Source organism: Drosophila innubila, assembly GCF_004354385.1.
Source record: "Drosophila innubila isolate TH190305 chromosome 3R unlocalized genomic scaffold, UK_Dinn_1.0 2_E_3R, whole genome shotgun sequence".
Lineage (NCBI taxonomy): Eukaryota > Metazoa > Arthropoda > Insecta > Diptera > Drosophilidae > Drosophila > Drosophila innubila.
Window position 1 is genome coordinate 540,524 of NW_022995380.1, and position 144,179 is coordinate 684,702.

The window sequence follows — 144,179 nt, forward strand, 5'->3', positions numbered from 1 at the left end:
TTTTAAAGAAAAAAAATAATTTTACTGGCAATATTTACCAAGTTCTTCAACGCAAAAGCACAAAAAAGCCATTTTTGAAGCCCCTAATAAAAATGGTTTGCTTTTATAGTAAATGTCAAAATTATTAACTCAAATAAAACATCTCGCTAATAGCTTTTGCGCAGATTGTAAATAGATTTATGAACAACCTCCTAAGAGTTTTTTCGTCATCATCAAAAAAAAAAGTTTGTTCAGTTATATAAAGTTGACTTTTTCAAATGTACATTTAATGTAATGTAATAGACTATATCCACGACCACTCACATTTGCCACATTTGTTCACATTTAAATGTGGCCCATTTTTGGCTTTCCACGACCAAATGTGAAACTGCCAAGACATTTGCCATTCACCCACAGCAAATCAGCTGTTCTGTTTCTGTTATAAAGAGCTGACAATAACAAAATTTCATTATTTATTTTTATATTATAACTGACGCAAATTTAATGTCTACCATTTTTGTTGAAGAAATCAGCTGGTTAAAGTGATAATTGCTTTTTTCACGAATTTATTATAAAATCGCATGTTCGATAAAAAAATACTCAAATTTCCCGGGGCGAATGGCAAAAAATCTTCACATTCATTATGAATGAGCCAAAATGATCATTCGGATTTTGTACTAAAAAGGCAGTCCACACTCGGGCCGAATGATGCAAATGGCGTCGAATGTGCAAAATGTGCTTTCGTGGAAATACACTGATAAAAAAAATGTTCTAAAATCAAGATTTTGGTCTCAGAACTAAGATTTTTGGTCTAAAAAATGCGTCGAGAACATCAAATTCTTGAATTAAGAGAACACATCTTGATTTTAAGAACATTTTAAATAAGACCAAGTTCTTGTTTTAAGAATAAATGTTCTTAAAATTAAAATCAAAAAATAAAATAAAATAAATGAAAATTATTTTACATATATATATTTTTTTATTTTTAAATTTTAATTTATTTATATTTTATTCTGTTTTAGTAATTTTAAAAATGTTATTTTAATTTGTTACGAGGGGGATTCGAACCGCCGCCTACTGCTTCACAACTGAAGCGGCCTCTCTAGCCAGAGCGCCACGGTGCCATCATTTGTCTGATACGAAATAGTACCTATTTATAATTTCCGAACAATTTAAGATTTTTATTCTTATATTAAGATTTTTAGATTTTTTAGATTAATATTCTTAGTTTTAGTAATTTGGTCTTAAAATAATCTTATTTTAAGAACAAAATATTTAAGATGAATGTTCTTGATTTTAGAAGTTGGTCTTTTTTTTCAGTGTAGGCTACAAATCAGTTAGTTTTACTCTCAATTAAAAAGTAGCTTTCAAAAAGATGATGTGATATTGTTAATAGCTGCAATATTTCAAATTACATAATTTTCTTTGAAGGGTTTAGTCTTAATTTGATTTCATGCTCTTTAGAATATCTAAAATGCAATATTCCTGTGCTCAACTCCTTTCTTTGATCTACATATTGAAATATTGATGTGATGCTAAAAGTGTGCAATCTGTCAGCCTAGATTTCAAAAAGATGATGTAATATTGTTATTTATTACAATATTCCAAATTACATAATTTTTTTTGAAGGGTTTAGTCTCAATTTGATTTCATTTTCTTAGGAATATTAAAAATGCAATATTCCTCTGTTTAACTCTTTATATTGATCTACATATTTAAATATTTATGTGATGCTAAAAGTGTGCATGCTGTCAGCCTAGATATTTATTTTACCGTTATAACTGCTGAGCACGAAATGCTTTTAGCAATTGCATTTACATTTAGAAATGTCATCCTTGATTCGCTGAGCATATCTGACTGTTTGAGTATCTAACAATGTGTGGCAAATGTGCGAAACTATTTGTAGCCTCCAATAAAATCCAATTAGATATTTTCATGGATTTACCAACACGTTTACAGTTGCACCCGGGGGGCAGGCAACAACGAGCTGAGTTGCCGAAAAACCAGCTGAAATTTGATTGTCTTGCCACTTTTTGTTGTTGTTGTTGTTGTTGTTATGTCTGACTGACCAGCACATGATGAAGTCTCGGCGTACAGGAAAAAAAAAAATAAGGAAAAATGAGGCCATTTCAGAACTGGAGGCCACTCAAAATGTAAACGTGCTTGTCAGTTGACTGCGAAAAAAAGATCTTGTGTTATCATTCTCAGTTTACAGACGAATGTTTCTTCCACAGTGTATCCATGTGTGTGTGTCTGTGAATGTCTATGTGTTTATTTTGTTGTTGTTTATAGCCTGTCCTATCTGTGCGAATATATCTGTAGCTGTAGCTGTGACTGTGGCTGTGGCTGTGTCCTGACCAGTTGCATCCTGTTGCTGCCACTGCCATTGCGTTGTATCTCTTACGCTTCGTTTATTTAATTTTGCGCATATTTTTTTGTTTCCTCGACACACATATCCTGTCAGGCTTTGTTTGTGTAGAGTGCTTTTTATCGCTGCGCTGCGGCTTCTCTGACTGTGGCAGGGACAGGGGCAGGAGCAGGACTTGAAAACGCCTTTGGCAAGCTGAACAATTTGATTAAACAACAGCTGGTAAAAAGCTTGAAAATTATTTGAAGCAAATTTTAATTAATGCTCCCTCAAATCCTGCTAGCCCCAAACCGATTCTCGCCATTGGCAACTGAGGAGACATACCAAACGCGTGGATGTTCTGGCCACCCGATGGCGTTGTCGACCGCATAACAACAACATTTGGTCAGCGGAGCGGGAAGAGGGGAGCGGGGAGAGCGGAGCGAAACGTCAGCGCTGGCGCTCAAGACCGCAACACGGTGTAAATCCCTTTATCAAATTAATGAGCTCATTAAAATTCGTTTAGCAATTACAGTTTTAACAATTTCCGCCCTCTGCGAGTCGCCTTCCCTCGACCGAAACGACCAAAGCAGCCGATGGCAGAAAATATGCTGAGCCAGCACAGTTGGCAATCGCACAGGTGACGTTTGTGGCTCGAGCTTCAGTTACAGGTGCCTCAGCAAGTAGCAAGTAGCAGGTAGCAAGTAGCAAGTAGCGAGTGGCAAGTGGCAGTTGCCACGTGGCATATAGCATACTGCTTGTTGGCCCGAGAGCCTATGTAATATTCATAAAAATCATATTAAACTGCGAGAAAAAGACTCGGATTGTTAATAGCGAAATCGTGTGGCCAGGAAATAAGTAAGAGCACATAAAAAATGCTTTAAAAGTAATAATAATTGCGTTTAGGCTCGTTGGCAACCGGCTTCGACGCAACCTTTTATTTTCAGTATTTCAGCCGCTGCTCAATCGCGGGTGAAACAATAAAAAACCAAATAGCAATCTAATAATTTATGATGGCATCATTAAAGCCGCTCTCCAGCTCACCAGTACAATGAAAGCAAAAGGAAAGCAACGAAAACTTTTGCCATTCGAAGGTATTGAAAGCTGAAGTAAAAGTCCTGCGTCCTTTTGTTTTGCCTTTTCGGGCAACACATCACATCGATGTGGGGCAATAAAAATGTTATTATTTCATTTTATTTATTACGCTTTTTCCTAAATTTATGATCCGCGCATATTTTGATACATTTTTAAATGTAACGAAAGCATTTTTCTCTTGCTGTTCGCTGGCTTTTTAATTTTCATTAAATGTGAAATGCTGCGACATTAACAACTGATTAATTTGCAAGAAAAATGTGCTTTGTGTTTTGCACTTTTAATACACAAGCACAAACACAAACACATACACAATACGTATACAAACACAGATTCAAACGCAAAGTACAAAAGGGACGTAAGGACGAGGGGAGAAGCCATAACTGACAAATTTATATTTTATTTGACATCCGGCTTAATGTCGAAATATTTCGCACACTTTATAGGGTGTCCTTCTTTGTGTGCTGTGTTGTGCCGTTTGTGCGGCGTTCCTGCAAGGATATGCTTCCCATTGTGCTTGTCCATTTTTGGCTGGAAGCTATTGATTTCTCATGCCTTCATCCTTTGTCATTTGTCCTTTGGCGGCTTTCCTTTTGCCGTCTTGTCTTTGTATTACTTTGCCATTTATTGTGCATTATGGAAGCGCCTAATATTGACATTATCTGTGCTCCTTTGCATTTCATCCTTGCGTAAATCCTTTTTAACGCTTTCTTTATCGTTGAATCCCTATCAACTGTCGTACTCAATGTAAATAGTTAAATTTAAATAAATAACTCACGATTTGCCGAATACTCTATCCTTGTTCTCAATGTCATGACTCTTTATATAGTAGACGTGTGCATTTTGGGGCATGCAACATGCAACGCAGGCCAAGTTCGGGTTCAAGGGTCAAGTTCTGACCAATCGGAGGGCGTAGGCACGGTCACGCCCCGGGGAAAGGACATGGACTGTTTGTCTTCTGCAATTTATGTTGTTATTTATTTTATGCGCTGACATATGGCCGGCGTTTTGTGTGCTCATTTTTCTAACCATTGCCTGGCTCTTGACCTGGCTCATACATCAGCCTTCAACACACACACCCATACACACACATATCCATACACAGATACTTCTACACTGAAAAAAAGGAAAAAAAGAAATTTCAAAATCAAGTGCATTCATCTTCAATGATTTGTTCATTAAATAAGACCATTTTAAGAAAAAAATTACTACTATAAATAATATTAATCTAAAGAATCGCAGTTTATCAAGTCTTAAATTGTAAGGAAATTATAAATCTATCATATTTTATTTATTTTGAAGCCAATAGTGGTTAGAGTCGCCGCTTCAGTTAAAGTCAAGTCCCACTCTTGACAAGAAAAAGCACAGTACTAATTTACTAATTTAAATATTTTAAGAACATTTATTCTTATAATAAGAACTCAACCTTAATTGAAATGTTCTCAAAAAGAAGATACGTATTTCTAACTTTAAGAATTTTATGTTTTCGACCCATTTTTAGACCAAAATTCTTAGTTATGAGACCAAAATCTTGATTTTAGAAGATTTTTTTTATCAGTGCATGTGTGTGTATGCAGATTACAGCCAGGACCTGGTGTTGATGTCAAAAATACTGCGTTATTTGTTCTGTTTGTTGTGTTGCCTCGCAGCTGAATGTTGAAGGTTGTATGTTGTACGCATATGTTGTAGGTTGTAGGTTGTACTCGTATGTATGTTGGGAGTCGGCATGACTCTGCATTTCATTTGATATGACGGCCGCACACAATGATGTATTACGGTGGCCAAAGGTGACTTTCATATTACGAGAATTCGTCGCTGCAGTTTTCCATGTATCAGACTTATCTATGCAGAAAATTGAATTGAATTTCATATTCGAAACGATGGGATTTGTGTGTGTGTGTGTGCCCTTCATTGTTGTGTACTCTGTACACTCGGCATTGGCAATAATAATGCGCTGTCACGTGTTGTACGGGTGTGCATGTGTGTATGTATGTATGTATGTATGTATGTGCTGGGGTCCTTCTCAGTCCACAAATTGATTGTATAGATTTGATATTACGGATTAGAAATCATCACGGATCCACATCTGCGCATCCTTTGCAATCATTGTTCGTCGATTCAATCTATCCATCTCTCTCTCTCTTTCTTTGTCTGCTTATGTGTGTGTGTGAGGGTGTGGTTGTGTCTGTTCAAGTGTAATACGCTTTCAATGCGGTATTCTGCTTGTCTATACTCATTCATACTCACATACTAGTATATATGGTTTTATATTTCATGTCACAAATTGTGCTCAAACTGTGTCTCAATATTTCGAATTTTCTATTAGATTTTCTGTTGTTTTCTTGACTGTATTCAATTTTAAGTCACGGTGGAGTTAAGTTAGTCTAGAGACTGTGTGCAGCTAGGCCTCTTTTCTATAACCACAATATATGTATTATATATACATATATATTTTCTTAGGTTTATTTTGCGTGATGCTGTCGCCTGAGATTTCTTGAAGGTCCTAAAGGGAAACACAAGCAGGACAAGCGTTGCAAAAAGGCAATTTTCGTAGTTGCATCTTTTATATTAGACAACTACAGAGTCATACAAACTTACACACACAGCGTCAAACGCTTCGATGTTCAACAAAATTGAATTTTTAAAAATTGTCCCAGCTAAAGAAGCAACCGGAGATATGAACGACCCGCAGTGCCCCCGCCCCCTCTCCGCACCACCATGACAACATGCTCTACTACACTTTGCCGGAACACAAATACGCACACATACTATCACATAGAAACTAACAGTTTCTTTGGCTGTTGCACATCATCAACATCTTCGTTTCGGCACTACACAAAATCGATGCAACTTGAGAGTGCCATTTATATATACCCTGTAATAAAATGCTGCACTCCAGAGCTTGCTTACACTCTCCCAAAAATATTTATTAATGTATATTCGAGTAATGCATCAATATTTTAACTAAATCATGAGATGCAGCAATAAAAATTAATTAATCAAAAACTTTTAAACTAATATTGTTGATATTCCAGTTAATATCATTAAATATGAATTTAATATTTGTACATATTTTTTAAAAACTACTTTTTGTGGTTGAAATATTCTATAATTTTCGTTTAAAGATAAAAACTGGATTTATTGTTTATTGGGCTGATAGTATTAAACTATTTGCAGGTATCTACGAGTCGAGTAACCATAACTGCAACATATTTTTTGTTGGATTTGTTGTACTTCATTGCTTTTGCTGTAAGCTGAAAGAACTTCACATACTCATATATTTTTTTATATATGTATATACACATAAATATTTATGTGTGTACTTCTAGTTGGACTTTGTTTAATTCGTTGTCAAAAATACAGGGCCATTGTCTGTCTGTCTAACTGTCTGTGTATCTGTCTGTTGGGTTGTTGTTGTTGTTGTTATTGTTGCTGCTGTTACAGTTGCATTAGACTTCGCTTCTAATATCTGTTGCAATTTGTTAACCGAGTATAGTTTGTTTTTTTTATTTTTGTTATATGTTTATTTTATTTTTCCCGTTGGCTGTTTTTCAATTTATTTTCATGCTTTACGCTCTTTTGTTGCATATTTCATTTTGCGCCTTTTAGTTATTGCCATTGCAATGGCTTTGTTATTGTTGTTGTTGTTGTTGCTGTTGCTGTTGCTGCTGCTGTTGCCGTTGCCGCTGGTGTTGCTGTTGCTGTTGGTTTAACAATTGTTGTTGGCACTCTGTGAAATATGCAACATATTTTGCATGTTGATGTTGTTTGTTTTTTGCGTGGAAAGCGGCAACAAAAGTGCTAATAAAAAATAAATTGCACATGTGGGTGTGCAACACACACACGCACACACACACACGCTGAGATAATAAAAATAGCAAAAAGAATATATACATATACATATATATATACATATATATATTTAAGTTAAAAGTTAAAGACACTGTTGCCAGCATGTTGCACTTACATATAATATAATATGCTAAGCTTTTAGGCCAAGTGTTGAAGTATTTAAAGCCATCTAAGCCTTTAAGCCTTAGTTGGAGATTGCATGCAACTTAATTTAGCTGCCTCAGGCAATAGGTTGCAATGGCAGATTTGACTCAATTATGCAATAGGTTCCGTTTCATTAAATCTACTTTGCACACAGTCCCACTCACACTTACTCGTGCACAAACACATGCCGATATTTACAAGAGCTGCACACACTTACATACATATGGCCCCGAGCAGTGGGCACTTAATCGCTTAAAGTTGTTCAACAAAAATGGCAGCTCGACTTGTGCCCAGCAGCCGCCTGGCAACAACAACTGCTTGTTAAGTGCTCTAAGTACACACATACACCCACACATATACACGCACACATACACACACGCCCACACATCGTTGGGGCATGTGCTGTAAATGCAAATGGGCGTAAAATTTTAATTGAGAATCTGCCCTCAAAAGTATGCTATGCCTTTTTATATTGCTCTGAACAACGACACAGCAACAGCAACAGCAACAGCAGGAACAACAACAAAAAGTGCCACAACAACCTTGAAAATGCGATTGCAGCAAACTCAATAGATTTCTAGCAGCAGCAAAAGGGCAAATCAATCAATGTATGTACACAACACACTCACACATGTGTATGTATAGTAAGCTTGGTTGTGTTGAGTGTTGAGTGTGCCACAGTGTTGTTAAGACCACAAGTAACCGTTGACGTTGTGGTTATTGTTGTTGTTGTATTGCAAACGAATACGCATCAATTATTTACTTTTAATTTGTTGTTTTCGATTAGACTGCTTGTTCACATATGGCATTCATAACAGAAGTGAGCATATGCCTGCCAGATCTAAATGAATAAATGACTGAATGAATGGTTGACATTGAACGGTCACAACAACAACAACAACAACATCCTTCATATATTCACTGAAATCGTGTTTGATTGACACATTTCTGTGGTGCTTTGCAAATATTTGCCGGCTCAAAGTGACAAAAGGCAAGTTGTTGAGTTGATGCATCGTGGGCTCGTTTTCTGCATAAGTGTAATTTGGTTGCAACGCACAAAGCGGGCCGCAAATGTGGGGCGTGGCTGCCTCAGAGGCGGTCCTGAATTTCTTTGTTTCAACGTGTCCTTGTCAGATTCACGCGTGTGCTGTTACTCCTTGTCAGGATATTGCAACAGCTCTCTCGCATAATCGCTGCGAAATTGCATTTTGTGGTTATGAAACCAAAGCAGAATTTATTCGTTCGCTTGTTGTGTGCACTTGCCGATAAAATAAACAATAATATTGCTTTTAAAATATCACTCACTTTTTATGCTTTTTTTTTTTTTTTTGCTATTTTTCTGTCAACTAAATATTTACTTTTTCTATGGTTTTTCAGTGTTTTTAATAATTTCAAATTAAAGTTGAATTACCTTAACTTTTTCTATAGCATCAAGTATTGCACGCTTTAGTTGTCATCAGTTTAATTGAATATTTTAAGTAAATAATCAAAAAATATAATATTAAAGCTTTTAAAACAAAATTTTGTTAACCCTCTTATCAATCAACTTTCAACTATTTCTTGAATTTTGAGGTAAAGCGTAGTAAAATAATTTGAAGCTGCACTTAAAGAAAAATTGAAATGAAAGGTTTTTCTACCTAAGGAGGAATACTATACGAAATCACTCTAAATACGAATGTTAAAATTAAAATGAGAAAATGTGGTAAATAAAATATTTTTAAAGGTATATTATAGCAAGCCTCGCTGAACCGGTTATGTTTATATACTCGATTCGACAAAATTAATTAAATAAAGTTCATGCTTTTCTAATATTTCGCACATATTTAGACATCGAATAAGAATTGTACAGTAATAATTCGTATTTAAATCATAAAACTATGTTAATTATTTACAAAGTATGCATTTTTTTATTAAACAATTTAATTGATTTTAAAAATCATTGAAAAATTAATGCAATGAAATTGATATTTATATGCAATTTTTTTTTTACGTACCCGTTTTAATGTTCAATTAAAATGCATGTTAAAACGAATTTCACTGAATTATAATTTTGATAGTTAGAGAACATATTTCTTGTGCACTATGCTTAATCAAAAATAATAACGACTATTTAATGTTATTTAAAAAGAGGTAAGCTTATCATTTAGTTTTCATTGTCCATATGTGTGTGTTGATTTATTTAAGCCAAAGAAGGTGTTCAGATAAAGTGCTAAATACTTGCATACAACAGTTTTCCAATTACATTCATCCTTGGGGCTGAAATGTTGTTGAAACCCTTCACTTATTTTCTTAAAATTGAAACAATTTTTGATTAAGAAGTTTAGTTAAAACCTAGCCTGGGGTTGTTTAGTTCCTTTCATGACTGAATAATAACCCGATAAGCTTTTAGAGTTGTGTTGTGGATTGTACACCTTAGTGAGAAACGTGGTCTGATTAAAGTTGGAGCTTCGGGTAACATTTGTACTTACTTTTATTCTACGGCGTAACTGAAAATGCTGTTATCTTAGAGCCTGCATTCAATTTTGTGCTGGTATTAAGTTTTCCAGCTACAGCTTGAAACTTGATAAATAAATTACTTGCCAGACAGGCTCACTGAGAGGAGTAGAGAGTCTGGTTAGATGGACGGCAGCAGCTTTCGCACTTGCACTTTACACTATTCTTAGAATTATTGCAGTCAATTGAAGCTGAACGCATTGCAAAAGACAAGCCCGTGGGGTGACTGTGGAACGGAAGTAAGGATGAGGAGTGGAGGAAAATGCGATTTGTGTTTCATTCTACTTTGTATTGCTTCTTTTTGCAATTGCAGCGTCCAACTGTCGCAGCCCAAGGCAGCCGGACTTCCTTCTTAGCCATCAATTGAGCCGCGTCGCGTGATTTAAGCCCAGGTTGGCACATTGCACATTGCACATTGCACATTGACTGACTTTGACTGAGGGGCAGCAGCTAATACTAAAACTTGTATCCAGGGTGATTTGGACTGTATAGTAGTTGGGTGTTCGTGCAACAGTTTTTTATTGATTTTATGCTGGCGATTGATTTTATGCCATGATTCAGGGCGTTCCGACGCCTGACTAAAATGTGCGAACTGACTTTCAATCAATTTAACGCATAATTCCTGATGGATTTAATCGTAATTGATGATTGATTACAGCTCGAAACTTTTCCCGTTTTCCCCCGAGGAAGCGTGATACGTGTGTGTGTGTGTGTGTGTGTGTATCTGTCTGTGTGTATGTGTTGATATAAATTGCTTGATGCTTGCAGCACAACTGCGTCGCACACTTTATCGGCCATTTAGCCGTAATATTGTGTAATTTATTTTCGCTTAGCTTAATCGAACTTAACTCGCAAATTCTACAGCTACCTGGGGGTGTGGCCAATCCGGCTTAACGCCTCCCAAACAACACCAGCTGGTCCTGGCTTCAATGTTGGCCTTTTCATTATGTCCGCCGCATAAATCAATGTCGAACTGAGAACTGCCAAGCTGCGAGTTGCGAGTTGCGGTATCTGTGTCCGCCAGATGATATGCCTGATGTGCATTCATTTTGGAGCCTGAAAAACGGTCGACATCAAAGCTGCACTCGGTTTTAATTAAATGTATAACATGCCACGCCCCACTGTCCCTCGCCGCCTCTGTGCCTGTCGCCTTTCGTTTATTTGATAGCGCCATTTTCAATTGCTATGCAATTTCTTAATGCTTTCTTTTTTTCCCGCTTAGATGTTGTCTCTCGAATGTAAATAAAATGCACCGTTCTGGCATTTCCTATGAATGAAAAAGCATTTTATGTAACTTACGAGTACGAGTATTTCGGCCTTTGAAACGGACAAACGACATACTATCAGGGATTTTGATTACGCTAACATTAAGCTTACTGAGCTGATCATGCAGTTGTAGCATATATACATAAATTAAATTCTAATATATTTCCAAAAATTTAAAAAAGGTGAACATTTTGTTGAAAGATAAAATTAATAAAATTAATTTTTTTTTATTACCTCCCAGATAATAATTTAATATCCAAGTGTCAATTAAGTTTAATTATTCAATAATACTTGCTTGTTTCCAATTTTCGAATTAATATATTTTTTTAACTTTATAAAAATTTAGAAAAATATTTAAAAAATATAAATATTATTTTTTTTATAATAAGTGTATTGACGTTTCGGTTTTATTAGTTAAAACCTTTTGCCTGTTTGCCATTCGTTTTTCCCGTTTGTATAATTTTAAGCTTTTTGCCGGGACAAGCTTTTGTGCGCATTTTTCTACAGAGTCTGTTGAAATCAATGTAAGTTGCGTTCCCCCTCACCTCCCACTCATGCTCCTTTCATGCCTTTTCCCAGCTACCGTCTGTGATTTTGCAAAGTGCGGCAATGTCCTGCCTGACGCAAAAACGTTTTATTTAAACACATGTACGTAAGTATAAATATGTATGTGCTTATATATGGTGTCAGGTAAACCGTAACGGTTTAAATCTGCTTGTCCAAGTGCCCCTCCCAGTTTGCCCCTCGATGTCCCTTGCCCCTTGCCCCTTGCCCGTTGCCTGTGGCCCGTCGAATTGCTTTGCCTTTCTATTTGACTGTGTCAGGATGCGCAGATCGCTTACATTTGGCATAAAAAGGATTCGCTCGACATAAAAAACAAGCAGCTGGCAACGGTAACAACTACACCAACAACAACAACAACAACAGGAACAACAACAACAAACAGCATGTTAAAATTGTTTTATATACTGCCAGGGCGAGCTGAAATAAAATAAATGCTCTGGCTGACTGTCAGTCTGCCTGGTTGGATTGGAGCTTGGTTGGCTGGATGGTCCGTTAGCTGTTAGCTGGTTGCTCTGTTGACTGGTTGCTCTGCTTTGCTCTGCTGGCTGAATGGAAAACGCAAAAGTGCGCACGCTTCAATGCGTGATATCTTGTCAACTGTCGTCGGGCCAAAAACAGCTTTAAAAAGTGATTTTAACACGCGCACCTGATAATACAAACAAACAGTCAACTCTTGCACCCTTCTACCTCTGACCGACAAGTCAACTCATCCTACTTGCCGTCCATCATAAAGTACATACAGAAAAGCAAAACAATTTCTATGCCGAGATGAAAAGCCGTTGGCAGCTTTTTTCGTGTTTGTACACTCAGATGTGTAGTAACTCATTCATGTTGTTTTACACTGAGGAAATTGATAAACTTAAATCCTACATTTTCAAGTTTTGTATTAGCATTTCGATTTTTAACTTGCAATCTTAGTTTAAATTATGTTTGTTTTAATTATAATTTTTTTTAATGTCAATTAAATGCATTTAAACTAAAATTCAAAATAAAATTATTACAAATAGATTGAACTTATAAATTAAAAATAAAGTAAAACAGAAAAAAAAAAATATTTATTTAACTTCAGATTATATTCCACATTAAGGTAGTATCTAATTGTTAACTTTTTGATTTTAGTGAAATGTGAACTATCTGTAGTAATTTGATAATGAATTTAATTTTCAGTGTATGTGCGCTCGTTTTGCAGACTTGCAATTTTTAACGTTAGGTCAAAACGTTTGAGTTAATGAATTTAGGCTGCTTGTCCTGGCTTTCTTTTAGTTTTTTTAAGCACTTTTTTTGTTGTTTACTGAATGCCGGCAATTGATGTTGATTGAGTTTTCTCTATTGATTAATTGATTGATTGAGTTCAAGTGCACTTGTGTACACTAAGTGTTCGTGAGAGGGTGTGTGTGTGTGTGTGGGTCTGACGTTGCTGTAGGCAAAATGTTAAAAACTAATCAAAATGCAGCGGAGCTTAATTGAAAGGGCTAACAGGTAAATATTGCTGCGGTTAGGCCTCAAAAAGCGAGTTGGCAACGTGCAACCGCTTTTGGCCTGCCTGTGGTAATTCTCGCAATTACGCTAAAAGCAATTTACAAAAAAAGAAGTACGAAAAAAAAGAAAAGGGATAAATGAAAGAAAAAAGAAACGAGCAAGCGGGACACAGAACCAGAACGACTAAGTCATTTTTACACAAAGAGTTGCCGAGCCACAATGCTTATACACACACAGACACAGACAAATATATACACAAATACTTAAGCACGAAAAGGGTATATTTAACCACAAATATTGTCGAAAAATACCAGTCTGACAAACAGTTAAGTCTTTGAAGTAAGTCTTGAAATTTCCTGCCCAAACCGTTTAAGCCAAACAACCCTCTTGCGTTATCCTTAAGGCCAAGAGATTTTTATTGATAACAATATTCTATATAAGGTACAGGGTATGTCGTAGTCGTTCAGTTGTTATGTGAAGTTTCTTTTTTTTTGTGTTGCTGGGTGTTCTACAATCAACTTAAGCGAAGATTACATGAGCGGCTCCGCTAAGCTCTAGAAAAATGTGTGCCAGACTCACAGAACGCAGTGTTGAGGCAGACAAACCACAGCGAGTGGCATGCCCCCTACAGCAGCAGTCGAAGTGCCAACTTCTGCCACGTCGGGGGTACAGGCATTTTGCTATTTGTATTTAAAATAGGATTTACCTGGGGTTTTGTCACTCTGCGCACTTTGCATTTAGCGCGCTTTTAATTTGATTTAATGTGTCTATGCGTGACACGTCAGCGAATATTTCCGGCTCACTCACTCACTCGCCCTCTCTCTCTCTCTCTCTCTTTGTTTGACACTATACAAGTGTTGTCTGAAGCGTTATGTGCCTTGGGTAAATGTGATATGCGTGCTGTGTTCTTCGGGCCATTTGTGTGAATTAAATTTGGAGCCCAAAAGTAGGCAACAGTTTTGTCCCGAGTGATTTGAAGAAGTGAAAGCTTGTGTAAGGACCACAACCAGACAAGACAAGCGTCTAAAACTAAAAGCTCTAAGCTAAAACCAACCAATCTAAATGAATTTACATACATTTTTTGCAGACTGTGTTGTACATTAAATTTGAAAATTTGTGACTCTGCGACTTGTTGTTGTTGTTGCTGCTCCCGCCTCAAAATTGTATGCTAAATATTGTTTTTGGGGGCGCTCGTTGCTTGCTTCTTGTACGAGTAGATACCGCAAACTACGTAAGTTTGCCTGCCACAGAGTCTGGCTGCCAATGGTGCAGATCAAAGCAAGCAACATTGGCGCCAGCGGCAACACTTTGAACTTGCGTCTTGTTTGGGATGTCGTTGCTTTTGGCTTAACCGCAATTAAAGCAGATTTCTTGTTGATGTTGATGTTGTCTTTGGCAAATTTGTGTAAATCAATTGCATGGGTAGTTTAAGCAATTAATTTTGTCGAATTTAAATTCAATTATGTGCAGCACGCAATAAATTCAACACCGAGTTGATCAAAAGTTTGCAACAAATTGTCGATAACTTGCAATTGTTTGCTAGCCTTGTTAGATGGTTTATTGATTTGCAAGCAAATTACGTTTAACTGGGCTGACAGATGCCACAAACAAGTTGGACAGCTCATTAGTGGCAACGTGTTGTCAGAGCTTTAATAAGTAGGCACAATTGTTCTGCACAATTCTCTATATGTGTGCTCGCTTTACTGCATGATTAATATGCTTACAGTTCATATACATAGGAGCGTATGTGTGTGTGTGTGTCTGTGTGTGTTCCTGGCATCTATGTCCGCCTCTGTAGAGACTTAGTCGACCATGTTTAGCGCTGTCTGCCGTCGTATGCAAGTTAATTTATAGACTTATCAACACTTAATCACCGGAAAAATGGAAGCGAGACGCATGTGTGTAAAATGCACAGAGAGTGCGAGTGCTACGAGCAAGTATATCCAGACGTTACTGCCACGCATGTTGATTACTTGCCACAGCCAGAGACAGAGGCTTAATAGTTGTTAGTTAGTTGTGCGTGCTGCTCTTACACTTCTTCCTCTCCCTCTCTCGCCGCCTCTCTCTATCACTTTTGCTTGGCACAACGCATTTGCCGTAATTTATACTTTATAGCCTACCAAGATATGAAAAGTCACACACTCACACACGCAAACTAACACACAGACACTCACAACATATATATGTTCAGATACACACGCATAATATCAGAGGCTATATTTTTTCAGCCGCCGTTCAGCATGTTGACTTTTATGCCATTTGCTGCGGTTTCCAAGCTAGCTGTGGTCAGACATTTGTTGTTGCTGATATTTATGCGAACGTATAAATAACATGGTGACTGTATACGGGTTTATATTATTAGATTTACGGTGATGTGGCTCTATAAACATGCTGCCACATGCCAAAATATTTAAATGTATCTTTGTACCACAAAGAGTTGACTACATAATTTAAGCGACCTTCAATCATACTTGGCAACTTGCTAAGTTCATAACACGCATTTCTCATCAACTGGCCAAGATATATACACAGCCACAAATGCGTACTGATGTCTACCAATTGGCCAGGACAATTGCTGACGATTTGCTGGCCGCATCAATTTCCAAGCTTGTCTCATATACAGATATCTTATACATACATATGTCCTCCGCATCCTTCTCAGTCTCCTTCTGTGGCAATTGCACGCGTGCTCAATCTGTGACATATGAGTACAGTGAGTGAGAGGACAGTATTTGCTGATTCGCTACACACACAAACATATCCAGACGATTCTTTCTATTTGTCAGCCGCCCTTGTCTCTGTTGGCCTAATGATTGCAACATCGTGACGGTAGGGCATTTTGTATACCCTGCACCCAAAGAAATCGACGGGATCCATCTAACAACTATGCTAACAAGGTAACACTGGAAACTTTGTCAGTCACCTACTAGCTTATTCTTAAAACCAAATAATTATTCATAAAATGTTTTATTTAATTTTAAAAATTAAATACTCCTAAAACCGGAACTCAAACCATTCCTTGAACAAAGTAAATCTTGAATTTAAAAAATTAACACAAAAAAAATTACTTATCAAAATAAAGTCATACTTTTAAGCCAAAGTCTTTTTTTAATTGTACAATTTTAATGGCTTACAAAATGTAGGAAAACTTTAACAAATTGAGAAAATAGAATTGTAGTCATTTAGAATTTAATTGAACCAGTGTTTGGTTTTAGGGATTTTAAAACCGATCCACGAATTAAATTTACCCAGTAGTTTTCAAAGGGTTTGCAGCCTGGATTTAAGACCATCCTCTTTTTTTCTTTGGTATTCTCTTTTGTATCCTTTTCAGTAAAAATGCAGAGTATATTCTAGCCAAGTTAGCTTTTGTCATTACTTTCCGTCTCATCATTTTGGGTTTTGCGCAATATTCTTTGTGTATTGCATTTGGCCTGGTCCTTATTGTTGGCCGTTTGGCAAACATGTGCGTTACTCGTTTGTATACGATGGCAGCCTGATGAAGTATTGTTTATGAATCATAAACTGATTTGCTTATTCGTAAAGGCGCGTCTGCCACTTGCCAATTCCGTTGACGTGTTTTGCATGCAAGTCGCACAGTTTTGGTTATTGAATTTCTTTCTCTTTTTTTTTTTTGTTCATATTTGAGTTGTTGTTGGCGCTATATTGAACACGCAACATTTTGACGCCACTAATTTGAGTGCTAATTGCTTTAAGCCAAAATCACCCGCACATTGTAAAGAGCCAACCCTCACTTCACACCAAACAGTCAACGAATAGTAAAAGTAGTTGTAGTAGCCTCTCTCCCTCTCTGCTTTCAAAAAGGTCATTAAAAATTGATTTATTTTTAATTATCAGTGACGTGCCGCAAAACAATAAATATACGTGAAAATTTATTGCAACGTCAACGGGCGACAACCCTAAAGAGACCCCGACAAAAATGTTCTCGCGTGCGTGGAAGCCCCTATATGATGCTATGGCACCTACTCTATTCTCGCATGTTATAGAAAATATTTAGAATACAACCACACATATAGAAAGAGAGTCCGAGAAAAGAGTGAGACAGAGAGAGAGAGAGAGAAACACACATACAAATAAACGGCGTATTTAACAAGCACATTGCAAATTTTAATGGGCCTATAAACTTAATTTTGGACGACTGTTGTTAGTTGCACTGTGTGTGTTGTTGCAGCTGTCGCTTGCAACCAACAGTGCCACGAAAATACATTCAAAATTATATTATCATTGCTGTTGTCGCGCTTGTTGCCTATTGCCTATTGCCTGTTGCCTGTTGCCATTGTCTGTTGACCAACACATTTTACTAATTTATTAACTAAACCAAACAATGGTAACGTCAACACGCAAATATTTGACTAGACCTCCCCTCGACACACAGTTCCCCCTCGCAGTATATGAATCACCCGCAGATATCAATGTGTGTGTTCCTTTAAATATATATTCCTAATTTTGTGGAAGTAAGCGCTAAAAATATGAACTTAACTAATATTTTAAACTGGGTAAAAATATGAACTTTACAACAATCGTTTTTCGGAAGAAATCTAATTTCATATGTAAATTTAAGTTTATTGCAATATTTGTGGTACATGAATTACTTTAGCTTTTGTGTTAAAATTTGAGTGTAAATGAATATGAACATTTTCCCGCAATTTGATGGACTTTACAATTTTAACATCGACCACACACACACACATACACAATATTTCTTTTTGCGGCTTGACGCATTTAATGAATTTTTCATGTAGTCGTCAGTTGGTTCCGTTGTGTTTCGCTACGATTTTAAATAATTTACCGCTCAACTTTGCTTACCGCATTGCCATTCAAATCAATTTTTGATTTGTCAGTTTTTCAAATGGAAAGCGTCGCATTTGATGAGGAGCCAGGATGCAAAGGATAAAAAATAATAGTTGAAAATTGTTGTTTGTTGCATTTAAATGTAGCTTTTTCAACCCTTTCATACCAGTAAATACAGACATGGATGGAGAGTTGCTCCATCCATTGCCGCGATCAAACATGTGGAATAATAATTTATTTAAAGCTATTTTTTTTCGCAGCTTGTGGCTGAATGGCGTCGTAATTGATACGCTAAACTGCATAACGCTGATTATTACATTTACATGAAAATGCATAAATGAATAGCATCCTGGAAATATGTTTTAAAATATAAATGTGTTGATTTACCAAAGCTTGTATTCAGAACTATTGCATTTCAAAAGGTCGCATTCATTTCAAAACCTACTACACCTGTCGTGGCATGTTGCAACAGATTTACGAATGCTCGCACATATTTGTTGCGAAATTAATTATTAACAATGTGAGCTAATTTTTGATTTTGTTTTATTCTATGACATTTTATTATTATATTATTTACTTAATTTATGGTTTTTGGCATGGATAAATTTAAGCGTAGCTTAATGTGTTTAAAATCTTTGAAATGTAATTTAAAATTTTGTAATTTATGAATTGTGTGCACATAAAATGCAAAAATGCCAAATGCCAAGTGCCGCTTGCAAAAATGACAAAAAAAAGGTAATTAGAATTCATGACACGTGCTATGAAATATCACACATACCCAGTGTGGTGTGTGCGAGTGCGAGTGCGAGGAAAAGGCAAAGTCACAGCTAGCTAAATGTGTGCCAACTTGATTTACGATTTTCAGATACACACACATACAAACCGACACACACACACACACACATACACAAGCACATACATAAATACATAAGGCAAAGAAGCAAAGGAGCTGTGCCAAGTAATTTATGACAATGCGCTAGCCGCAAAAACTCCAAGCTGCAATCAAAGCCAAATGGCTAAGGCCAAGCTAGAAATCCCATATAAATGTCAAGAATCTAACGATGGATGCTTCAAGCAGCAGCGGCAGTTGCATTAGTTCTTCCTGCTACTCTCAAGACGCAGCAGTTGCATTAGTAATCCTGCCTCTGTTGCTGCCTCTTGCCTCTGTTGCTGCCATCTAAACAAGCCGCAACTCCAATGAGGCAGCCAGGAAAAAGTAAAAAGTGTCACACTGTTGTTGTTATTCATGTTGTTGTAGTTGTTGTGGTGAAAATTTATGCAGCTTTTGCATGTGATATGTGTGTGTAGGTAGTGCTGGGTGTTTGTGTGTGTGTGTGTGTGTGTGTAGGTTGTGCCATGGCTTTTAATGGCGTGAAGTCAGCGGCGCGTAAAACAGTCATGAAGCATCTTAATAAATTACTTTGGGGATTTTGGTGCACAATTTTTAATATTGCTGCAAACTGAACACGGGCAACGGAAAAGGCAATGACAATGTTCTTGTTCTAGCTGTTGCTGTTGTTGTTGTTGTTGTTTCAGCCGCGTTGCGCCAGACGACGTCATTGCTGATGTAAAGTCACACACAGACACAACAAAGTATGCATATAGCATGTAAATAGACAGAAGGACAGAGAGAGTATGTGTGTGAGAGAGAGAGAAAGAGAGAGAGAGAGAGAAGACAGTTCGAGAGTGCACGACAGTTGCTTGACATTTCGAATTTAATGAAATTTATGCAATTTTTCTTATTTGCCAAATGCACTTTGGTCGCGTCGACGTCGACGTCGACGTCGGCGTCGGCGTCGTCAACGTTGACAATGCGGCAATGTGCAAAGCAATGCATCAAACGGGTGTCAAGTTGTTGTTGTTGCGTGTTGTTGTTGCCTGTTGCAGCGGGTGGGTTGTTTGGCTTAAATATAGACAAGCATGACAGTTATATATGACAAATGCAACATTCAATGCATTCAACTCCTCGAGCAGCTTTCAGATAATCAGCAACTGCTATTTGAATATCAGTGATCGGGTTGTTACTCAGAATAAAAGTGTTTGACAAAGTTGACTTGCATTTTTAAATGGCTAGAACAATTTAGACGTACATAATTAGCATAAATGCTTTTCCCACCCCAAAATGTCGATAGATATCGCTCTCGCATAGTTCTCCATTAGTTCCCATGAACTTGGTACGAGTATTTGAGATATATCACATTTATTGGTTTATAAAGTGTTTGAAAATAAAAGTTTTGAAATAAAAGTTCATTTATAACTTAAAAAAAACATAAGCAATTTAATTACTCTAAAAAATCAATTTTATAGTCAATTATTAATTAAAAGACTATTCATTTATGTATTTATGAAGTTTTGTTCCATAAATCTATTTTCTTTTATTGAAAAATACAAATGTATGTTCCAATCACTAGATATTTTGAATATAAATGTTTATGAAAACAACCGTTCGAAATGTTGGTGTTTTCGAACATATTTTTCTGTATCTTAAATCAATTTTAAAGATATTTTAACTCAATTGAATAAATATTTAATTTTGTCAAATCTCTGAGAATTCTTTTTGACATGGCTTTTTGAAAGCAATGGCTTCTTTTTTCCAGAAACACCAACAATTGCTTTTGGACTGCTTTAGCGCTGTTACAGAATCGTAGAACACACCTCTATAGTTATTTGTTGCGCCACCTAGCGTGCATAGCTTGCAAAGTGTATTTGAAAATTTTTATTTTTTGGGTAATCGCAGCATTACAAACGGAGTATCTCATAGTCGAGAACGCTTGTGAACAAAGCTTTAACTTCTGTTAACAAACTTCTATTTTAACATACATATAATTGTATATAGATGGAAGTTTGACATAAAATATTACATAACATATTCACAATTTTTTTGGTACTTTTATCTCATTTTTTCAGACGTGCGAATAGGTTTATTAAATAAGTTTGTGTGAGAGTTGAGAGTTTGTTTGAAAACGGAAACTTTTGCGACTGTCTGACAGGCGAAAACAAAAAAGTTTCTCAGTTGCTGGAAATTTAAAGTGAGGTACAAATTAACTGTAGCACATAATTGGAGGCTGGCAAAGGTGTGCAAGGATCTGAGAACTTGTTGCTTAAGCCAAGGTCTAAGTTGGTCTAAAAGGTGGCTGGGTCGTGCCTAATGATGATTATTTCTAGTCCATTCCCATTTAACGTTACTCTTTGTTGCTGTTGCGAGGGAGAGAATGAGAGCGGATGAGTGTGGCAGAGAGCAAAGAGAGCAAAAGAGAGTGTGGGGTGAACATTACATTTTCATTGTTGGCCAGCCAAGCGAAATGGCTTTGGCTTTGGCTTCAGCTTTGGCTTTGGCTATGGTTCTGGCTGTTGGATTGTTGTGTTTCTTTTCCTTTTTCTTTGGCTTATGCTTTCAACGGATTTTGGTCAGGCTGTCGCACAGGGAAAATGGTACGAAATGTCGCCGTGGTGTCATTTGGAATCGACACACAAAAAAATTGCAGCTTCCTTCAGGGCAAGGACAGCGAAAAACGAGATCGAGAAGAAGAACGACAAGGATAACAGGCAAGAGGACAACGGCAGTGGCTAATGTGCTCGTTGCTGCTAAAGAGTCGCCAGCCAAGTTAATGAAACCAATAAATTAATTTTAATGATTGCACACAGATACTCGGACACTCACACAGATACAGCAGATACAGGAGATAGAGATGGTGAATCCCTATCCGGGTTAAACAGAAGCGTGCAGTTTGCGCTGCGTCACCGTTTATGCCCCCTTCGGTTTTAGGGGCGTGGCACTTGCCATAAGTAATTGACAAAATCTTAATTAGTGCTTGGCATGTCCATTGAATAGCTACCGTTGGTTCTTGAGTTTAATTAGCAACTGCTGTTTGAGTTTAATCAAATTAAAAACGATGAAAGCTCATGTCGCATTTAAGCAAAAATGCATAGTGCACATTTAAGGGCAATCGGTTCAATTAAATTAAATTCAATTTTGATTAACTAATATGCATGACAATTAACTTTTCAACATTGTAAGTGTGTGTGTGGGGGTGTGTGTGGGTGTGTGTAAATAGAGTGTCAGTTTCAACTTAATCAATTCAACTCAAACCCAATGCTTGCCAGTGTGTGTGTGTGTGTGTGTGAGCATAGAAAACAAACTGCAAGCAATTGACGCTTAGGAATTTTCCACTTGCACTTGCCAACTGCCACTTGAAGCTATAAACTGTGAAGAGCACTTCCGGCTGCAGTTGCAGCTGCAGCTGCCGCATCAGCATCAGCATCGGCTTTGGATGAGGCAGCTGCCCCATTGAGTGTCCTTGAAATTGACTACAGCTGCCAGTGCAGCCAAAGCTGTCTATACATAGTGTATACATATATATTTTGTATATAGGTGTATGCTTCTAATGTTTATCCACTCAGCCGGCTGGCTAGAAAAATGTGCTAGAAATTCAGAGCAACCATTTTGTAGACATTTATCGGACTGGTCGAGGTCAATTCAATGGCAGAGAATTTAATTAGTAGATAGTCGAAAAGCAGCAGTTGAGAATTTGCACATTTAATAATTAAATAAATGTACAGGGCAAAGTTTTGCTTTGAGTGTGCTTGAAGGGAGCAAGGGAGCAAGTCCTGTTATTGGGCTCCTTCCGGCTTAAGTCCACTATTGTCAAAGTGTCAAAGTAATCCATCCTTGTGCAAAGGGTTTAAATTAAATTAATTGGCGAACACTTGTAAAGTATATTAAAATTGCCCAACTGACTGACTGACTGACTGGGTGACTGTCTAACTGACTAACTGACTAACTGACTAACTGACTGACTGTGCTCGTTGTTGTCCTTGTTGCCATTGACATCGTTAAAGAGATTACAAAGGGTCAAAGAGATAGCAGCGATTTCTCATAATTGCCTGTTGCCTGCGGCCAGCCAAAAATTCTTTTCATTGATGTTTTTGTCTGTCCTTTTTATTACCCGCCCACACACACGCACACACACACACATACCCACGGAGAGAAGAGAAGTACCGCTGACATTTGGTTGTCAAACTAATTAAATTTTGCTGGCCAAATTGGCGCCTCAAATTGGTAATTACCCGGTCCGAAGTGCAACTCAAACACGTAAAAGAAAACGAGCCAGCGTCGCGTGGACCAGTTGACTGCTTTGCCCTCTCTACCCGTCCTGGCCATATAAACTGGTGATGCACATTGTGCAATTAGCCAACAGTCGCACTGACAATCAAGCAAACGGCAAGTGGCAAGCGGCAAGTGGCAAGTGGCAAGTGGCAAGCGGCAAATGGCAAATGGCGCCAACGCGGCCGACGACGCGTATGTCCTTTGTGAGCACATTCTCTAGCTGCAGGAATGGGATATAAGGGAGCTGGGAGGAGGGAGGAGAGAGGAGCGACTGACTGCAGTTGAGTTGCCTAATTACTTGTAAGTTGGCGAATTTGTGGCAAGGCGTTTGTAGTGTTTCAACCAAATTCAATTTGTGCCCACACTGCGGTCAATTTGAAGCAAGCGACGCCCACGTCACGCCGGATGCTGACATCGCGTACATGCACATCCGTATCCGTATCCGGATCCGCATTCGTATCCGTTTTCCTGTAGTGACAACGATAACGACGCCTTCTTGATTGCCAGCACTTTGTCTGCCTGCAAAATTAGACTTAACTAAGCCAATTTTTTTTTTTTCTTTTTTTTTTTGTCGACTCTGGCGAAATTTGAATAGCCCGAGGGTCGTACACCCAAACACACACACACCGACTCACAGTGGCATATTGGGGTATGCTTTTTTGTTTTTTTTTTGGTTTCCACAATTTTTTCTTCCCTTCAGTTGCTGCTGCTGCTGTTGTTGTTGTTGTTGTTTGGCTGCTTTGTCCAATTAGTAACAGTTTGGGTTACGATTTCATTTCTTTTATTGTGCTCGTTATCCTTTTTATTCTTGCCTCTGTCTCTGTCTCTGCCACTGGCGCTGCCTCTGCTGGCAGCGAGCAAATTTGATATCCTTGTTATGGCAAATTGCCGCATGTACTGGATACAATTATTTTGCTGCCATTGCGTGAGGCATAACCCTCTCCGTTTTCAAATCGAATCGTATTTATATATACATGAATAGATATATAATTCTTTATGTATTTATGTTGCTATCGAAGATGTCAGTGCACTCGATGCCTTGCTCCTTGCCTCCTTCCTTGTTCATTGTCCTGGCGCTCAATATTGTCGCCCCTCCGATTATTTATGATGCTCGCTTGCAGCGCCTTGCCGTGCCGTACCGCATTCCCGACGGGCCTGTGGCCAAGTTTTAGTAGTCATCGTTTGCCCAGTAATAAATTTATGCTTTTTTATTTCCTCCTGTCATAATTTTACCCTCAAATACACACACACGACACGCACACACAAGCTTATAAAGTGCTTGGGCATTTTTCTTTGCTTCATGTACTTTTCCCTTCTCCTTTAGCCTGTCTAAAAATTTTTCCAATTGATAAATTATTTTATGGCAAATACACAAATTTTCTCATACGCATTTCTTGCATGTGTGTGTGTGTGTGTGAGTGTGTGTGGTTTTTGTTGTTGTGGTTTGCTTTTCGATTTTCACTTTGGGTTGCCTGTCAGCCGGGCAGGAATTGGCTACCCATCCAAAACGTCCTTTGCTTATTTCCTTGTGCATAAAAACCCCAGTACGACTTATACGGAGTATGTACATAAGTAATATCCCTGTGTGCTCTTGCGTATTTCCGGCTATATCCTTTAGGCCTTGCCTTTAGACGTAGCCGTCGTTGCTTGTCATTGGCACGGACTTCATCTAACCATCAGCTCCAGGATCCACACTCGACTCCCACTCGACTCCCACTCGCCTAACAGCTCAAACACATAAAATCAATCATATTTGCTTCGTTTTTTCTTCCTCTTTCTTCATCATTTTTTTATTTACTTTTTTTTTATGCGCCTCCTTAAGTTCCCTTTATCTTTTTTGTTTACTTGCGCTTCAATTTGTTGCTTCTCCTTCTTCCGGAGGGCTTACTTTGTCTTCCAGCAGCAAAAATGATGTGCTGTGAATTATTATAGGGTATTTAGCAGTGACTGTTGCTGTTACTGGTCATTTTGTGCACCATTACGCAAGCGTATAACAAATTTGAATCAATTTGTAAAACATTTAAGTTTTTCTCCTCAAAATATGCAACATTAATTTTAATAGAATTGTTTATGGGTCGCATATGGGAGGGCGGGTCGAACTGTGGATCAGGGGAAGACGTAAATGATGCGCAGTTTGTGTTTTTTTTTCTGTTTTGCTGCTGTCTGTTCTATTTTGTGTGTCATGCATGCACAACTGCCATGTCATATTAAGCATAGAGGTTGCTGAAAAAATGCAGAGCAGAAAAAATGGAGTAAAAAAATGTTGTAATAAAACCAAAGCGAAAGGCAGCGCCAAATCAAAGCCAACAATATTTTTCAGGATTATTTCAGTTGGCTTGCCGTTGAGTGCACATAAAAAGAGACAGTAGTAGTGCAGCAGTGAGTAAGCGAGAGTGGGAGAGAGGGAGAGAGAGGGAGCGAGGGAGAGCGCTCTGGTGACACACAAAAAAACAAAAATTGCTCTACGCTCCAAAATTTCTGTTAATTTGGCAGCGTGCTCTCTGTTTTTGCCAGAATTCGGCCTCGCATCGTTTAGATTTTTTACGCTTTACTTGAGTTTTATTTTGGTGCGGCAATTTTTTGCCAAAAAAATGTAGTCCTCCTCTCGGTTTATGGGTTTCCTTCCTGCTCCCCTCAGCCCAATGGCTGTGTGCAGATATGCAAAACGCAGCGTGCACATAAATTTTAGTGTTTGGTCTACGCTTATTTGCATAGGAATTATGTATTTGGGGACGATGGCTTAGCAGCATTACACAACAAACAAATACACACAAACACACACACACACACACACGTTTATATATATATAATAAATACAGGATAGGGGACTATGTGGTTTTGCAGAAAACTAACGCATATCGTTTTTACTTCTATTTTGCAGCTATAAATTTGCAAGGCCCCAGGAAAATGCATTGCAGCAGAACAAGCAATTAAAACAGAGACCGAGGTCCTGCCCAAGTCCTGCCTGAGTGGCGAGTTTCGTGTACCGAGTCGAAATCGGAGTCGGAGTCGGCGTCCTGCATCGTCGGTAGGTTGGGCTGCTCCCGCTGTGCTAAAAACCTATTTTGAATAATTAAAATTCCGTAAGTGCTGCAGAAACTTTAGCAACAAACTGCGGCAAGGCAACAAGGTGTGCACAATGAAATAATTAATTCAATGCACCTGAATACGCTAGCTTACATATAGAGCTTCTTCAAACCCAATTGAGAGCAACAGGCGTAGCCAAATACAACAACAAAAGCAACAACAAAGATAACAATAACAACAACAATTAAACCAAATACCAAAACTAACGAACCAATCAAGTGGAACAGACCAAAGGCAGCAGCAAAATGGCGGAAGAGAGGCCAATGTCAACAATTAGCCAATACAAGGATAATCGAAGACACATCCGGAAGCGGACACAGCCACCTGAGAGCGCTGTCCTGCCGCGAACATTGTCCATTGTCATCGCATTGATGTTGCTATCACAGCAGCACTGGGAGAGCGGTAAGTTGTTGGCCAGCTTGAATTGAAATACAATCGCGTGCTCTGATCTCAGGAGCAGGACGGCGAGCATCATGCTCCAAGTTAATCAGCAATTCCAAGTGAGCGGGTTAGAGAGAGACAGAGAGAGGGAAAGAGAGAGAGGAGTAACCAGTAACCGCTAAGCCAAGCCATTCAATTGACAAGTCCGCAAATTGTGCATGGCAGAGCAATATCCTTGCCTTGTCCTTGCCGTTGTCCTGGCCATTGAATTAATCTCATTCTTGTAGATAAATATTTCAAAAGCGAAACTTAAGCAATTAATTTCGCTAATTGCTTTTCTTCGTTTCGTTTCGTTTCGTTTTTGTTTCAAGAATTCCCCCTTTTTCGTCGTCCTTTGGCTGTGAATGACCACGGAGTTTTGCATTTAAATGCATTGCCAGTTGCTGCTGCTGCTGCTGCTGCAATTTCAAGGACTCAACTTTGCTGCCGCACAAAACTCAATCTGACATTTATGCGAATGTCCACGGAATCAAATAAGAGTAATGACATTGCCAGCGAATAAACCGAACTGAACTGAACTGAACTGAAAGGAATGGGGCAACATCCTGGGAGCAGGACATCTTCCCCACAGTTTACCACAGTCAGTGCAATGTCCTTTGGCTACTCAAACATTCCAGTGGCTATTAGTATTCATATCTTGACTGAACTAAACTGAAAGCTTAAACTTCTTCTGCCTTTCGCCTTTCTCCTTTCGCCTTTCGCCTTCTGCCATCTGCCTTCCGCATGATGTCTGCTGCCTCTCACTTGGTTTTCACTGAGTTTGGGTTCAGGTTCGGGTTCGGGTTCGGGCTTTTAAGACCCTCTCCCTCGGCATTAGCATGCATTTTCATTTCGTGCTACAATTGCTGAAAAAGATGCAATTAATTTTTAGAGCAAGGGCCACTGCGAATGGAATATTCGAGTCCTCATACCCTTCCTGAGGGCATTTGAATTTTTTTAAGAGTTGAAAGAATTCCAAAAAAAATCTAGTGACGAAAGTCTAGATGTCCAAAGATTTTTGATATTCAATTTTGTGACGAACGATATTAAATTTAATATATAAATTATATAGAACTTATTACTGCGGACGGCAGTTTGCGCTAGTGACGAAAGCAGCACGAAGGAGACTAGCAGTATATAATGAACATTTGCTACGACTGTCCGATCAGATCGAGATATACCGATCGAAAGGTTTAGGCCTAGCTTACAAAATGGCGTACTAAAACTTTTGGTAACTCACATGGTTCATGAGATAAGGGGGTGTAAGTGGGAGGGGAAAACTTTAAAGGTAAAATTTTTTATTTTTTAAAAATTTGCGTCGATTGATACCTCGATTACCCAAATCTGATAGCTGGTTCAAAAGATAAATAAATTTGAAAATTTTAGTGCACTTCTCAAAATGAAATGAAAAGTCGGTTTGTTTGTCTGTTTGTCTGTTTGTCTGTTTGTCTGTTTGTCTGTTTGTCTGTTTGTCTGTTTGTCTGTTTGTCTGTTTGTCTGTATGTATCAAAGCGCTAAAACAGCTTAGATGTAATGATGGGGATTCATTCCTTTTCGAAAATCTTTTTGAAAAAACCGCTAGTTTAGCGGGATAACAACCTCAACAGTTTACAAACCATACGAGTAGAAGCTACAGATATGTTTTATATATCACTGGAATGGTGTGTTTGAGGGCTTTTAGACGTATCTTTAAAGTACTCAGGTAACATTTTACAGGTGAAATAAAATTTTTAGCTTACATTTTGGCGATCTCTGACAAAACGGCTCTAACGATTTTTATTAAATTTGAGTATGTTGTAGAACGTTTTTTGATATAGGACAGATTGGGTCAAAATTAGGTTTTAGTATGAAAAACTTTTTTGTTTAGTGAGATATTTTAAACAAATTGATAGTATATGCATTTAGGTTAGTTTTAAAAATCGTGACCGAAGTTAGTTTTTATCGGATCCCTATATCATATAGCTGTCATAGAACCAATCGGGCGAAAATCAAGTTCTACTATGAAAAACTTTTTTGTTTTATGAGAAATCTTAACCAAACTAATACAATGTGCATTTAACTTGGTTTTATATATTCTGACCAAAGTTGGTTCTATTCGAACCACTATATCATATAGCTGTCATAGGACCGATCGGGCGAAATCCAAGTCTTAGTATGAAAAACTTTTTTTGTCATAGTAAGTACGAAGTCACCGACAGTTGAGTATGCTCGACTGTAGCAACGCGAGCATTTTTTTTTTTAAATATGAAATGCGTTCAACAACTAAATTTATATATTTTACTATCTGCCTGCATTAATGATAAAGTTACAATGTCAAAGCAAAAGCAATTGCAAAAATTTCTGATATCCCAAAAAAAAAAACCTCTACACGAGGTAAAAGTCTAGTGACGAAAGCAATTTCTAGACCCAAAATTTCCGATATCCAATTTTGTGACGAGCAAAATTCATTTTAATCTAAAAATTTTAAATAAAAATATAAATTATTAAAAAAAAAGCGAAAATTGGCATTCGGCACTGCGCAAAAAGTAATTTTTATGTAGCACAGTGCACAATGCCAATTTTCGTTTTTTATACACGTTACTTAAAAAATAAGTAAAAGGGTATATTGTGTTCGTTGGAATGTATGTAACAGGGAGAAGGAGGCATCTCCGACCCTATAAAGTATATATATTCTTGATCAGCACAAACAGCCGAGTCGATATAGCCATGTCCATCTGTCTATCTGTATGAACAAAAGGATCTCAGAGAATATAAGAGATAGAGCAACCAAACTTGCCACACAAAATCTATATACCCCACGAAGATCAAGTTTGTTTCAAATGTAAGCCACGCCGCCCAACGCCCCCGCAAATCGCGAAAAACCACCACACCTACAGTTTTTAAGTTAATACAGTAAATAACGTTATCCATTAATATTATGTATAATTTCACTTAACCGCAGCAACATCGGACAAATAGAACGGGAGTATTAGCTAACCAAAGTTATTAATATAGTAATTATTTCAATACAATCACCTAAAAGTATGCAGTAGTCTTATTCAGTAGTAATTTCTTTAAAGTACTTTTATATATATTGAAGTAAGTAACGGTCCTATGGTCGGGATCTCAACTATATTCTTTCCCACTTGTTTTTATTTTTAATCATTTATATTTTTATTTAAAATTTTTATATTAAACTGAATTTCGTTCGTCACAAAATTGGATATCAGAAATTTTGGGGCTAGAAATGGCCCCGTCACTAGACTTTTACCTAGTGTAGAGGTTTATTTTGTGTGTTAAAATATACATATAAAAATAGATCGACATTATAAATAACAATTTTACTACCTATGACGTGAGCAATCATTGCCTAATTAAATTATTTAGACGTCTAGAGTATTTTATCTTCGTTACTCCAAAATTGTATCGATCTTACTTATTCTTTTTATCTTTCCCGAGTCAGTCTCTCTCTATTACGTAGATTTTCCTTTGCCAGCTCGCTTTAGTATGCAGTTGCAGCTGCTGTCAGTGGCAAAAACGCATTATTAATTTATTTTTCAACTTGCAAGATGAATAAGCAAACAGCAAAAATTTCCTCGACTGACAACGCCAAGCAAAAATTTTCTATTTAAATGTCGCTATGCAATCCCCCCAAAACCCAAACACCCAACCCGCTGCCGCGCCCGCTCCCGCTCCCATTTCCATTTCCATTCCTATTTCCATTGCCATTCACGTTTAGCATTGCCAAGTCATGTTGCATGCCGTTGAACAACGGGGGAAAAAGTTAACAAACGGTGGCAGCATTGACGTTCTGTAGACGGACTTCAATCTGCTGTCCATCAGTTGTTTCGATCGTGATGCCTTCGCAGTCATCGCTGTCTGAGTGCACCACAAGGAAATAAAATCCAAAAGTGAATAATGAACCGCAAATAACTTTACTTTGTGTGTTGGCAAGTTTGCACAGCAACCACTGCACCACTCAACCGCCCATCGACTGCAACAGCATTTCTAACCAAATCTACGCTGTTGTTTCAATTGCTGCGGGACGTTTGTCTGTGCTATCAGCAACAGCAGCAGCAACATCCGCAGCAGCAGCAAAAGTTGTGTCAGTGTCAGTAACAATTATTTCGGTTTTGTAGTTAGTTGAGTTGAGTTTGGTTTTTTCTATCCGCCGCCAGCTTTTTTGCTGATGCTTCAAATATTTGCATTTGTGGTTGCCCCCCGAACCTCAACCCCCTTTTGGGTCTTATCTGTCTGTCTGTGATGAAGTGCAAATCGTTTTACGAATTCAGAGCTAATCTAACAGAATTTTTGTTTCTTTTTTAATATTTGTGTGAGAAGTCACACGAGTAATATGATTATCGGTCCTAGGTCCCAAAGGCTTACTGGGATATCAAAAATATTATTTGGGTCTTATCGGAGCTGTCTACTTCGGTTAATCAACATGACAGAGGTATGCGAAACTTTGGCAAAACTTTCGATTTTCTAAAACTTTCCATACCTGTCTTAGATAACAGTTCGATGTGAGTGAAATTTATTAACTGCCTTGGCAAGCAGATGCAAATAAATCAGGTAAAAGGCAGTTGAAGAAGCAAAAAATGATAAACTCAAAACTTTGCGTGGGCGTGGCTGAGCAAGGACTGCGATAAGCCAAGTCAACCGTTAAAGTTACGCCCACAAAAAAACCTCAAAAAAGGATATTGACATATGACTAAAATGGCCACAAATGTAAATTTTAAAGGAGAGTTGTCTAAGAGTGGCATCTTATATGATATCCTTAAAGGGTATTTCAAAAGACACAATCATATAACAACTTCTATTATTAAAGATGTAGCTTTTAAGCAATTCTTTCGCCTATCATTAAAACTTTTGTGAGTAGTTTAATTTTTATCGAGTTGGAATGACTTGCTAGCTGTTTGTGTTATGATTGAAAGTACTTACAGGGCATCTGTTGGTCTATCATTGTGTCGCTAACGTTATCCACTTATTGTAGGTGCGGCTTTGTCAAGTATTTGCACTTGCGCTAAGCAAAATTTACGCGCATTTGTTTGTACGACTCCAGAGAATTGCTTGGCAGCGTTTCTCGCTCAAGTGAAAATCGATGGGCTGTGTTCGGTTCTGGGTGTGTGACAATATGTGTGTGACAATATGTGTGTGGGTGTGTGTAAAGTGTGCGTTGCGCTGTTGGCATTGTTGTTTGGCCACAATGTTTTCTTTTTCCGCATCGCATGGCTCTTTATTGCTTTTCTTCTTTTTTTTTCTCTCTTCTTTTTTTTTTTGCTCCTGCTGCTGGTGTCATGAGCAAACGAGCGGCATTTGAGCAAATAAACTAGACCTGCCAACACATACACACACATCTACATATACATCAACAGCTACAACAACGCCAAGTGTTGTACAACAAGTAGAAGAGTAGCAAAGCCTTAAGTCCTTGCCATCCTGTGGCTGTCCGGATTCCCTACAAAACACTCAACATCGGGTGGTGCCATCTCAGCGTCAACATCTCAAAGTCATCATCTTTTGGCCACGTCTGTTCTCTACTCCAATGGCAACGATGACTTGAATCATTATGGGCTCGTTCTGCCACTTCACAAAATGCACACAGAAATCTTCAACTTTATCTCGTCAATAACTTGAAGAGCAGCCCTCGAGCATCGCCAGCTCCTTTAGCTCATCCAGCTCAACTCTTACGAAATGGCTGTGGCTTTTACTTCCTCGAAGTTCCGTTCTCCCCTCTCCACTTGTGCTCAATCTTTTATTGATAAAAATTTGCCGCTTTACATACTTTACGCTTGTATTTTCGGCACGTGCTGCGGTTGCAGTGGCGAAATGTTTGCAAATGATTATTTTATTGACAATTAAAGCTTGCACATAAAACGAAGCCACACAAATCTACTAAAGACATCAGTCCAACAACAAACAAAGAGACAGACAGACACGCAGACCCACAGACTGTGAGTGGGACAGAGAGAAAGCGAAAAGTGGGAGTAAAAGAGTCATATGCAATTTGACACGCTGTAAGGAGTAAAATTTTATTGTCATGAATGTGAAGACTTGACATTAGTCGCACTGAGAAGGACTTTTCTCTCTTTCTCTCTCTCTGTCTCTCCCTTGTCGTGTGCTTCTGTCTAACAGGGAATCCAGGACTGTACATATGAGGATGTGGTGTAAACGATTCAAGTTTATTGCTGCACTCAGCAGCAGACAATGCTGTGGCCCATGGCTCTGCTTATTGGCCATCCACTGCATGTGGCTAAAACTCATGCGATATTTGCCCAAGCAACAGCAAAATTCACAACAACAACAACAGCAACTGGGTCAAAGCTGCTTTGCGGCTGCCTAGCAACGGCAACTGACCCATCAGAGGCATCAGAGCCAACAGAGCCATCAGACCCTTGCTAAGTAGTCCTTTGGCTCTCAGTCTTGACCACAGCTTTGATGTACCATTCCAGTACTTTTTATGCCCCTTTCGTGCTCTATTTTAGGCCATCAGATACTTCCTCTCTATGTGCATCAAGCTCACAGATTAGATCAATGCAGGAAATTGTAATTACTTTTGTATTTCAAAAATTAAACTGTTTCAAACTGTTTCTGAATATCGAATTTAGTAGATCTTTGTGAATCAACAGTTAAAATCCCTAAGTGAAAAAATTGTTTTTTTTTTTTTTTTTATTTGATACGTAGTTTTCTTTTGTAATTCTTATACCTTGAACCAATGCTTTAATTTGTTTGTGACAATTATGTAGTTCGCAGAAGGTGAGAGCTAGAAGTACCAGATTTACTATACGTGCAGGGAAATCAATTATATTTCCATTTTAGGATTGTATAATGATGAGCAATTTTTATTTAGAAAATTTTATTTTGAAAATTTAAACATAATACGCTCAGAAGATACAATAAACAAAAAGACTTTGTGCCATACGTAATTGTTAGGGTATTCAATGGCTTGGGCAACGGGTATCTTGTTATTGAGAATTATCTAAATAGACTAAAGCTATTTTACATTTTTAATCTTGGTAATGGATAACGTAACTATCTCTATAAATATTTGCTCGGGATTATTTGACAAAAATAAGTGTTTTTTTCCATGAGCTGCTGATTGCATAATTTAGTGGCTTAAATGGCTAAATTGTGTTACCTCGGTCTAGTTAAATGGGATAATTAAATTGTTAGTCATCAGCTGTCGCAAAGAAGCATATTTAGTTTGTGGCTAAAAAGGCTGGGCCAACAAGTTGGTAATAAAATAAAGTAACTCTCATTGCCGTACAGCCTAACAGATGACTCTCCAACTGGCAGACTGACAGACTGACAGACTAATGGACTGACTGACTGGCTGGTTGACTGACTGCAACAGCAGCAGCTGCAATTCATTAGAATTTTTGTGCGTCGAGCACTTTCATTTTGTTTTCTGAACTGTGGGCCTGCTCCAAAAAGCCATTTCATTACGAGCCGTAGTCGGAGATTTGTCCACAATGCGGCTCTAACTAAGTAACAGCAACGACTCTCAACTCTTAATGCCGGCCAAAGGCATAGTAATTTTAATTTGTAGCAAATTATCATTGGATTTGTTGGCAGCCCCTTCAGAGCACGAGTAGAAGAAGCACTTCGTCTAGTTGGCAAAATTGACATGGACAGCCGCTGTAGGAAAAAATAGAATAGAAAAGAAATAATAACAACAATTGCAGCTATTTTGTGGGAAATTCTATTTTGTTTTTTTTTTGGTTTGCTGGTACGCTTTCTCTGTTTTTCCGACAGCTCTCAACTCGTACATAAAATATGAAAATTTCGCACACAAAGACTTTGTTTAGTGCAGGTTGAGTTGCGGCTGCTGGACCCACTTACTAACCAGACAGCAACAACAGACGCACTGCATCTGTGGTTCTGGATGTGGGTGTGGCCAGACTCTGCAATGGTTAAGGGATGGGGATGGGGTATGTCGGCATGTTGCCAAAGGATGTTAAAATATTTTTGCAGCTTTATCTTTAGACATTTGTCGGGGCAAGATGAGGTAGATGAGGTAAGGGGAATGGATATGGGTTGAGAGGTTGTCGTAAAGCAGCGTCGGGATTTAACTGACATTGAGTGCAGCTTGGATGGCCTCAGGCCCACTGGCCTGGCAAATAGATTACCTTCATTTTTGCTGGCTGCACCAGTGCTGCGTCGAGTGTTGCCCATGGGATGTGGCCATTTTGCGGCTGCCCTGAAGTTTGCAGTTGAAAGCAGCTTGGAGACAGCTGCAATAGCCAGATAGGGACAGGTAAGCGACTCTATTCCATGATCAGGTAGCTCCCTATTCCCCTTTCTCTATTCCCTCGTCTCTATTCTCTACTTACTACTCTCTACTCCCTTTGTGCCTGCTGGCTGGCACTTGGCAAATGTTTCAAATTAATTTCGCCGCATGCGGAATTGCTTGACATTATTTTGGGGCATTCAGCAGCACAAATCGTAAATCAAAATACAAAAGACAAGTGGAGTCTCAAGTGTGGAATGGGCAACTCTCAGTCTTTGTCGCAGTCTCTGTCTCTGTCTCAGTCTCAGCTTATCGGCGTTTAATCTCTTTATGATAAAATGTTTATTTTGGCCACAGTATCAAAACACTCAACACAACCATCGCCTGTTAGTGGTTGCAATAAATTGCCCAGTGCAAAGTAATTCGCGTCCACAAACAGTTGCTACTCGCCACTTGCCACTTGCCACTTGCCGCTTGCCACTCAGAAGTTTTGCAGTGCCATATGAAAGATAAATTCGCTGATAAGAACTTTGGCTGGCCGCTGTGAAAAGAGGATTGTGTGTACACTGTACAGGCTAATTTAAGTTCAACGCCAGCTGTCGCACAATGGGCTTAAACGATGGGGGCGGAACAAGAAGAAGTCAAAGAAGAAGAAGTAGACGAGGACTTACAGCTGCTGCCACACCAAGTTCAGCGTTAAGGCGAAGCGACTTTATTATTATTATCCTCGGCAGAGGGAGGAGACGACAGACACGTTGGGGGACAGCGACATTTGTCCAGCTGCTTCATTTCATATTCAGGAGATATTTTTTTCATCATTACAATTCAGTGGAACTCTATGAAAAGGCGAGAAATCATTAATGTATTCTTTTGAAATTTATGGATAGGATTGGGTACTCAAAAGGCATGATATTGTTGAGGATTGTCAAATCTTAACTAATAAGTGCAATTTAATAACGTTTCTTATAACAAAGTGAGAGACTAATAAGTGTATTTCTACAATAAGTATCTGCTGGTCGAGCACACTCGCTTGGTCGTTCAGTATATTTTGATTCTTTCTTTCTTTATTATCTGACGACAAGAAACAAAAGACAAGTGCAAAGTTTGACTGAGGCTGTTTTTTTTTCTGATATACTCCAACTACAACTTCTACTGCGATGTCATCGACTCCGTCGACTTCTCCGTCCGACAGTCGAGCGGTCGCCTCATCAGTAGCTCATCAACGAAGGCATCTAAATTCTTTTTCTTATCTTGCTTTTTCGTGCTGAGTTCTTTTTTTTGGTCAGCGTTCGCCATAAATGACTTTAAAAATGCCTAACAAAGTTTCGAAATTACTTCTTGAGTGGGACAGGCGGCGAAAATGAAATTACGTATAAAAGGGATTTTGTCAACGTCCCTCTCTCACTCTCTCTCTCTCTCTATCTGCAGTGACTGGAGGCGAGAACTGAGAACTGCAGCTGTCGTTACTCGCTTTTCGCCTCTTTGCGACGAAGAAGAAGTTTCCCCTCGACTTATTAACATTGAAAGCTCATTATTAGTTTTTCCGAGCCAACCCAGGCTGGCCGTCAATTCGCCAACTCTTCTTTAACTCATTCATAAAAGTTTTGGTAAATTTTCATTGCATTAATTCGGCACGCAGGTGTCCATTTTCGTGCCCTGACAGCAGCGCCCTCGAGGTCTTTAATGCGGCGTGTCCTGGCATACGAAATTGGTAATAGCAGCGGGCCATGTGACAATGGTCAATTGCAGCAGATTTGTCAAATATGCGGGATTCGGGAACCCATGTTTGGCTTAGCAATTTGTTGCTGCAAATATTTACCAAGTGTCACATCTGACAGCTCGGATGCGGAACACATTGCAATTGGGTGACAATTGCAGCGAGTTCAAGTGGTGGTGGGTCAGCTAACCATCTTACCATCTTACCATATGGGTGCACACTTAATGATATTGACATTATAGTAAGTGCTGGAAATGTGCAACTACCCCTAAGCCTCAGTTACCCAGCTGCTACCCTCTAGAGTCTAGACCCCTCGGCAGTGTGTGTGTAGGTGAATGCGACAGGATTCGCGGCTCTTGATATATGTATGTGTATGCGTTTGTATGTATGTCATTGTATGCTATTGTCATTGTCATTGTTGTCGTTGTCGTTGTTGTTACCGTTGTCTAACCGGTCTTTGCCTCGCACTCGATGGGCCTAATGAACCATAACGCTTTATCGCCGTTTGTCGTTCCCCAAGTTACCCGTCTATATCTATCTAAGTGTGCGATTGGGATTTAATTTGATTGCTTCAATGCCTGCCAAGCCTGCAAGAGAGTGTGTGTGTGTGTGTGTGAGTGTGAGTGTGTGTATGTCTGAGGCATTAGCTTGTGATTTACTGTATTATTTAGTCTTACTTTGTTTTACCGCTTATTACTTTACGCGACACGTATGTGTGTTTGCCTGTGTGTGTGTGTGTGTGTGTGTGCCTGGGTGTGTTCGATTGTGCTTTGTCATAGTAGAGAGTAGAGAGAGGAGACTCATTCCCTTGTCGAGGCGTTGACATAAAAGAAACTTCGACTAAATCCTTTCTGCATTGATTGATAAAGTGCCTTATGTGCGGATTATTGCGACATTGATTTACTCCACTTTTAGGAATTACTTTTTTTCATTTTTTATTATGGCTAAAAGTATGCTTAACTGTGGAGAGATGATGCAACATTTTATCCCTGAAACGCCTCATTAAGTGCGGTGTTGAAACAGAAACTGAAACAGAAACTGAAACTGAAACGGAGCTTATTAAAAGTATTTAAAAAGTGTAAAAACAACCTTGGTGAAGGTGTTGAGTTTCATTCGAAAACTTTTCATGGGGTCTCGGTTTGTAATGCAAAATGGTTGGCTGCATTTTGAGGAAGCCAATTGTGTAACCAAGTTTGGCTCTTGGCCTTGCTTTTGTTTAGTTGTTGTTTGGTTCGGCTCTGTCGTCCTGTTGTCCTTTTGCTGCTTTTCTGACTGTGGCTTTCACTGTGGCTGTGGTTGTGTCAATTAACGCCTAAGTTGTAAACAAATTTCGCTCAGTTGCCACTGAATTGCCCATTGCACTCGAACCCGAACTCGAACTTGTACTCGCACTCATAAATCGCACTTAGAAGCTGGCAGTCAAAGTTTGCCGAGGCGCAGTCAGCGGCGCAAGTTGGCCAAGTTAGCAAGCTGGCAAGCGAAAGTACGAAATGCTATTAGCAGCAGTTGCACTAAACAAGCAGCTGCTGTTTACTTAACTTGGCGTGATTAATTAGCCAACGGAGCCAAGTTTACACTACAACAGCGGCAAATTAAGCAAGACGGCTGCAGGTCCTTTGGGTCAATCTCCTTATGACCTCCAGGGTCATAATAAGTCTGTACGTTTATGAATTATGAAGATGTAATCAGCGCTTAAGTCTCTTCTCTCTCTTCTTTTCGAGTCACTATTGACTTAACTCAAGTGGATGCTGAAGATCAATTCTTATTTGAATAGAGCTTAGCTCAGTCGCAAATCTAACCAATTAACTTTGAGTGTCCGTCAATATCCTTTGCCAATCCTCTGGACAACTTTCAGCTGTGCTTAAGAGTCGCAAAACTTTGACACGATTTCAAGTTTCAAATCAAATCGCGAGATTATGTTGCAAATAATACTTATGAACTTATTATCTTGTTTGTGCTTTATGCTACACCCAACTCTGACCCAACTTTGACCTCGACTCCGTGTTGTGCCCCATACATACACATACACATACATACACACTTGCTGGCTGCTGTTTAGCATACAGAGCACGTGGCATGTGGCATGTGGCAGGGGGCAAGAGACAATTTTCATGCACTAGGGATAGAAATTTAGAAGCACAACTTGGCGCAGTATTTTGGACCGATATTGGTCTTTAGCTGCCTTTTGTTGTTCCTGTTGCTGTTGACTTTGTTTTCTTATTGTTGCTGTTGTTGCTTCTTTTTCTCCTTTGCGGTGAATGCTGCTTGTTGCCATTGTGCCAACTTCAATGTTGATTCTGTGTGGCATAAACTCTGTAAATAAATTTCAACAAAATTGTGTAACAATACGCCAAACAGGCCTCAGGGGTGAATGCGACGTTTGGTCTAAGCGCCACACAGAAAAACGACCAATGGTTCGAGATGTTTCAGCCAGCTAAAAAACAAATACAACTCCCAACTTGACGTGGCCCAAACAATAAAAGCCACCAATGGCAAAAAAGATAGAAAAAAAAGCTGGCCAAATATTTCGGCTCAAACTCGGCAACAACTTGACTGGGACCAAGAACTAAAAAATGTGTGCTGGCTTTAAAGACGCGAGATAGTCGTATTTGATGGTTGGCCTGCAGCCCGGATACTCGGATGTTATAGAAATTATAAAAGAGCCGCTGGTAATTGTGCGTTGAAAGATCTGAAATGCTTTTCGGTCGCCTACCTAATCCAATAAACCAACAACAGTTTTCTTAAGTAATTTGCTACCCCTTTCGCAAGTCCGTGCGGCTGCTCCTCTCTCCCTCTCTCCCTCTAACTCTCGCTTACCCCTAAGCTCCTACCCCAACGATGTTGTGCTTTGTTATGGCGTTTAGTCTGGTAAATGGCGAACAATGTTTTTGCTTCAAACTGGCCATGGGGCTGAAAACTGAAAGCGGTATGAGGTATACAGGGTGCTCACAGTAAAATCCTCGGCATAGTTGCTTCAAGTATTTTGTAGCTTTTGTTTGCCTTTCAAGCTGGCAGGCGGCTTTCGACGGCTTTCCCTTAGCTGTTGTTGCTCGCTGTTGCCCGGCCACGCCCAGAATTCACTTAACCGCAACTCTCGACTAACAACAACAACAACAACAACAACAACAACAACAAAAGCCAGAACCACAACTGGTACAACTCTGGTAGCATTTTGTTAAAACTTGAAGTGAATCAATCAAACGTCTGCTTCAATATCAAATTTTTAATTAGGAAATTTTTAGCAAGAATTTAGCACATTATCAATTTGCTGGTCATTAACAAATTATTTGATTTTTTTTTCTTTTCATCGCTTTCTTCTATTCCATTTGTTTTTCTGTTTTTTTTTTTTTTGTTTCCAATTTAAAATAGAAACAACATCAATTTGAAAATAAAAGTTAAAAGCTGCTCTGAGCCAAAAAGACTACAAATTGCTTTCAGTTATTTCAGTCGAGACGACTCGACTTGGCTTTTATTATTGCTTTTTTATTGCGTATTAATTTTGCGTGCTTAATTTGCCGTCTCTGTGTGGCAAATGGGCGTGGCCACGCCTCAATTGCTGTTGCTATTACTGTGTTCTGTGTTGTTTTCGGTGTATCCGATGCGAAGGGTTTTCACTTGTAATTGACGCTGTAGCAGCTGTCGTTGTTGTTGTTGTTATTATTATTACTGTTGTCGTTGCTGTTGTTGTTGTTGTTGTTGTTGTCCTGCCTGCCTCTTGTCGTCGCCGCAGCTCATTTTAATGGCAAGAAATTGAATTTTAATTAGTAACGAGGAATCTGTTACGCATCAGTTTGTATTTAATTTAATTTCTTAATTAAAATGCGTGGGCATGTCTGCATAAAATCCAACGACTGGCCAAGCCCAACAATCCCCAGCTCCAGCTCCGACTCTCTGTTCTTTATCATCACAGGCGGAAAAGGCAAAAAAGGAAGAAAGGCAATGAAATTATAGACAAATATTTTCAGACCCTGTACTTAAAAAGTAGAAAGGGTATATTAACTTTGTTAAAAACAAATATAATGAGTACAACAGGCAGACCGAGAGCAGACTCAGACTCAATCAATATCTAAGAAGGTCAAGTATCTATATATATGTAAAACTCTTTGTCCTGGCTGACTGACTGATCTTTGTGCAGCTTTAACGATAAGACCTAGGAGGCTGAAATTTGTTTGCAACATAGCTGAGACAAATGCATAGTGCAATACGACGGCGAGTTGCGATATTTAAACTGGAAGGGGGTCAAATTCGTGGTCAAAATGCACACTTCAGGGAATTGCTTAGCAAGAAAAAAATCAACAAAGATTTTGGACCTGGCTTGTGACCACTGTGGAAATGGAGCGTTTCTTTGCTGTTTTATCTCATTTTTTAATATTTATGACACGCCCCTTTCCATCCCCAGAAAGCCAAAAAAATTTGCATTTTCGGATGGAATAAATTTCATAGCGATCGAATAATAAACTCGGAGTTTGTTCGAGCTACAATTTCGGAATGTTGGACTGCCGCAGTCCACATTTTTTGACTTCTAATAAAATTAACTTTCTACAGAACAGACGCAGGGTCATTTTCAGTCGAGTTCGCTTAACTAGTATTAATTTTAATATGCAAGTGAAAGGCATTAAGCACATTGTTACTTGATTGGGCTTGGCTTGGCTTGTCAGTAGAAATATCGAGTCTTTGTAGTCCTTGTTATTGGGAACCATGTGAAGCATTCAGAGTCAGCCTGCTTAAATCTCGCTTTGCCACTTGCACTTTTGCAATTTTGTCTTTAAATTTTTTTTGTTGCCTACTTTGTGGGGCAATGTGCCGAGATTTTATGTTAGATTTATGCAAGGGCAAAGTGCAGTCGACTTTGCTTTTTTCCTCGCTTTGAGGCAACCAAAGTAAAGCACCACCACTATTCTCTAAGCTTCTCTCTGTGTGTGTTCGACTTCTTCAAGGAGAAGCAGCTGGCCGAGCAAAAAAGGTGCATACATATAGACATGCATATTACAAGTGCCTTAGTGTCTGGCACAGCACATTTCTTTATGCGGTTCACATAAATTGCATTATTTATGTAGCGTTTATGTACCCCTGTTCCTTACCCCTCCCATCCTTCTTTCGCTACGCTCTTTAACTGGTCGACTGTCTGCGACAGTTGAAAATTTCTGACAATTCAGCAGTCGACTTGCAATTTAAACAGAGTTTCAAAGTAAAACACACAAATTAAGTTTAATTAAGTCGGTTATTTAAGGCTGACTCGTGCTCGAGCTGAAAATCAGGTTGTGGCAGGAAATGTGGAACGGTAAGATACGAGGCCACTAATTTTTGGGTTCTCACGACGCAGTTTGTTGCCGTTGACGTTGCCGTTGCAGTTGCAGTAACAGTTTTGTGACGCCAACTTTGTTTGCCAAACTTTTTATTGGCACATATCCTGCAGTCCTGCTGCCACTGCTGTTGCCTGTTTGAAAATCGTTGCTGTTGCTGCCATGTTTTGTGGCAACAAACTAGGCTAAAATTAAAATGGACATTGTTTTCGCTCAGTGCGCGCTCACGACGAGTTTGGCAAAGCAACATTTGCATATTTAGTGCAGACAACATCGTGTGCGGTTTTAAAGCCCATCAGCTTGAGTACTTTACTTTATGCTCTAGCAAATGCTGTCATCAAGTGAAATAGTCAGTCAGTCATTGAGTCAGTGAGTCAGTCATTCAGTCAGTCAGTGAGTCAGTCTGTCACGCATCAAAGGTCATAGACTGGTCGATATCCGGTTCCCGGCATCGGGCAATTTGTGCGCACATTAGTCGCGTTGCGTTCTCTGCTGTCGAATTATACTCTTGAGCATCATTTAACAGAGAAAACAATAAATTAAATTATCCGGGCCTCCGACAGCCAACAAATTTGGCCTTTCCTCTTCTTTACTTGACTATACTTGGCATGGCTTTTCTTTGGTTTTCTTGCCTTTTCTCTCTGGGTTTTTGTTGCCTGGTCTGGCCGTTAAACTCATAAGTAAGATCTACACACTTGATAAGCGTTTGAACTTAACATCCGAGCCGAATTTCTAAAACACTAACTCACACAAATAGACACGTACTTGCCGCCTGCACACTCTTACACACACACACACACACATTGATTCACATGCATGTTTCCGGCAACATATCCGCTTTATTTCGGTGGTGAGCTGCCAACGTTCGAGTATTCCAATTCATTTGTTTTCGATGTGCCTTTTAACTGTGCTCCCACACACACACACACACACACACACACGCACACACACACGCACACTCATACTATGAACCGTGAACCACTTGGCATGTGTATAAAGGCAAGTAGCTGCTTGGCCTGGCATCAAAAATTTATAACATCGATTATTTCCTTTTACACTAAATACTAATAAATTAAATTGTTTTTTATTTCTCAATAAATTTTTATTATTCTGCTACTTTTATACTTCATTTCGCCCTTGCTATCCGTACTAGGTGTCGATTTAATGGCCCAGACTCGACTAACTGCTTTCTCCGGCCACCTTTCTACACCTCTCTACACCTCTCTTCACCACAGTTCTTCCCAGTCTTTCCCTTTCCGCTCTGCTCATTCAGCATTGGAGCTTAAGGTCAATTTTTGATTTCCGTTTTCAAATTGCTCAACGCACACGCATCCGTTTCCGACAGCGATTACACCTTACTCTGCGTATGCGAATGTGTCTGTGTGTGTGTGTGTGTGACTGGGATGCTGTGTCTATGTGTGTATGTGCGACTTTGATTTGTTTCTCGTGCTTCATTTGATTCCAGTTGGGTCTGCATAGTTTCAGACAGCAGTTTAATGAGTTGACGCTTTGAATATGAAAAGTTTTCGTTTTTGGCTGCCTATGGTTGAGCCAATTTATTGCCTCCCCCCTCTCTATAGTCTCCTGCAGTTTTAGTGTGATTGCTAATTTGTAATTTACGTAGTCTACCCACGGGCGCTCTTTCCTGTTTTACTACTCAAAGCGATGCCAAATATTTCCGAATGCTGTGCTAAAGTTGTTCAGTTTGTTTTGTAGTTGTTGTTGATGTTGTTGTGTAGCTGCCAAATGACCGTAAGTGATTCATTCTGTGCTCGGGCACTATTTAGGCACTTCTTGGGCTGTTGAGTATATATACATATATATATATATTTTTTTTTTTGAGAAAGCGCCCTTTTGCACGTAGGTCATCAGCAAATAATAAACATAAACAGTTTATTGTCGGCGCTGCTAATAAAAGCGAAAAGCGCCTCATAAAATTACGCACTCAAGTGCAGGGCATAAAATACACATCCAGTCAGTTGCCACCCCGCACCCCCGCACCATCACCTTTATCCCCGTTTTAGTTTCACTTTCAGGTTGTTCCTTCCATCCGTCTGCTGTTGTATAGTTGTATAGTTGACCGGTGCTTAACTTTGAATTGCTGACCAATTGACGCTACCGACACTTGGATCCGGACAGTCAATTATGTTACAGCAGCACTAGCTAGATCTTATCAATGGTCTCTCTCACCGTAGGATATTCGCATTCTGTCAACTTTAAATTGCAGGATTAGCATAAATCGAAAGCAGTTGCTCCACTTTAATATACATTTTGAAACGCTTTGCAACAAGATTTTACGCTATTTACACAGCGAAGTATGCATAAAATTGACGTTTATGCACACGTTGACAGAATACCCCCCTCCCCCCGCTCCCATCCATCCCTTTGGTAGCCCATTCCAGCCCGCTTAGACCCAGGCTTAAAAAGTCGTAAACATGCACAACTAACAGATTTATTTATATGCGGCATAAAAATGCACAACACAACAACAACAACAGAAAGTGAGAGCAACAACATCACAAAAGGGAACGAAACTCGCGCGTATAATAAAATTGGCTGTGAAAGTGTTTCAGGGAGACGCAAGGATAAAAACGTAATCCGCGTCGAGCTACCAAAATGACTGAGAGAAGCGAGGGAAGAGGAGAGCGCGAGAAGCAGAGTCGTGGCATGTGAGAGGGGCGGTGGGTGGAGGGGGTAAGGGGTAAGGGGTAAGGGGACATGTGCCCCCAATACACAGATCCCGTGTTCGTTGTCAGTGGCTGTCACTTGGCTGCAAAAATCTTAAACTGACTTAAAAAGCATCACAGCCAGCAACAACGAACGATGTCAAACCGCTTGGCAGAGTTTAAAGCTCCTGGAAGAGGGGTGCAGTTCACAGCAGAAAATTGTCACACACACACACAGAGACATACACACTCGTAAAGTCACCCCCTTCCGCTATATTCGCTTGTTGGCGCTGCTTAGCTTAATGGTGACAAGTGTCAAAACAGCGTCCCTATCCTTTCCACTCTCTCTCTCTCTCTCTCTATCTCTCTCTCTCGCTCTGTCTCACTTTGCAGTCGGAAGAACAACCCTTGTTCGCAAAGCATCTACCCCTGCCCCTGGCACTGACATTCCCTCGACTCCACATCGAGTAAATCGCCTCAAATCGCACATTTCAATCTTTTTAACGAACTTTATCGATATTCCCAAATAGGCGTCCGCCACGCAATATGCTAATGAGACAATGTCGAGGCGGATTCCAACCATGCCATGCCACGCTATTGTTAATAGCTTTTTGCATGTGCTGAAATCCGAGTACAGCACAAATCCATATACATATATACTATACAAGTATAAATATACACATATATATGCACATATACACTATACACGTATGTATACGAATAACATAGATCATCTGTGCTGTGCATAAACTATGAAATATCATGAAATTTGTATGTCGCGCATGTTGATTTTTCATGTTGTTCCTGTATAGTAAACACGCACACATGACGCGCGTTCAATGTCCTTGTGCAACTAAATTTTTTACTAGCGTAAATTTACGGCTGCAAGCAAACAATTCGCTAAATGAATTTTTGACAAAAAGCAACAGAACAAAATATATGCGAGCAACAGTTACCCCTTGAATCATATAAAAATATAACAGCTTAAAGTTTATTTTTTTAAAATTACTCCCAGCCAAACAATTTAAAAGAATGAGCTTAACATGGTCTAAGCCAAAGCTGACTATGCTTAAACGGATCATTAAAAATATTATTTAAATAATAAATTCGCTTTTAAAAGAACTAGAAATACAGTTTGAAAACTGACATGGTAAAAATTTGTTAATAACTCGTTCTGTTTAAACAAAAACGTAACAAAAAAAAAAATAGAATAAAATAAAAGCTTCAAACTGTTATTTATTTTTAATATCTATTGTTTTATTTTAGGTTATTTTGAAACGGATTGCTTAGGAATCCTTAAAATTTAAAGGAAAATTGCAATAAAGTTGTGTAATAAAGACTAAAACCGAAAACTAAACTAGCTGATCAACTACAAATACCCTATTCGATTAGTTTGACGTGTGATGGGTATACAATTGTGCCAGCTGTTATTGTAAAATATGCATATTTTTTATAAATTATTTTTTTTATACGAGTACGCTCGGCAAATTGAAGCGAAATGATTTGGCCACGCATAAAACGGGCAGCTCTATAAAAATATCATATATGTAGATGGTTTTTCATATTTGCTTTGCATATTGCAGCAATACTATAAATGAAAATACGTGAAGTGCACTTAAAAATATAGCAAAGCCTCAAATTGATTACGCACATCAGAAGAAAACAAAGAGCAGATGGGGTGGAATGGGGTGGAAGGGGGTGGAAGGGGGAGACAGCTCCATTAGCCACAACTGGAGCTGAGCTCACCTGACGTCCATTAAAGCAGCGACAGAAGGAACATGAGCAACTGAGTTGGCCATCATCTTTGCCATAATACTAAGCGTCATTACCATTGCCAGCCATCCATATCCATATCCATATATGAGTGGGAGTTCTGCTCTGCTTTCCCGTCTTGCCTCTTGTTTGGATTTGAGCCTGGGCTTGGCTTCTGTGGCTTTGTAAGTGGCGCGTCCTTCGTCCTTCGTCATTCGTCATTCGTTTTGCGGCCAACTAATGAGACTTTGCTGTTCCGACGCGTGCACAGAGTTGGCAGCTGGATGAAAGGATAGAGGTCAGGGGCCAGGGGCGAGAGGGGCTTTCCTTGTATGTAATTGCCACATGTGGTAATGGCCGTAATTGGTTTTCCTTTTTGAGATTTAGTGACTTTTGTATTGGCCGCTGTTGCACATACTTCTATGTGGCGACTGGGCAAGTGACAGAAAGGAAAGAGAGCAAGGCGAGAGAGCGGCGAGAGGGGCAAGTAGAAGAAATGGACGCCGTTATGAAATGTTTTGTTGGCAAGTCTTAAATGTCACTTTGCCTCATACACCGAATACGTTTTAGGCATTACTTAGCACAGGCAACCGTTAACAAGCGCCAAAGTCGCAAATTCTAACACGTGACTTCGTGTCATTTACAGCATTAAAGGAAGCTGTTTCGCTCGCACAGCACTGCCTTCCAGCATTTTCATCCTTATGTTTCTGACTGACGTAAAAAGCGACACAAAGACACAAAAATCGCCAAGCAGCTTAATGGCTTAAGCAATATTTATCAGCTTTAATTAAATGAAATGTGAAACTGTTTTCAGCAAATTGGCTAATGAATTTTCATTAGCTATGCTAAAACGGTCAATTTCTCCCAAAAAACAGAAGCACACACACATACAAACACTCACTAAATCGTTCGTTATGTCATTAAGCGGTAAGGGATGGTAAAGTATTTGTAAAAAGAAGCTAAAATAGCCATAGTTTTTACCCAGTGTGGTCAACACTCTTTTTTTATCGCTGTTTTTTAAATGGTTGAAGCATTACGTTTTATGAAATGAAATTTGTATTCAATATTAAACGTACGGTTTGAGTCAGATTATATTAATTGGCATCCTTGGTGAATTTTTGAAATATGAAACTTTTCACAACTTTCAGCAACAAATTGAATTATAGGGACGCACACACTGTAGCACATTGGGATGAGGGGAAATTCACAACTTTACTTGCAGCACTTTGTCGAGTTTTGAGTTTTGAGTCCAGGCCAAACGCTTTAAGTGTGCTGGTGTGTGTCCCTGTATTCGAGGCCATTGCTGACGCTTAGGCAAAGCCCAATAAAATTCAATAGAATTAATTTAATTTTACATTTTTGCAGTCCAAAGTCAAGTGCACAGCTCCAACAGGCTACGTGCCTTCAGACGAATATTTTTGGTCTTGGGTTTCCAATCTAAAGCATCCATGTGAAAGCTTTACAGCTGCTCAGAGCACACCGAAGGCAACATATCCTTATTAGCATTTCAATTCAGTCAATTATTAATTGAAAAACAAACAATTATGCACAATTGAATATGCAAAGTAATTAACCAAAACACAAAATCAAACAAATGCTAAGGATTAAATTAAGTGTACTCAACCAAGTCTGCAGTACCCTCGACAATTATTAAATATAGATAGATGTATAGACGAAACTTAGGTGTCTTCTTTTTTAAAATTTGGTGAATACAAATATTTCCGTCTCTGTCAATACTCAATATTTTAATGAAGCGTTTAGTCTTTCCTTTTAAATAATTTTTTATTAATGGTGATGAAAATTCAGGGATCTATCAAGTTTGTTTCTTAGTTTCTAGTCGCGGGCAATATTTAAGTTAAATTCTCTGATGATAAAGCTTATGTCAAGGGTTGCACTCTTATAGCCTATTTCCACGACATCACATTTTGCACATTCCACGCCATTTTCATCATTCAGCCCGAATTTTGATTTCATTTCAGTACAAAATCCGAATGATCATTTTGGCTCATTCATAATGAATGTTAAGATTTTTTGACATTCGCCCCGGCGAATATCAGTATTTTTTTTATCGAACACGCAATGTTTATCGATAAACTCGTGAAAAAAAGCAATTATCATCTAACCAGCTGTTTTCTTCAATAAAAACAATAGGCATTAAATTTGCGCCAATGATAATTTCAAAATAAATATTAAAATGTTGTTATTGTCAGCTCTTTATAATTTGTGCATAGAAACGTAACAGCTGATTTGCTTTGGGTAATATCAAATGTCTTAACAGTTTCACATTTGGTCGTGGAAAGCCAAAAATGAGCCACATTCAAATGGGAACAAATGTGGCAAATGTGAGTGGTCGTGGAAATAGCCTATTACTCAATGCTTAATTTAAATCATAAATGTTGTCTTAATGATGAACTCTACATTATTTATTTGTTAAAAAATATATTCTGATCTTAATTATCCAACTTAAGATATTGATTTATTTTCAATAATATAAATTCAAACAAAATAAGCACAATATTGATTTACATATATTGAAAATTCGTGTCTAACAATTAACTCATCACCAAAGTTTCTAAGAGAATAATAAAACTTTAGGCTAGAGTATGACAAGAACTTGCGAGTAATTTGCTGTGGCACACATAATGCTCTAGGCATTTGGCATAATACATACATATGTATATGCATACATATATGTAAGCGCACAATCCACCAACACATGGGAATAGATAAAAGCGTTGTTGTCGTCTGGCTGCCTGGGTTTTATACAGTTTGGTATGGTCTGGCATGGTTTGGTTGGTATTTGGTTTGGGGTTTTGTCTGAGCCGGCATACGGGTGGAGCGTAAAAGCAAATTGAAAATTTAACCTCAGGTTAAAAGCGTTAGCGACAGTTGAGTTAAACAGCATTAAGGCTGTGTTAAGCTGTCTGTGGCACACACACACACACGCTCGCACACACACACCACATCTCACACCTGCCTGAGATTTAGCTAGAAAGTCACGCCCTCGCCAAAGGCAACGCCCACATGCGATTTGGTTTTGTCGCCAACCGGAGGCTGTGAATTTGCTTAGCAATTGTTCTTAAGGTTTTTGCTAGGCGCCGTCTGCTTTAATGTCAAAATCGTGTAGTTCATTACAAAGAAAGAGACAAATGATGACAGAGAGAGGGAGAGAGAGAGAGACAGAGAGAGAGAGAGAGAGAGAGAGAGAGAGAGAGAGCGGACAACGTGGGTGCTTTGTAGGTGGGGCATGAGACAAAATACGCTATAAATTTTAACAGCCATCAAGATGATTACTTCCTGCCATGTAGCGCAAACATAAAAATAAGTTGCAGCGCCAAAAGACGCACGCAAAATAAACAACATCAGCAGCAGCAACAACAATAACAATGGCAGCAACAACTACGAAGTATGGCTGTAAAAGTGGCTCATATCCTGCACGCATCCGGAACCCAGTACGCATATGAGTCGAAGTCGAGCTGAAATTATCACATAAATCAGGCAACAATAACAGCAACTGGCAACAGGCAACTGGCAACTGGCAGCAGCAGCAACAGCAGCAGCAGAAAAACAATGAGCTGACGGGGCAGGGGTGATGCAGAGGGGCAAGCGGGGCAAGTCCTGAAGCGGGTGGGCAACTTACAAAAGAACAGCATTAAAACTTTTACAATCGCGTAATGAGAATCTGCTTTAAAACTTGCGACAACGACAGACGGCAACGGCAACGGCAACAACTACGACTACAACTACAACAACAACTACAACAACAGCAACGGCAACGGCAACGGCGACAACGAGAAAGATTCGAGCAACAATAACAACAACAACTTGGCTAGTATCTGAGAGTTGAAACTTAATTGACGCTAAAAATATACAAACTTACGCACGTATTACGTTGCAATTAAGTTTGGCGGCATGTGGGCGGCTGCCATGCCCACCAGATACTGCCAGTTGGGCAGGTGGCAAGCTCAGATGCAGCCCGGTTGCACCTGCATACACACAAGTTACTGGATAAACTTTTATTTGCTGTGAAATTCCATTCAATTGTTGTTATTGTTCTTTTTTGACTGCCTTGGCCACTTGGCTGAGTAATGTTGTTCTTCTTGTTGTTGTTGCTGTTGTTGTTGCTGTTGTTGTTGATGTTGTTGTGGGCGTGGAAAGTTAGAAAACGCTTCGCTCTGCTCTCTACATAAACATGATAATTAAATGCAAAATATTTGATATTATTTTCAAAGCTTATGCAAATAAAGTTTTAATCCAAAGCCCGGACTGAGTTGGGTTCGAGATAATGAAAACTGCAGACGCAGCTGCTCTCTCATCTCATCTCATAATATTTGCATACATTTTCTGAGCAGAGCAACAAAGTTAACAGTGAACAGTGAACAGTTAACACAGTTGATAAAAAGTATTAGTAAGTAGCTAAAGCCTAAGAGTCAAAGTCTCTGTGGCAGTGGCAGTGGCAGTGGCAGTGGCAGGTCTTAAAAACAAAGTTGAGCATCAATAAAAATCACACTTTGCAACTTGAGCGATAAATTGAAAGTGCCAATTCGATGCTTTAATCCCATGGAAATACTCGTAATGTCAGCCTGATGACGACGTGATTTCATGCAAAGCATGTAGCCAATTCCTATCAAGCCCAAAAGCTGTAAACAATTGCTGCCCGGGTCGTCTAAATAACAACGACGCGTCGCCCAAAACAGGACATCGCCAACATCAGGGTAGAGCAATATAAAAACACAACCCGGCCGAAGGATGAAACAAACAAAAATGTGGCTCAATAAAATCAAACAACAAACGTGATGCCAACTTGCTGAAATCGGGCCATGCCCATGACTATGCCTAAGCCCCAAGTTCCCCAAGTTCAGGTCCAAGTAAAGTGCGAGAATCAATTGTGTGTTGACATTTTTATCAGTTCTTGTTCTCTTTCTTTTCAGCCCTTAAGTGTGGGCTACATCACGCATAGGCATGTCGTAAGCTAAAAATTTAATAGAAAGAAATCAGTGCCAAGGCGGCCATCACAATATTGACCCTTTTTCTTGTTTTTTTATATTTTTTTTTGGGCACGGATTGTGCCTTGGGCAAGGTGTGTCGTGTCGTTCCAAATTAAATATGTAAACAACGGCTGTTGCAGCTTTTTGTTTATTGTGTTTCACCACCCAACAATTCCCCCCCACTCACTGCTCGACCATTGCTGGAATTTAAATGAGCGACACACGCGGCGTATGCGTATTGTAATAATACAGATGTCGCTTTAAAGCGCACTCAGTCAGCCTGAAGACATCTATTTAATTATGCAACAAAAGCCAAACATTTAATTACTTTAATTGCGCTCTCTGTCTCTACCTTTATCTCTCTTTTGCTATCGAATAAAGTAAGTACATGAAATCAATTAAATTGCCAATAAACTTACGCAACTTACCAAACTTGGTATGCGACTTGGCATGGCAACAATAATGAGATATTTCCACAAGTATGTCTGCCTGCCTGCGTGCGTGTGTGTGTGTGTGTGCAAGGATAAGGGCATTAGTGTCAAAGGTAACCAACGCAAGGTCTATGCTACAATTTAAAGCGACCTCATCAACATTAGCAGCTGTGCCAGTGTTGCCACCGATTGTTGCCGCTGCTGCGGTTGCCGTTAACTTAATAGTAAACAATTACAATCTGCACACATTCAAACACTTACACATAGACACTCACACATAGATACAAATTGCAGACACTGATAGTAGCACACAGAGACAAGCGACAGCCGCAGGGCTTTGCGGTTTCCGTCTCTGTCTCCATCTCCATCTCTATCCCTTATCCCTATCTCTGTCGCAGTCACAGACTTACCCCATTTTCGGTGAGTGGGTGTGAGTGTGTGTGTGTTGTTGCGTATGCTTTGTATTTGTTGTCCTTGTAACACTTAAAATTTAACACCAAGGCTGTTTGTTTGTTTATCTCACTTTGCATATCATTTCATCACAGTTTCGCATCCCAGCACATGTGTAGTTTCTCTCTCTCTCTTTCTCCCAGTCACTGTCTCTCTCTTTTACACCTTTTTTGCATTTGAAACGTTATTGCGTTTGTTGCTTATACCTCTAGTTTTGCTGCCTCTTTTCCCACCCACTCTCAAGTGAGGAAATTTGGATGTGTCCTCTTACAACTTTAATTTCAGCTTAGAGTCTTGTAGTTATGTATGTTTTGTGGCTAGTTACAAGCCACACTGGCCAAATTAAGCTAAGTCGAAGTACCTTTAAAAATGTTCACCTGTTTGAATATCGATCGATTTATTGAAATGAAACGAACAAAGAACGTTCCCATTGATAGTGATTCTAATTGATAGTGACTTGCAGACAGGCATTACTATTAATATCGATATCTCTTTTGCCTCGTTGTCCTTTGCGTGTGTCGTTTGCGTTATTTGTGGCAACAACAAAACACGAACGCCATAAAGTTTGTTTGTATGCAAAACTGTCAGCACATAAAACACGTAACACATTTTGCCCGCAATTCCGCTTCCGTAATCCGATTTGTATCCCTTTGTGCCGCTTTTTCGCTGCTTTTTCGCTGCTTTTTCACACGTTATGCACTCTACGCATTCTCGTATTTACAACAACGAGTTCCAGTATTTTCTCTCATTCCCTTGACGGGTAAACCGGCCTCGAAGTACTGGTAAATGTGTGGTGCGCATCTACATAGTTTCGTATGCCGTGTTGCATACTATATTGCAGCAGCCCAAAGGTATTCATCTGCACACAAGTTGCCTAATTAACATGCCACAACACCCAGCACCCTTCCATTCCTTCCACCCCTTCCCCCCGTTTTACCACCCACTGCATATGTATCTGTCATTTGTCCTCAGCCAAACATGCTTTGAGCATTGCAGACATCTCGTTTGAAAACTGTGACACCAAAGTCTTTTCCAACACCGAACAGTTCTAGCCAGTCTTATGTTATTCTTCTTCTTTGCATACCCTAGGAGAGGGTACTTTAATTCTGCCACGAAATGTGTAATACACTAAGCGAGTGGCAATAAAATACCCACTTATATTGTTCATCAGATTGTCGAACTGCACCGATATCTGTCCGCCTGTCCATCTGTTTTTGTGCAAACTAGTCTCTTAGTTTTTGAAATCTCTTGATCAAACTGTCTACAGATACGTCTCCTTGTAATACACAATTATAATATATGAAAAACAAGTCGTAGAGGCTATAGACGAGATCCCGACCATAGAAAGCCCGTTACTTATATCAATATATATATAAACGTTCTTTATATAAATTACAATCATGTAAAAGCTACTGCATACTTTTGGGTGTTTGCATTTAATTAATTATTATATATATGTATATATATATATTTTTTTTTTTTTTTTTTTAAATATAATGAAATTTTTACAATGGATGAGTGTCCTGGTACCTTTCAAGGCAATTTAAACTAATCAGAAATTAAACTAAAAATAAAAACATAATTAATTATGATAAAACATAACAATGAATAAAAGATAACTTATAAGAGAGAGGTTTACGGGGTGATACTGGAGAGATCCTCTATATTTTGGTCGGAGATCTTCATGTCAAGACCCGGTTTAGGAGGTCTTGAGGGTGGTGGCGTTTGAGTCGCCTCCTTACTCTTCTACAGTATTTCGGCGTCTAGCTAGACTGTTTGGATGAGCTCCTAGCCTCTCCGTGTACTTTTGGGCAATCGCTTGGATTCTGTCTCCTATTTTGGGCACCTTAAGGTCGCGCTCGATATTGCGTGTCCTTATGTACCATGTGGAGCCAGAGATCATCCTCAGTGTCTTTGCTTGTAGCACACGGATCTTATTCAGTTGAGTCTTGGCAGTAATACCATACACCTGTATGGCATAGAATAGGTTGGGAGCTAAAATGCCCTTGTAAATTCTGAACTTGTTCTCTAGCGACAATTTGTTTATGGCAGAGAGTAACCAGGACATCCTTTGTACTTTGTCTGTAAATGAGTGCCGTAGCGACGTGACTTGTTTTCAAAGGTTAAACTTCTGTCCAAGATGACACCTAAGTATTTGTGTACCGATGAATGAGCTAGAGCATTTCCATTGAGTGACTTGGCAAGAAGTATACAACTGTTTTTTGTGAGCACCGCAGTGTCGTCGGCGTAAGTTGCGATTAGAGTATCACTTTCGTCTACTAATTGCCGTGTGGGTTGGCATATCCGCAGAATAAATTGAGTAAAAATTGGGGCCTAAATCACTGCCCTGGGGAACGCCAGCTTCGATAGATTAAATGGAGGACTTGCACCTATCGTCAGTCACTCGGAATGTTAATTAATAACTTTGGTTAGCTATTACTGCCGTTCTACTTGTTCGATTTTGCTGCTGTTAAGTGAAATAGTAAATAATATAAATAGGTAACGTTAATTACCAAAAAAAACGTGTTACCTTTAAAACTGTGGGTGTAGTGGGCTTTCGCGATTAGCGAGGGTGTGTCAAGAATTTAAAACAGACTTTACCAGCGTTTATAGAAATCTGTTTGCCAAATTTGGTTGCTCTATATCTTATGGTCTCTGAGATTTAGGTGCTCCCAAGGACGGAGAGACGGAAAGACACTTATGGCTGTATCGACTCGGTTGTTGATGCTGATCAAGAATATATATACTTTCCTCCTTCTCCCTGTTACATACATTCCAACCAACACAACATACCCTTTAACTTATTTTTTAAGTAACGAGTATAACAATGGCATCGGCTTACTATATCATATAGCTGACATAGAAACGATCAGTCGCAAGTATGATGCAGGTGTCTGAAAGGATATTAAGTCATCGGCATGATGAAATTCTCTTTTTTTCTCCATGTTTTTTGTGTGATTGCATGTAAAAACTGCGAGCTATGTTTTTTACCTGGAAAGTGTAAAGAAATTTGCATACACGCATTTACCGCTCACAACGAGAGCCAGAAAATTGTGTGCCACAAGTCCGGCATTTATGCAGTGGCTTTCAACTATTTTTTAGATTTTTTTTCAACAACATTTTGCAATTCCCTCGACCTGCACAGATTGTGAGACACATAGGGTATGTGTGAGAGATGGAGAGAGGAGAGAAAGAAATAAAGTTTTGCAAAAATTCTCTTGACTTGGCAAATTAGTTGGTAGTTTTATTTTTAACCTTATTTCTCATGCACTCTCTTTCAGTCGAGGCGCAAATTGTGTAGATTACATTTGACGCTTCCTCAAAAATGTCATTTGATACGCACAAATATTTAATCACAGCAAAGAGAAATAGTGATAAAGAGAGAGAGAGAAGAAAAGGGGAATATATTCTTGTAGAAATATCATAGCATATTCAAATGGGAAGCAAACATTCGTAGAATTTGCTGGAATTCTTTTTCGGTTGGCTGCTTCTGTTGCCTCTGCTGCCTCTGTTGCCTCTGCTGCTACTGCATAAGTAATCAGTGAGATTTTCATCATTTTGTTAGTCGAATTCAATTTTGCTTTTTATCGCATGCAATTTACATGCTGCTGTCCATTCTGACATCATGATTGATGTCGCATGCTGGCGACACTCAATTATTGTCAATCACTGGCCATGAGTTCGTCGCATTGTTGCTATTACTGTTGCTGTTGCTGTTGCTTTTGGTATTTCTCTTTTGACTTCTGCTGACTTGCAGGAATCGTTGTATCAGTGTAACAAATATATGCAAAACGTGTGTAGATTACTCATACGCACCGTAGCACGTACCAAGAACGAACTCTTAATAATGCAGCACTCACAACGCAAAAATGAGAAACAACAAAAAAAACAAACAAAGCAAAGATAGCTTATACTCATTCTACGTTTTATGGCTCAATTTTGGGCACAATAAAAGACGCAAAATTATAGACTTAAAGCATTCGTTATCCAAGGCCAAGGGTAGGTTGTACTTTTATCGCGAAATTGAAATCATTGCCGTCATTTGGTAACCATTATGTATGATATATGCGCTAATCTGATATGCAGGCACACACACACGAATCGAGTGAATAAAAATGTCACCGAAAGCGGCAACAACAATCAAGAACAAAAAAATACAATTTCGACATAAGTCGCTGCACAAAAGACTCACGAAAAGGCATCGCAGCTGCTAAAAAGGAAACTAAACTCGCTGCCTAAAAGCACTTCAGGCTCAGCCAATGTCCTTGACACACACACACACACACACACACATCCGCATATATATGTGTATATATATCGTACTGTATGCTTGCTTTGTAACAGTGCCATCAGAGTTGCCACACACACACGAACAAAAAGGGGAGGCTTTCGAGTGCTGTTGCCGCGCCGTGTTGTATGCAACACATACGCTAAGTAGCTGGCTGGCTGGTGGGTGGGTGGGTGAAATGCGATTGGGTGGTGCCGTGACGCGTGATCCTGTGAAAAGGTTGCCAGGCAATTGAGTGTGAAAAATGTTAAAGGCGTGAGCCGACGTTGCTTTCTGGTCCACATCCGCGTCCATATCGCGCCCAAAGTCAGACAGCATAACCTTTGACTAATGCACGAGCAGGCAGTCAAATGCCGTAGCCAGGCTAGCTGTTGCTCCTCCTACCAAGTGCTAGTATACTCGTATGATGGGGCAAAAGATGCCCTGACAGCTTATGAGCCGGGTCAAAAGGCGGGAGTAAAGCAAAGGCGACGACAAGTCAATAAATATGCTTTGAGATATGCATGGGCTGGGACTGGCAGTGGGAGTGGGAGTGGGAATGGGATAAGGATAGAGATTGGGATTGGAATACGGTTTGGGATTTGAATTGGGGTGTGTTGAACTGCCCAACTGCCAAGTCAATCACTTGGCGACAGTTAAACACCGTTCTCTATATTGTTGTACCATATGCGAAGCACTAACATTGATTTGTTTTGCACGTTTCAAGCCCAACATCCAACATCCAAAAAAAATAAAGAAGAATAATAATAAAACGAAAAAGAAACTTTGCGCCATTGCGTCTCACTTATTTGGGCTTGTGTAATACGATTTTGATTTGGACGAAATTCCATTTTTCACAATTTAATGCGCATTTCGCTACGTGTTGTCGTCACTGACGTCTACGGCGTGGCACGTGCTTCTCTCCGAGTCACCTTCTAACGGACACACGCACACACACGCAGACACACGCAGACACACACACACTCACACTCACATCTTTCATTACATTTGTCACGTGAGGGACAACGTGATTTCATTTTCCTGTCGCCATAAAGGTGACACATTGCATTTGTGTGTTGTCTGCCCATTTGTTCGTTTTTCGTTTCTATTTGTGTTTGTGTTAGTGTTTGTGTTAGTGTTAGTGTTAGTGAAATGGGATTGAGGAGTGAGTCTTGTTTTGCCTGCTCATCAGTGCGTATGCGTAACATGTTAAACGCTAGTCACGGTCCAAAGAGATGAGCATGAAATATGTGCAATTTATTCAAAAAGCAAAGCAAAAACAAAAGAAAAAAAACGTTTATTGATTTTCAGCCAGCGAACGAACAGAAAACACGGTGTTAAAACCGCAGCTACACTGCCAAACAAATTTCCGACAGCTGCTGGCCAACAATTTTCAACATACATAACTTCAGATTTTATGACCCACATGTGAGCCAGTCATTGGGCCATGGAACAACTCAGTTTACTATCAATTTGGCGTTTGCTGGCCGTTTTGTTGTTGCTGCTCGGGCACTGAAATTAGCGATTCTTAGCTCTGTTCTGCAATCCGCACATCTCTTCCCTCAGTTGCCCCACTGATACAGCTAACCGAAGGGTAAGCACACAAACACCTTTAGTTTTGCCGTTGCCGTTGCCGTTGATGTTGCAGTTGCAATGACGTTGTCTACGACTCGGCAAGTTGCAAGTCTGAAGTACACCTCATGAATATTTCACTTGCAATCACATTGTTTTCCCGCTAACTTTTAAGATTGTTTTAGCATGTGGCGGAAATGGGCGTGGGCGTGGCATTGTCGGTTAGTGGGCATTGCGGTGGCAGGGTGGCAAGGTGGCAAGCTGGCGAGGTGGCAAGCTGGCGAGGTGGTCGTTTGCCGGTGCTAGTCGAAGCCACACGTAAAGTTGCAACAACAAACTTTGGCTTTCACTCAATTTCGCTTGCTGCTGGCATGCCGGAAAAGCAGTTTGAAAGCATGCACAGGTGCATGTGTGTGTGTGTGTGTGTGTGAGTGTGTGTGAGTGTGTGTGTGTGTTTGGTGTTTGTGTTTATGTGCAGGAGGTAATCCTTGATTCCGCTGCATTTGGTGGCTCATTTTCCTGTCGTTCGCCACGCTTCCAGTGCCTGCTTTAATAGTTGATGCAGTTTTCTTCTTTTTCGCCAAGTTTCGACTGCCCGAATTATGGGAGATTTATACAGCCGTCTGGGGCATAGCCATTGCCCAAGCCAACTAGTCAAGAACGGTCTACAACAGAGATAGATATATTTCGGGAAAACGACAGAGAGTGAGACAGAGATAAAGGGCGAGAGAGAGCGAGATAAGTGGCCACTCAAAAGAAATTACGTGTTGGTTTTCCAAGTGGCCTGAGATAAACTTGCGCTGCACATTTTTTCATTGCATACTTTTGTGCGCTTTTCCTTTTTTCTCTTTCTGCCGCAGCGTCAGTTGAGAACGTCTTTTGCAAATGTGCGTGGATTAAAGTTTTCCATGCTTTTAGTTAGTTTCTCAACTCGGTGCGGCGTTTAATGAAATTTTTCTTTTGCTTTGCAGCATACCAAAATGCAAAAAAAAAAAAAACACTGCCGAACTTGAACTGAAACCCATTCCCATTTTTAGCCAGCTGCTCTCCTCTTCGCTGATTCTTTCTCTTGCAGCTGTTTCTCGGAAAATGGTGCGAGTAGCCTTAGTCGTAGCCTTGATTGCAATGAGTTGTTGTTCTCGTTTTTACAGGGCACACAGGCACAGCAGGTGAACTATGTTTGCAACTGCTGCGAAGCGACTGCAACTACAATTGCAACCCTTTTCATATTTTATGTACTTTGCGTGCTTAAAAATGTTTCCATTTCCCCCCACACTTTTCACTTTGTTGGGAGGCAACCACGTGCTATTTCAATTTCATGAAGGTCAGCGTGCAAGGCAAACCGAATAACTGCCGAGGTGCACATAAAAAACTTGTTTGATAATTTTCTACTCAAATTGAATATTTGCAAATGTGTGTGTTTCCGTTTTGTGTGTGAGCCAAACTTTTCTTATTCTCTGCGAATAACTTTAATGGAAAAACTTTGAATATCAAACCGCAAAAAAACAAGAAACTCGACAATGTCCAGTCCCACAGTCCCAGTCCAAGTCCGACTCCAGGCCAGTGCACTCAACTTGAAAATTAAAATTGAATAGTCGTTTCATATACGAGTACTTCCACACACATATACAAAGCAAGCAACTGTACAAAATCGAATTCGATTCAAAAATGTAAAATAAACTACGAATCGTATAGTACTGAGGCTCATGCATATATACAGAAATAAATAGAACAAAATTTTAAGCAAGGGGGCTCCGCCTCCTGCTTGCTCCGCTCGCCTACAGTCGAGTATGCTCGACATTAGGATACCCTGAGCCCTGAGGTACTCTTTTATAAAAGTGGATATTCGACCAATTGTTCCTACGAAAATTGATATGATATATGGAACCGAATTAAAAAAAAATTGGTCAAAATTTGTAAAAAGCCAGCTTAAATGCATATTCTATCAGTTAAATTAAGATATCTTAAAATACAAAAAACTTTTTCATTCTAAGAGTTAATATTTGATTGAGCGTCTCTATTGCAGCTATATGATATAGTGGACCGATTTTAATTAAACTTTGTCAGGATGTATAATACCAGCCCAGATGCATAATCTATCAATTTGGTTGTGATATCTGAACAAACAAAAAACTTTTTCTTACTAAAACTTCATTTTCGATGTATCGTTCCTATGGCAGCTATATGATATAGTGTTCCGATCCAAAAAGTTTTCTTAAAACTTTTTTAGTTAAGAATTTTATGTTCTCGACGCATTTTTTAGACAAAAAATTCTTAGTTTTTAGACCAAAATCTTGACTTTATCAAAGTATATATACATAGCGAGTAGGTCTGTACTATGACTGCTGAACTTGAACTTCGCAAACAAAAAAAATATATTATTTATCTTTATTGTTTTCCCCAAACAGCCGGAAAAGGTAATACCACTATCTTATGCAATACTCGAATTTCGATCTGTTGATTAATTTAGAATGATCAAAAATACAGGTTTCACTAAATATTGTCATAGTATGCCAAGCCCCCGATTTATGGTGGAATTACAGACAATGTACTCTTCCTGTTGTTGTCAAGTTCCATAGTGAAATTATTAATTATTATTATTTCGTCATCTTCAGTGTCCTTACATTTATAACTTTACCAGTGCCCTTCACCATGCCCTGATTCACTTATTGTAAAGCACATATGCACTCTCATATTTTCTCCTTGCCCTCCTTGAGTAGCACTGTTTAAGATTCAAGATGAATAATAAAGAAACTACTTCAATAGACATTCCACAGTCGAATGACATCACAGATGAGAGAAGTGAGTTGATCAGGACATTGCAGGATAATAAATTTCTCCATCTGCCTGATACATACTCAAATGCCACATATGCACGGAAGTCCAATTAGTGAGTTTCTGTGCTTCATTTTTGGCATGTATCAGGGCCCAAGTGACAGAAAGTCATTTGGGTTATTAGCAGTCAAGTGTTGCAGAGGGAAGAAGCAGAAGAGTCGAAAGTAGTTTTGGCCGGAAACCCTTCTAAGGCCGAACATCAAAAGCCAAAAGCAAAGACGCTATAAGAAATAAGTTTCTTTAGCTGACATTATTTCGTTATTATCCGCATCAAGGATTCGATTGACAGGCGGTGGGTTAGTCACAGACTATAGGCGGAGGCAAAGCCTGATTCAGATTCAGCGGCACAGGCACGTGCTGCCAGCGCCTTTATCCTTGCGAAAATATTGTCACAAGCAACGAGCAAGGACAACAACTGACAGCCGCATTGAGGCACAGCAGATACAAAAGAAATTATATTTACTGTCGTACAGGGGCAAAAAACGCAGGGAAAACAAAACACAAATAGGTGAATGACAAGGGGAGGGAGGAAGAAAGCAAGGGGAAAGACTCTGGCTGTGTAACAGAAGCACAGGCTTGCGAAATCAAATAAAACGCCGGAAACATGGCATTGAGGGTCGAGGGGCAAGTCATGTCATGGACCTCAAGTGAGCCCTGGCGACTTTTGCTTACCTACTTTCTTGCCTTTCTTGCCTTGCCTGCCTTTTTCACTATTCACTCCTCACGAATGTTTTCGCAGCAGATAAATACAACATTTGACACTTCATTATTGTGCCCGCAGCGTAATCGAATCAATTCCAGCTCCAACTTCAGCTCCAGCTTCAAGTCCACGTTTTGTGCTGGTGTCAAAAGTGCTTGGACATTCGTCGTTTGCCATGCCATCGTCTCTTCTGTCCCTCTATCCCTCTGCCCCTGTGTCCCTCTATCCCTCTGGCATTTGGTCTTGGCCCAAGGCTCAAGCCAGCTTGGCCTGTTGACACATTCGCTTAAACGTATTAAATTGTTTGCCATCACAGCTCACCCATTGTTGTTGTTGTTGTTGTTGTTGTTATTATTGCTCTTGGCCAGCAAGCAAAGCCTGGCATTTTATTTATACGCACTTTTGTTGTTGTGCTGATGTTGCCTGCTGTTCGAGGACCTCCCTGATGGCATTTCTATTTTTTTTTTCTTTTTTTTTTTTTTGTTTGCGTGCGGAAGTGCGCCCAGAGTCGTCCGCTCGTTTTGCAGTGTCATTCGAAAAGCAATCGATTACTTGGCCAGCCCCAGTGCCTGTAACCGGAAATGTTCGTTTCCGCTTTGTAAAGCATTACAAATGATGATGCAAGCACCAGACATTTGTTCGCCATTTCAAGCTGATTTGTTAATAATAATTATGGCCTAATTACAAAATCTGAAAACGAAACTCAATCAAATTGCTGCTTGCACTGCCGATTAATTCAAGTCACATGAAAATAAATTAAATTTAAATACTTTAGCTGCGCAATTGAATTATTTGCTACTCACCGCAAGGGAACATCGATCCAAAAGTATTAATATTTAAGTGCATTTTAACACTTTTGCTTGCTGTTTTTGGTTTGAGCTAACGCATTTTAAGTGTATACCCACACACACACACACACACATACGAGTACACACAGCCAAACACACTCATGCATAATGCAAATTGACATTTAAAATTGATTGGCAAATCAACAGCACATGCACTAAATTATTACTGAGTAATCACTTCAATTGCTTGCTTTGCCTGGGAGCGTATAACATAAGGACAAGGATACGGAAATCGGACATTGGACATAAAACATCAGATTCAGTATCTTGTCGGAGATGTCAAAAGCAAATTTGGCAGCTTTCATTAGCTGGGCATAATAAAAAGCACTTTATGAACTTGGCAACATTTGACAAATTTTCTCAAATGCCCTAAACCAATTAGCCATACTCACTTACACACTTGCACACACATGATGACGTTGAAGACAAAGATGATTATGAGGATAAAGATGGTTTAGGTTGATGGCTATAAACCTTAAGTGTGTGACGTGTGGAGTAATAATATTTAGAGTAATTTATTTGATATTTTAAACCGACATGAACTTTCATATTTAATATTTGAATTTCTTCAGTCTTCCTCATTCTCATTCTCATTTCATATTCTTATATCCTTACAGCGTCTGCCCAGGGTCTTATGGCCAAGCATGAGCCGATGTTCATATCACGTTCGGAGACATTCAAATTCATTGCTGGAGATATAATAGTGCTGCCCTGTGAAGTGGCCAATACGGGTGAGTTGGATATCTTACACTGGAAAGACAGACCAACTTCTAAAATTAAGAACATTTCAGTTAAATATTTTGTTCTTAAAATAGTATAATTTTTAAAATCAAATAACCAATACTAATACTATTAATGGTATAAATGGTACATATTTTTTTGGCATTTAAAAGTAGTAATTTGGTTGATAGCACGCGGGTTCGAGTCTTACTCTTTACAAGGAGAAACTTAGTAAAGTAAAATTCATAAATTACCAAGCCAAACAATAAATTTAATAAATATCAAAATACGGCAACAACAAAAAATTATAAATATTAAAATATTCTTAATTTTTTTTATTTGTTAACTTGAATTTTAAGATCATATATTCTTATAACCAGAACTTGGTCTTATTTAAAATGTTCTTAAAACCAAGATGCGTTTTCTAACTTTAAGAATTTGATGTTCTCGACTCATTTTTTAGACCAAATTCGTACTTTTAAAACTATCTTGATTTTAGATCATTTCTTTCAGTGTATGATATAAATACATATAATACTTGTGTGTGTTTGGCATCGCATATTGCGGTGTGGCATACTCATGCATACGTATAATTAACCCTGCACCATGTGATGCCAGTCAACTGACCGCAACTACTATACATTAATCCAGGATCTAGCCGACCGTTCCCAATTCCCAGTTCAATGGTGTCCATGGGATGAGCCGTTGACAGGCATGTCCAAGATACTTTAAGCAGACGAAACGGAGTTTTTTTTTCTTTGTGGCCCACTCAAATGTTGGTGGCATGTGGCATGTACGTTTTTCAATTTAAATGCGGTCGTGTGTGCGAGATTATTTGTACATAACAAGGATTTAGCGAAAGCAACAGCGCCACACATACACACATACATAAGGCCAACAGATTTGGTCGTCTGGACATCTTGGTCAAGTTGCTTTTTATGCTACAAAATGCTACATGAAAGCTCTGACTCAAACACTTGTATATGTATCTGCAGGTTTTACATATGTATCTTAGTATGTCCGTGTCTGTGTATGTGAGTGTGGAGGTGAGTGTATATACATATATAAACTTGTAAGTGGTTGTGGTCACATCATCCGTTTATTAGAGCCAGCATGCAGAACAAAGGATATGGAATTTCTTTGGCATACCTCATGCACTTCATTGCCCCGAAGAAGGACGAAGACGATACATAGAACATTTTTTGCAACGAAATTATAGCCTGAGGCATTTGGGTAATAATAAAAAGAACGAAGCAAAAGAAAGTGAAAAGGAAGCAACATGACCACAAGCCCTGTAACTGGCAATGAAGTAAAAGGAAACTGAAAGGCAAAAAAAATTATGAAGAAAAGTAAAGAAAATTTGCAGATACGCGTACTTTGTTCTGATTCTGAAGTCTGTCCAGGTTAATGCCATTTTATGCTAATAAAGACTCTACCGTACGACAATTTAATTAAAGCCATTTTCTGCCTATGGTTTTGCTTAGGCCTTAAATGCAATAATTAAAATTAAGCCGCATCGTTGTTGCCCTGTTTATAAGGCGTGTTTTATGAGTCTTCGGTAAAAGATGTTTCGATATTTGCGGTTGCAGCAACAGCAGCTGGTGATTTTTTATGTGTCAGCTATAAAGTTAAAAATGTAATTGATAGAATTTTTAAAACCACACTTCACAAAGACAGCAAACGACTTAGCAGTTCTCAGTACTCGTACTCATACTCATACACTTACACTCATACACTTACACTCATTCTCATACTCGCGCTTGAGTATTGTAAGTGATGATGAACCCAACGCAACAACACAAAATTTATGCCCATTTTCATTTCATTTTATGACGAAAACCCATAAAATTCGAAAGAAAATCACATGAAAATGAGTCAAAAGGATGAGGTTGCCCTCATCTTCTTACTCTCTCTCTTTCTCATTTACTTTCTCTTAAGTGTGTGTGCGTGTGTGTATGTGTGTGTATGTGTGAGGATGTGCGCAAGTGCTTATTTGCATATTATATGAAAATTCCTTTAAATACTTATTGCGGTGCTTCGCACTTTCCAAACGCAATCTTATATCGTTGAAGAGAAAAAAAATGATAAGAGCAAGAAATAGAGAGACAGTATAAGTAAAGAAATGATAGCGAAACGAGTGCAAGGAAAGAAAGCGAGTTAGTTTTTTTTAAATAAACATTGAAGTATTTCGTCATTATCTTTTTTCATGTTATTTGAATTTTTTCACATGTGCATAGCGATGAGAGACGAGCGCTAGCAAAATTACAAGGAGGTACGCCCCTCCGTCCCCGTCCCCGTCCCCGCCCCCTTTCGCCTCGCTCCTAGCTCTGCCGCCTTTGTTTGTATGCTCGTCGGCTATTCCGCCTTGGGCTACGCAACGCAAAGTAATTCCGCTTAGACAAACACACGCAAGGACGTTGTCTTCAGCCAGCACACATAAACGCACAGCACATACCCTGTATTGATGAAAATAAATCGACATTATTATTCATGCTGTGTTTCAATTTCACAATATATTTAAAAAAGCTGAAACTTTGCTTGAATAAAAGAGAAAAATTCTTTTTTTTTAAGTTGCATATATTTCTATGCATTTTTTTAATTTAAAAGTTGACAGAAAAATTCCTTGAAAATCATCATTGAAGTGAAAAAATATTATATTTAAATCAGCAATTTATAGCTCAGAGATATTTAATTTCTCAAGAAGGAATTACAAATGTTTAGATGTACAAAGTAATTCAGTCTTAAGAGTCTAACAAATTAAGCTTCTCCTTCTTTAATATTTAGCATGAATTATATATTTAACATTTTATATACTCAAAGGCTTGTAATCAACTTGTTCTTGTATGCATTTCGTTTCATTAAGACTCCGTTCCGTAGGCGTATTTGAATATTTGCAAACTCATCAAATGTATCAAATAACTGAAAAGTGCGTCGGCTGTCTTAATTTTAACAAGGATGCTTGTGTGTCCTTCGACAATTTATATTCAATTTGGAACATTGTAAGGATAAGGATATTAATCTCTAATTTCATTACCAAAAGTTAAGTAATAAGAGAATTGAATAATAAATGAATGCTTTTATCAACTTGTGTACAGCAAAACCACGTTATCCTTGGGATTGCTTGAGGTTTCTTCAATCAAATAATTAATTGTTATTGCAGTTTTTTCAACCCAAGGCCGGTGCTTAACTTGTCAGCAGGCATAAGAGCTTTAGCTGTTGATGTCTAAGTGTGGTATGCATTGTTTCTTCTCTCTTTCACTCTTTGCCCTTTCCTCTGTGGGCTTAACCCCAACAAAAACAAACAATCTACAGCAAAAAAAAGTGCCAACTGGCAAACTCGAATGCAATAAAATGCAAAAAGGCACAAAAACCTCGGTCACTGCGGCTACAGAAAACGCTCATTACGCTTTGATGGAGCGCCAGCGCTTGAAACTATTACCGAGAAGCGGAAATGGAATCGTGCCGCAAAAGTTGAAGTTGAAGTTGTGCAAACAAGCAAGAGGCAGGCAAAGGGACGTGAGTCGAGAATGTAGCAGGCAACAAAGTTTCAATATTAATGCCATTTACAGTTCTAATTTCGCTTTTTACGTACGCGCACAACACTTAACACAAAACACACATACATATAAATACATCACACATACAAAAGTTGTGCAAGAAGTTGCAGAATAATGCCATATTGAGGGTTCTTCAGTTGTGCTCGCCTTACTCTATATTTGTGTGTGTACCAGTGTGTGTGTGTGTGTGTGTGTGTGTTTTGTGTACATGCGGCAGCTTAGCCGCAACATCGTTTATCTTCGGGGGTCATCATCTTATAATATTGGCCTTTCCGACATGCAATAAATTGCGCTCAGACAAACAACATGTCGGTTGGCTGCTCTTGTTGCAAGAATGGCTGGCTGCCTTAACGGCAAATTGCGCATACGCACCGTGTGGCCAGGGCAAACAAACAGAGCCCCGACAACAAAGCGAATGTTGGCCATATTTGAATAGCCTGTCTGTGTAGGTATGTATGTCTGTATGTCTGTATGTATTACGAGTACATATGCCTGTGCTTCGTGTTTGTCTGTCTGTCCACCTCAGTGTGAAGTGTAGAAAACTAAAATTTAGTTCTGCCTCTAAACAAACGCTCTGGCCAACATGCGGCTAGGCATGGCCAGCAATTTGTCCAGATCCAGCAGCAGGAGCTGAGTCCTGTCCAGAGTAAGGCCGAGTTTATGTGAACTGTGTGAATGTTGTGAGCCTGACATACAAAAACCGAAATGCTTTTACTGTGTTTCCGCCTTAACGGATAGCCTCATCCTGTCCAGAGTTGCTCACAACTGAATCTATGTACGAGTATTTTCTCTATGTGTGTGTGTCTGGCCATGTGTGTGTATTTCTATTTAGTTTAGAACACTTAAACCGGAAATTGAGGCGTTTTGTGTTTTGCTTGTTTTCGTTAGATTGTTGTTATTTTAGTTAACAATTTATTTAGTTACTGCCACTACACTTACTCACAAGCATTCACACACACACACGCACACACACAGGCGCATTCAGACAATTTATATGAGCTTGTGCATTATTTGTGCATTGCGTGTTTTGTGCAAGTGACCGACCACACTTTAAAGCCCATTGCAAACCAGTTAAAACCAGTCACACTATCCACAGTACAATTTTAAACAAACTTGAATTTTCTTAGATTCTTATTAATTTCTTAAACTGTCTTTAGTATCTTAAAGCTGACAGCATCACCTTGTGGTTCATTGATTAAATAAATAAATAATAACTTTTCTTCAATACATATAATCTTCAATACCTATAATGAAAAATATTATTTAATTTTAATATGTTGTGCTTTTACTTGACTGTGCAATTATGCAACTAACAAAAACTTATAAGCCAATTTAAATCATGTATTAAAAATGTTCTGAAAAAAAATGAAAAATAATAATTCGAAGTGAAAATTGGGAAAGCCCATAAGTGAGCTGATTAATATTATTTAATGTTTCAAACTATTATAGAGTTCAATAATTCTAATATTACTTGAAAAACACACTGCTTAAATTAAAAATGGAAAACAGTAAATTATCTAGTTTGATTAAAACGAAACCAGGCAAGTGCAAAACTTGTTAGCCTCTCAATTTAAAGTACTTGTATTTACGGTTGAGTTTCCATAAAGAATTTTCCTTCATAAAATAAAAAGATAATTATTTTTAGTGATGTAAGTCCAAGCTTTCGATCGAGTTTTATATCGAAATAGAAAATCGCTAAAAATAAGTATTGAGTTGTCGATATATCGGAATATGGTAGATCAAGCTACAAATATCGAGTTTTTTAATATAAAATTTTTTTTTTTTAAATCGCAATTGGAATTACAAGATTCACGCGTACTTTTATTAGAAATCTTATTTTTCTTGCATCGTTTTCATGTTATGCAAATTTTGGCAATTTGGTAGGTTGTTTATTACGGTCGTTCAACAAAAATTGAACGACCAAACTCAATTCTACAAATTAACTTGGATGAACAATCCCCTGTAAGTTGTCGATTTTTCATAGACATCGATTTAATCACCTCGATAGATCGTCAAAAAAATCATCGAGTTGAAACACTCGACTATCGCTTCCGCGAAAATCAAGTTGTCGATATTTCGATATATTTTCACAGCACTAATTATTTTCATACAATTCCAGTAGTCATGGGCAATATCAGTGAGTAAAATGGCAAAGGTATGATGACATTATTATTTTTAGCGTGCTTCTTGTGCCACACAAGTTGTACACCTTATGAGAATGACTTAACAAAGGCTGAAATACTCGATGCCATTGTCTGCCTGCCTCTAAGCAACTGACAGAGCAAAAGAAGCCAAAGTATACATAACTTCATGGTACACGATCCATACCATTACCCCTTCCCCTCAGTCCCCCTCAGCGATTCTCAGCCAGACCACGAATTATGCTTTCCGCTCCAAAGGCAGTTGCTTTGAGGAGGGCTTCAGTTTCAGCTCCATGTTCGTAGTGCACGCTAACGACAGCAGGTGGCGTTAGTTTATTTATTTGCTAGCGTGAATGTGAGTGAGTGTGTGAGTGTGAGTGTTTGAGTCTGAGTGTTGCACAACGACGCGTCGTCTGGCTGTCCCTCTGCCCGGATGGTTGGTCGGTAACTTGCTCGGTTGTTAGGTTGTTCGGCATGTTGATGTTGTTGAACTCATTGCAAATAAATACGCTTTTTGAATGCGCATGTAAATGACTTCATAAGCATTTTATTACCACCAAGCTTCAGTGTGTGTGTATGTGTGTGTGAGTTCTAAGCTGCGTGAACACAAATACATACAGATCAACTCATGCATACTTATGTATGTATGTTGAGTTTGTTTTTCCCTTGAAATCAATTGATTTCCTCTCTCTTTTGCTATCTCCCTGTCTCTTCTCTATCTGTCTGTCTGGCTGTCTGTCTGGCTGTCTGCCTTAATGCTTGCCTCATTTACTACGTAGAGCGTCGGTAATGAACAGGAGATGTTTTATTTTCAGCGCTTCTGCCGAAATACTCGTTCGAGATGAAAATCCCGAGTGATGAAAATGTTGTTTTAATTTTTAATGAGCATCGCTCGCGGAAGTCATACATCATTAGTATCAAATCCGGCAACTTCAATTTCAATTTTAATATGCGTACAGGAGCCTCCAGTGCGAATATCGCATATTGCAATAGCACGTGCTCGGCTATCTACAACAACCAACAACGGGTCGAACAACAACGAACACACGACACACATCGCACATAAATTGAAAAGGAATCACAATTAATGAGTTCGATGAATGTGCCATTGAGTGTCTGGCGGTCTGGCTGCCTGGCATCCTGCCTTATGAAAGTATCTGCATATACAATCCCAACCCCCAATCCCATTTCCATCCATTTTCCCCCTGCCTTTCCCCTTCCCATTGGCAATTCCATGCGCTTTCCTGTTCCCCAATTGAGTGCCTAGCATATGATTGCAAATGCCGCACATTAGCGGATATCAAGTGGGTGTTACTGAGTATCTGTCGCCCACTGCCACGCCCCCTTACCGTGTGTGTGTGTGTGTTTGTTGGGCTGATGTTGTGCGCGAGTCCATGCCAAATTGAATTTCTAGCCTTTTAGATCTTTTGAAATGCCTTGTAATTGAGTCATTTGAATTCTGACTTTTCAATTTACTTTGCGAATACGCGAACACTCATGTATACTCACATGAATGTGCGTGTGTGTGTGTGCATGTGATTTAATCTTTTCATCGTAATTTAAGTGATTGCCTTGTCGCATTTACCAATTAAGTTGCATCAGACAAGATAAGATTATAACTGATGAGTGTATTCAACTTGTATTCACTTGTTTTTTTGCAGAACCATATGTGGTTGCCTGGAAACGTGGCATCGCCATACTCACCGCCGGCTCCGTCAAGGTGACACCCGATCCGCGCGTGCGTCTGGTTAGTGGCTTCAATCTGCAGATACGTGATGCTGTTCCACAGGATGCCGGCGATTACATCTGCCAAATTGCCACAATGGAGCCACGCGAAATTACACATACCGTCGAAATACTGGGTAAGTAGGGATATGGTTACCAATAGGCTGCACTGCATCACTCAATACATTCGCCATATAGGTACTTTTGTGGGTTCGGTCTCTTTTATGCCTTTTTGTTATGCAAAGTTTGATCCGACCTCACATATCAGAGATTGACGTTAGTGGATCCTGAATGAGAATGGGAATGGATTTTTATTATGTGCAAATTTATGCGGCTCTCACAAATCACTTGGGTCCATTGTTGAGTGGGCCACGTCAATTGGACACCTCGTCTATAGCTGTGTGTGTGTATCTGTGTGTTTGGATAAAATTAACATATCCTTAGATCCTTGGCGTATTATCCGCTCGGGCCACTCAAATATGCAAAGTAGATGCGCTGCAATTTGGCGGCTTTATGACCACAGATTCAATAGGGAAATTTTCCGACCAACGGAAAAATCAAAACTAATCTGCCATTTGGCCCTTTAAACTCAACTTGCCACTGCAGCGGCAGATACTCCAGTTTCCAACTATCTATCCAGGCAGGCAGGCAGCGTCCAGGCAGCGGATGCAAATTGCTCCTTCCTCGCAATTGCCTCTCGGGTCCTTAACTACTTCCTGTCGACAACGCATTGTGCCTAACAAGCGTGCGTTTCTCTTCGTTTCTCTTCTCTCCTCTTCTCTCCTCTGCTCTCCTCTTCCCTTTCCCAGTCTGCTTTCGACTCAGCTTTGCTTTGCTCTCCTGGCTATTCTACTTTGGGCGTCTTGTTTCTGGCTTTATCTTCTTGCTCGGCCCCTCTCCTTCCTCCCTCCCTTCCCTTTCACCGCTTTTAGTGGTGCGTCTTCTAATCAGCAATGATGAATAATTTGCATATATTTCCCCCAATTACAATGTTGCCTTTTTATTTGCATACACTTTGCTAGCGGCTCTCTGTGCATTCCTAACACTTTTCCTGACTTTCTATTCGATGTACGACTCTGTGTGTGTGTGTGTATATAGCGGTGTGTGTGCGGTGCATGCAAATTGCGATACAATTCCCAAAATCTCCAGAGTGAAGTCGGCTCATCTCTCATCGCAGAGCTTGTTGTAATGTGCTCTGAACAGAGTGAGAAATGATTGAAAAATAGTTTAGTTCATGTCCTTAAAGATGTCCTTTATCGCTCGTACATACTTTAAAGCATTACTCTGGTTTGTTAGCCTATAAAAATTGAGAATTTATTTAAGCATCAACCAAAAAGAAAAAAAAAAACAAAAATGAAATCGTCGAATACAACTTTTTTCATTTGTCATTGAAACTTGGTCCTGTTACTGGAACACTCGTACTCTGCGCCTGATCCTGGCGTGGCGTCGCCACAAACAAACATTAAACAAAGACTGCTCTGGCAAACCGAAAGCATGTCGAAAAAAAAAGAAGAAAAATATTAGGGGGAAAAAAAGTCGATTATTGAAAAGTTTTGTTTATTTTATGTGTTTATTATGCGCTCCGTTTGCCAAATAATGATCATGGCCAGAAATATTTCGTTTATTGAACTTTAGGAGCGCACGTAAATTGTTGCCCCGCCCCCAGTCGCAATCACAAAAATCCAAACTCAACACCAACTCCGAGCTCGATTCCGCATTGTTGTCAAAGGAGAAACAAGCAAAATAATGCGCTGACGAAGTTTTTATAGGCTCAACAGCAGACACCCAACAGCAGCATTCCCCAGCATTCCCCAGCATCCCCCATTTGCCCCCTTCACCCCCCTAGAAGTCCCACACACAGTCAACCAGATTCATTGGGGTGTCCCCCTCCTCGTTTAGCTCGCCATTCGTCCATTTGCTTCGACATGCTCGAATATAAATTTCATAAAGTTTTCTGTGCTCTGGCATTTTGGCTCGCCAGCTTTTACGAGCGTAAATTACTTTCAGTTTGGGCCACACTAAAGATGAAAAAATAATGTGCGCTTGCCAAACTTTTGCACTTGCCCCTGCAACAACAACAACAACAACGGCAACGGTGCACTTACAAAGACATTAGCCCAACCGTCGAACGTGGCCCAAAATGCTGGCCAAGTGGAGCAGCATTGGGCAGTGTCCAGTTCCAGTTTCAGTTCGGTTTCAGTTCCTGTGGCATAACACAAACAGCGCCTGCAGCCATGGCCAAAACTTTGCCCAGTTGACAAATCTTTTAATGCTCATCCCAGCCCTGAATAACTGCACCTCCCTCTCACAATCTCGCTCGCTCTGACAGCCTTCATATATTTATTTACATGGTCAACATACTGTGCAACAGCATGTGATGCAAGCATATTGCATGCCACATGCCGTTCACTTTAAATGTTGAATGTTGAACTTGTGCCCTTGGCTAATCCGCCGACTGTCCGCATATCCGCCTGTCTGCGTATTGTTCCATTTTATTGACCAATTTGTGGATAATGGTCGAAACTATTTGCCAGGATATGCTGCAGGACTTGCTGCAGGATGTCCTTGTGGCTTTAAGCTGGCAACTTTTTTGTTTGTACACTCGTATTTAAAACACGCGCACTGTTGATGTTATTGCGTTTAATAAACCAATTTGGCATTGACATCTGCCAGCCAAACATCCATTAGCCAGCTTTACTGGTTGGCCCCTTCCCCTTCCCCTCAATCCTGCAGCCCTGGCTCGTTGCGGCTGACCACAATCAGGCCACAAAACATTAAGTTACGTGGCCGTCGTGTGGGCAGCCATTGTGGTCAGTTCGTCAATTTTATTGTCAGTGACTAACGAACGCAATGAATACAACTGGTTTAAAATGATGAATGCATTCATCACGGGCATTAACTTGGCTTGCAATCGATGGGATAAAATAAGTCTAATAAGCTTGCATCATCTACATATTGATAACATGCCCTTAACTTCAGATATCAAAGCAAAGCTTTGGCATATGTATTCAATTGGAAACTATAATTATTATGGCAGCTGGTTGGTAAATAAGCCCACACAAAACTGTAAATTATACGGCCAATATGCCAGAAACAATTGCAAGCAACTGCACACAAGTGCTGCTGAAGAGTAAGGAGAGAAATCAGGTCCTGGTAGGCAGTCGAGTAGCATTTAATTATGTGCAGCAGCATAACAATAACAATAACAATAGTTGGCACACAAGCAATAACAACAATAACAACAACAACAACAACAGCAGAGCAAAAGAGAAAGAGAGAGAGAAAGATGCCAATCGAGAGAGAGAGAAGATAAGAAGCTGAAGGAAATTGTGGCACAATCTCATGCATGCCACAATATGCAATATACAAATGTGGAGCCAAAACAAGCTGGCAGGCAGAAAGACCACTTTCTTTAGATATTTGAGACAAATTGCCAACACAATGGCAAGCAAATTACAAGGATATGCAAGGATATGTGCATCAAGTCCGACCAGGATGCTTGGGAAACTGAACCGACAATTAAACGCAAGAAAATTCCAAGCACTTGGAAAGCCGTTTAAGTTTTCGCACTAAACTTTACCAAACTAACTATGTACTTAAATTACTCAGAGACGGCCAACGAAGTGGACCCCCTCCCCCCTATGCCACCACCCATCCCCTCAACCACCCCCCTGCAGTCCTTAGAAAAGTTATGTGTTTGCCTCGTCTTGCTGCATGCCCCAGACCAGTCCAGTTGAAGTACGTAACTTTAAAAGCCGCAAACCATACTCTAAAGTTTCAGCCATTGCCTCATTGCGAAATAAGGCATAAAATCAATGTGTACAGTTATTTGTGTATGTATGTGTGATAAGTATGCTTGTTTGTATGTACATTACATAAGTAGGCACATAAGACCATGTAAATGGCCCCAAGTTGCATCAAAAGTTGCTTCTGCCGCTGCGGATATTGTGGTAACTGCGGCATCGTTTGCCTTAAAAGAGCTCGCTTATTAAAATTGTTGAGTGCTGTCCACACACTCCCCTACCTCTACTTATCCCCTACCGCCACCATCCACCCGTCTATTGGCCTCGTATTAGTCGTCATCTGTGCGACATTACATGCCGCAATCCACGTATTACATGCCACCCAAGCAGCAAGTCAAAATCTACTGCTCTATAAGTCGTCAACTGCCGCACACAGTTATGACCAAAGATTCGAGCATTTATTGAATTCAATATGCGACTCAATCCTCCTCCTCAACTCCGTCCAACGCCACCGACCATTTCACAGTCCTCTGTCGGGCATAAAATCCCACCAAAGCGTGAAATTATTGAAAATATTTCGGCAGAGCCCCTAGCAGCTATATGTATATAGATGACTACACACACACACACACACAGAGAGTGAGTCCTTTGGTCCTTAGCAGAGCAAACAGACAACTTCATTGTGAATTCTCAGTCCCTGGCTGAATGTCTTTTTGGTTTAGTTTTGGCTGTGAGCCACAGTCACATGATTTATTATAGTCGAATGCAGATTTTGCAACCATACTCGTATCATTCCCGGTTCAACAAACACACTTCTATACAAAAACAGAGACAGATACAGATACATCTACATTGATATAGATAAAGATGCATATTTATTTATATCTGTTATTCGCTTTCACTTTGTATATTGCGTTGTTTGTGCGCCCTCAATGATCAATTGTAATTTTCTTTCAAATGCAAATACGTACTCGCATCCATCGCTTGCCCACGAAGAGTTTTCCTTTTATCTCTCTCTCTCTCTTTCTCTATCTCTTTATTCGTTTTGACAAGGCAATGGCACTCATAAAACTATATGAACGTATATACGAATATTATGTTGTAAATTTGATGTGTGCCATGTCTTCGACAATTGTATCAATAAAGGTACTTTGATATATAACATAGTATGGGTGGCTGCGTTTTACCTTTCATTTATATTTACTTGGAGTGCCCTTTGCTTAACAAAAAAATCACGTAAATTATAAGAATTTCAAAATAATTGTGTTAGATACAAATTCTAAGTGCAAAATTTTATAATACAAATTTAACATAATTTGTATTTTTTGATTTTTATAATAAAGTTAAAAATATTTCATCTTTTATGCGATCCCGGGTAAAACTTCAGTCGATTCTGTATAGTGTCTTGGTAATCAACTCGAAATAGTGAACAATTAATTTAGAATATTATTCTGCAAATTATATAGTTAATGCTAATGCTTACGCCAATAGCAATACTAATGACAATGCCACTATCAATACCCTATCTTTTGTAAAATTTTTATTTTAATTTTTTTCAAATATAGTACATCATTTTTTTAACTGCTCTTTATATGTGAAATTGCATTTTTGATCATTTCACAAAAATGTTAAACTTCAAAAAAAAAAAACGCCTTTTTACAAGGTAAAAGTGTAGTACCGAAAATCTTTCCATGACCCTTTATTAATGATATCCAATTTTGTGACTAACGAAATAAAATCTAGTACGTAAATAATAAAATACTAGTGGTGCTACAGTCGAGCATACTCGACTGTCGGAGATATGGAAAAAATTAAAAAATATTTAGTTTACTTAAATGTATATTCTATCACATTGGTTAATATGTCTTATAAAACATAAAAGATTTTCATACTAAGACTTCATCTACGCCCGATCGGTCCTATGACAGCTTTATGATATAGTGGTCCGATTTGAACCAACTTTGGACAGGATATATAAAACAAAGTTATATGCATCAGTCTGGTTACAATATCTCATTAAACAAAAAAGTTTTTCATACTAAAACTTTATTTTCGACCGATTGTTCCTATGGGGTCCGATTAAAAAAAGAAACAAACTTGATCTGCCTGCAATATTGAGGAATCTACATACCAAATTTGGTGTCACTAGCTTTTAAATTGTTCTTATAATTTAAATATGAAATTTTTTTTTTTCGATTTTTGGGCAATAAAGGGGGCGTGGCCGAATTTTGAAATTTTGAAATCAACTTGATCTGCTTGCAATGTAGGGGAACCCACATAGCAAGTTTGGTGTCTCTAGCTCTTATAGTTTCTGAGATCTGGGTGTTCATACAGACGGACAGACAGACAGACAGACAGACAGACAGACAGACAGACAGACAGACAGACATACAGACACATATTCGGTTAAGCAAACCCAATAGACCTCTGTACTTTTTTTTAAGTACGGGGTCTAAAAAAAATTTTGAATATAAAGAATCCGAACCTATTTACAAACATAACAAACAACAGCTAACATATATGATATAGTGATACGATTTGAACCAAATTTGGTCAGAAAGTATATGACACAATTAGTTGCATATTCTTTCAGATTGGTTGAGATATCTCAAAAAAACAAATTTCAAAATTAAATTTTATTTTCGACAGATGGCTCCAATGGCTATATGATATAGTGAGCCGATTTGATCCAATTTTATCATGTATAAGTCTAACTTAAATGCATTGTCTGTTAGATAGATTGAGGAATCTTAAATAACAAAACAGTTTTTCGTACTAAGTAAAAAGTGATTCTCTACCGACCGTTCCAATGGCAGCTATATGCTATAGTGCACCGATTTGAAGCATAATCTCATAATCAAATCTGAGCTTTTTAATGCAATCATTTAAATTTCGCCCCAATTTTGAGGGAACGGAAGATGACAACGTATAGAATCGGATGTGCATGTTACATAATTTGATAACAAATTATAATACCCAATAGGCACACAGTCAGGAAAAATGAGGGTATAAAACAAATCTATAAAGCTCAAACATAAATATCATTAAAATTTAAAGCCGCATAACCTTGACGCTTGGACCAAGATTGTGCCTTTAGGGGACGTAAGCAAGTAAGTTGGAGATAGCGTAGACATTGCAATTGTCCTTGATTCCTGACGACACAGAGCGGACCTACTTGGGCTGGTAATTTCTTATTTTTTTTAAACAGCTGTAAAATAATTCAGCCGCAAATATAAATAAATTGGGGGCGAATTAAATAAAATTGCCCAATGCTGTTGGACAGGCAAATTGGCAGATGCGTTGCTCCCAGCGACCGTTTCTGTCTCATCTTCATCCTCATTCGCAACCTTATCCTTGTTGTGGGAGTGAGCCTACCTCCACACGCGTAAACGCCATTTTGCACTCATTCAATTTGCATTTGTGCGCATATTTATTCAAATTGTTTGCCGTCCCTGGTCCTTGATCCTTGGCCAGGGCTCGACTTTGCATACATTTTGTACTGTATTTTTGGTAGTCCTGTGACTGGACGTGACGCTGGGCAGTCATTGTTTTCGGAATAGAGACTAGTGGCCATTTCTAATGTGTTTTTTTCTCCCTCTCTCACTCTCTCTCTTTCTCTCTATGTATTTCTCTCTTTGTTTATCTGTTTATTCGTTTGTGTCCTTTGCAGTGCCACCAAGGATTCATCACATTAGCACCGGCGGACATTTGCAAGTCAAAAAAGGTTCATCAGTGCGCATTGAGTGCTCGGCCTCTGGTAATCCAACGCCAAATGTGACTTGGAGCCGCAAAAATAATATTTTGCCCAATGGTAAGATTTTGCATAAATAGGCAAACACAACGAAAGGATCCAACCAGTCAACTGACCAACTGTTCAACTGGCCATCATCACAGGCAGTCAACTGGCCAACAGGCGACGCAAATTAAAAGCATAAAGAATAACAAAAAGATGCCAACAGAGGAGAGAAAAGAAAGTAAATGAATATAAAGAAAAACTTCAACAATTTCCATAAAAATGAAAAGTCAAAGAAATTATTTTGAGCGGAATACTCAACGTCCTGCTTCGCGCCTCTCCTTTATTATTAAATACAACGCAGTCCGGACCCTCGTTGACCTCCCTGTCGTCTGTTGCAGTTGCCCTGTTTGAATTGTTTGCTTCGAAGGTCGGTCGGATGGTCGGTTGGTCGGTTGGTCGGTTGGTCAGTTGGGTTGTTGGCTGGTTGAATTCTTGTAATTGCCTCTGTCATTTCTTCGATGGCCGCTTTTATTGACCTGCTTCTGTTTTACTTACTTTTCAGGAGAAGAGAAGCTGCACTCACACGTCCTGTCCATCGAAAATGTGGATCGTCATAAGGGCGGCGTCTACATATGCACTGCCAACAATGGTGTCGGCCAACCCGCATCAAGTCAGGTTGTGTTGCACGTCTTATGTAAGTATTCCTCCAACCATGCGAGTAAATGAGTGTGTGAGTGTGAGTGTGTCTGTGTCTGTGTAAATGCCAAACTTCAGTGTCTGCGAGCGAAACAAATTAATTTTAAGCCAATTGGCAGAACCAATTGGTAGTCACTTCAATTTATTTGAAATCAGATTTTAATGGTTATTGGCTTTAATGCAACTGAAAGGCGATTGAACTGAAAATAGACGTGTGCTTGGCATTTACACAAACACCACAGACAGCACACTCTGACTTACAATTATGAAAGTGGCTGTCCGACATTTATTTAAAATTTATATGCAATTTCGATGAAAGTCTTTGTGTATTGTAAAACGGCTGTGTGTCTGTTTCCTACCAACAACTAATTATATGGCCAAAGTCCGTCATCCACACCCCCTCGAGCGATGTGGCATTGATTTTGCATGCTTTCTGTTTGCTTGCCATGTTGTTTACTTATTTCTTAATATTCCCAAAACCCACACAGACCCGCCAGAAATCTCCGTGGAGCGTCCCGTTGTCTTCTCCGGCGAGGGACATGAGGCCATGCTGGTCTGCATCGTGCACGGCGAAACACAGCCTGAGGTATGTTTTAATTAAATTTCGAGCATAAATTTTCATTTACGTTCTGGCTTTCATTTAGACATAGAACAGCTTACTGAACATATCCATTAATATACTTACAAACATATACATTCTTTACATACTTAGTTATAGCAATATGCTCAGTGTAGCAATCGAATCGATTTTTCAAATTATAATATACTTCCAATACTTTCTTTGACTTTTAATTCCACAATCAGTTTAAGGTATACACAAAGCCAAATTCACATCTGGACTGTGCATTAAAAGATATTGTAAAGCTCTCTGAAACAAAGCTTCAATATCTCCCAGATGACAACACATTAATTAAAAGTCTGCAAAAGCAAATTGAAATGCAGGACAAAGCATAATTTTAATCAAACATAAAACCAGTGCCTCAGAATGGACTGATAAAACAGACATTTATCTCGTCAAATCTGTGATTGCCGAAGATGAAATACACTGCCGGATATTTTATCAATTCAAGTGTTATCTCATAATAATGTCAGATTCTTAAAAGAATATAACAAAATCATCTCTGGTTGCTTCTTTTTTTTTTAAATCACCGAGTTGGATCATTAACCATATCCTTAACATTATCTACCCCTCGATACAAACCCAAGCCAAACTCCTTTCCTTAAATAAATAATTATATAAAGTTTTTTCTTTTTTTTAATATTACGTTGATTTGATTTTAGACCGGCGAACCGGTTCGTACATTTTGGGAGCTTTTAATGTTGGTTTCGTCCATCTCCAGTTTCACATAAAACCAAAAATGAGGGAATCAATAAAGTTGCTTCTAAAAGCGTCACAAAGGACATGAAGCAGCCTAAGTGCCGAATGCATAAGGGAAAATAGGAAGTTTGTCTCTCTTGTACTATTTTTTGGGGTATACACATACATATTTAGCTGGTTTCTTTTCTTATAGAAGTATTTATTTTTGTGCTGTGCGCCTTTGTCGACATTTAAATTAATACGCTTGGCTATAATTCAAAGTAAAATTGCGGAAGTTGCCAGAGCGGAAGTGTGAAGCGGCGAGCAGCCAAAGAGGAGAAATGCCAAAGAGAGTTGAAAAAAATTCTACACACAAGGCACACACACACATACATACGCAAAGAGAGCGAGTGAGACCGACACAAAGTTAGTGCGCCAAATAATGACTGGCAACCGCAAATGTCAATGCTTAAAATTATACAGCGTCGGTTCAGTTCTGTGGGGTTGGTTTGGGATAGTGTTGGGATGGGGATGGGGATGGGGATGGGGATGGGGTTGGGTTTGGTCAAAGTCTGAGTAGTGAATGAGTCGGACGAGCATGGACCTCGAACCGCCCGCCAGTTCCACGAATTATTTGGGGCGTCGCATTACGTTTTTATGCTATTTAATTTTTTACATTTTTTGCTGGCACTTTTTGAGCTCGTTTTGCGACCGCAAAGAGTTGACTGCTTTCCCAGGAAAAGCCCCAACTACTTATTTATTTGCCGACTGGCCACGAGTTGCTATTAGTGTTTCTGTTTCTGTTGATGTTACTGTTGATGTTGATGTTGCAGTTGCAGCTCTTTGTTTGTCCTGTTGGACACATTTCATTATACGACGAGTCATAGGGCTAGCGCCTGCTTTGCATTGTACTTTGCACTGGGAAGGAACAAAAGGAGGACGGCGGGGGAGGAGGAGGAATACTGAGTGCTGGGTATGGCATTTGTAGTCTTTCAGAATGACATTTCCTCATGCAATTTTTACCAGCTGACCCTCCTCCGTCTTCCTTGTCATTTGCGATTTTATGACTCTAGTTAAATATATACAATTTAACGCTTCGTTTTCCTTCCTTTCTTGCTCTTAGTTGTTGCTGCCACACGGCCGTGGCACGCTAACGAGCCTGCAACTTGCAACGAAATCAACTCTCGACAAATATCTGCATTTATTGTCTTATATTTCGTATCAAGTGTCCAGCAGTCTGAGTTAACATTTTTGACAGAAAGTATGTAATTTAAAATACTTTTTAGACACTAAAGTTGATTTTGTATTCGCTGTACAGCAATAGAAAAGGATATTTTATAACAGTGTAATGTTAATATTTGAAGTACTACAAAATTTGAATTTTATTTCTTGTATATTCCAATTTGTACATCTGCGTAAATGATAAGAATTATTAAAATCTTAGGATCTTTAATTATTATCTCGTCTATTTCTTTGGCCCTACTTTGGTCATAAAACCAATCGTTAAAAGCTGAACCATAAGGACGAAAAAAAGATATGTAACTCAATTAAAAACCCAGTTTTTTTTTTTGTAGTGTCTTTGATTCATCGTGATAAATATATTAATATAGTAGAACTGTCTATGTTGACATAGGATCGAAATATAAATAAAAAGGTAAATAAAAACTTTATTTTTTTCATTTAAATAGTTGTATTCAGTGACATTTATTTATTTGTATAACAATAAATTTATGTTTTCATAGACATTGATTAAAAACTTGTGGTAGTGGCATGTCGATAGGTTTTGCAATGCGGCGTTGTGCATTTTTAATTACGCTTTGACAATGGCTACCGCAAAAATAAGTAATTGTGGCAAGTCGGAGAAAGAGCCGCTCGAGATTTATAAATTATTGAGTATGCTTTGAATTGACCTGCTCATAAATATAAGCATACAAAACGCACACACTCACACACACACACACACCTATGTGTGTGTATGAGTATGATGTGGCGTTCACGTGCACTTACATGAGTGCATACATATTTGCATATTAATTAGGAATTGCGGCAGAAGTCTGGCATATTCATAATCCATTGAATTGTTGATTTGTTGCATAATGAATAGCATAAACAAGCACTAAGCTGTCTGCCACCCATGTGGCAAGCCATCAACGACAGACGCTGCTGCAACTGCAACTGCAACGCAACGGCTGCAACATTGTCATTAGAGAAATTGTCATTAACATGAGCGACAGCAATGAGACAACATCATTATCAACGTCATTGAGTGCGGCCATTGTCAGCGATATTATTGTTGTTGTTGCTGTTGTTGCTGATGTTGTTGTTGCTGTTGTCAGCGTCATCAATGTCATCGATGTGGATGTCAGACGCATTAAACATGCAGCAGCATTTGACAGAGTTATCAACAGCTAACAACATTAATGGGTGTTGCCTGGGCAGCAACAACAACAACAGCAACAACAGCAATAACGGCATATATGGCACTTGCCCCACTTAGGGGCATGCAGCTTAATGCGCTGTCATCGTTCGGATCGTATCCTGACGTTGTCATTGCTTTTAATTATTTTGCAAATTAATTTCCAAATTGGTAATTTTCTTCACATTTGCACAAAAACCTATATACAGTTCTAAAACACACACACACACTCACACACACACACTCATTCACACTTCTGGTATCCTGTCAATGGTAGCCATAATGAGTTTTTATACCGAAACCTCATCAACTGCCGTTGCTGTAATTGACTAAAACTTGGCCTATTTGCAATTGAGATTCCCATGAGTATATTGTCATCCAGAATTGTGTGTATCGATAAGCTTGCCACCTAATTACTGCTGTTTTATTAGGCCTAACTGCACATTAGGCTTCAATCAGTTTGAAATCCCTTAATGCTGTGATTTACTATAAGTTGGACGTTTTCAAAGCCATGTAACATTATTAGCAATTTACGAAATGCAACTGCAACCAATATTAATAGTGATAATCACACGAAACTGTTTTAAGTCAGGCTCATGAAATACTTGAAATTGTCATTAACAAAAAAATGTATTTAAAGAAATTCAAAAATAAACAAATGATTTTTAGAGTAAGTCCACATTTTAATTGACTCATTGTCTTCAATCGATATATATAAATATATTTTGTCACATCATAGGGATCATCCTGAGTTGACCAATAACCCTAAAAACTTGAAAAGCTTATTTAAAAAATATTAAAGTATTCATATACAAATATAAAGGACATTTTCCTTTTAATAAATATATTCGTAGCTCAGCTCATTTTTTGAATAATCGTTCAACTTTAATAAAATTTCTTAATAGTGAAAAAAAAAAACATTTTCAGAAATTTTTAATATTGCTAACATTTATTGTTGGAATTACAAATTTAAATTAACTGAAAATTAAGTTGACGCTTTCACGTTTTGAACATCATTAGAAGTGGAGCTCTTAAAATTTAATAAAGCGAATACTTGACTCGCTGCACTCGTTTGACTTTTTAATTAGAGTCCCAACATTTGCTGTTAATACGTGTGCTGAGTGTTGTGAATTGACTTGAAGAGCTGTGTTATAATTATTGTTTGGATTATGCGGAAATTGACAGACAGTTTGGATGATTGCTGTTCAATTGTAAACTGCTGACGTGCAATTAATTACGATAAATTATATATTGTTCAATTTCTGTAAGAGTTTCCCAGAGGAAAAAGAGTAGGAAGGGGGAAGGGGGAATGGGGAATGGGGCAAACGGGCTCATCAACCACCTGCCAGCAACTTAAGTCAATTGTTGGCCATTAGTGGCGACACTCGAATCACCTACATACAAAAGCAGACACGCAACTCGCACTCATATGTGCGTGCTTTCGGCCGACGCTGCGTATGCGTAATTATTTGCTATTTGGCCCAACAGGCTGGCTGGCAGGCAGACTGACTTGGCTGACTGGATATTCTGAACAAAAGCCGCTCTCGACACGCAGCTGCGTCGCTGCCTGCCGCACACCTAACAACACGTTTCCGTTAACAATTTCCGCCGTGCCAGCCAAGTGGGGATTGCATCATTGAGTGCCAGTCAAAAAGGAGAAAAGGGGACGAAGCCAAAAAAGGACCTAAAGGAGAAATAGAAATTCACGCAAATTTTCATCTTCTCTTTTAGCTGATTAGTGTTGATTGGCATTTTTCGCTTTGCTGCTCATCAATGCTAATTTTTTCTACCATTTCTCACTTCTTCTTTTGGTTGTTGCCTCCTCCACACTTCAATTGACTGCAAAGTTGTCCAAGTTGTTGCTTTCTTGGCGCACTCTTCAAAATGTAGCAAGTAGCAAGTGCAAAAGATTGATTGACGCAACATTTACGTAGATGTGATGAAGTGCACAGTGTTCGGCCAATCAATCGCCTGTCTAAGACCGCCACCATTTACTGGACGGCAATCAATGAGCACATTTAATAAACCAAAGTAATTAATGAGCTTAGAAGAATTGCGGGACAACACAGCAATTCACCCACAGACACACATCCACACACACAGTGAGATTCAGATAAAATTATGAAATAAAACAATAATTTTTGGGCATTTTTCTGCCATGTCAACACTTACGCCTCGTTACGCACGACTGAGCCGCAGGACTGGGATACAGATCCTGACGCCATTGCTGTTGTTCCTGCTCCTGATGATGTTGGCCATGCTGATGAGCGTCGCTTAAATAAGGGGAAAAGCGTAAAGTCAACAACAGCAACACCAACACCAACAGCAACACCAACAGCAACAGCTACCGTTACGATTACAGTGAAGCCCAACAAAAGGCATGGAAAAAGCAAACATCAACATTTTGCACAAATAATAACAAACATTTATGACACAACAGCACAACTCTTACTACCCACGTACTTCAGCTATATATATATACATAAATATAAATATATTTATATATATATATATATATATATATATATATATATATAACCTGGTATATAAGAAAGTATTTGTGTATTTGGATGTGTGTGACATGTGTACACTGTTGACAGCCATTTTAATGGAATAAACGCCAGAGTAGAGACAAGATGAGCGGTCAAAACGATTTCACGAGATACAAATGTTTGTCTTCCCATCAGCCTAGGCACATCAAAACTAGTCTATCTAAACCAAAATTGGCATTTATTCAGTTATTATAATAATCAGGCAGAGTGATATTTACAATTGTCAATTTAAACAAGGAATTTAACTATTAAGTTATAAGTGTTGAAATAAAAGTTATATTACAATTTATATAATGTTTTTAAAACATTTTTAACGCATTAAAAGTTTCAATTTAAAACAATTCCGAAACATTAAAAAAAAAATCAAATTTTATACATATAATTAAATATGTTACAAATTTTAGTATGAAATATGGATATTTACAAAGATTCTGTAGAGAATTTTCTTAAGTTGAATTATTTAGATAACATTTGCTTTCATATTTCTTATATTTGGTTCAAATGCCTTAAGCTTCAATCTATCCCTTTGTAGGAACTTCACGTCCACAGTACGAGTATTCTATATTTACTTTAGCTTTAGTTATCTTTTATATATACTTGAATATATTTCTGTTCTATTTGGGTATTGTATTTTCTTGTTAAACTTGTTATCTTTTTTTTGGATTTTTGTTATGTGAGTCATGCGTGGAGCACCTGCTGCTACCCGTTTTTCTGTGTTAATTCGTGCGTTGTGTCCTGGCGGTGTATTTCCCCAACGACTGCCTGCCTGCCTGTCTCTCAGAATCCTGTCAAAGCCGCCATAACAGCGCACACATACAGGCAACCAGCGACTAGCAACTGGCAACTGGCAACGTGCAACCAACAAGCAGCTGAGTTGGTAAAATTTTTTAGGGCCCAGAGCCCGACTCGTTGGCAAAACACGCACACGGCTGTCAGCCTAGCACCACAATACTAGTTAGTCCTGGGATATGGGATCTGGGATCTGTTTACAGAGGATATGAGCACACTTGACATACGAAACAAGTTGTTGAAATATCCCTGCAAATGTCAAAATATTCAACTAAATTAAGAGTGTGCTAAATGGAAACAAAACTTAGCAACTTGTTTGTTGAATTTAATTTAAGCGCGTAACAAATCAATGTTCATGTGAAGCCCAAGTGGATGCAATGCGATCCATCTAACAGTATTTGCCGTAAATCACTTTGAACAACTTTCTCACACCACACAAACTTGCACACACACACACACACACACACTAGAAAGACACTGCAATTTACAGCTACTCAGCCAGACTAACACTCAATGAGTTTGATGTTGGAAGTTTGAAGTTGGCAGTTTTGGTGGTTCGTGTTCGCTTCGATTGACCAAGTTTTCAATTATTTACAGGTAATTTGGTTCAAAGATACCATGCAATTGGACACCACCGAGCGCCACATCATGGAAAATCGCGGCTCACGTCACACGCTGATTATACGCAAAGTGCATCCGCAAGACTTTGGCAACTACTCCTGCGTGGCTGAGAATCAACTTGGCAAGTCACGCAAAACTTTACAGCTCAGCGGAAAACCGAATGTTGCCGTTTTTAATTCTCCAGCAATCAGTCAATACAAGGACAGGTAAGCGAGCACACACACACACACACTCACACACACTCACTCACTCACTCACTTAGTCAGGTCTTCACGTTCCACACGCTGCTCAATTGGCAGCCATAGCCACATCAAGTGGCATCCAGAACCAAGACCAGACACGTGCCCACGTGCCACACTCTGATGGCCATGTTAGACAATTTGTAGAGTGTTTGACCTCGGTTAAGTTGAATTTACTTCAGTTTAATTGAGTTGGTCTCGCTTTTGGGGCGTCTAATTAGCGCAAAAACAGAGCTGAGATTTTAACCCTTGCCAACAGCTCGTATACTTGAGAGAACGTTACGTATACGTAACGGAGCATCAAATTCAAAAAGTGAACCTGAAATAACAACTGTCAGTTTTTTAACAATGCGCCAGATAGAGAGCGGCTTTATTAGATTAATTTCATTGAATGACAAACAGACAATGGGACATTGGGACAACTAGTCGCATACGTAACAAATAAAACTTTTAATTGGATTAGCTGTCATCAGACGCACACTCACATACTCGAACACGAACAGACGGACAGACGGACAGACAGATAGACAGACAGACGGACACACACGGCTGAGAGAACAAGCAGCCAACCGACAAACAAGCTCACATCTCAATGTCAAACACACACACACACACGCACACACACAGTCGCAGCAGTCGACAGTGAGACACATGGACAGACAGACATGGCAGACGAACATTGGAATAGCTATGTTATAGAGCCGACAAATTGCCAGTGAGTGGCATTGGCACCTTTCAATAATTCAACTTGAATTAAGTTCAATAAACTAGATAACATAAAAAAAGTCGAAAATGAAAATAGAATTACAAATTGGCATTGGAAATGTTGAAAATTGAAAATGCTAGAAATTTGAGTTGTAGAGCGAACATCAAATAGGTCGCATATGAAATTCCAATGTCATTTTACCAAATAATTCTATTTTAGGCAAGCCGCATTGCGCATACGCCCGATGTAACAAAGTTTACCAAACAAATATTTCTAACTCTGTGACATTGCCAATGCCAATAGCAATGGATTGGGAATAGAATTGTAGAAATAGAGAATGGAGAAAAGATAAAGGGCAAGGGGCAAGGGGCAAGGGGCAAGGAGCGATGTCAACGCAGCAGCGCTGATTTCATTTTGTGATTTTGCCGGAAACTGCTGGCGGCAATTAAGCTGGCAATTGGTCCCCATCGCCAATCGCCCATCGAGCTACACCAATCGACTGGCGCCAGTCGGCAGCTCTTCAATTGTTCATAATCATTTTTATTGCTTACTTTACTTTGATGCCACGAGCTGTGAGTATACGAGCATTCGAAAAGTTTTCTGATTGGCATTTTCTGTTTTTATTGGTCACAGGACTTCAGGTTATTAGTTCATATGGCTCAATAAGCATGCAAAAAACATTGAAGCCAAACCAAGAAATGCCGAAACAAACAGAAATACGTACAAATAAAGTTATACGATATCGTAGAGTCCTTCCTTTCTGTCAGTCCTCACCCCAAGTTCTATAAGTTGGCTTGTTTATGATTTGACCCGCTCTCCATCCAGCTGATTAGCATTCAAATTGTGTGCTGAGTTTATCGCAAAGCAATGAACTAGCGCCTTTGTAATGTATTTCGGAGTAGCAAGGACAACAAGAACAACCGCTTCCTTCTAATTAGTTGTTTACTTGAATACTTTCTCCCCTCCCAGTCCTTCGAGTTGCGCTATAAATACTACCAAATCTGACTTTGTTGTTAATATTAATGCGATTGTTAATGAGCTTCGACGACATGGCTTGTGGGACTGGCGCTGGCATCTTAAAGTCAACGGAATTCATTCACCTTTAAGCCACAGAGCTGGGCTGCATTTTGATGATTGGACCAGCTGTGTGGGCGTGGCACTTGGTTGGTCTTTCGGTTGAATGAACGGGCGTATTGTATGACGTTCTGAGTTGCGAAGGGCAAACAAAGGGTCAATAACAAAAGCAAGTGCAGCAACAACACACAAATTCAGCAACAACAACAGCAACTTAAACAGCAGCAACATCAACATGGACAACAACGCACGAATTCAGCTTCAAATACGGTATCTTGACCCGGCCATTGTCGTCAGCAATGTCAGCATTGATTATGTTGTTGTCGTCGTGATGATTGTTTTCGCTGTTGTTGTTGTTTTCATTGTTGTTGCTATTGTTGCTTGCGTGCCAGCTTCTTGTTGGTTGACTGAATAATTGCAGCGCACAGAGGGCTTTATATGAAATTTAACAATTACATATTGATTGAGTTCGCCTTAAAATAAATCTGGCGCCAACTGTTGCACGCAAACTTGGACACACACTCAAGGGACTTTCTGTCCCTCTCTCTCACTCTCTCTCTCTCTCTTTTACACTATTTATCTCTATTCCGTGTAGATACAACATCTCTTGGGCAGTGGACTCGCATACACCCATCGAGGAGTATAAGTTGTCCTTCCGCAAGCTGCCACAAGGACATGAGGTCGTTGACAATGCCATTGACTCGCAATCCTCGTTGTCGTCATCATCATCATCCTCATCGTCGTCGTCGTCGTCGTCGTCGCACACTTACGGCTCTGCCACCCACAATCATCGCATTGGCAACAACTTGGCCAACTATGGCGGCTATGGCAATCTGATGCGCTGGGACCACAACGATTGGCGTGATGTTGTGCTCCCCGCATTCCCCCTCTCGCACCACTACACGCAAGGCATGAGCTACATGGTGCGCGGTCTCGATCCCGATCAGCAGTATGAGGCCACTGTGCAATCCCGGTAAGTGTCCTTGAACTGAACTCAACTTAACCCAACTCCAACCAAAGTTGCACTAGATGAAATCCAAACACAACTTGACAGCGAACCGCAGCATTTGCTTAGTTTGGCTCATTAGCTGGCAACATATTTGTATATTATTGCCGCACAATTAGTCAATTTGTTGCAGCTGCATAATTAATCTCGGCTTAACGTTCTCTGTCTCTCTCTCTCTCCTTCACAGCAATCGCTATGGCTGGAGCGATTTGACCAACAGCTTCTTCTTCTCCACATCATCAAATGGTGAGTCCATGTCCCTTTTTATCCACAACGTTTTTAAAACACTCCTTTTGACTATGCCATAAATATATACTCGTAAATAAGCGTACTGTACGATATTGAACCTTAAGCCCGGCGCATGTCCCTCCCCTAAGTATGTATGTATGTAGAACTTGTACTTGTGTGCGTGAAAATGGCATATTCTGCTCACACACACACGGACACTCGCACACACGCACACACATCAATGCATAATCAGCTCACACAGTCATGCTTATGCATGCGCTTGGCGCATATTCAAAAATATTTTTTATTTTATTCTTTTTTTTATTTAAAGCTTCTGTTTTATACATTTTGCATAGGGTAACAACAGTTCGACAGGCTATTTGTAACGCATAAATATTACAGCTATGGTTACCAAAATGAAAAATTCGGAATTTAATTTTTATTAAATATATTATTTATTATTATTACCATGGTCATAATCACTACAAGTTTGACTTATATTTAAGGGACTAGTCACAACAACAATAAAAACACCTTCACAATTACAATGATATTACTTAATCTAAGTTTACATATATATTTATTTTATTCTTACTTATTATTAAGTAGTATTTTATTTAAGAGTGGTATTCAATTGAAGTTAATTTTCTCTTAATTATTTTCCCGTTTTTACTTTATTTTATTTTTTAAATTTTTTAATAATTTGGTATTAAATGCTGCATTCGCTGATCTTCGTAATCCAAAAAAATCACAGTGCAACAACGAGTACAACAACATCAGCAACAGCTCAATGAAAAGCGCTTTATGCATATGTCGAAATTGGAGCAAAGTGAAAATTGCAAATTGTGCAATTTAAAGCAATAAAACACAAATTAAAAAAAGCCATAATGCAATGCTTTATAATGTGAAGCATTAACTTCTTTAAGATAAGTACATTTTGTATTATTAAACAGTTGCCTGAAATTGCTTTACGCTCATCAAGTATACGCACTATAGTCCGATCATTTCGATTTGCCACAAATGGTCTACTAATTGCAACTCTGCCGCTTTGCTGTCAGGTTGACTTTGCATAATGAGGGTGAAAAATCAAATACGCACACACACACACAAACACATACACATATACACACAGTATACGCACAAGTGAGCACTAATTGGACATACACACATAATGAGCGAGAGAGAGGGAAAGATTCGCACATTTCTTAAGAGTCTTCATTGCGGTTATAAATAAACAAAGATGCGGGGCGTCGATTGGGTTTTGCATTTGGCAGTCGGATGGCAGGTTGCAGGTGGCAGGTGGCAGCTAGCAGGCAGGTGGATTGCATTTAAATGCGCAAGCGAAAACCATTTATATGCAAAACTATTGTTGCATTGCATACTGAATGAATGCCGCATTGGCAGCCATGCAACCGTGCAACCATGCAGCCATGCAACCATTCAACAAGGCACCCCGTCGCTCTGCCATATAAAATGTTGAGAGAGCGCGAGAGCGCGCGCTGAAAACCGTTTTTCCATGCAAATGACGCATATTTGCCAGTTTCAGAGCCAGTGCCATCGTTGGCTCCGTTGGCTCGTTGGCTCAGTTGCCACCATCATCTCCCTTTTGGCCAGCAACGTCTTTAGACCGTTGTGCGAAATGCATGCAAATGCAAACGCAGCGGCGCGTCGCGTCGCGTCGCATCGTTCAATGCCGTCGGTTGGCAAACAAACGAATAAATATGCATACGAGCCAAGAGAAATGCGCAATAAACACGCAGACATACCATAAAGACATACCAGAGAGAGGGAGGAAGAGAGAGGCAGAACAAAGCGATACAGTTAAATTAAATCAAGTAAAACGTGCATGCCACAAAAGGAAGGCAGCTGCAGTATCGATGTCACTTGTGGAAGACGTTTTGCCTTTGACAGGTGCACACACACAATTTCTCTCTACACACAACTTCATTAAGGACTATTGTGAGGAGCACAGGACAGGACGTGGCTCCTGTTCTCAGTCATACTCATAAGTATATGAGAATGGCAGCCGTTACCTCTCTCCCCATGTCTTTGTGGCAGCAATGGGAACGCGTTTTGTGGCAAGTCATTGCCGTGCATTGTGCTAATGGAAATTACTTCATTATATTTTCGAAACGTAAACAATTTACGCAATTAGCAACATGGTATGCATTGCAGTAACAGCAACAGCAACAACAACAGAAACAGCAGCAACAGCAACAACAACGACATCAGCAATCGTGCCAAGCGGCAACTAATGAGCCTAGAGTGTCATAACTACAGCAACCACAGCGACAATAACAACAGCAACAACAACAGCAATGGCAATAGCACTGGCAATAACAGCGGTTATAGCCACAATGTCAACAATAATGCCAACCATTGCCATGCACGACAGCAACAACACTAACACTAACGCTAACACTAAAGGACAACAAGCACACTCGACCAGACTGTAGCAAGCACTTGAGCGCAAACACACACACACATACACACACACACACATTCATACACTCATACACATATTAGCAGTTCATTTACCTAGACGACGTGTGCTGCAAGTCGACCAGGTTGGACAACAGTCGCTTCTGCTTGTGCCCCTTCTTGTGGCAAGTCTGCTGGTCATGCCACGAAAAGAAAACTCCAATTGAGTGTCGTTGCAGACAACAACAAAAATATCAAAAGCTCACATATATGTGTGTCCTTGAGCACAGACACACACACACACACACATTAACAGGCTGCATATGTGTAGATACATATGTGAGGTTAAGTACTCTTATACAAAATTGCTGCAATTGCAAATTATATTTACACAAAACCACAAAAAAAAATGGTAAGCTCCGAGTCAGCATTCTGGCCAAAGCCAATTGAAAGCAACAAGTAAACGCTCCAAGAAAATGACAATTTCAGTAATAACGCTGATACGATCTTTTAAAAAGTATTTTCTCTTTGCAAAAGTATTTTCAAAGCTACAGTAGTAATTTTATATTTGAAAGTATTTTATTAAATGTTTGTCATATGGTTTTTTAATATGAATAATTTGAGTATTTTCTAGTTTTATTTAATTTATTGATTTATCCTAGCGGTATGCGTCGAAAGTGTTTAGTATACTGCGCTTCTTTTTGAAAATCTGTTAATAGAACCTTTGTATCAGGTGTATTTCACAAACCTTCGGAGATTTTAGTTAAATTCAATAAAGTTAACACAGATTTTGAATATTTTTTCTTGTATCTAAATTATTAACTGTATTTTTCGCAGACATCCAAAGTTTTCTGGAAAGAGTTTAACGAGATTTCTTTCTTGTGTTGTAAAACAAATCTCACATTATATACAGTCAAAAAAAAAAACCAAGATTTCCGTATTTAAACAGGCGATATTCAAGTACCAACGATCTCAAAAGCTTTCTATGTTAAACTTTCTAAATTTGAGAACAAAAATCCTTTTTCCAAATTCGGCTTTCGCAAGTACGGAAATCTTAAAATGAGATAAAGTACGATGATACTTTAAGTACGCTTGGGGCTTAATTCAAGTCTGTAAAAATTGTAAATCTTGAACGACATTAAAAATGTACTTTTTATTGATAATATATCAAAATATCAATATATCGATATTTTTTGCAAAACTGATATATTTATATCGCAATATTTTTTTTGTCAAAACATTTTTTATGCGATATTTTATGATATTTTTGTGTTGGTCACTCTGTAGTCTGGGTAGCGAGCGAAAACGACCCCGAAAATAGTAAGCTGAAGTTATATCTCAGCTTGCTGAATGCTTCATGGAAAAGTGATCCCTTGCAATTCTGGAATTCGCATAAGGCGTCCATGCCGGGACTTTATAAAATCGCCTTAAGATACCTCATCAGCCCTGGTAGCTCAGTGCCTTCGGAGCGGCTGGCGTCCGCTATTAAATGTGTCATCAGTGACTCTTGTAGCCGAAGGACAGATCTCCACATAACGCAAAGGGTATTCTTAAAGTCCGTGAAATCAAAGTATTGGAACTAAAAGTTCGTTCTTTTTTAATATTATATAATTAAGTTCGCTTAGTTATATAAAATATAATTATATATAAAAATTAGTATCTCATTACATACCAATATCGAAGTAATAAACAATGTATCTTATTATTTACCATGAAAAAAAAAAACCTTTTTTAATGCGATTTAACGTTAACAGGGATTCAGCGGAGCTCGCTTTTTAAACCCGTCGCTAATTTTTTACGCCTCTTTAAATATACGTATAAGCACTTATCGCATTAAAAATGTACTACAAGACCGTACGGTTGTATATACAACTACTAAGTGCCATTGAAAATGCAACGATATGCGATATTTAATTAATACACAATAATAACATAATAAAGTCGCACGAATAAACACTTAAAAAAATGTGTTTTAAGAACTTATGGTTTAAGTTAAAATCAGGTTTAGCTGCTCTATAAACATGGTAATATACTAAAATTGAAGCTATGAGCAATGTATCTTATTACTTAATACTTAATATTGCGACAATGAAAAAGAAATATCCCAAAATGTACTGGTTTTTAGTACATACCGTTCATATTTTTAACATCCTTTCAATCTTGAAAAAAAAAACTATTTTAAGTACAAAATATTTTTATTTAGTTTTGTACAAATAATTCAGTTGTTATAGCTTGTAGCTTATTGTTTAATTTTATTTTAACAAAATGCAGAATTTTCATAACCAACTCAATCGCTTGGAATTTATAAATGTTTATAAAATGAAATTAATAAATAAAAATAAAATCGTTCTCGGTCTGGACTCGAACTCGCGACCTCGTGCCCGTGAGTCTACGACACCACCCAAAAAACCATCCAAATAACAAATAACAATTCAGAATGTAGCAAAATATTAGTTTTGATTTTAAAAAAAACGAATAACAATAAATTTAAAAAAAAAAAATTATATTTGCCTGGGCTGAACCGGCAGGTCTTGAACCCGAGAAGCCTTGCGATGAAATTGTCGTAACTTTGTTGTCCCAAAATTTCAAACTTGTATCTTGAGCCGTTTGGCCTGTAAGATGATATATGGATGAGTGTACTGGACAAAAAATTTTATATTTAGAAGATAATCATAAGGTATACTCACTTCGATTTTCCACAAAATACTCTGTCAGCATTTAAATCGTCCTTGAAGGGCATTTAATTTTTATAGCACTTTTTTAATGTACTCGCAGTGCGCAATTTTTACGGGCACAGTTGTTGATGTTTTGTTTTGTTGTCATCAGTGCGATGCGTAATGGCTGAGAGAGACAAGAATAACAATAGGGGAGAGACAGAGATAGTTAGTCGTCTGAGGTATGCAACTGTTTACACATACACACGTATGTGTATGTATGTGTAGTTAACGCCAAATACACACGCTTAGCTTAACCTTAGTGTAATATTAGAGACTTATATGCGGGGAGAAGGGGTCAGAGGGCAGCGCACGGACAAACGCTCCTAACGGGACATGGAGACATAAAAAATAATGCATTTTGTGCACGCGAAAAAATACTCGACATAAAGCACAAAAAATACGAAAAGAGAAGTGAAGTTAAATAAAATTACAACATAAAGTAAAGCAACGAGTGTTATGTGTGTGGACAGTCAGGGCTTGTGAGTGGGAAGTGGGGAGTGGGGAGCGGGGAAGAGCGGAAGAGGGCGGACAAGCAGCTAGTGAAGAAGGCTAGAAGAAATATCAGAAAATGAAAGACTCGTTGAAACTTGCGTAAAACTTGCTGAAACTGCCAACTGAGGACCAGTCAGCAATGGCAATAGCTATGGCAATAGCAATAGCAATAGCATTCACAACAACAGCAACATCAACAACAACAACAACAACACGACACATTCAAAGGATGACAAAGTGGGCTCTTATTCTAGAAGGAGGAGTGGGACGATGACGATGACGACGACGACGACGACGACGCGACTGTCGTCTGCCGTCTGTCGTCTGCTCGACTCAGCTCAAACTTTCAATTTACTTGTCCATCGTATCTCTGTCTCTTTTACTCCAGCCAACCAGCTGCCCCTCCACTTGCCTCCCCTGCCCCGTCACCATTATGCTTCATCTCTGTATGCGTTTGAAGCTTTTGTGTTGCCGCTGGGAATGCTTTTCCAAAGGCCCCAAACAACTGCAGCAACATCGCTTTTTGCTCGCCTGCAAGTTGCAAAGTTTACCAAGGCACATATACACATACACACACACTCACACTCACACTCGCACTCACACATACACACACACACACAAAAGCGCTTACTTACAGTGCGCGTAAGTTTTGTAGTTGCAACATAATAAGCACATGGCAAAATGAAAAAAAATGTTTATACGTATATATAAAAAACTATATTATATACACTTATGTATACATATGTACATATATATTGCAACACGCGCTGTTCCAAGATGTGTAATGCGAATTCTCAACGTGAATGTTATGTTTATGTAAAGTGCAGGTCCCACAATGTGCGGTGGGGGAAAAGGGGAAAAGGGAAGGGGGGGGGGAGAGAGAGAGAGAGAGAGAGGCAGATCGCGGTGGGATGCAACGTTGTTTGGCTGTTGCTGAAGTTTGCTTCAAGTGCTGCGTATATACAAAAGAAGCAACTGCATTATTATAAGTAATACACTTACACCAACACAAACACACACACAAATAAACTCGCGCACATGTGTGTGTGTGTCTCACTGGTGGCCAAGCTTAAAGTCAAACTTTAAGTGTCGTTAGTTATTTTCGGCCATCTTAAGTATAAGTTAACAAAGCTTTGTATATGCTGCTGACTGCCACACAAAAATAAAATGGCTGCAACAATTGCGGCAGCAACCAGTTGCAACCTGCAAAAATGTTGGTGAAAATCCGCATTTAGCAACGCCAAAAACGCGCTAAATCCGTGCAACCACTGCACCACAAGCATTGCCAACTATTCGACGACTGTAGCTGTATAACGGTTTTCAGGATTGCCCTACTATCGTACACTGCGAGAAATAGAACATAAAATCATAATGAATAACATTTTTTAAATTATTTTTTTAATTTTTTTTTTAATAGTATTGTTATTTATTTATTTATTACTTCCTAATGCTACAAGTGATAAACTTATAATTTAATGCATCATTCACAATAATTTAAATTTGACAAATAACATGGTATACAAGACAAACTGGATATAATAAAATGTTATAATTAATTACATTAAGTTACACTTAGCTTACTAAAACTAACTTAATAAAATTTTTTAATTAGCAACACAATGCAATATTCGATTGCTCCAAATTCGAAGTAAATTAAAATAATTTGAGAATATTTTTCACATTTCGCCCCATTACTGCAGTCCGCGCTAGTTACGAAAGCAAAACAAAAGTCCCGATTCCTTACTACACTTTCCGTAAAGAATTTTTTTTTTTTGGTTTTGAATTTAGCTATCGCCTTAATCGTACATTTGATACTACAATATATTTTTAATTTAATAAACCTTTAATTTCCTAAAAAACCTTTAAAGGAATTAAAAAAAAATTTTAAGTCATCTTGACAGTATTGCTATAATTTCTGGGTAAACATTATTTTTGTATTACAATAAACTTCAGAATGCAACACTTAAGTATGTTATGTTTAAAATAAAAAAAAATTTAGTTGAAATACAATTTGGACAATTGATACAATCCTCTCTCTTAAGCTTAGTTTTTACGTGTGCATAATTTGTTTGTGCTGACTAAAGTAACTGGCATTAGCCAATGGTCCACCTCTCCCGTGTGTCCTGTCCTGTCCTGTGCCGTCCAGTCATATCCAATCCTGTCCCGTTCAGTCGAGTAGGTACGAATATAGTAAGCTCTTTGTTACAGTTGCTTTTACCGATTGCAATTGCAAATGCGCTTAACAACTACAAAAAATTGCATCAAAAATGTTTCGCTTAAAAATCGGATTTAGCTGATGCACCTATCAACACACTCGTCTGCCAGTGTGTGCTTGTGTGAGTGTGTGTGTGTGTGTGTGTGTGTGTACGTATTTGTTGCAATACCGCAATGCTATTACGAGAATAGTGCGTTCGTCCGGTGCTGGAAACAGTTTGAGCATAAAAACCTTTTTCAGTTGCGAATAGAACTGAATCAAACCCGGCAGGTGCTGAAAGCTGGACACTGCGGTAAGTTGGGCAACGTTTTGCCCAGCATGGCAATCGAGTATGGCTGACGGTTGTTTGGCCAGCACAAAACGTTGAGCACGAAATCACAAGTGACGTTATGGTTTTGTGCCACCAAACCGCAGGCAATAAAAGACGCAATGACAGTCGATGGGCAATGGCAGCGACAACAGCAACAACAGCAACAACAGCAACTACAGCAACAGCGGAAAGAGCGGCAACATTAGCCGCACTGGGACGCAGAGGACGACGACGTGGTGTCCACTTCGGTTGCGTCCGTTGCGTCGGTTGCGTCTGTTTTCATTATAAAATTGTTTGGCATTTTGCTGGCGCCGCAATTGACAATTTGCTTGTAGTTTATGTTGACAGTATGTGAATTTATATGGTAATTCGATGCGTTCCCATTTTTCGTAAGTCGCTTTATGTGGCGGCTGCTAAACGGCCAAATGAATTCAGTACACTGATAAAAAAAATGTTTTAAAATCAAGACTTTGGTCTCAAAACTAAGAATTTTGCTCTAAAAAATGAGTTGAGAACAAAAGGTTCTTAGATTTAGAAAACACATCTTGGTTTTAAGAACATTTCTTATAGGCCCAAGTTCTTGTTTTAAGAATAAATGTTCTTAAAATTAAATATATATATATATATTTTTTTGCAGTATACACATTTTATTCTGACTTGGTAATTTAATAACCACAGCGCAACGGGGCCACTATTTGTTTCATATGAAATAATCCATATTTATACTTTCCTAACAATTCACGATTTCAATTCTTGTATTAAGAACATTGATTTTTTAGATTAAAATTCTTAGTATGAGTGATATGGTCTTTAAATGTTCTTATTTTAAGAACAAAATATTTAAGATGAATGTACTTGATTTTAGAAGTTGGTCTTTTCGTTCTGTGTACGTAACGAGTAAAGAGTGATGAGGAGTGGGCAGGGGAAGGGAGGCGACATCAGCTCTAAATTGAACGTGTCATGTTTTGAGGCGATGGCAACACAGATGCCTCAATAGATTAGCTGTCCTGTTTGCTATCAGAGAGTCATGTGCAACATGCAACACCACATCCACCATGCACAACATCCGATGTCTCAGGTCTAGTGTCCTGCGTCCGATGTTTTCTGTCTATTAAAAGTTACAGCAATGACTTCAATTGAGAAGACACGAAGGATGTCAATGCCTTGTGCTGAGCTGCCAACTTGTATGCTTCCTTTGCCTTTGACAGCTGCAGAAGTATTGAATGAATTCTAGCTACTTCTCTATGTGATTTGCATAGTCTAGATAATGTCAAATAGTTTGCCAGACAGGCAACTGGTAACTGGTATCTGGCAACCTGGCAGGCACATTAAATATGAATAAGTTTTGAAGACCCTTACACAACACTCATCGACAGCAACAGTTTTGCAATATACACCATGGGAGATGGCCAAATGGTAACGATTTTTATTAAAACCAGCTGAAAAAGGAGCTCGTTACCTTGGCTATCTGGCATTCATATTGCTTACGCTCTACTTTGTCGGCGATGCTGCAGCGATTGCAATTGCAATTACCATTGAATGTTGGCCAAAAGCGACCAGGTGTCGTTGCCAGAGATTTCGATATCGATGGATGGCTTTAATGGCAAAATGTTCATTTGTCATTATTGACAGATGTCGCACGTTTGCCATTTTAATTGGCGGCTTACACAAAATGAGCTGCTCGCCGGGATATGACCTCGCTTGTAAATACATCCGGCTGTCCGACCGTCTGACTGTCCGACTGTCCGGCTGTCCGACTATCCGACCGTCCATTCAGTCATCCGTCTGCGCTCAAGCGGGCAAAGTAAACTTTTCCTGATTGTGCATTGCAATTAAAGCGTTAATGATTTATGTATTTGCGGCCATGGATTTGATTTAAATGTCAATTTGCAATCGCATTGCGGATGCCCATTAAATTATTGCTTATCAACACACAATTTGACCATTATTGAAGAACCTGAAGCACTTTTGACTATCCCTATTACTATCGCTATTACTATCGCTATCGCTATCGCATCTATCGTTTCATTTCGATCTACTTTCAATGACTGATCCACGTATTAATTACAGATGTACTTGTCGATCTGTCAACATTCTTAAATCACGGTCAGTCAGGTTAGTCTTCGTCTTCTCTAACTTTCTATCTGTCTCCCTTTATCTCTTTTTTCTCTCTCTCTCTCTCTCTTTAGATTCATGTAACTGTCCTATGCGCTTTCTCTTTCTTTCTCTCTCTATCTATTTCTCTGTTCATTTGCATGTTTATATCCGCATGTTTTCGTTTTTTTTTATTTTATTTTCAAATACATTGAATAAAGACTCCATAGTTGCGTGCAGCTTCTAATACCAACTAAATAAATAAACAAAATTCCTAAAAATGCCAAATATGCATACAGACAACATTTTTTATGTATGTGTGCAATATTGTACTTTATTGCAGTTTACCAAGCATTTTGTGGGGGAAACACTATTTCTATTTTTGTTCAATATGAAAAGCTTGATTAAAAAGGAAATACAGTTTTTAATAAAACCTCTTAAAATGAATAAAACGATTATTTCAATTTATAAACTAAAGAATATATAACACATCGACAACATTTCAAATTGCATGAACAATGAATTTATTTTGGGACTGCGAATCACACACAAATATGTTAAATTCGCTGCGAATGTATGTCATTCAGTTATTAAATTTGCTCATTCTTTAAATTTATTAAATAGTTTTTTAACAATAATGCATTCTATTCTTTCAATAATCCATTTCAGATAACGAGATGCGAGATCTGAGCGTCACCTTCTATGGCAGCGGCGCGATTAATCGGCAGAAATTGAGCCTCTTCACATTGAGTGGAGCTACGCTGATGCTGCGACTAATTCTGGCTTAGATCTACAATCTTCACTTAGTATAATTTGATTTAAGTAACGAATTTCACCGCCAATAGCATTAAAATGGATGGTTTTGATTTGAACAATTAGTGAAGACAGCCAATTAAAGTGGACAGTCGTGTTGTAACTAGCTTAAGACATGATACATAAGCGTATTTATGTGCTAACCATGTTCAACATTATTTCTCTCAAACTCACAATTTTCCATATTCATCAAAAACATTCCAAATGCAAAACTTTATCGAAATCGAAAACAAAAACTAAGACAAGTAACATAAATGGAACCATATAAGTATATACTTACTTACGATACAATCAATGTAATAACATAAGATGCGACACATGAAAACAAAAATTACACACACACACATGCATTAAAACATTTCAACATTTCAGCACTCAAAACTCAATACTCAAATTAAGTGTAAATAGATTTTATTGCATACTTTTGGGAGTAGGCATCAATTGCACAAAGAAAGGAATCCATTAAAACCAAAGAAACTGAATAAAAATAACGACGAATTAAATGCACACTCTCATGCATAGAGTTTGTATCTAAATAATTGTTAGTCAAATAGCAAATAGCAATGCTTTAGTGTGTGTGTGCAAGTAAATTATATCTTGAATCTTGTACGAGTACATGTTAATTTAATTAACATTCCAGAGCATAGCCAATTATTCATACTTATACAAGAGCTGTATTGCAAGTGAATTCACAATTGTTTCCATAATTTAAGATGAAATGGCAATTGAAACTATTTCAGATTGAATTTCAATTACAAATTGCTCTACGCATCTCGCAATTCGCAGTTTTTCTAGCTTTATGCTATTTTGATGTCTGCATGTAGAACGAGTATGTATGTAATTAAGTAGCTTAAATAGCAGCAAGTAAATTAATATACTCTGATTTATATATGTAAATTACATTAAGACACACACACACACATATACACATACACATACACATATATAGACATAGTTTAAAGCTTTGTATTTCAATTAGAAAATAAGTGTAAATAACACGATATGAAATTGGAAAAGCAGCTTAAAAGGTCAAGAAATGGATACATTTAGCAAATGATATTTGTTACTTTATTGCATTAAACTATAGTATCGAACAGGGTATTCATGGTCAAGGTGTTTTTTCTTCCAATAATCCAGTATTTCTTCTGTAAATAAATAGCACCCACTTACTCGAATCACTTAAATGTACTTTTTAGGTAAGGTTCAACACAAAATGTTGCTTTTTAAGGCAGAGGCACCATTTTTGCATTTCGTTACTGAAAGCTGTCACCTTTGCCGAATACCCTGTATTTTCAGTTTTAGCAAATTTAAAGCTAGGTAAAATAATCACTTTAGTCAAATGCATAAGTACATCATAAAAAAATTAAAATATATTATATTAAATTATAAATATATAAAATGAATGTGAACACGTAAATTGATTTAAGAAAAATAAACAAAACAAAAAAGAAAACAAACAAAACAAACAAACAATTTACTCAAACAGCTTTTAAAAGATTTAATTAAAAAAAAATATAAGAAAAAGTCATTGTAATGCACAAAGGGCTACTAATGAAAAAAAAATCATAAATTAAAAAACAAGCATAATATTGTATGTTTACTTAAATCTCATGGCCAAATGATGAAACAGCAAGGCAAACGTACTTATAATTATATTAATATAGAGTACGTGAAAGATATATATGTATATATATACTAGTCATAGTTCATACATATATAAATACATACTTGCAACAATGGAAACAAAAATGAGAAAAGAAATCGACATATGAAATATAATTGATAAACCGATGCAATTCTGCAAGACATCTTTTGCCATTTCAAATAATAATTGCGATTTCGTTTCCCATTTCCCCACTTTCTATCCCTTTTCCCAATAAAGAATACCCCCACTGCCCACTCCCGTTGCTTGGGTGTATCAGCTAGAGTCCCAATGATAGGTAAATGCAACTTATAATATAATGATGTTCTAGTATATATATAAATATATGTATATGTGCGTTTGTATGTGTAATTTACAGAATTTAGTTATATGTATTTAAACTTAATTGCATTTAGTTAACGAAATAATAAACCAAACGAAATCTTTGTACAACTCTACTTTCGGAAATCAACAGTTGATGATGAAGATGATGATGATAGCCCACAAATGAACACATTTTTCTGCATTCGATGTATATGTATATGTGACTAGAAGCGTACTCGTATGTGTATGTATATGTATATTTGATTATTTTGTAAACATTTTTCAAACAACTACAAATAAATAAAGTCTATATTAACATATAAATGTACTCAAAACTTCTTCTAAATCTATCGATGAAATTGTTTGTAGAGAAAAACCGCAAGCATTGAGTTTTTGTAAGAGTTCTCACTTATTCGAGATAAGAAATTAAATTTAAATTGAATCTAATATTCAAGTTATTTATTTTCAATCCGCATCAAACCTGCAGTTGCACCATGCATAAATATGTATGAGTTGTATATGCAACACACAGTGGCAAGATGACAGCGACTGTGGGACAGTTGAAAACCCACATTCTTTTATTTACTCAACCTTCCAACCTAGCAGATATCCTTGTACTCGTAGCTGCCTCACCTTTTTTATGTTGCTCTGTGGCCGTGCATACATTTAAGAAAGGGGGAAGAGGAAGAGCGCTCGCAGCGGGGATAAACCAAGCGATATGGAAATGAAAATGGAAAAGTTTGCATGCTGAAGACCTGTACTATAGAGCACGGTGCATGGGGTGTTCCCAGGCACGGTACGGCAAGGGGAAGAGAAGGAAGGGACATCGGTGAGGGAACAATCAGAGTGTGCCAGCATAACGCAATGCCAAAACTTTAAATGAAAAATTTGACAGGCAAGTATAACGGTTATTTAAATATATACCCACATATATAACGAGACGGAAGGCTTTCTTCAGCACGCCGTAGATTTGATATCCTGCGAGTATGTTTGAGATAAAAATTAAAAAATGCTTTCAATTCGTTTCAATGTATGTCAAACACTAATGTAAATTTCTCTATATTGTTGTTTACAGGCTATTAAGTTATTCTTTATGTAGTTTATCAAAATATTCGTCCGATCTATGTCCGATCTAAAGTCCGATGTCGTACTGTTCAAGAATATATATAATCTGTGGTGTCTACCATGCTTTCATCCAAATGTTACAAATTTCATGATGAAAGTAATATCCCTAACAAGGATATAACATTTATACATATATGTGTGTGGGTGTGTGCCTGTGACAGGGCTACTCTACAGTTGAGCAAATCGCTTACAATGGCAGGCTAGACGACAGGCAGCTGAAATATTTGCATATCACTCACACACTGACTCACTCACTCACTCACTCGCACATACCTGCGAAAATCTAAATACATGCTGTGCAGTCTTGCAAATTGAAAAGTTATACTCCATTTCGTAGCCATTCTCGGAGTTGAGTTAAACAAGTTGCAAACACCAAAACATGCGGCAAAGGCAAAGTCGATACCCCGACTATGAGATACCCCTTACACAACTTAATCATAGTATATATCTTTATTTTAAAAAAATGTTTTATGCTGCTACCGTGTAAAAAATTATTAGTATTTTATGGTATTAAATTTATCAGATCTTGATGTAATTAAGAAGCATATTTAAACAAGCGTTAATCAGCAAGAAAAGAATAAAGGATCTGCTCCACATTCACCGAAAATTGTGTGCCAAATTTGGTTACTTTATCCCTTTTACTTTCTGAGATCTACATAGGTGCTTATATGGACGGACTATGTCGACTTAAAATATATATATTTAATGTTAAGGATCTGTTACATACATTTCAACCAATACAATGTACCCTAATACTGATTTTTAAAGCAAAGGGTATAATATTAAAAAATACAAAAATAAATTGTACAAATGGCCATAACAGAATTTTGTATGCATAATATTATTGCCTAGCTAATTTGGCTCCACTTTTAGCTGGCTTACGAGTATAGCCTAATGCAGAGTGGAGTTAAAGAGGGAGGGGCAGGAGGACAAGGAACAAGGTGCAAATGGTATGAATTGCGGCAACAATAGGAGACCCGAAAGCGGCAACAAGCGGCCCCAAACTGAGCTGGAACCCCAAATGCTGCACTCTGGCTACGTGCCTCAGCGTGAATGAAAGCGAATGTGAGTCACAACATACACGTAGAATGGCAAAAACATGCCGACGCCATGTTGTTGTGTGTGAGTGTAGTGTGCTGTGTGCTGTGTGCTGTGTGCTGTGTACTGTGCGTGTGCTCACCTCATTTCCGGGCATTGTTTTTGGGATGGGTTGTTACTCGAACCTTTGCTCATGTTGTTGTTAGCTGCAGTTGGTGCTGCATTTACGTTATGAGCTACTTGTTGTTCCGTTGCGCATCCAAAATAGTACAAACACTCGCACACACACACACACACACTCACACAAAGGTGGTATTGTGTGTGTGTGTGCGTGTTTCAGAAAGTCCTTTGCAGCTTCAAATGCATTATGGCAACACGAACGCCACTCGACGGCTTATGTGTGTGTAAGTTGCAGTTGCAATGAGCACAGGTTGCAACACACACACACACACACACACAGGGAGGAGACCACTACATAAATATTTGCATATGAAATTTATTATGCTAAAAATAAGCCAAGATTTAAAATAGAGAAAGAGCGAGAGAAAGTGAAAGTGGGGAGAGAGAGAAGCGAAATAAGGCCAACTTTGGAGACCCAGGCGTCTGCATAATGAAGTCAGAGTCGGCCCACAACAAATGTCATGACAACTTGCCCCTCAACCCCGTCTGCCCTCATCTTCAGCCTGTGTCAGCCGTGTGTCGCATCAGCAGCAACAACAACAGCAACAACAGCAACAGCCGCATTCACACCTCGCTGTCGACGCCGCGTCGTCAGTAAGCCTATTTATGTGACACGGCAAGCGGCGATGTTGTCTCCCTCTCCCTCTCTGTCATCTCCGCTGTCGTCATCGTCATAGTCATCGTCATCGTCATCGTAGTCGTAGTCGTCGTCTTCCTTGCAATTTGAGCCCCTTTGTGCGACCGGAAGTGGGTCATACATGCACCTAAGTTCCAATTCCAGTTTCGGGCCAAGATAAAACCAGCTGGCTGTAATTAAGCCCACGAAATGAAAACCCCTTTTCAAATGGGCACAACATTTGTACTGCTCGAGTGCCGTTTCCACTTATGTGCTCACTTTCCACTTTCCACTTTTTGTGCACAATTTCTGTATAAATTAACTTAAAGTTTAAGCGGCTTATTTTGCTTGACAACGTATAAGACGGTGGCTATATGTTTATCGGCGCATTATTATTTGAATCAAAAGCGAAAAATACTTGCTTTTACTATGAGTTACCCAATTGTCATACTCGTAGTACTTAAAATTCCATCTCTGAAACTTCTTGATTCCATGTGATTGAACTGAATCAGTTACAGACTCTATAATTTGAAGTAACGCAATTTTCTAAGAGATACATAGTTACTGCGGACGGCAGTTCGCGCTAGTGACGAAAGCAGCACGAATGGTGCAAAACGCCTAGTCGACACTAGCAATATATACAGCTTATATGAAAAATTTGCTACGACTGTCCGATCAGATCGGGTTATATCTAACTAACAAAATGTCATAATAAAAATTTTGCTTACTCACCTGGTTCATGAGATAAGGGGGTGTAAGTGGGAGGGGCAAAATTTAAATGATTGCAGCTAATCGGGCCGTTTGAGGCTTTTGGTAACATTTTTTATATTTTAAAAATTTTATAAAAAATACGCGTCGATTGATACCTTGATCACCCAAATCTGAAAACTAGTTCAACAGGTAATAAAATTTTAAAATTTCCATAAATAAATAAATTGTTGGAAAGGTAAAAGGCTTTTAGGCGTACTTTTAAACCTGTTTTCTTAAATATTCAAGTGAAACTTTACAGGTGATAAAAGGTTTTTTAGCTTACATTTATGGTGATTTATGACAAAACGACTCTAACGATTTTTATTTATTTTCAATGTGTTGTAATACGTAAAATTTTGGGACATGGAAGATCTTTCGTCACTAGACTTTTACCTCGTAAAGGGATTTCTTTTCAAAAATATATAATTAAAACAAAATTAAAAAAAATATATTTATATAAAAACCGAATAGAATATCGGCTTCAATTATGGTTTAGGTTATGTCTGTATTTTGGTTTTCGGTTATCAGATACGAAAAATCATAGATAATATAAATAGATAACGTTAATTACTATTCAAAACTGTGGGTGTGGTGGATTTTCGTTTACGGACAGACGGACGGACGGACAAACACATATGGCTATATCCACTCGGCTGTTGATGCTGATCAAGGACATATATTATTTATAAGCTCGGAGATGTCTCCTTCTCCCTGTTACACAAATTTGAACGAACACAATATACACATTTACTTATTTTATAAGTAACGGGTAAAAATATAAGTAACTATCATGCTTGATTGAAAAGAAACTAGCCGATATACATAAATTGGATGTTTTGGTTTGAATAATTTTGGTTTTTTGGTTTTGATATATTAAAAATGTAATTTAATTTAATTTTCGTTTAGGGTTTCAGTTACGGTCATCAATTTCAATCGGTTAATAGCGGTTAAAGGTTACGGGTTTGCTTCCGGCTTTAATCCCTTATAACAAAACAAAATAATATTAAAATAAAAATAATAACAGCAATTGTAATAATATAATATAACTTAAGGTGCAAACATCAAAATATATTTAATACATAAATAATCATAAATAAAGAATTAAAAGAAAGTACACAATTTTAAAGCTTTTTATATCACGCTTTAATTAGAGACTTTCAATGAGTAATAAATCATAACGAAGTCGAATTCTTTGTTCTTAAATTAATAACTAATTCGCTTAAAAAAAATCAAGAATTATTTTAAGCAAATTCATAAATAAAATTATAATATATGTACTTCAAAAAGCTAAAAGGATTTATGAAATTTGTCAGATTATAAGCTATAAATGCTTAAAGAATTTCCATCTGCTGCAAATGCAAGATTGTACAATCCAAGCCATAACAATAGCAGCAACAATCCAAAGGATATAGCGCTTGGGGGGGTCTGACTGTAAGCTCACCCGCACCACCCGCACCACCCCACCCACCTGCACCACCTGCCATGCGGGCTTCCAGCCAATGCGGGTAACAAGTGCCACTCAGAGTGTGGCTGCGCTCCACTTGAAGGTGAGCAGAACAATGTGGAGAAAACGCCATTTTATAAGCTGCCACAGCCGTGTTGCTAAGCAACACTTTTAATTCATAATGCATGCCACAGAATGGAGCACGTGAAGTAAGGACATGTACAGGATGTTTCTGTTAAAGTCAACCGCCAGTGGCAAATGCCGACAAACTTGCCAGCAATCTCGACGGGAGACTGCAACTTAAAGCCGTTTAAGGTAACACAAACCTTTGACGAGCTAAAGGTATCTTGTGGCAACTGTTGTGGTATTCGTTGCACAAACAATGCTGACAATATTAGTTGCAAATTAATTTGATTGTATGTCCTTGGGTCAATGGATTGTGTGATATTATTGCATTTATCTGCTGCAAGTTGATTAAGCCAGTTAATTAAATTTAGCATAGCAATCTCAAAGCATGTCCTTTTGCTGATTAATATCAAAATACACATTGAAATGACATCAAATGTTCGGCATTTTCACATTGATTATTTTGCACTTTGATCCGTTTACTTGGATCGAAGGACGAAGGACGAAGCAGCTTTTCAAATAATACTGCCAATTATTAGAAATGTTGCAAGTATTTTGAATTGCTATTCAGGACATTGTGGATGCCTTCAAATAAGACTGGCATGTGGCAGCATTTCAACAATTGTTTGCCTTTAAAATTGGAGCAATGATACGTATACGTAATAACATTTATAAATACGCCTAACAGTCTACACTCGTATACGAGAATACGTATTGATGTGCAGCTAATGCGACTCCTGGGAATGACCAGACAGCAGTTACGGGAACAGGAGCCGGAACAGGAGCCGGAGCAGGAGCCGGAGCAGGAGCGGGAGCTGGAGATGGAGTAAAATCTGGAAGCCAGCGGCGCTAACGAGCAGTGCCTTGGAGAGGACGCCGCTTGGCTGCAATTGTTGCCAAAGCTGAATGCCAAAGCAAATAACAGCAGAGGGACATGATGCATAGAGTTAAAGGGTATTCTGCTGTGTGTGTGTGTGTGGCATGTGGCATGTGGGGGTTTGGGCAGCTGAAACTAAATAGAAATGCACAAAAAAAAAAAAAAAGAGAAAAGAAAAGAAAAGAAAAGAAAAGAAGAAAGTAACGTAAAAATGTTGCAGCAGCAGCCAAATCAGAAAATCCGATTTGCATGGATTTGTTGGTTTCTTTTGTTGTCGTTGGATCCTTACCGCTGACTGCTGGCAATGCTGTTGCTATTATGCTGCCGAGTATTCATGTTGTTATTGTTGTTCTTGTTGCTGCTGCTGTAGCTGTAGCTGTTGACTTTGTTATTTTTTCTTAATGTCTGCTCAATAAAAAGTGCTGCCATCGTTTTCTATTCTCTCTCTTTTTACATGATTTCTTTTTTTTTTTTTTTTTTTTTTTGATTTGTTTGTATGTTTGTTTCTGCTAAATTGTGTTTTCCCTGTTCATTCATTCGTTGGTTGGCCTCCACCACTCCAGCACTCCACCACTCCACCACTCCACCTGACCTCGCCTAACCCTCTTATCCACCATTCTGCTGCTACAGAGTTTCTCACTGATTTTACATGTAAGCATACTCGTGAGCTGTGGCATGTCCGCAATTGAAGCAGCCACTGCCATCTGCCACTACCACTTCCACTCTCAGCCCTCAAATCGCCAGGATACTCCTTCATGTTCTGTTTTTATATGTTTATTCGTTTTATTTGTTCCTTTTTCTATTGCTGCTACTGTTGCTGTTGTTGTTGCTGTTGCTGTTGCTGTGGCTGTGGCTGTGGATGTTGCTTTTTATGCTGCCCCAAGCTACTCGTATTGCTTGTCCATTGCAATGAAGCTAGCGTCAACGAAGTTGTCATTTTCGAGTGCTGCTACAAGCTGCATGCCACACATACTATGCACACTCACACAACCACACACACACACACAGACGTATGTACATATATATGCATGTATACAGGATGTCAGCGTACCAGAAATCTCCCACGATGATCTCCACTTGGCAATTGTTCGATTTCATTGCACATTGTTGCGCATTTTTGCGCTAACTCTCCTGTGTCCTTTGTGTCCTTCTGGTGGCTTCTTCCGTTTGTGTCCTGGTGTGTATTTGTGCCTTGCCTTACAAGAGTTTCCGATGTACAATAACGTAATCTACATAATTCTCTTTTCAGTTTGATTTCTCTCATGTTTCTCATGTCAACATTTCCCACACTGCTTGTATCCCTGTCTGTTCTCGTGGCCAGGATTTGACTTAACTTTAACTCGTCCTCGTTCTCGTCCTCGTTCTCGTTGTCGTCCTCGCCATCGCATCATCCAACTTGACCCACCCACATTTGGTTTGACTTTGTTGTAGTTGTCCTTGGTCTGCCCTCCGGTTACTTACTTCACTTGTTGCCTGTTATCATTGCCGCCAAGTGGCAGCCGCAGCACAGCCACAGCTGTACCACAGCAACCAAAAATACAAGAGTCCTGCACACGTATTTCCTCCTTTAATGGTCCTCGAGTACCTCGGCATGTGTTTGCCTTCCGGCTACAGGCAATACTCCTAGTCCTGTTTTGGTTCTGTGCCTGCTCCTGTGCCCCGCCATGTCTTGGACATTTTCATTGAGTTAATGCGTGTGTTTTGATTGCTGCAGCTGTTATGGTGCACCTCCTGAAGCCGACGTCGGAGCTTGGAGCTTTAGTCATGGTTCTGTTTCTGAGTGGAACTTGTGGCCATTTGCATTACTATGCATCGTGCTTTGGTACTCGTATTATGGCCAACACTGAGTGCTGTGCCGGATCAATGTGAACAAACTGCAACCAGGACGCAAACAATACTCGTTGCAGGAGCAGCAGACGATAACACAACCATAATCCATCATAAGTTGAAACGCCCAGCTCATTTACAGCATAGCGGGCACTTTCAATCCCAGCTAGGCTTTTGTACAAGTCCCCCCATGTGTGTGTTTGAGTGTTTGAGTGTGTGTGTGTGTAAGCCAATTGTTGAATGAAAATCCATTTCATTTTAACATGTTGGCCACAATTAGTGCACATCCAGCAGGGCTTACTTAGCCACAAGGGTCTTCTACCCATTGCCGTAGGTCAGCCAACTAACCAGCCAACCAAACGACCGACCAAACGACCGACCAACTGACTGAATGCTTCTTCTTTCTGCCCGCCTGAATGCTTGAATGCCTGTCAGTCGCTGCCCCAGCACATGGCATGCATGCAACAACGTCGTCGTCGTCGCCGTCGCCGTCGCCGTCGCCGCCGTCGTCGTCGTCATGTGTCGTGTATCTGGACGCTGTCAGGCAGCTGCCAGCTGAAGTGGCATTAAGATCCTTTCGCCATTCTCCTGTCTACTGGCTCCTGTCTCCTTTGCCCCCTCTTCCAACGCAGTTCAACAGATTCGCTCAAGGAATTAAGTTCTTTTAGATTATTGCCGCTGGATTTGCTACCATTAAGCTCGCCTCTTTTCTCTTTCTCTCTCTCTCTCTCTCTCTCTCTCTCTCTTTCTTTCTCTCTGTGTCTTGGTCTCTTTAATTTGCCAGCATTCTGGCTGACTCCACAGCGATCTAAGCCCACTTGCAGCTGCTTCGGTCAAATGGGAAATGGCTTAATTTAGCAGCTATGAAAATTGCATACTTCGTCAGCAAAATGCGCTTCAACTGGATATAAACAAAGTGCAACAATTTTCTAATTACATTGTGTGCGTTTGCGTTTGCGTGTGCTTTTGCGGTGCACGCCATCAAAATGGACACGGCCCCTAAAAGTATGCAATGCACAGCGAGAAGCGCAAAGCTGGCGCATTAAATTAATTAAAAAATAAATAAAAAATAAATAAAGAAAATGCAAAGAGTAAATACGAGTAAACGCGCAAGGGACAGCTGCATGCAAGCGGCAGAGTGGGGCGACCAAAAACTGCAAATTAAGAAAATGCAGCACACGACAAAATCGAATAAACAGCTCCACAACGAGCTCCCCTCACTCCCCACACGTTTGCTGAAGTGCCGAGGGAATGGGGCAGGGTCGGGTCGAAAGTTGAGCTGATGCCGTTAGCAGCCAGGCGAAAGTGCATGCAACTGCAAATTGAAACGATGTCAGAGCAATCCAAACCTCCTCTTTTAATTCCCCCTCTCCCTCGCTCTCCTCGTGCAGTCAAGCCATGGCAAACACGTGAGGTCAGGTCGCTCGTTCATTAATCAAAACAATTAACGAGGCCGCATTTGCGCGACGTTTCCGTTTTTTGTGAAGTGCCCGCACGTAGCCAAAAATAATGAGCAGACTTATTAAGCGCGTCGACCTAATACGATGTCCATGCCACGAGTGCATGCACTGAAAAAAAAAAACATTCCAAGCATGAATTCCTGATGTTAGTTATGAAATAGGTATTCAGGAATTAATTTTTAAACTAATTCTTAATGTCGATCAAATGGTATTGAATCTAAATAGGTCATAGACCACAACTATATCCCTAAAAGAGTTCCCATTCTTAAAATATTTAGCCAACATCTCGAACTATTTTTTCCTGTGTACGTTTATCGGGTTGAGGACCGAATGGAAAGAGAAGCTATATCAAAACCGCAGCTTAACGAGACGACAGCAAAAACCATAACAATAAGCAATTTGTCAAGCACATTGACCACATCCACAAATTCCGGGACGAATCGTCGCCACGCCGTGCCACTTACGCCAGGAAAACATAAATTTTACGCCAAGAAGCTCAACCAAGTGCCATCTCCATCTCCATCTATATGGCCATGGCCCATGGCACATCCCAAGCGTAAAGCGCACCGGCGAAGACCATTTGGTTAGCCATTGGGGGTCCTTCTGTCTCCTGCCCGACTGCGCATGAGAAATGGTCGCCTGTCATCCATGCATTTCCCCATTTCAACTCAATTTTTGCAATGATATTGGCTACAACTGGATATCGGGTTATGCGGTTTCACTTCGGCTCTCAAACAGGCTGAATTTAAGTGTCTGCTAAATATGAGTAATCGTATCAAGTCACTTGGCTATACAAGTACATGAATCCTGGGACTATCAACAAAACAAATGTTGGTTCCAGTTTCGGTTTTTAAAATGAGTATTTCAGCAAAATTGTATCTCTTTTTTTCAAGATTTCATCATGTTACATGTTTAGTAATAAGCATAAAAACGTTTCGAATATCGGTCCTTAATTAAATATTTTTGGGTTACGATTCAGTTACTTAAATTATACTTTGCGGGCATAAAACTAAGGATTACAAAATGCAGGCATGAACAAGGAATCGAAATCAGTAATATAAATAATAAAAAGGATTGGCAAAATAACATCCAAATTTGTAGTATCAAATAAGAAAAAAAACAAGAGTCTTAAACAATTAAAACTTATTATACCTTATATTAATAAACAATATTATTCAAGTTGTGTTATTTTTCTTAGTTGTTTAATTATAAATTTTTAAATTTTTATAATAATACTTGAAATCTGCCCAAAATACTATGATTCCTTCAAGAAAACTGTGACTTCTGAGTTACTCAATACTTGAATATTCATATGCATCTTTCAGCCTTTTGAGTTTTCGTATTGTAGATTTTATTTAAAGAATATCAGCTTACTCTGTATAATTGTACGCCGTTTCAGTTGCTGTCTTTTTATTCAATTGGATTGCCAGTCTCGCTCTGATTGTAGTTGATAATCAAAGAGAACATGCTGTGACATTCTTTTCCCTCTCCCTCTTTCTCTCTCTCTCTCTCTGTCTCTCTCTCTCCATATGTCTGCCAACGGCACAGTATTGTCCTGTCGGTGTTCCCTTCGTTTATGCAACAATTAAAATTCGCAATGAGCGTGATTGTAAATTAAAAAGATTAAAAAACGTGTGACATATGCGTGCGGCTTACATATTTACTGTTTTTTTGCTGTTTTTTTTTTTTGGCTGAAACTCGCGGTCTCTCCAAATTTCAGGTGAAAATATAAGCTTGACTATGGAATACCTGCACAAACATTAATTTACTTACTGATATTTATTTAAAATCATCAAAAAGCGGACGACTAAAGAACATTTTTATAAGGCAGATAAAAAAGAGGCTTTACTAAAGAATAAAATTTTGATATAAAATTAAAAGAATATGTAAAAGGTAAAGTAGTCTGAGGGTACTCAGAGGGTATTTAAGCAGCCCGATCCGGATTATAAACAGAACCGTTGAAAATTTTTACCCCGCGAACCCAAACCTGAACCGAACCACTTTCTTCTGTAAAAGGTTCATAAATTTTATGTTGTTCAAAAATTATTTGACTATTTGAGACTTCCAATAATGATAATCCATATTTAAATCTTCAATTAAACTTAGAATATTATCAAAATTTTAAATGTTAAAAAAAAAATTGAATTGGCTTTAAAAATCAAGACAAATTTTAAATAAATTTAAAAAAATTTTGTATTATTTTAATCAATGTTAGAACCCCAACCTTGGGTTCTGGGAACCGAACCTATACCAAAATTTTGGTGGCTTGCAGCCTTGGTTCCTGTACTTTCTATTCACTATATTCCTGCCATTTTCTTTATCTTCCTGCATTCCAGGATATCACGTCTCACTTCCGCTTTCTATTGATCCTGCAACGTTTTTTCCAATTCGATATACCCTATGGATATCGAGTGGTAAACTGCCAGCGGCATCGCATGATATATGCACAGACTTTTATTTATGATTTCCGTTGATAAATGCGCCCAATCATGGCGAGCATGTGCCGCTGCTCTGTTATTAAAAACAGAACCTTATCGAAAACATGCAACGTGATGGGGCAGACTTCCCGGCGGAGCTGTGGAAGGATCGACTTGCTGATGTTGTCGTTGTTGCTGCTGTTGATGATGTTGCACTCGAAGCGTAGCCTTGACACCTGCCGCCAACAGCAAACTTTGCAATTAACTGCACCGTTGCAGTTGGGAACTTTGTCGTCAACTGGTGCTTAGGTCCTCAGGTGCTGTTGCTTTTGGCCGTCCATTTGCAAGAGAGCGTACTTCTTTAACTTTAATTATTTTTCAAAAATGCGAAAAACGAAAATTGGATTTCGACGCAGCGACGTCTCCTATTTTATTTACACTGCGCCATCCAATCTCAGCATGCAGCCTTGTAAATCAGTCAGTCCATGTTCTGGGCAGAGGATTAAGAGGACAGGGGGTGGGGGGAGGTTGAGGAGTAAGCTAAGGTAAGGGTAAACTCCTGTTGCTACTCCGGCCAGCATATTTGTTTTGTTGTAAATCACAAGTAGCAACAACGAAAATGTTGCCGTTGCCTGTTGCCAGTTGCCAGTTGCCACTGCACCACAGCTCCACGGCTCCACTGCACCACTACACACGCCACTTTACACCCAACGCAAACACGATTTTCATTTGTATCGCATAGCCGGAGGGGTGGGGAGGGAGTAAGTGGGCGTTCGTGTTATTTATGCACACCCAGACACGCCCACAACCCAGCCTTCTTATGCTGGACACTGAGCAGGGGGCGGGATCAGGGGTGGGGGGAAGTGGTACACGGCGAATAGCTGTTGCATTTTTTTCGCCATATTTTTATTTTGCTTTCGCTGTTGTTGCTGTTTAACAAATCGCATAAATTCGCTTGCAACTGAGTCCTCGGGCGCTGCACACTGACCGACCTGCCTGCCCCACCCCCACCCTGCCGCCGCCATGATCTCTTCCCCCCTCCCCCACTCCCTCTCCCTTGCAATCCCCTCGTGCACCCTCTCAAAGTGTTCGTTTCGGCTTGCTGCGCTTTCTCTCATCTGCCTTTCTCCTGTTTCGTTTGCTTTTATGTTTGTTTCGTTTTCTTTTTTTTCTTTTTCTGTTTGTTTGCTTGTTTGTTTGTCTGTGAGCTGGTCAAAACGATTTTACCCTGGCTCGCTGGCTCGTTGCCCCGCTATAAGCATATGCAAAATGTTATATTTTGCCCCCTTATCTGGCCAGCAGGCGACAAGCAACCTCGCCTTCTCTCCTGCCCTCCAACCCTCCTCCCCTTCCACCCGCGGTAAATATAATAAAAAGTAACGCTTGCAACTTAATCTCTGACAGCTCGTTACCCGTTTGCATGAGCACAATATTCATGAGCTGCTAAGCTCAAGTTACACTCGCATGACCCCAAACTCCACAGTTCTGGGAGCTCGACCTTTTCTTGTATGTGAGAAGAGGGATGGAAAAGATTGTTTCACCTGTCATTTTCGAAAAATTTATTTATGCATTTCCACAATTTTGCAGCTTTTGTGTGACTTTGACAATTCGATTGAATTACCAGCTTAGTTTAGCAGAGCCTGGGAAATGGATAGGCTGCGGTTATACTGGCTGCGTTCACCAGCATACATCGATCACATTTCAGAAAAACATAGTTGCAAGGGAAAACAACTTTGTTTTTTCAAAGTATTCATTCGTATTAGAAACACAATCCTTCATTATGCAAACATGTTTTACAAATCCCTTCCAGAAACAAACAAGGCCTTGATATGAAGTGTCAAAAATAATGAATTAAAGAAATACTGAATAAAAGTTCATAATATACATTTTAAATTATTTTTTTTATAAAAAATATACGAACATTTAATACTTTTATTGATGTCTAAAATGAATATATGGCAACAATTTATTTTTCCGCAAATATGTGTGAATTTTTGGACTCTAGCAAAAATAAAAACGTCCATTCGAGGTGAAAGTCTAGTGACGAAAGTCTTTTCAACCCCAAAAATTTGTGATGTCCAATTTTGTGACGAACGATATTTAATTTAGTACACGAATATATTTGACATTTTGCACTGCGGAAAAATCTATTTTTGGGTATAGGGATTTGGACCCAAAAGCCCCAACGACCCCATCCGCTGCTATTATTTAAATTTTTACGTCCAACATACACCCCCCACTTACAGCCTCTTATCATGAGTTTACAAAAATCTAAGGATGCAAATTTGTTAGTGATTAGTCTTCACTAACCTATCGCTTTGTAATAACTCGATCTATTTGGACAGTCGTAGAAAATTCTTTCTGTATATATTGCTAGGAGCCTTTTGCACAATTCGTGCTGCTTTCGTCATGTAAGTGATACACTTACATAAATAGTACCACAGTTGAAATTCAAACTCAGCACCTTACAAGCAATAAAATATCGAGAGTCTGAAATTTGTTTTTGCTATTTACAACAATCTTTAAACAATTCTTATATTTTTTTTTGGTGATAGAACTTCATCTATCACATTAACAGAATTTAGGAATCATGATAATACATAACTCTAGTTCAGCAGTACAACTAAGAAGCGTCCATCGCATTTCTGTCATCGATGTATGTTGGTGAACGCAGCCATTATTACATTATATATGTAAGAGAAAGTGTGTATAAGTGTGCACCGCAGAATATATATAATTACCAATGGTGACCGCGCCAAGGGCTCAAATGTGCCCGATAAGCGAACTTCTGACGCGCACGGCGCTGATAAGCAGCTGCCACACACGCACACCCATCACACAAACACGCCCATAACCACACACAAACACACACTCACACACACACACACACAATTAGCTGTGGCTAATGCCCACAGCACAGAGCCCACATATTAAGCATTCATTGGTCAGCTGGGACAAGTGTTGCGTTCTCGTTGTTGCTGTTGTTGGGTTGCTTGGTTGTTCGGTTGTTCGGTTGTTGTGGCAGCAGCTGCATGTTGCCAAAAGTAAATGAGCAATTGACTTGCCGCCACGCCCATAATTGAGTCAGCATTATAGGAAAGGGCCATCGCGGAAATTCGTTTGGGTATTATCTTTGCGTTTTAATGTGTCGGTTTATAAATAATTGTGAATGCACATAAATTATGCATTTTAATTTACATTTATTTACACAATATTCAAGTCGATCCGCATCGCAGCTCATTTTGCCATTGATTTATTGCTTTGCATTTATTGGTCCTGGCCGAGGACATTAAATAATTGTGCATTTATATGATTTAATTTGTGGCCAAGGGCAGCCAGGCGGCAAAACTGTGCCACGAGCATTGACTAATTGCAAATACTTGCGAGTACAATTTAATACTCCTCTCTTCCTCTATCCCTCTCTCCCTCTCTTTGGCATCGAGGTTACTAGGCTACCAGAGGATCCGAATGGTCACACGCACCGGAAATCGGTCGAAACCAAAGAGACACAAACACATATATATGCAAATACACATGTACATACATAGTCACAGCTACAGGCATTCATTTGGTCAAGTTGCAACAAGGACGGGCGGAGAGGATTTGTCATTCGGCTCTATAAATAGATGATGAATGTGTGACCGCGCTGGCATATCCGTAGCATTCTCTCTCTCTCTCTCTCCCTCTTTGCTTGTACATATACATACATATACATACAGCTCACATAGAGTGGACCATGTGCTACGAGTGTGTGTGGTGTGTTGGTTAAGCATTATAAATTATGTCCAAATTTAATTTGAAATCTTGGTGAAATTGCCACATTTTTGGTTTCAGCTTACCCTGTACTTTGTTAGCAATAGTTGCATTAAATATATTAAGGTGATATACATAATAGAGACGTCTTAAATTGCAAAGTAGATAAAACTGTAAATTGGCATCTATTAATAATGAACCGTATTACCTTAAAATGTTTACAGATGACTCACATTCTGTTCAACATGTATTTTACAGAACTGCTAGTTGCATATGCTCCACATTCTGTTGAAAGTTTCAACTTGAAACGGTATATAACACGGCTGCTATTTGCAAAAAAACACATTCTGTTAAAGGGATATTTAACAGGCCTGTTATTTGCATATGATCCACATTCTGTCAATGCGATCTTTTACAGGGCTGTTATATGCGTTCTGTTATAACTTTAGTTTACAAAGCTACTATTTGTATATGATCCAAATTCGTTAGATCTAAATATTAATGAGAGTTTGATCAAGTTAATATAAGCTTATTCCGAATTCATTTCATTCATTCATTTCACTTTTCAAGTTACAGTTGAAATAAAACAAACTGCATACAGGGTATTTATAGACGTTGGAATAACATGTTAATGCCCATTGTCGTTGTCGATGTTTTGTTAGTGACCAAGGAGCTTGGTTAACGTTGACCTGGTTGAATAGCCTAAGCATTTAAGGAGCATTTAGCTTTGACTTTGATGAGACTGCAAGTTATCCAGGCGTTCAATGGAGCGTTATCAATGAGGATGAGAGAGGAGCAGGCAATCGACGCTGAAATGAGGCGAACTCAAGTGCGGCATTCGTTGACGCTGTCGAAAGGAAAGGCGATCCAAGTAAATGGTCAAATAAGAAGAAGAAGTAGTAGTAGTAGTAGTAGTAGGTGAAGAAAAAGTATAAGAAGACTGCAAAATTACTTATAAGTAGAAAGTTGTACAAGTTTTTGCTCTTTCATATACTTTTTATTTTATTTTTTTATTTTTGCTGCTGCACATGTAAGACATTTTGAGCTATGACAGCAGAGGCAAAAGTCGTTAAAACTTTATGAAAGTCAAACAGAAGAGCGTGCAAGGACGCAAAAATAACCAAAAAGAAAATAAAATAGAATAAAATAAAAACAAAACATCACAGAGCAAAAACAAAAACAAAAACAACAACAGAAATCTACAATAAAAAAAAAGGAAAATAACCAAGGGCAACGAGACGTGGCGACTGTCCCGGCGGATGCGCTGGTCAACTGCCATAGCTACCATCACTTTCAACTATCCGCCCTGATTATGCCAGTATATACAGCTGTATTTTTCATAAATACATATATTTTTTCAGAGTGTCTTTGGTTTGTTGTGCATTATTTGGTTTTTGCTTTGCATTTGCAATTTTTTTACATAGCGCCATAAATGCTGCCAATGGCGGAGAGCAACCGCAGCTTAACAACAATAGCAATGGCAACCTCAACCTCAACCTCAACCTTATCCTATCCTATCCACACCCATACCCATACCAATACCCATTCCCATTAAGGGAACCGCGTCACATGCTCCATCTTGCCATGGCAAGCGGCTGTCAAGCGCTTTTTCCGCTTGCAAAATGATTTGATGGCGGCACATCCGCTCCTAGTGGGGATCCATCGTTGTGCTGGCGAGTTGGTTCCGCACTGTTTGCGATGTTCCTTGACGCTGCCTGCTGCCTGCTGTATAACATAATCTTTCATATTTTGCGCTCTCTGCCATGTCATTTTTTGCATTATGCGACAGTTTCTCCCCAGTTTGCAGTCGCCAAAGCAGTCCAGAATGAGTTAGTCCAAGTTCTATTACTAAACCAAGCCAAAGTTAATGCCAAAGCCCAGGCTCAGGTCCAGACCCAACGTTATCAATTTGCGCACTGAAGTTTGTATTTAACTTTTGACTTTCCACTTTTATTTTCTTGGACGCCCAGCTCTCTGGTCACCTGCTAGGCATTTGCAAGTGCCGCCCCTCATTTTAATTTTAACTGTCACAGCCGAGCGTTGAAATCATAAATTTTATTAAGCGCAACCAGGCGGCCATTTTGGAAATTGACCCGACTCCAGGCGATGCCAGCTCTCAGCTCTCAACTCCCAGTTCTCAGTTCTATTAGCGCAGTTTAATAAAAAAGTTTGAGCATCGCTTAAGTGGGTTGGACATTGGCTGCGAGAGATAGAGATATACAGAGAGAGAGAGAGGGAGATAAAGCAAGAGAGAGAGTGAGAGGGAGGGGAAGGAAAAGCGGTGAGAATCAAGTACTTTGAGAGACCAGAGACCACTGCGGTTAATATACAAGTATATGTAGAAATGTATAGGTGTGTATAAATATGTTTGGCAAACTTTTTTAATGCTCTGCCTCAGATGAAGCAGATGAATCTGGAGCAGCAGAAGGACGAGGAGGAGGTGGAGTAGGAGGAGTAGGAGGAGTGGCAGCAGCATTTTTATGATGTGCTTCCTTTTCGGTTTTGGTTTCGGTTTCAGCTTCAGCTTCAGCTTCTGTTTTTGGGTTTGGGTTTGGGTTCACTGCTGCTTCTAATAAAGTCATCATAATAACTTCATCATTATTGGCGCATAAAACAAAATTTATTTCTTTCACTTTTATGCATTAAGCAAGCAAAGTACAAAGTAAAAGGCAAAATAAATGCCTTTATGTGCCGCAAGTTTCGGCCCCATCTTATCAGAGGGCAACATCTACGTCTGAGCAAGTTCTGCAAATACCTTATCCATCCTATATATATACACCCATTATTATGTGTGGGAGGGGGACGGGGTATGCCATTTTTTATGGGCTTACGCATTTAATGAACTATGATGAGGGTCAGAGACAGACAATCGAACGGTTCTGTTTCCCATGGCGGCATCAAAATCGGCACCCTTTTTGATTTTATTGAACCTTTTTATTAACATTTTCAACGCAGACGCAATTTATTGCCATATTTTCTCATTACACTTCTGCTGATGTGCTATTCATGATTTTTTCAATAATTTTTAAATAATTTTAAAATATTTCAACCGCTGTGCCACAGAAATTGTAATTGTGGAGATGCCACTGAAAAATGGCAAACGTTTTATTTATGCATATTTTTAAATGAACAGAGAGCAAAGCACACACAGAGGACATATGTGGGTGTGGAAAATAAATTGCGAAACGAGTTGGTGTTGCAGTCGCAACAACAACAACAAGAACAGTAAAACCCCCAACAAGACAAACTTAACTAACTGTAAAATTTCTTATTGTGATTGCGTTTGTCATTGCGTTAGTTTACAACTCTGCACACAGGTAGTACGCCCACACACCCGGACACACCTGCACACACCAGCACACACACACACACATATGTCACAGAAGTTTCCCATTGTTCGTTGCGCGAACATCTGAAAATCTAAGTTATGAAAATCTGTGCGAAAATGCTTGCAGCTTCGCAGCTAAAGCGCATTGAACTGTGCAAATTGCGAGCAATTTAATTTTCCCTTTTTTTTTGTAGTTCACTCTATATTTTCTTTTATTCCAGAAATCAGCTGGCAACACCGCCCTTTCCTACACTTTGCCCCGCGGGTGAGCGAAAACTTTGCGTAATACCAAAAAAGAGCTCGCAGCACATTTCGAGTGCAAACTTTATATTAGAGTTGAAGTGCCACAAGCACACGCACACACACACACTTATATATACACACACACGCACACTCTCTGTTAGTGGCAAGTAAGTAGAGTAAGTTGAAAAGTACTAGTACGTGGCTTCCCCCTTTTGAGAGTTGCATTGGCCTCTCTCTCGCGTTATTTATGAGTTTCTTATGCTATAACGAACTGCAGCTGCAACTGCAACCGCTGCAACACAAAAGCGCAGCAGCACAATGCAATGAGCCAATGCGACAAGACGACAAGACGACAAGACGATGCGTCCTGAAATTCAGCTCGACTCCTTTGCAACGAGTCGTCGTCCTTTGGGCAAAGTTCATGCAACTCACTCTCTCTCTCTCTCTCTCACTCTGTGTGTCTCGTATCGTTCCCATTGCAACGCATTTTGCGTATTTTCGTGTAATTTGAAAAATATCTCATAAGTAGGTGTATCTCGGAGACATGGGGCATTGCGTACTTAAGTGTGTGCCACAATTGGTTGTCAGTTAAAGCGGACTCGGCGCCTGCCACGATTACAACAATTCCTTCATCCGCCACACACTTGTTCTGTTGCAAGTTGCAACTATGACATACGTCTTGGCAACTAGTTTCATGTAGCATATTAAGTTCTTTTACCTGTAACTACTATACTTATTCCCGCACTTCTCTAGTTCTTTTGGTCCAACTGTCGCTTTCAATTGCACTCACACGAATCTTTCCGTTTGGATAATTAAATACTCTTGTTACCCGCGCACTGCTACGAAATAAGAACAAACTTTTCTCTTTCATTAGAACACCTTCTTTCCACCCACACACCCCGCTTTCACCCTTTCCCGTCGTTGCCCTTGCTTTCATCCTTTCGCTTTATAGTTTTTATTATTATCGCATGAGTTCGCCTGCAGGACGCACCAATTTAATTGCATAATTTCAGATTTATTATTAATTCAACTAGTTTCCAGTTGGCTCCCAGTTGAAATTGTTGTTGTTATTGCTGATATTATTATTGTTGTTGTTGTTATCGTTGTTGCAACTGTGGCACATTAGTGGTGCAAAACAAAGTGTTTGAAATTTCACAATACAGGCAAACTGGGAACAAGTCAATAAAAATAAAAAATAATTTTGCAAATTGCGCGCACTTAATGAGTTTCATATGTGCGCAGTTTTTTATATTTTAATTAATGCCAAAGCACACACACACACACAAACTCATACACACATAGCGTACATATGTTTAAATAAAAAATAATTATAATTCCCCAGTATAATGTGCTGGATTTAAGCAAATGCTTTTTGTAACCGCTCAACTTTGTTTTACCTAACAAGTGGCTTAAGGACTTTTGGTCTAGGACAAAAGGAAAAGAAAATTGCATTACATACACACAATAATCGGTATGAGTTTGGCTTTAAGTATTGTTTAATTGAAATATTAAAGTTAATCAAATTAAGTACGTAAAAACGTAAATGGTCGGCTTGAAATGAGATCTCCTACTTTAGATTGTTGTCTTTGACTAAAGCAAATAAACACCTCAATAATAAACAGCTTTCTAAAAAGTCTTCTTAATTTGATCATAAATGATACAAACCGTTTACTATATATTTATATTTTAAATTTTAAATATTATATTTTGAGTACCATAAAGAGTATTCAGAACGGATGGTGTTGCTCTTTTCCCATCGGGTGTTATGTGGCAAAGGTTGCAAAATCAAAACTAATTTAATCATGTTAATATAATTACAAAAATTAAGCCGTAATCATCACACACACACACATACAATATACACCAAATGAGACAGAGCCTAACACCTGGCAGCAAGAAACGCACAGCAAAACGACCCAAATTATTTTTAATTCCCCGCAGGATAAGCACTAATAAACACACACACACACACACACACACACGCACACATAACAAGCAGCGGAGACGCTGAGGACCCAAAAGCCGCCTTAGCGTTGACTCCTGCCGCTGCTGCAATTTATTCCAAGCGCCCGACAACGCGTCGCGTGCTGCGCATATTAACAAAATGATTATGAAATTCATAATTACAGCTCTGTACTAGATGTGCGTGTATATGTGTGTGTGCGTTGTGTGTTGTGTGCTGTGTGTTGTGTGTGCTGGGCCCATTGTGTATTGTAAACTGCGTCAACACATTTACCAGTCTGATGACGCACAGTGGTTTCAAAATTTACATTTTTAAATAATCCCGATATATTTTATTTTGTTTCTGTCAAATTTATAAATAATTTAATTTAATTTTTTTGGTCTTCTATTTCGTCATATTTTTAACATTGAATTATTCTCCTTTCGCTTTGAAGTAAAGGGAATGTTATTGATAAAAAATATTAACTATCGTTCTTTTTTGGCTCCGCACTACAACTTTATTTCTCTATAACATAACGTATTCTGAAAGTTAGTGTCCAATATAAGTTTCTTGTTGTTAGAATTTCTTGTGATCATCGATTGTTGGATAAACTATAAGCTTATTTCCTTGGCTATATTAACAGATGCGGGAAAAATAATCAAGTCAATCACGATTATGGTATTATTGGTCGCATTCACCAGAAAACATGCTCCCTGATCAAGAATCACAAAAAATGTATGCTACTGATACTTCCTGGTAAACGCTTTAATACATTTTTCTTCCAAAACCTAATAGTCGAATTATCGATAATAAAAGTTATTAACAGCGGAGATATTAAATTAAATTAAAACTATCTAATAAATTAAATTAAATTATGTGTAATTGAAAAACTGCTGCTGCACATTCATAACAAAGAAACTTTCGATAAGCATTTCAAGTATTTCCATAAGAAAATCTGACGAGAGCAGAAAAGTAGCAGCCTTTTTTAATGATACATGCTCAGATAATATGACACCGTTCACCAGAAGTATCATAGGTATCACAAAAATTATGAGGCAGCAAACCTGCCTGTCGAATGCGACCATTGATCATCTATAAATAATTCATTTCATTAAGTATGCTAAGAAATGTATATATCAAAATAAACAGAGAGAATAGTATTTTTTTTTAACATTTATCATAGTAAACTAAATCGAAACAAATATATTTTTAATGTTGTTTTTTCATAAAAAATAATAAATATCAACTATAAAATTGTGTTTATTTTAACCGAGCGAAACTAACGAAAGGACCACTGTGCAACGCCTACAGTACAGCTACCTTTGCCCAGTCCAGACCAGTTCCCCCAGAGCAGCTAGGGAGGTTGAGAAGCTTGGGCCACATGGCGTCTACGTAATTTTCAATGCTGCTTAAATATTTGACGCTTACGGCACGTGATTAAATTAAATGCGGTGCCAAGCACATTGCGACACAACTAATTAAAAACGCGCAACAATGCGACCAATATTTCTGGCCTCTGCCAGGCCTAATTTCCGCTCTCAGTTCCCGTCGGTGTATCGAAAACCAAATCGATTTGAATTTTTCGTGCCCAACTCTAATCAAATTCGGGGCAATGACCAATTGAACTGCGTACGTTTTCACATGTGCCCGAAATTCCCCTCGGTGTTGGCCATCAGATAAAGCCGCATAATGCGGTATTGTCTCTGGCATTAAGTACATATGTGTACATACGAATAGTTATATGTATTTATAAAGATATATCGTTGGGGTTTGGATGCTTAATCCAATAAATTGCAACTGAGTTGTTCGCATTACGCGCATTAACCTGTGTCGAGGGGTCTTTTCCAAAATCAAATGCACTTAACTAAATGCTGCCCCCAAAAGCCGGCAACGAATTTCAAAACCAAAATACCTACAAGAAAGTGTTTGAAGCATAAAAATGGAGCTGAAGGAATTGGTTAAAAGGGGCGTCGCTCCCTTTGGGCGGCTCCAAAGCTCGTTTATACACATATTTTAAGTTAATTGAAAAGCGCCAAAAAGAAGAGAGGAAAAAAGGTTTCGGTTTTGGGCTTATTGCGGACGTTTGCTCGTTTCTTGGTTGATATTTATGATTGTGCGTAGGCCGCCTTAGCCGAAACTTGTTGAATATATCTCTGTGAGTGTGAGTGTGGTTGAGATTTTAGACACTTAAACCTCATTTATATTTCATGACTTGGCCAGCAAAAAAAATGTAATTGCATTACCACAAAACAAGAGCAAGAAGTCAGCCCAGTCAGTCAGACATCCATTTGAGCAGATGAACAGTTTGAGCTGATCAGGTGAGGCAGGTAGCTGGAAATTGAAACACACTTGAAAACTTAACTTACTGGCCACCCAACCTGTCCACCATTTTCCTTAGCTGCAACAACATTTTTATGAATTTTTAAAATTGTTTCTGCTTTGTCGGCGTCGGCGCTGATTTCGCAGTCATGGGCAGACGTGAACATGGACGTGTGGGGCCCAAATGTAGACCCAAATGTCTGGCCACTTGTTACCTATTTTACGTGGCCACAAACGATGCCGGCAACTCCTGACCAACGGCTTCTACAACTTGTGTGTGTGTGTGTGTGTGTGAGTAAAGGGGAGGCAAAGTCTGTGGCCAAGGTACTTAAGTTAAATGGCATATACTTACTTGCCTTGGCTTGGGCCTCGCCTTTTGGCCAGTCGACATCAATTTAAATTGAATTTTCACTTACCACGTTTGGTATGCGGCACAGCTGGTCGGCAATTTGTACCTTGTATTAGCCTAATGTAAAATTTACACATCAAACTTGGCGGCTGCTTTCGGCTTGTAGAAGCCATTGAACCACTGCTCTGCTTCAGTGGTTGCCCAAAATTCTGGAAACTCTTAATTGATTAGACGTCACATTTAATTAGCAACGAATATCGAAATTCGCTATGGAATTTAGACGCATCTTAAGCAGACAACTCGTGAGTATTACCAATTATGCTAATTAAAGGCCACAGCAACAATATTTAAGGTACAAAGTTCATCAATGCGTGCAAAATTCGAGGCTATTTTTAAGCATTCAAAAATTGGCTGGCAACGGAGCAGGACGAGTGACAACAGACAACAGACAACTGACAACTGACAAGTGGCGAATGGCAACCGAGGCTTAGTAAACAAGGCCAAAAAAGGGCTGTCGCCTGAACAATTGGCAACCCAAGCGTAATTATCAGCATTTACCAGCAAAGCGAGCACCGTTTGAAAATGAAAATGAGGAGAGGATTTGACTTGAACTTGGGTGCAATTGACAAATTAACATAAGAATTGTTGGGCTTGGGTGAAATATGTAACCGGGATCTTAACGAACCTGTTGATGAATCAAACACAATATTTAAATTCGGCAGACTATAGATGGGCGGGCTGTCGTGGGCGTGGTCTTGCATTGTCTGCTTAACGCTTGCTGCACTAATTCAATTAAATATTTGTCTTTGTAGTTTCGCTCTAAAAAAAAAAAAAAAACAACAGGAAAACACAAAAAACGATGATAAAAACCAAACGAGCGTATGACAAAGACAAAGACAGGGGACAAAGACAAAGCCAGGATGTCTGAGGATAAACATAGCGTCATAGTGGCCCACCCCAGGCAGTCAGACAGTCAGTTAGTCAGTCAGGCAGACAGGCAGTCGGGCTAAAGCTATAATGCAAATATTGTATAACGTAAGCACTATACATAAGGCTTTCCCTCAAGAAAAGTGAGAGCAGTGACAGAAGACGAGAATAAGGATGAGCATGAGGATGAGGATGGAAAACTGGGCGTGATCGTGGACTGTGCACCAAGCAATAAATTTATTGCTTTTGGGAATTTTCCACTTGATGGCATTTAATACGATTTAGTATTTAAATGAAGCAGCCCACGGGCATCGGACACAAAGTCCGCATTCGCGCTAAGAATGATGAGGACAACAAGGAAGATAAACTCATTGAAGCGCATTAAAATAATCTTAACCAAGGCAGGACATAAACATACTCTTGCATATTTGCCAACTATGCTTCAAAATATCAGTTTAACTAAGAGCTCGTGTAATGAGCAATATTCCGATGCCTATTCGGTTAAGTATGTCTTCTTGATTCAAACTATTTATTCCTAAATCCATCTCTTGAAGTCGTTTCCCTCAGTAAACCCCTCTGCCTTGACATAATCCGGCCAATCCTCCCCCCGCAACCCTTAGCTGTCGAAGCGCTGTTTGCACAAGTTGCTTTGAAAATAGCTGATTGAAAATTCGCTGGCTGCATGGAAATATTCTCTGGATACAGTCACACACGAGTGCAATGCCCCAACTGACTGACAGGGTAATCTAAAAAGCTTTTACAGTACATAGTTTGCCTCGAGGGTGGCAAATAAAGTTCGCCATATATGCATATGGGCATTTCCACAGTGACATTACGAGACAGTCATTCGAGAAATGTCAAGCAATTCAGTATAACAATATATAGTACACAAAAAAGATGACATTAATCGAGCACTGTGATTTAAAACCATAAACAATTTGTTTCAATTTGGACTTACAAAATACAAGAAAATTATGGAAAAAATCAACTTTTTTTCTTACTTTTTTTTTAGCTATAAATTAATTTCCCAAGTTATTTAAAAAAAAACCGGTAAATTAAAGAAATCTATTCTTAAAATAATTTCTATTTAATGAATTTAAAACATTGTTTTGTAATATTTACCTTTTAAATATTTCTTCATAAGGAACTTTATAAAGAAAACAGTATATTTTTTTGTTTTTGACTGGATGAAAAGAGTAAGGTATTTGTTTTCCATTATTCCATATACATATATTTGTAAAACTGCACCTCTGCAATTCTCTAATGCCGAATGCGAACAGTTCAGACACTAATGCGAAATATCACCTGCGTTAATTTGGTGCTTCAACTATTTAGCTACTTTAGTCATTAATTTAATATTATCAAAATCGAAGTTTTTTCTTTAAATTTTCATTAGCTTTTTGATGCTGGAAGACAGATTTTTTTATAGAATCATTACATTTTGGAAGTCAACTTCTACCAAAACATGCAAAAATATAGAAAAACTGAATTTACTCAAAGATGCAGTTAGTATGCTCATATAAGTTGACTAACTCATGTGTACTGTCATTTTTCAACGTCTTCTTAAATTTGATCAAAAATCTTAGAATTTGACGTTTATTTTATACAAATCCCTCTGATACAAAACCACTAAATACACATTGAAAAACCGGCCCTTATACAAGTAATTTAAAAATGTTTTTGAAAGAAAATTTCATAAGATATGACATCTCTGAGGAAATTCCCATCTGCAAATTGTATAGACAAATCGATAAAATCTTTATACCCCCTTCGGAGCATTCTGACTTGGGGTCAAGAATATGAGTAACTGATTCCACTTGCATCTTGATGCCGTATTGAACAGCCCTCGTGTTGTTATAAAATACGTTAGAAAACATTTTTAAAGAGATTTTTAATTTAAAAGTCGTATTAAATGCAATTTAAAGGATTTTAAAAAGCGACTAGCAGATTTTCGAGAAATAAAGCAGATCTTTGTTTGGGTGTGTGTGTGTGATTTTCAGTGATTTTTTTATTTTATTACTGGAATATTCGAACATGACAATATGTTAGTTAAATAAATAAATAAATAGTTTGCATGTCATAAATATGCACAATTTGCAATAAAAATAAACGTAAATCTTATATTTGTATTTGTATCTGTATCTCTAAATGTAAATATATCTGTGTCTGTGTTCGTGGAAGCAAAAGCGCTCAAACAATATCATTATTACTATTACCTATATCAATAACTATATATGTAAACTATATCTGTGTATGAATCTGCATATTTGTTTTGCATTTATTCTATATAAATTGTATAATGCATACGATATTAATGTGATAGTAATTACAAAAACAACTTAGCCAAACCGCCGGTTAAATAATTCAATGAAAATTGTAAAATAAATGTTCGAATGCAAATTGCGAATTGCAAAATGGAATATACAAATAATTAGAAGCATAACAACTGACTTTAGCGAATTATGCAACAATAACACGCCTTGTTTACCATTTACTTCATTTAACATTTAACCAAAAAATAAATAATTAAATTAACTTAACTTATTTCTATCCAACAGACAATTATATTCGCAAATACGTTACGTGTATACCAACACCAAAATAACAAAAATAAATAATAACTAAACATTTAAAGATGTTTTAACTGTTGTTTTAGGAAAAAAGGTCGAAAATTTTTTCACTTTTCATGCGAGAAGAGAAAAAATTTTCGAGAATTCTAAAACTACTCGTACTTGGGGAGATGGAGGAGTGAGTATAATCATATGTATTCATACTTGTGCTTATCATCTAATTGTATTCGTTACAAATTGTTCGTTTTGTTTGTGTTTTGTTGTTCATAGAACTTACTTTTGATATATCATAGATATATGGTTCCTAAAATTACCACAGCACCTTCATGCTGCTAACGTCTGCTGCCTCGTTCCCTTTAAGGTCCCTTGCCACTTTTAAAGTGCAACTGCTGTTATTGTTGTTGCCACATACTGGAATGTGTGTGTGTGAGTGACCCATGACCAAGTTCGCCACTGGCTACTAATGAAGGTCAATACACCAACACCAACAACAACAACAACACAATAACACTGGGGCATTTTGGGATCAGAGTTCAAGGGGCAACGCTTTAACAGACAACATTTGAATAAAGATGCCGCCGGTAAGTCAAACTCATGCAGTTTGTGGGCCCAACTGCCACGCCCACTTATGCAATTAAAATGATTGATTGGGTGAAGTAACTTAAAGCCTCGACAGGACGAACTTACCTTCGCCAGCTGTCATCGGCTTTAGCCTAATCAACTGAAGCTTCCGCCACAAGTTGAACTAATACACGAACTTACCTTCGTGCCTAAACTCTGCTAGAGATTATGTTTAGATATAGCTATAGATGTATAGTATATGTACAAGAACTAAAACTCGCTAGATCCTCAGGACTAGTCGAGCATAGTTACGGGGAGACCTACGACTACCAAAATAAATACGCTTAGAACTAGTCAACCAGACTCCCTGCTTACTCCTTACTGATGATAGGGCTGACAGAACTGGTAGACCAGACGCTGTGAACGCTCCGTTTTCTTCATGATGCCCTTCTTGTAGTATTGGCGAATGGAGCGCGACAGCTTGTCGTAGTTCATGGCTGGCCGATTCTTGCGTCGTCCCCACAATTTGGCCACGCGCACCGAATCCTCAATCTTGAAGATGCCCTTGCTGCGATCGATCCAGCGTATGGCGGTGCCATTCACTTGTGGCGCCGCCAGCAGCTCCTTGAGGAACTGCCACAGATGGATGGGCGAGCCACCGCCATTGCGAGAGCCGGCCGAACGTTTAGGAGGCGTGGCAGTGGGCGTGGCTGTGGCAGTGGCAGCCAATATAGCTGGTGTCTCACTAACCTCCATTTCATCCTCATCTGTGAATATTTCGAGATGGTTGTAGATATGATCGTGAATTGAATATATTTATGTCGAACCTTCGCTATCCTCAAGTTTCAGACTCTGCGCTGGATAAGCACTCGTTGGCCACATATCATTTGATGGCTGTACAGATTCCATGGTATGATTGCCCAGCTGATCGGCATAGGCCATCTTCCATATCTCCAGCTGTGCGTGCAATGTGCTGCCGCTCTAAAGATCCAATGGAAAGACAGAAAGAAAGAAAGTCACTAAAGATAAATTTCAATTGAGCCCAAAGTAAATCTCGCATAAATCTCAATCTACTCTCAGACGGCATATCAATTCGAATTCTATCTGCTAACTGCTCGCATAAATTATGCCTACGTTGCAGTTGCATCTGTAGTTGTAGTTGCCATTTGCCATTTGCCAGCAACAACAACATCAGCAGCAGCAGCAACAGCAGCAACAGCAACAACGACAACGAGAGAGCAGCAACAACAACAACAGCAGCGTCTTACTTTCACCTTGCAATGCCGTTGCTGGTCGTTGGCTCAATTCAAGTTGCTGTCATTTGAGCTGTTGCTGTTGCTGTTGTGGCTGGAACTGGCAACCACAACGACAACAACAACAGCTCGTAATCAACCAAGTGCTGTGCAGTTTCACCAAACAACCTTCACACATTCTTTCACCTTTACAGCCATGACCACGGTTACTAATATTTTCAACTTCTCTCTCTCTCTCTCTATGTCTCTCTATCTCTCTCTTTGCCTCTCTCGCTCTCGATTCAGTCGCGTTCGTTGCTCAAGTCTTTTGTTATCATTTTGTTGCACTCACCACAACAGCAGCCACTTTGATGCGACGCCATTTCACCCATTGGCAAATGTAATCATTGATATATTTTTGGCAAAGTGCTGACTGGCATTTTCAGCCAGAGGTGCTCTGGGTAGTGTGTTGAGGAGATGAGAGGAGAGGCGAGGCGAGGAGAGAAGAGGAGAGGGTAACGCATTTGGAGTAGTTTTTGATGCCGCAAGCTTTTTTGCCTAATTGTTGGCAACAGGTTTGTCGTTTTGGCGTTTGCTTTCCGTTTTGGTTGGGCCTGCTACCGATCAATGTTGTAGTTGTTGCTGTTGCTGTTGCTGTTGTTGCTGTTGTTGTTACTGTTGCTCTGGTCTGGGCCATGACGTCAACATCAGTTACGAAACTTGTTTCTTTTTAAGTTTTGGTTTTGGTTTTGGTTTTGTTATTTTGTTATTGTTTCTCTCCTTTCTCACTTTAAGTTAACTCAAGTCAAGTTAGTTGCTTTTGATTTTGAGCTCGCACGCGAAATTCAATTCAATTCAATTCAATTCAATCGCATTGATTGGTTATTGGTATTTTGTGTGGCTTCGTTATAGCCATACATTTTGGCCAGTTGCTTTTGCTTTTTCTTTTGCTTTTGGCATTTGCATTATCTTCTTGTATTATGCTTATTAGCTAGCCCATTTCGATTTTGTAATCGTCCAACAAGTTGAGTCAGTCACATGGTCAGAATTTATGTGTGTGTGTGCTGCTGCTATTGTTGTTTTTGTTGTTTTCAGTCGTGTACTCACCTCGGGTAGACGACGCGTGAATTCCTCCTCGCTGAGTAATGCGAGCGCAGCGCCGTCTTCGTTGAAATGCAACTCGAGATTCAAAGCCGGCGGCAGCTTGAACTGTGCCAGGGTGGATCGTAGCCATGCGTGCACCTGGGCGGACGTCCAAGCATTGGGATCTAAGAGGGTTACCAATAAACATTATAGTATAAACAATCACCAATCAATCACAATCACCTCCATCGATTGGACTCACCCTGCGATATTTGCAGCTCCGCACAGATGGCGTCCGCCTCACGCTTAGCATGCTCCAGGGCCAGCGATATGACCGGCTCAAAGTCACCGCGCACCTCAGCTAGGCCCCCGATGAAGGACTCCAGTGCCAGGGGCTTCAGGTTGTGCTTCCTCTGGAACGATGTGTCCTCCAGGCACTCACGCAGCAGCTGATGATTGCTCTTTGTCCCGGTCAGTGGCTCCTGTTGCTGCAGCAGCGAATTCAAGTCGATGAAACTCTCGACGTCCGCATCCAGAGGCTCCGCCTTGATGCTGCCGCTGTCACCGCACGCCGATCGAGGCGATGGCGTCTCACAGTTGGACTCTGGCGGCGATGGCGGCAAAATGTGCAACTCCTGCTTAATGCTCGTCGCGTCAAGTAACTCGTGCTTAATGCTCGTGGCTTCCAAGGATGGACACGGGCTGCTCAGGCAATCGTAGCTGCCGTTGAATTTACTATAAGCAAACGAGGCAAACTCCGACTGCTGCGGACTGGACTGGGGCGAGGGATAGGCACTGTGCGGGTAGGCCGGAGGTGGCGGTATCAACTGATGGCTGGATATGGGATAGGCGGCACCTTGCACTGGCTGCTCCTGGGAGCAATCCCAGGCACTCTCGATCTTAATCTGTGGCGCGTTGTACTGGTAAACAGTGGTCGGTATGCCCGCGTCCTCCGGCAGTGACAGCAGTGACAGGTCAAAGTTATCCGCATAGGCATAGGCGGTGTATTGATCCGACGGTGTGTGACTCTGGAATTCTTCTGTGCTCACCGCGGCGCCAAGTTTAAACTGTGAACTGTGCGGCATCTATGGGGGAAGAGCGAGTGTAAAAGATAGAGAAGAGAACTGTTAGTTTGACTGCTAATTGAGCTCAATAACTTCATTTTAATAAAAATGTTTAATTAGCACTTCGAAAATAAAAGATGGAAGATCAAAGTCTGTTTTTCTCTCTCCCTTTTCTTCAGCTTTATATTATTTTATTGTTGCTGCTGCCTTTCTAATTTCAACTGACTGGCACCTACCTGCCTCAAATGTTACAACAGCAGCAGCAACAACAGCCGCTGCATATGACAATAATTCGCTTTTGATTTCGATTTGTTTTTAATGTTAACCTTAAGTTTCCAAGCGTATCGCTGCGGTATCCAAATGCCAAGCCGCAGTCGACAAAAGCACGATTCGTACTAAGCTTAAAGCCACATTGGCTTACTCATTTATCAACTTAAATTCCGAGCTGAGCCGAAGCCAAGCTATACTGGTCCATGGACTATGACTGACTCGATTCCCGAGACTGTGACGCCAAGAAAATTGATTGTAAAAAAACCCAAAGCCCAACTGAGCCTTAGATCGCCAGGGGAAAGAGAGAAGGCTTATGAACCTAAACTTATAATAACCTCAGAACAATGACTAGATGGAAATCAAAGCAAACTTATTTAATCACAAGTTTTCACATTGTGATTTTTGTATTGTACCCTTAACTCAGATTTATTCTATACTCTATCGTTCTTAATTAGTTCGTATTTAGAGTTAAGAGCGTCATAATAGCCTGCAGTGTAATAAATAAACATAAATTTTCGCTTTCTGTGCAGCTGCTTTTTGCTTTGGATGTTTGATTTTTATTATTATCTACAATTTTTGCCTCTGAGTGAGTGCTGGTAAACTGGTTTTTCATTAAGCTCTCACAGCAGTCGCCAGACCTAGCCAGGCCAGTCCTAGCGGGTGGCAGAAGGAGGGGGATCGAGGTGAAGGGATGGAGGGGTGTCTGTGATTTTGTGCTGTGCGCTTATTATTAATTTAACAGCTCATTCTGGATTTTCCGATTTGCAGTTTTAGCTCGAGAGCGCAATGACAGACCCAGATCTGTGGGACAGCCAGTCGGTGAGAGAGGAGATTGTGTCAATAGAATATTGACGTCGTCGTTTGTTTAGTTTTTCAACCAGTCACGAAGTTAATACAATTTCCATGTTTTAATTGTACGAGCACTGGGCGTATGAGTGATTTTCGTTGTTAGCTTTTCTCAGCTGGCTGTTAATTGGCAGCGCTAAAACTTAGATTAAACATTGCATAGTTAAATTATTATTATCAGAAAAAGTACATTTCTTAGACCCAGAAGGGTGCTTCCCCCGACATTCTTTGGTTAATCTGCGATCCTATAAGGAGAACTGGCCAAGTGAATCAACAGACTTGCACAGCTGCCAACAGCAGCAGCAGCAGCAAGTGACTCAATAAAAATAACCATTAAATCTGCTAAGAGTGCTAAGCAAAGTGCATATTTATTAGCTAGCATTGTGGGAAAGGGAGGTTGGCTTGTGGATGGGGGGAAGGCTAGCTTGTGAAGAGACGGGCATATGTCTCACACTTGCTGCTATTTATAGACCATAAACAATCACAGTCTCAGCCTCAGCCTACATTTTTATGGCAAAGCAATTCCTTTCCCTTAACTGATACGAGTATCATCATGAATTGCGCAAAAAAAAAATCGAAATTTCTTAATTGGTTATTGGAGAAACAATCTTCTTACTTTGTTGAGCCAAAAGAAAAATACCGAGCTAACCTCAACAAAATTTCGACTATAAGATACTCGTTACCCAATTTAAATATCTATAAATTGTATCTCTATATTTTTCTAACTCAACGGTATACAAATGACAAACTACTAGTGATGTGAATATATACTGAAATACATTTACATTTTGATATAAAACTCGAATCAAAGTTTAGATTTTCATTACTATTACAAACATTTTGGCACTTACCCATAACGACTGCCATAAAATTATTTCAAAGTTCAACTATCATTAGTTATTGGTAGTCGTGAAATTTTTCTAAAACTATATAACTAAAAAATTTTTCGGAGAGTAGTTTTATGTGCGTACTCACTATACATAATCTTAAAAGAGCATTTTGGCATGTTCTAAGAATTTTCTACAAAAAAGCAATATGCTATGCTCCAAAATTATTGAATAAAATAAAATTGATTTTCAAATAAAATAAAAATGACTATCAGGTATGTTCTACAAATTTATAAGAGCGATATAGCAACCGAAAAGCAATTGTTGGTATTCCTGAAAATAGAAACCATTGCTTTCAACTGCCTGAAAAAAATTTTTAGAGATTTGACAAAATTAAATATTTATTTATTTATCTATTGTATAAATTAAACTAAATTGAATAAAAAATGCAAAAAAAAATATGTTCGAAAATATTAAATCTCCGACATTTTAGGAACACCAACATTTCATACGGTTGTTTTCAAAAACATTTCTCTTCAAAATCCCTTGAGATTATATGATATTATAACATTAACATAACCTGTGAACCTGCTGTTACCCCACCCTCCAGGCGTGCTCAAAACGAAATTAATTTGCTTAATATCTTAGTTGTTAACAATCCGATCGCTTTGAAATGTTCAGCATACATCATAAAGGTGGCAATCTATACATATGCTGAATTTCAAATCTGTACCTGTAAGTTGGCCTTGTAATTATATATATTTTAGTTTATTTTTAATGAGAGTTGATTTGAGGAGCGTGGCAAAATTCTGAAGCAAGCAAACCAAATTTGGTAGCTCTAGCTCTAATAGTTCTTGGGCAATCCTTATGAATTCTCCGTAGATTAATAAATTTGAACACCGCTTGGTTGCGAAAATAAATTGATCCACTCTATATTCAATCTTTTCCCGATATTCAAAGGCGCAAAGAAACCAGAAAGAGAGATTTAAAATTTAAAACAAACATTGGAAGCTTTGTGTGTGGGACTCCGAGAATTAGGTGAGACAAATGTGAGTTCCTTAGCACCTATAGTGTCTAAATTCAGTTGTCCATATAGACGGGCGGACGGACATTTTGATGCTGATCAAGAATATACGTACTATATAGGCTCTGCCACGCACCCTTCTACATGTTACATAGATTGCAACGAACACAATATACCCTTGTTCGCTACGAATAACGAGTATACAAATTGGCATTTATTTTCAATATAGTATTATTGATTTATTTGGGTTCGCTTTGACCATTAAGTACCCGACACAATGCCCACATTCTCAGAGGCTTGTGGCAATTAGATCACTCGGGTTATTCCATATTATATTTCCTGCTATTCACTTTGCGCAAACAAACAAACAACGACAAGAACAACAAACACAAAAAACGTAGTCCGTAAATTTTAATTAAATGTTTCAATACAATAAATGCTCAATTTCTGACGAAGTTTCCAATAACCTACAAATACAAATTTTATTACAATATCTGAACGAACAAAAGACTTATTGTGCTGTATTTAGCCAACGTACTGTCCAGCAATACAACCATATTTCATTGGTAACTCTGACATGACACGCCTGTCAATAAAACTATCAGCTCAGATTTGAAAACCAAACGTCAGAATAAACATGTATATGTACAATGTACATATATGTGTAAATTGTACATACTTACAAGCTTTTGGGTATATGCATAATGTAGCTGACTCGTTAAAATATCACCCACAATAAACGTCACAAATTGATAATTTAAAAAATAACATGATATAGTTGTTCTTGTTATTCCTGTTTTTGTTCCTGTTTATTTCAATCGAAAAACATACATAGAAAACCCCAAATAGCCAGCGGCTTTGGTGTCAAAGTTGGCACAACAATGGCTAAAACTAACAACAACAACGACAGCAAATGAAACAAAAGTATTTTAACCACAACGACAATTGAGAATGAGAATTGAACTGACAGAATAATTGGCAGGCGGGTATTTCTGTAGTTGCCGATTGGTATTTTTAGAATAGCCACAACTTTTAATAGATCCATTTAAATGACAGGTCTATTTTTAAAGACATTTACAGAAGTGTAAAAAAAATCGTTTAACAAAAATTGTGTACATTGTGTCATAAAATTTTAAGCTTTTATTTTTGGTAGAATAACATTCGTAGATCAATCGATAAAATCAAAGATTAAAAGCAAAGCAAACGGATAACAAATAAAAATATAATCCTATAAATAAAACAAAAGAACTTGTATTATATATCGTATCGTTTGTTCTGTATTATTCTAATAATTATTCTAAATAATTTACTCTCACTATAATACAATGAAATCTAAGGCGTTGACTCGATTGTACCATATTTTATGATAAAAACAATGATAATAACAAATAAAAACTTGCACTTCTGAATTCTTATGTATGTATATGTGTACTAACACATATATGGCAAATGCTTAAATATTCAATCTCGAAGTGCTTGTTTTAAATCTTTCAGCTTAATGCTTCAGTTCTCTGATTAAAATCTTAAAGCAGTCTACAAAATCTAACAAAACAGAAATGAAATCATAACTGAGTCATGTTAAACAAACACATGCACACACTGAAAACTCGCAATAAATTTATTAAAAGTCGAACAAAAGAAAAACAACACAAAATGTAAATAAAGAAGAAGCGTAGGCCAAAATTCAGAGCAAGTCTCTATGTGGTACAGGCAATATATTTTAAATATGACACGACGAGCAATATTCACATTTAATAAAACTTTGTTACTTCAATATTGGGAAAAAAACTCTACTAAAAATTAGCAACAATAATATTCAACAATCTGGCTAAGTAATAAATTGAAATATAGTATGCTGGCAAACCAAAAACAAGTTTAGCAATTTGTATGACTTTGGGCCAATAGCAACAAAATAACAAAATTCATTAGAACAATTCACAGACATAGTCAAGAATGTGGCATAGTTGTCTGCATGTGTGTGTGTGTGTGTGTGAGTGTGTGTGTGTATGCTATGCTTTGCCTAATAATAAAATCAAGTTTACGTTTACGTTGTCAGAACGTTCCTCTTAACAGCGACAAAAGCTTTAATAAAGCGACGATCAGATAAGAAGCTGTGGCCAAAAGAACCCGCCAAAAGCATATAGAACTCAGCCAGGCCACCAGCTTGTTTACAATCGTAGTCTTTGTCCGTCGTAGTTGTTGTTGTTGTTGTTCAAGCTGTTGTTGCTCAAGTTTATAATAAACGAAATGGCCAACGCCTAAGGCAAGCACACGATCTATATAAATAAATTAAGCATGGCTTTGCATGGGGCGCGCCCAGGCCATGAGTGGATATAGAAGACAAAGAAACCATTTGCCAACCTTGGGCCAGGCAGCATTGCGCATACGACGTGTGTGCGACAAAAGGTTGCCCCCCCTGTGGCAGCAAAGTGAAGGGTAGCAGCCAGTTGGCCAATGCAATTGCAGCAGCCTTGAAAGCTACTTTGCTGCCATGATGTTGATGCCAGCTTGATGTTGAATTATTGCCAAGTGTTACTTAAATTAATTTATATTTATTTGTATCTTTGAACTAAATAAAACAAACTATGCAAATGTGCAAAGCCTCAGGTGTTCATCGGCAAAAGACAGACTGACTGAAGGCTTGGTTCACTGGCGACAATTGTCGGGTAATCTGTTCTAATCGCATTATGACTATGAAATCAACATAATGAAAAACAGAAACAGAAACAGAAACAGAAACATAAAAAATAAAGACAAACCCCCAAAGCCGTTCTCCGCTCAAGCGAAAAATTGTTTAATTAATTACGAGAGGGCCAGAGTGCGCGGCGTTAACTACGTTATGGGCCACGTTAAGAGTGTTGAGCCGCTGTCAACAAACAACAGCAGACAATACACAATACACAACAGAAAAGAGTCAAAAGCATAAGTGCACAAATCCACGTATGCACACAGCTACGAGTAGATACTCAGATATTCATACTCGTAGATACTTAGATACAACTTGTATGCGTGGGTTAAGCTGTCACTGAGACAAGAATTATTTCTGCTTATTTTTACATCGCTCGTTAGTTGTTTTGTTAGTTTCATTTTTTACTTTATTTCATTTGGTTTGTCTTGGCTTCGCTTCGCTTTTAGTACGTATAGATCACAGTTCGTGACTGCGCGATTTTTAATTGTGTTCTCTTTGGATAATGTCGTTTACATTGCATTTAATTGTCGACATTTCATGCAACAATAAATTGTTGCTACGAGTACACAAGGTGAAACACTCGGGCTCGTTATAGTAAATCTTGTTTAGTCAGCCTTCAAGTGATCACTGCATTTCAATTATGCTTTAAGCCTGTCCATAACATTGCATTACAGCATGGCTAAAAGGTTTCTGCAGCTGGTAGATAACACACTGAGAACTATTTATGCAAAATAGACATGCAAATTTGTGGAATTGTAGCAAATTGTCGTATGACAACTGTTCCGGGATATTGAAAAGGTTGCAACCCTTTGGGTATTTCAATAAATGTACGCAAATTCCAGTTTATTAAAAAATAAAGTTAAATATTCATTAAGGCCCAATTGCTCAATGCTTTTAATAAGAATAGATGACAAATGCTTTACAGTTTCAGGATTTAATTTTAATTTTTTTTTGTGTTGTATTTATTATTGAAATACATTAAAATGGGCAAAACAGGGTATATTGGCTTTAAGTAAGGGTTACCGGTTTTTTTAATGTGTCGGTTTCGAAATATCGGTATCATTATGGTTCACAAGGAATAAAAAAAATTTTGCAAAGATGTTTAGATAACTTTGATGCATAAACAAATATGCTTTGATTTGAGGAAAGACCTATTTATTCCGAATTATATGAAAGTTTAAAATCAAAATAAGTTTACAAAGCAATGATTACACCTTAACAGAATACTTTAATTTAATGCTTGATTGATCGAAAACTAACCATTATACATGAATTTGTCATTAAATTCTTATTTTTGGTGCTGGTATCATACAAAAAAAGGTTTTTTCGGTTATAGTTTCCCTTGCAGATACCAACTTCAATCAGTTAATTTCGGTTACGGCTTAATCCCTAGATATTTGAAAAAGAAATAAAGAAATGCAATCCAATCGCAGAATTTCATGTATATTATTCTAATTATATTTGTGTAAAAAAGGTAAAATTTCGAATATTTAAAAAAAATTAAATGTACACCGACCATCAGCGAAAATAATGATATAGTTCATGAATGACTTCATTCGATTAACTTAATGACCCGTTCATTTGAGCTCTCTATGAACAAAATGACACTACCCCAATATTCAAAATTATTCCAGCATTTGTTGCCACGATTGGGGAAAACCCAAACATTCGAGATGCACGACTGTTAGATGCCTAGTACTCCTATCTTTGCAACCATTCGATTCAAACACCATATGTGAAATTAAATTTAAAAAATAAAAATAAATATAAACATGTACAGAAAAGATAAGAACTTACAAATAATAGAAGAACTATATATCTGTATATACAAGATGAGACACCCCTTCGTGGATTCCTACACGAGTCACCCGAATCGCAGGCGAGAGATCTATCTGTTTGAATACTCTCCTGATAAAGTGTATTTCATTTCATCATTTGTCAATTTTGCGCTTGTTTTTTTGTACATATTTGTATTAATTGCAGACAAGTAAACAGTTAGCTAAAATAGTTTGATTATTAAATAATTAAAAATATATATATATATATATACTCGTAGTTTAATTAATAAAAATATATCATTGCTTGCAATTTCATTAAATTTTTAAACTATTAGTAACTTTAATTCAAATATTTTCTTAGCTTATTAACCGCTCGATACACAATTTTCCGCAAGAATCTGCAAAGTACGAGTATCACACATTCTGTGTTGCAAATCTCAAAGTTGTGGCTTCAAAAGATCTCTTGATATTAGTTTTAATTCTAATACATATTATACAGACAATTTGACATTGCATACCATTGGGAACTGGGCTACAAATTGAATTGTTAAATAAATTCGTATATAGATACAAGACTCTACAGGCATGAAAAGAAAAAATTAATGAAGAAGGCAACGGAAATAAATGTAGTTGTCAATATTATTCATTAGTCTATTATTATTATTATTGTTCATAAAAATATTACAATTTCTTTTCTTCATTTCTGATTAATAATGTATTATAATTACCTATCGTCACAACTCAGTAAGTAAAATTAAAGCTAAGTTGCTTATAGACAAAAGTTTAAGCATTCTGAGCATAAGACATACTAACAAGTATTTTGTCTGCTTGAGAAGATGGCTATTCACAGGAGGTACTATGTGTGATAATATTTATCCACAAAGCACATACCAATAATCCATTGCACTTACTGATTTGAGTTATGCCTAAACTATGGCTATTCAGTTGGCCCATAGCTATTTAGACACCTCAAATAGGTAAGCATTCAGCTGTAAGCCCTCTGAGAGCAATGTAACCGCTTGCTCACACACACCTACACCTCCACCTACACCTACACACTCACACCCACACCCACAATAGTAGACGTGCCCATCCCAATGTCTAGATATCTGGCCTGAGTGGCAGAGTGGCAGAGTGGCAGGCTTGGCTTATGGGTTGACGGCTTGGTCGATGACTTGGTCTGCCCATCGAGTCTTCTGCTTGTCATTATGCAACGCACGCATGGACAATTATTCTGTGGAAAAGACATTGTGCCAGCCAACTCATTTTCAATTTGCATAAGAGCCCGGCGACATCTTCAATGTTCGTTTAGTGTGCGATTTGCAAATCGAAAGACAACAGCGCCAACAACAGCAACCACATAATAAGTACAAGTATAAGTTTATTGTAATAACAACAATTCGAAATTACTTAGCCACACCCAAATGCCAAATGTCCAGCCAACGTATTACATTCTGTAATGAATATTAGTATGAGTTTCTGTTTGATTGATATTCAACAATATTTGAAAATGACTTAAGGGCTTGCACTTGCATCTAGACAACTGTTGCTATTTCTGCATTTCTGTAACTGTCGCTGAATAATTCTTGATTATTGTGAAAACTGCAAAGGCTGAAAAAAAAACTTGTCAGCAAGTTTAGAAAAATATTTATGTCATGTCAGTTTTTCTTTCTATTTCTTTTCTTTTCTATTGCCTGCTCTGACGCCTGCGAAAGCGGCAAATGCGCTTGCATTTTTAATTGTTGGCCGTAGTATTTATTTTATTATGTCCATAAATATAATGAGGCATAAGTGTGTTGGCTGGCTGCTGCACCACTGCACCACAGCAACACCACTTCAATGTGCAATTGCAAACGTTGTTTGCTGTTGTGCCTTCTGTGTCAGCAATTGGAAACGCGAGAAGCTCGGAAAGACGCTTCTACGACTTGCCAGCGAAGATTGACAACGACAACAGTAACAGCAACAGCAACAGCAATAGCAACAACAACGTTGTGGCAGCAACAGCAGCAACAACAACAACAGAGGCAACGACGTGCAAAATCGCAGCAGACACATTTCCATCAAATCAATCAAAAATGGTAAATACAAGTTTTTTTTTTCCTTTTTGTTTTTGCTATTGCGGCAAACGTCAAACTCAGTGTATAGCATATATAGAGCTTAAGTAGGTCCAACAAAAGTATCTGATGCTTGTTGTCTGTCTGTATGTCTGTATGTCTGTTTGTCTGTCCGCCTGTCTAGCTGTCCATTTGCCTCTCTATGTGCTTCTGCTGCTGCTGATGCTGCATTGGAATGCACTTTCCGAGTGAAATGCCAGCTTGACATTGTTGCTGCTATTGGTGTTGTTTCTGCTGTTGCTGTTGTTGGTATTTGGTGTTGTTATTGTTGCCGTGCCATAGTTGACAATCATTTAGAATCACTTCTTGCAAAATGAAAGCATCTTTTGAAAGTTGCTGCCATCGTTTGATGCCTCCACGTCGGTGTTGCTGCTGCTGCTGCTGCCGCTGCTACTGTTGTTGTAATTAAAACGAAATGCCATAAGACAAATGGAAAATACAACTGGCAAGTGTAACAACAACAACAACAACAACAGCAACAACTACAACATTAACAGTAACAGCAGCAACATTAACGTCTATGGCAGACAATGCGACGCAGTGCGACTCTCACCTAGTGACACTCATTTGTGCCTGTCTACCTTTGAGATACTTGTACACATACACACACACACACACACACACACACACACACAACATCATACATATCTGAGCAAGCATATTTATGCGAATGTATGTATGCGTGTAGACTCGTACTTTTGCTAATTAAAAGTCAGATGATGGCAGCCTCCTAAAGTTAATAAGCATCG

General features: G+C 38.7%; 2 protein-coding genes across 3 annotated transcripts in view; one reads left to right on the forward strand and one right to left on the reverse strand.

The window, feature by feature from the left end:
* The first annotated feature begins 26,026 nt into the window (after nucleotides 1–26,026).
* LOC117792010 (lachesin) lies at nucleotides 26,027–100,915 on the forward strand. Its single transcript, XM_034631957.1, has 10 exons — nucleotides 26,027–26,621; nucleotides 62,995–63,108; nucleotides 70,457–70,657; nucleotides 77,934–78,074; nucleotides 78,562–78,693; nucleotides 79,184–79,281; nucleotides 86,347–86,576; nucleotides 88,985–89,362; nucleotides 89,583–89,641; nucleotides 100,542–100,915. The coding sequence occupies exons 1-10, from the start codon at nucleotides 26,465–26,467 to the stop codon at nucleotides 100,658–100,660; spliced, it is 1,629 nt and encodes a 542-aa protein (XP_034487848.1). The 5' UTR covers nucleotides 26,027–26,464; the 3' UTR covers nucleotides 100,661–100,915.
* Nucleotides 100,916–129,852: 28,937 nt separating this feature from the next.
* LOC117791139 (DNA-binding protein D-ETS-4) overlaps nucleotides 129,853–144,179 on the reverse strand; it is a 15,388-nt gene continuing 1,061 nt past the window's right edge. Inside the window, exons 1-5 of one of the 2 annotated variants that reach the window (XM_034630807.1) lie at nucleotides 134,209–134,425; nucleotides 133,081–133,903; nucleotides 132,843–133,003; nucleotides 131,331–131,484; nucleotides 129,853–131,270 (exon numbers count right to left, since the gene is read on the reverse strand). In XM_034630807.1, coding sequence (XP_034486698.1) covers nucleotides 130,882–131,270; nucleotides 131,331–131,484; nucleotides 132,843–133,003; nucleotides 133,081–133,903 — 1,527 coding nt within the window. In that variant the 5' untranslated portion in view covers nucleotides 134,209–134,425 and the 3' untranslated portion in view covers nucleotides 129,853–130,881. Of the gene's footprint in view, nucleotides 131,271–131,330; nucleotides 131,485–132,842; nucleotides 133,004–133,080; nucleotides 133,904–134,208; nucleotides 134,426–144,179 lie in introns of those variants that run through there. The other variant, XM_034630806.1, reaches the window with a different exon arrangement.

Coding starts and splice junctions, on each gene's coding strand:
- LOC117792010 (XM_034631957.1), top strand. CDS start 26,465: ATGGCGGAAGAGAGGCCAATGTCAACAATTAGCCAATACAAGGATAAT. Junction 79,282..86,346: donor ACGGCGAAACACAGCCTGAG/GTATGTTTTAAT, acceptor AATTATTTACAG/GTAATTTGGTTCAAAGATAC. Junction 89,642..100,541: donor CTTCTCCACATCATCAAATG/GTGAGTCCATGT, acceptor AATCCATTTCAG/ATAACGAGATGCGAGATCTG.